The sequence below is a fragment of the Canis lupus genome, chromosome 6 (assembly GCF_048164855.1).
Source record: "Canis lupus baileyi chromosome 6, mCanLup2.hap1, whole genome shotgun sequence".
In the NCBI taxonomy this organism is placed as follows: domain Eukaryota; kingdom Metazoa; phylum Chordata; class Mammalia; order Carnivora; family Canidae; genus Canis; species Canis lupus.
Window position 1 is genome coordinate 34,684,274 of NC_132843.1, and position 144,179 is coordinate 34,828,452.

Genomic DNA, 144,179 nt, shown 5'->3' on the forward strand with positions numbered 1-144,179 from the left:
AGACATCACCTAGTGGGACTCTTTGGATTTGTGAGGCAACTTTTGTAAGTGATTTGAAAAACTGTAAGTTCTGAATATGCCCAGAATAAAAGAAAGCTCTACAAGTCCAGGCCCCTGCCCCAGAATGGTTCTGTCACTTAAGCCATGACTTAGCAGATCCAACGGTACTTGAAGTGCCAGTAGCAGATAGGCATTCTGTTTGGAGCCTTTGCAGAGCCATAAAGATAAATTATATCTCAGACCCTTAGAATTTTGAAGCAAAATTCTGTTATCTTGGGTGGATTACTATTTTCCTTTTAAGAAGGAGCTTTTGGCTTACTATTAGAGTTTACTACAGACTGAATACTTAACCATGGACCACCAAGTTACCATATGAACTGAACTGCTCATCATGAATTATATGTGGTCTGGCCCACTAAGCCATAAAGATGGGCATGCACAGCAGCAGTCCATCATCAAATAGAAATGGTATATATAAATTGAGCTTGAGCAAGCACTGAAGGCACAAGTAAACTGTATGAGGAAATGACCCAAATGGCATGACCCCTACTTCTGCTGCATTACTGTCTCTCTCCAAACCCATACTTATGACCATATGAGGAATTTCTTTTGAATAACTGATAGTGAAATAGAAAACTGGATGCTGGTTTATAGATGGTTCTGCACACTATTCACACACTATCTAAAAATGAACAACTACATTACTGCATCTACTTTCTGTATCCCTAAAAGATACTACTGAATGAAGATCATCCCAGTTGACAGATCTTTCAACAACACACCTGGAGTTTATTTTTCCTGGAAGAATAAAAGACCGCAAGTATGACCCTATCAACATATATATGCTGTGACCAGTGATTTGACTGAATGCTTAGAGACTTGAACAAACACAATAAATAAATTTTTGACAAGTTGGTCTTAGGAATAGTTGTGGGAATAGGTCTCTTTGAATGGGAAATAATATGAAGAAATCCCTGTCCCATGTGACTGCTCATGAAAGGGCAGTCTCAACAGTGGATGGTTTTAATAATGAAGTGGATAGACTAACCTATTCTGAGATTCCCAGTCAGCCTCTTTCCCTAGCTGCTTGTATCATTGTCCCATTGGCTCATGAACAAAATGACTGTGGTGGAGGGATGGAGGCTATGCATGGTCTCTGCATAGATCTATCTATCTACCTATCCATCCATCCATCCATCCATCCATCCATCCATCTATCCTTTGGAAGTAGGCACTGTGTTCTGTTCTTTTTTGTATAAATTGATATAAATAAATACATAAATAAAATTTTGCCTCTTACATCGTAGGTAATAAAGTACTGTATTCTGCCTTGGACTTCATGAAAGAATGGAGAACTCAATATTTTCATCTTTAAGATATAGGCTGCCAAAATTACTTATATGCTTTATTACATAGTAGTTGTTTCCATCTTACTTTTTTCCCCTTTTCTCTCCCCCTTGCAACTCCATTTTGTAATAAACTTGAATTGCCTCTGTATTTTCTGTTGGAAATATGCTTAATCAATCATAATAACAGACTGAGCAATGAAATAATCTAGGGGTTCCTGGGTAGCTCTGTCAGTTAATCCAACTCTTGGTTTCAGCTCAGATTATAATCTCAGGGTCCTGAGATCAAGCCCCATGTTGAGCTCTACACTTAGCATGGTCTCTGCTTGCGATTATACACCTTTCTCTCTCTGGCCCTCTCCCAACACCTCTCTCTCTCTCTCTCTCTCTCTCTCTCATAAATAAATAAATAAATAAATAAATAAATAAATAAATAAAATCTTAAAAAAGAAAAGAAATAATCTAATAATATCATCTAACATTTTTGGATATTTTTTATGGTTTTTTTTTGTGAATTCATTTAATCTTTTTCCAAATGACTTAGGGTTTAGTTTCCTCAAAGTTTTGTAGCTGACTTGTTGCCCTCATTAATTAGTCCATTTATCTCACAGCCTTTGAATACTGATTTTGTGGCAGATGCTGTCCTCAATTTGGAGAGTGCAGCACCTAACACAGTGCTCAGTGCAAGGTCCCTGTCCCATTGCACATTGCCATATTCATTTCTTGTACTGTCCCCCCATGAAGCCTCTGATCTAGGTACTATTTTGCTTTGTTTTTGCATCTGGGTAGACAGAGTTCAAGACTGCTTAGATTATTCTTTAACAGAAGTCTTCATCATGGCTACATTCTGAAGAATATTTCTTAATTAGGTAATAAGCATGTTACTTTATTGTTAAAAGAAAGAGCTCTGCATGTATACAATGATGTTTTTAATTATAATCAGAATCATCTGCTAAGCATTAATCAATACAGTCGTTGGATATATAAAAAGCTAGAGGAAAAAGCAGATAATCTTCAAGAAAGTGAGTGAAAAAAATAATCATTAGATATTATTAGATCCATGACCATGGGAAGCTCATTCTTTGTGTAATAGCTGATGTTTCAAACACATATTGATTCACCTTTATAACAATTATGTTAGATGCAGGGGCAGAGCCAAGTCCAGGAATAGAGAAACAACAAATCTCAGGCATCTCTTCATGCCTCAAAAGACATATAAGTGCCAAATGTTCACACTTGGATGGGCAATCTGTTCTCCAAGTGGCTGGAGGAAGAGCTGTGCTTTGATATACCCTGCCTTATGTGTTTTGTTTAATCATTCATGGCAAAATATCTGATGTTAATGTTTCTGTTGCTTACCTTCAGCTCTGCAAATTAATATTAGCTGTATCACAGATCCTTTCTCTTTGGATGCCCAGCCTCTTTAGACAAGCTTGCTGCAGAAGCCATGCTTCCTACATTATTTATTAAAGCATGATAAGGTGAAGTAATTACATTATCAGATATCTCTGTCGTATTTGAGCAATAAGGCACCATAATAATAGTATAAGACATCTTGGAAGGAGGGTATAATTACCACAAGGCAATCACACTCCTGGGGATTATAGAAGCTTGGATACATGTCTTCCCTTATAATGCCCTAAGGATGTGATTATCTCAAGAAGAGAGAGAGAGAGAAAGAGAAACCCAATGAATAATGTTGTATTCTGCTCTACAAAATTTATAGGAAAGGTCAAAAGTGTATTTCATATGAGGATGTGATGTGGCAGTTTAGAATATTTGAACAGCAGTTTGAAATGAGCTGAACTATTCGTAGAAGTTAACCTGTCTCTTCAGAAAGCAAGCAAGTAGGCCACTCTAAGCCATTTTGTAAAGCCAGATTGGGCTCACAAATGCATTAGAATTTTAGCATGCTTTAAATGTTAAGAATGTGGTTTGATGGAGCTACTAATTTCTAGTTGGCTCAATGCATCAAGCTTTCTATTCTCTTGCTAGCTGGTAAAGTGTGGACTCATCAGTCAGGCTGCTATTGACATTACTTGTCTGCTGGCACCAAAATGGAAAACAAAGAGGTGTTTTTAAGTTATCCCACCAAATCTGAGGAAACCATGTTTTAGTTGTGGTTAAATTGAATTTCCAGGCTGAAAGAAAAGTAAAGAATGAGTAAAGCAAATGTCAAGCAGCCGGGGGTCACATCTACATCTCGAATGCTCTGGGAGAACTCAACCAAGTCTTTTATAACTAAACCAATTTAAGAATTTTCTAATCTACAAGAATTGAAAATAAATATTTCTAAAAATTTGCACTAAGATTATTTTCTGGAGAATATTTTTCAGAGACTAAAGATAGAATAATAAAACCTAAGATAAATTATTGGAATTAACTTTTAAATCTTATCACAAAAGTATTTTAATCAGCAACAGCTAGAATCTTCTGTAACGAAAAAATATTCAGATAAAAAATGGAAATTCTGTTAATAACACAGGTTTTAAATCAAATAATCCAAACTCTCTGGACAGACAAAAATATCCAACTCTTGACTGACGACTTCATTCTGGAGCCATGTTCTGTGACACCAACACACCTAACAAGGTAAATGTTTTAGTACACTATTTTGGTTTGGAATAGTTTATAAAATTTCAATGTCTAAAATCACATAAAAATTTAGTAGCTTTATTGAATTGATCTATTTAAATATCATCTAGATTCAGATATCATGTGGATCTGACATCATTCAATATCATTCAGAATCATACTTATCTATTATGTATAAAGCATGGGTTCATTGTGCAGAGAAAAAAAGAAAGAAATTGGAGCACGGGGAATCATGAACAAGGAAGACTCATTAACTCTCTGTGATTGAAGAATTTCAGGTGTGATGAGATCTCATTTCTGGTATAGTAGGTTCTTGAACTAGGTTCTGAGAACACAGCAGGAGATTAGACATTGCCCTTGCCCTCAAGATCAACATCCTATTTATTTCTCTTTTATTTTCAGTTCTCACTACATGTCATATTCTTTACATGAATAAATTCATCTAATTTTCACAACAACTCCATGCCATAAGTATTATTATCTTCATTTCAAAGGTGAAGAAACTGAGGTGGAGAGAGTTGAAGTAACTAACATTTTTAAGGTTGCACAACCTGCAAGTCAGGGATGGGAGTTTGAACTGACCCATGTGGATCTGAAACTCATATTTTAAGCACATATCCCTATACTGCTTCTAGTTGAAGAACATATGTGCAAATTAAGAAGGGAACAAAATTGTTTCAGGTGTGTGATAAACATATGTGAAAGACACAATAGGGGAACCTACACAATTTTATAGTGAGGGAATGGAGAACCAGGAGAATCCTTTATAAAGGATATAATTATATTTCCTCTTAAGATAATTTACAAAATTGGTAAAGGATAGGAAAATATATAGTTTTGACTTCAGTATGACATTTCATATATAACAGTTTAATAGTATCATCACACAAGTAAATAGAGATGTGTGTCATGGTCCTAAGCCTCCACGTCTTGATGAGTGGATGATATAAAACAGTAAGTATACTGTGCACTACCAGAATCCTTTCCATTGAGGATTATTATAAAAATAGAATCACAAACCAGCTAAAAAATTCTGAGAATTTACAACCAAGACAACTCAGGAATGTGTCATAGGTTGCATTACAAGCACTATATATATTTTTAAAGATTTTATTTATTTATTCATGAGAGACACACAGAGAGAGATAGAGGCAGAGACACAGGCAGAGGGAGAAGCAGGCTCCATGCAGGAAGCCCGACATGGGACTCGATCCCAGGTCTCCAGGATCACACCCTGGGCTGAAGGGCAGCGCTAAACCACTGAGCCACCAGGACTGCCCACAAGCACTATATTTTTTAGTGATGGATTTCTGCACAATAGAATCAGATACAAAGGTCAATAAATGGTGTGAAATTAACTGTGAACCCTCATGTTAATGGCAAGAAAAGGTACTTTTTAATTTATACATTGATTAAGAATATGTACTGCTATGTATATCATGCTAAATACTATAAATGAAACTGGGATAAAGATCCTCAAGGGCCTTATGATTAGTGACTCCCCATTTTAGAGGGCAAAGAAGAAATGAGGACTGAGTTGGAATGGAGGATATTTAGAAAGGTGTGATTAAAACCAGGATTGCTTTACTGCAGGCAGTGAGAGGAGGGCTTAAAAAGGGGGTAGAATGTCAACATTGTCCCTTGCTGAAGAAAGGGAAATAAAAGTCCAAAATATGCTGTAGTGATTGAGTAGTGACTGACAATCTAGACAATTGAGTAGTGACTGACAATCTAGACAAAAACAGAATCCGGATCATAATACTTAATCAATGCAGTGGGACTGACTCTCAGGAAAGGATATAGCTATCCCTGGGCAATGGGTCTGTGAAAAAATGTTGAAGAAAGAAATCCAGCTGGATTTAACCTCCTTGGATTACTGAATACATGAATGGGTAACTTACATCTGTATCACCGGGTTTTTTTGCAAGCTTAATTTATAAAAGGAGAATTCTGAGGGATAAATTATTTTCTTCCCTTCAGATTCCAGTAAGAGATCTTTTATCATGATTATATGACTGTACACACCTCCAGGTACATTAGGATACATAGTAGGCTGTATTTAGAGGGGGAAAAAAACAACTACCTTCTGTAAGCTCTAATAAAAGAAGTGATCATCCAAAAAATATATTAAGTAATCATAATATGTAAAGCAAAGTGCTAAGTTTTATGAGAAATATGAAGATGCTTATTTACTTCTGAGGTTTATTTCCTATTCACTATCACAATGAAGGTGTGGCCACTGTTGCTCTCAGCTTAATAGGATGGGTCTTCTGTTAAATCCCTACCCATTATACTTAGTCTTTACCTGTAGTGTTCCACAGAGCAAAGACCAAAGCCCACTTATACCATTGTTCATGTTAAGCAAGTGCCTCCTCTTTCAGATTTGCAATACTCATTTTTTGTGGATTCCTTAAATTTTCTTACTTTTTAGACAGCTCGTGGATAAGCAATTTATCCAAGAATTTTAAGAGTTAAGAGTGAAGGTGATTCAGTTAACTAGTTACCCATGCTGTTAAACAGAAACCCATACTAACATTCTTAAATTTCCTTTAAATGTTTGTTGGGAGTTTTCAGGAATAAATGCATATCTTTTTTTATTTGGAAATCTGCCTATCTATTATCTATCTATCAATCCTATGTATCCATCTACGTAGCCATCATTCCAATTTTTTGTTAACCAGGATAATGGGAATGAAAGGGAAAAGCAAGTCCTAGATCATCTCAAATTAAGGCTAAAACAAAACTAACTAAATTTTTTAACATTCCTGGCACACCTGGGTGGCTCAGCGGTTGAGCATCTGCCTTCTACTCAGGTCATGATCCCGGGGTTCTAGGATCAAGTCCCGCATAGGGCTCCCACTAGGGGTCTGCTTCTCCCTCTGCCTATGCCTCTGCCTCTCTCTCTGTGTCTCTCATGAATGAATTTAAAAAAAAATCTAAATAAATAAATAATTTTTGAACATTCCTTATGTAAATGGAATGCATTAAAAACATGCAATATTTTGGAATACAGTAAAATCTCTAAAGACTTACTATAATTAAGGATACAAGTACACAAATAATAGGACAAAAATCAAGGAACACAAATACCACATAAATTGCTTGATTAAAAAATGGCTAAAAACATATTATCTCTTAGAATAAGCTAAATTTCTCCCTCTTTGTAAATAATAGCTTGACAAATTAGTGAGAGTTAAATACAGCACTAAACCAAATATTAAGGTCTATATCAGCCCTTATTTTTTTCCTCTGCAACCTTCAGCAGCTCAGTCTTTTTCCCCACAAGGAGGAGCACTAAAAGTTAGGCAGTTCCACACTTTTCAGAAGCCAGAGTGCTCTGAAAGTTCAATCCAAAATCTACTCCTCTCTAAGATAATAGTCCTAAAGACTCAAGAGCCAGAAAAGAATTTTCTGAATTTCTACTAAGAGTGTAGGAAGTACATCCAGTCATCCTTCTTCTTTACCTCCTGAAAGATGACAGGAGAGAGGAAAAAGTGCAGAAATCTCATTGTGATATAAACATCAAGGAAGATTTCTGGAGTCCATTCGTGTGATTTTTAAATATTTTAATATTTTTATTACATTTATTAGCATTTGGCTTAGTTTACTAATTAATTCATTTTAATTAGGGGATTTAATCTTTTGCTTTTTAAAATATATATGCAAAATAAGATATTGGTAATGGAGTGTAAAGTTTTCATTGTAATCGTACTAACTAAAGATTAGACAATGTCTGCAGGGCTGGATGTTTAAACCCATACCAGACACAATCCCTCCTATGACTTTGTACCCAATGTCTTAGTGAACTGTTTATATAGAATATGTACATTGTTACTGAAGAGTGAGAGATTTTGAACATTGATGATTTTTAGAAAACTCAGAGATACTGATAAAATCAAATACATATATTGTTAAAATACATGTTGGCATTTCCCTACCAGGAGAAAAAAACCTCATGGAATTACAAATGCCTTACTGAGGAGCCAGCATGACTTCCTGTATGCATGGGTTCCTTCCAAACAGCATGGGTTGCAATGAAGTTTGGGTGTGAAGGAATTCTACAGCCAGTGTAGTCACTCTATGTATGACCAGGACTCTATCAAAGATTTCCAGGGCCTTAAAGCATTTATTCCATCCTACTTACACATGACTAAAATTCTCATGAAATTTGGATATGGGTTCAATTTCCTTTAAGAGTAATCTTACTGTAGATTTTTATAAGCCTCTTTTCCTTTAAAATGAATCAAGCGTCAGACCCACAACTATAGGTCAACTGATCTTTGACAAAGCAGGAAAAAAGACAGTCTCTCTTCAACAAATGGCAGTGGGAAAACTGGAGAGCAATGTGCGAAAGAATGAAACTGGACCACTTTCTTACACAATACACAAAAATAAATTCATAATGGATGAAAGACCTAAATATGAGACAGGAAACCATCAAAATCCTGGAGGAGAACACTGGTAACAACATCTCTGACCTCGGCCAGAGCAACTTCTTACTAGACATGTCTCCAGAGGCAAGGGAAACAAAAGCAAAAATGAACCTTTGGGACATCATCAAAGTAAAAAGCTTCTGAATAGTGAAGGAAACAATAAACAAAACTAAAAGACAGCCTACAGAATGGAAGAAGATATTTGCAAGTGACGTATCTGATAAAGGGTTAGTATCCAAAATATAGAAAGAACTTACACAACTAAACACCCCAAAACCAAATAATCCAGTTAAGAAATGGTCAGAAGACATGACTAGACATTTTTCCAAAGACATCCAGATGGCTAACAGACACATGAAAATATGCTCAACATCACTCATCATCAAGGAAATGCAAATCAAAACCACAATGAGATACCACCTCACACCTCTCAGATGGCTAAAATTAACAACACAGGATATAACAGATGTTGGTGAGAATGTGGAGAAAGGGGAACCCTCGTGCACTGTTGGTGGGAATGCAAACTGGTGCAGCCACTCTGGAAAACAGTTTGGAGGTTCTTCAGAAAGTTGAAAACAACTACCCTATGACACACCAATTGCACTACTAGATATTTACGCAAAGGATTCAAAAATAGGGATTTGAAGGGGCACACACACCCCAACATTTATAGCGTCATTATCAACAATAGCTAAACTATGGTAAGAGCCCAAATGTCCATCGATTGATAACAAATAAAGAAGACATGATGTATACATGTTGGAATATTACTCGACCACCAAAAAAGAATGAAATCTTGCCGTTTGCAACAGTGTGGATGGAACTAGATTACGCTAAGCAAGATAAGTCAGTCAGAGAAAGAAAAATGCATATGATTTCACTCATGTGGGATTTAAGAAACAAAACAGATGAATATAAGGGAAGGAAAAAAAGAGAGGGAAGCAAACCGTAAGAGACTTAAATATAAAGAACAAACTAAGGGTTGATGGAGGAAGGTGGGTGGGGGATGGGCTAATGGGTGATGGGCATTAAGGAGGGCACTTGTGATGAGCACTTGGTGTTATACGTAAATGTTGAATCACTAAATTCTACTCCTGAAACCAATATTACACTGTATGTTGACTAGATTTTAAATAAAAATTTAACAAACAAAAATGAGTCAAGTGTCTATAAGCAATGTAAAACATATAAGGAATGAAGAACTGGCCAGAGGGCCCAGGTTTTGAGGAGAAGCAAAGATGGGCAAGAGGAAAATAAGGTAGAAACCTAAGTCAAACCTTCCACATTTAGCCTGGTGGTTCTTCTCCCTGATCCAGCCTTGTAAATACCTGGGGATTTGAAAACAAAATACTGATGCCTGGGCGCTTTCCCCTGAGTGGAGCATTTTCAATATGTCACACAGGTGTTTCTGATACATAGCTGGAATGAGAATAACAGATTTACATACTGAATCCTGCACTTCTCCTGATACAAGCCGAATGACTTGGCATTTATTTCCAGTCTACATAGTGAACCTCATCTATAGTCCTCCAACCATTTTAATAAATATTTCATGTAAAATAAATTTGATGCACTTCTTTTGAGAGAAAATGATTTTTCCCCCAAACAATGCTACTCAGTAAGCAGCAAGGTTGGTAAAAACATGAAGTATGGGAACATCACCAGATGCATACATGCATGCATTCAGTCACTGTCACTGAAATGGAAGGAACCAGCAATAGGATTCCACAACAGGAACTCCAGCATGGGATGTTTTTCCCCAGATGCCCAAATCTCAGGGAGAAGTGGCTGATAATGCAAGTCCTTGTATCCTCCAATTCATGTCTATGTCTAGCCTAGAGGTTTTGAATCCTTTGTCTCTGAGGATGAGAAAGAGAAAGAAGGGGGAAAAAAAAACACCAAGGAATCTGAAAACACAGGTATAAAGACAGCAGATGTTCAATACAACATCTACTGCACAAGTATTCATCAAATCAAAGTTAATGTTTTAACAGGTAAAATGTTCTCATTAAACTCTAATAAAAGTCTCCTCCCTGAAAGAAGTAAAACCATTTTTATCTTCCCAAGTCTTCAGGGGAAGCTCTGTTATCAGCATCAAATTCTAATTCAGCTACTCCATGGAGAAATCTAAAATTCCAAAGCAGTATTTTTTTTTCCTGTGAATGCCTTTTTTTCTCCTTAGAACTTATTTTTACGTGTTGAAGACAATAGTATGGTGCAAATGCAGTTGGAAGCATTTAAGAATGGTCTGTTATTATTAAGCATTGTCTATAATTAATATCAATTAGAATCTATTAAATTTAATAGACTTTGAGTTATTGAGTTTAATTCAATTTCGATAAATTTCAATTAAGTACAATTTGTTTCCATTACTTTTATTAATTTCAGTCACTATCAATTACCTTCAATTAATTTAATTTACTGGCAATATATGTTCAGGTAATTCCCTATTACTTTCAATTAGTTTCTATTCATTTCAATGGGCTTCCTTGGCTGTTAACTGATTTCATAAAAATAAATGTGAAGCTATAATATAGTTTCTATATTCTACTGTCATACAAACTAATTAGCTCCACATTCAAACTTACCATAACACAATTAAACCACTACTCAATTTACATACAATCTGTACTCACCTCTACCCATTTTCTCCCCAGTTTCGTATGTCTAAGAAGTCTGGCATGCTGTGGAGAGTCTGACATTTGCAAAGATGTCAGATCATTCAACTGATTCATTGCTCAGTTATATCTGCTTTGTATCGAGAACCTTGCTAGGTGATAGAGGTAATAGAGGTGAAAGAGTGCATTTAGGAGATTACGACAGGATTTCCCAGAATCAATCACAGTGATGTTTGAAGGAAGGGGCGAGATGTGCCTTGTTCACTATGGTGCTGGTGCCATAAGCACAATGCTTCACGGGGTAGGTATTCAACAAATGTGAATCTTTTCTGGGGGTGTCAGTAAAGTCAGTGTTGAGGTGGAGAAATCAGGATAATCAAGGCAAATTCTGAATCACACAATTATGAACATGCCTCTCTATGGAAGAAAAACCACTCACAGTTGTCAAATATTAGTGCTAAAGGAGAAAAACAAAACCTGGGGATCTTGTAAACTAACGATACTCTGCAGGTAAAGATTTTAGGGTCAAATAAGTGATGCAATATGTGTATTACATTACCAACTCTATAGCATTTACATTGAAAAAGCTATCAACATATAGATTTTCATAGTTTGCAGAGAACTTTAGCCTCTGGTAACACATTTCATGCTCCTAACAGCCCTCTGAAGGAGAGGGTGCAAATTTTATCTACATTGAGAAACTGTCATATTAAGGTGAAATGGTTCATTCAATTTTGGTTAACTAGAAAATGGTAGGGTTCACAGGGAAAGTGGTCATAATAACAGAAACATCCAGACCTAGGGTAGCTTTTGAGGACCCCAATTTAGAAACAGAAGCAGTTCATATTTTTAGGTAATAAATCCTGCCCACTCACCCCTAAGCTGAAGAATATGTTTTTTTTGGTCCAAGCTATGCAAAGTAGGCACCTATGTGCCTGGGAGAGACGCGTAGAACAAATGACTCACTTACTAGGCTTCCTGTTCTCTACTCAAGACTCTCTTAGAAAAATGTACCTGTCTGAATGGAAGTGTCTGGATATGTGACAGCTGGATAAAACAGGGAGCATGAATGGAACATAACACCCTTCCAGGGGAGGGCCAGTTGCCTGCAGGAGAAGATGACTTTGAGCAGGTTTCTTTGGCAGCAGGGCAGTGCTCCAGCCCAAGAGGACTTGGCTCACTCCCAGCACATCTCTGGCAGTAAGCTCACTGTGAGAAAAGAGGGGAGGAATTCAAGGCTGAATCCAAATCAAGTTGCCAGAGCCCTTCAGCTAAGATGTGGGAAGTCCTGGGAAGGAAACCAGTGACTTTAAAATCAAAAGGAAAATTGGCTGGAAGGAATGACAGAGTCATTGGAAATAAGACTGAAGGAATCTCAGCTTGCTACCAACCCCTGGCAGGGATGACCCTTCCCCATTGTGGCTTGCCAAAAATAAAATGGAGACAGGAAAAGGTGTGGAGCATCAAAAAGCCCAACACTGAACAAACTGGGTCAGGGACAATAGACAACGACTAATCTCTAGTCACTTTGAATTCTATATTCTTCTCTAAACTCATCCTAAGTTAAGATAGTAATTATTTCTATAAATGTTTAATGAGTGTCTTTGTTACTTCCTAGGACAAACTGTGTTCCCCATCTAACTATTCATGCTGTGTTCTTTCCCACACCGTCCCACCCCCAACTCCCATATATCTAAATGCTACTCATCTCCCAAGGCCTACTACAATCAAGTGTTACAAGACTTTCAAGAAACCTTTCTCACCACTATCAGTGAACTTCAATGCAAAGAATAATTACTGAACATGTACTGAGCTTCTGGTATGTGCCAAGCAAATGAGAATAAAACTGTTCCTTTCCTTCTGGTAATATAATGGTAAGGTCTAGGGAATTCTCTCACCCATTGACCTACAAAGAGTGGATTTCTTTTCCAGACCTGCCATGGTACTTATAGTCTGCAGAACCCCATTTAAGATTCATAATTCTAGCATTTGTGTAGCATTTTACAATTATAAAGTGCATTCATATGCCATGTCTTATTTAGTCATATACTAACCTGTGTGTGTTGTCTAAGTATTCCCTGTGAATAGAATCCTCAGACACTACAAATAGAAGCGATGGCCCTTCTTTTTCTCTATACTTCAATATGCACAATACCTAAAAGATGCTTAATATAGGCTTATTATCTATACCCACTTCCAGCTGAGTGGAGTAATCTGGAAGAATAGATCAATAGATATCTTTCCATTTCATTTCAAAGCACTGTGCTAAATTCTTCAATCGTGTGGAAAACCTGAGGTCTCTTGAGTTGATATGATATAATGCCCAGGATGAATGAAGTGTAGGGATTCTTCTTTCCTTAAAAGTATATTTTTCTAAAAAAAAAAAAAAAAAGGTAGCTTTCAAAAACATTTAATATTCACTCTTTCTGAAAATTACTCTTTCTTCAGACTCCTGCCATGTAATCCATTAAGCCATATTCTGTTCTGTATTTGCTTTAATTATTCCATGAATATTTCTTTCCTTATCTAGGTTGCAAATTCTTTAAAGATTCAACATTTTTTGCTTTCTAGTTCCCCTTCCTTACCAATCCTAATATTGGGCCCAACACATGCTAGTTTATTTATTTTGACATACTCCTAGAAGGGACATCCAAATTGTAATTCATGATGCTTACTTTCACATTTTTGCTCTAAAACTGCCCACATCCACAACCACATTAAGAAACTTACAATGTTATATAGGCAGGATCAGTTGATCTGTGATTACATCAAATCTGTTAGACTCTAGATTTCTCAATATAATAACTAGAGTCCATGATATAAAAACCTTTGAGTTACTCTCTACATATTCATTTTATTTCCATATATGTTATGTTTGCTAAGGTTTTGAAAGTATGTATTCATTACGTCTTCCATGAGCGTGGTTTCTTTCTTGTACAGGATGAGAGGAGATTTCCATGAATAGTTAGAGCCAATAAATGGGTGGAGCATTTCTTATATCAGTGAACACAGTTTTGGTAAGTGATGATGAAAAAGTGTAACACTGATCTTCAGATAAGATACTAAGTGAAGTGTATCAGTGACCTACAAGTGTTGAACTTAGAGAGGTCTTTGGTTTGTTAGAGAAATGTAAGATAGCACTCACAATATGAAGAAAAATGGTCAGAGAAAGGCTGACAAGCTAGGGCTTAGAGATGTCAAGACATTATACCAACCCCTGAACCAAGGTTTCAGTTACCTTCGTATTAGAAACCGCACTTTGCAAACTTGACTGCCTGTGGGTAATTGTCTTCTTTCTGTTATTCTTTGGTATTGAGTAAAGTTTATATTTATATTTTCCCCACCTTTCTAATACTGGAGCTCATTTAATTGTAATTGTAGAAATACAGAAAGGGACACATATCCCTGCTCAAACTATTTTTTTAAATATTTATTTATTTAGAAAGAGAGAGCATGAGTGGCGGGGGGTGGGGGCAGAGGGAGAGAATCTTCAAGCAGACTCCCTGCTGAGCACAGATTCTCAACCATGGGCTCCATCCCAGGACCCTGAGATCATTATTTAAATCAAAATCAAGAGTTTGTGCCCAGTTGACTGAGCCACCCAGGTGCCCCTCAACCTAGAGTTTTAAAGCAGAAACAGGAGCAATGTTTTCTGAGGAGTGTTCTAGAAGCAGCAGAAATCATAAGGGAACCCCAAGGAGAAGAAGAAACCAAAAGAGGAGGCTAAGGGATATTTATGAAGACTCTCCTGTTTATCTAGATTGCTCTTTGACCAAGCACTGAAGAAGAGTGAGTGTGTATGTTTAGTATGGTAAGCTTACTATTAATGGAGCCTTCTGTGGCCTTTTAAGCAAAATGAGATCATGTGTGATATAAAATGGAAGGCAGATGCTCTTAAATGTTTGTGGTTCCTTTTGTGTATGTAAACCTGGAGGGGGTGGTTTACTGTAACAGGCTCTCAGCTGGCCTCCCTCCCTTCTGGTGCTTTCTCCAAGAGTCATTTCAGCAAACAATTGGTGGATTAATCTCCATTAACAGGCATTTTTTCATGTCATGGCCAAAAATCATAAATTTTCATTTGTCTTTATTTCCTGCCCTTTTACTTCTAAAAATTCTTACTAGGCTTATTGTTTCTTTCCCTCCTGGTCATCTATCTATTGATTCTCACCTCTGAAGTCACCCTATCTGCTCTTTCTCACTCCCACATCTTTCCTCACCCTCTTAATGTCCTCTCTTCCACTCTGGTTTCTCAAGCTTTTTGCAGCTTCTAAAACAGCGCAACAATTTACACTGTCTTGAAGCTGCTGATGACTTTACAGTCTTCCATTCTTGGGATCATTCTTAAAAGCACAGATGCTAAAGCACTGGTATCATAATGTCATTATGCCATGTTGAACTGAAGACTGCCCCAAGGGGTCATTCAGGTCATACTGTCTGAATACTGTTCACACCATAATAGCAATGAACAGACAGCAAAAGGCCCTTAGTGTCCTGTGAAATATCTGCTTTTCCTCACTTCAAGGAGGGCAAGGCAATGAGCTATTTAGGTGATTGGACCTGAACTCTGATGTGGATCAAAAGCATCTGAATTTGATGAAATGGGATCAGTTAGCTTGAATCCTCACATCCACTAGATCCAACATTCTATTTTATTTTTTTCTGCCAGGACATCTGAATATATTACAGACAAATGAAGCCTATGATTTGATAAACTTTCGGAAACCTTAATGCTTTGGGCATCAGTATAAAGCAAAACTTTCTAAATCATCCCAAATCATTGAGGGTTAGGTTAATCTGAGTTTCTAGCACAACATACCTTGTATCTCTGTGTCTTGGTTTAATCCTTAGTAAGCAGAGTGGTTGAGTCTCTAATGAACATGTCTGAAAAACCCTGCCTGGACTGCTCTTCTCCCTTCACAGTCTTAGGGAAACATTTAGATTCCATTGTGAGAACTCCTGGCATAATTCAATAAAACACCATCCCATTGATTCCAAATACCTCAGAAACCTCAAAGTCTCTGGTAGTCTCAGAAGAATAATTGACCAAGAGACAAATTAAGGTAGGTTTTAACTACTTGTGGTAATAAATCAGGTTGAGCTAAGACAGCCTCAGGTATAGATGTAATTCATCATGGAGCATGAATTCCAACCAAGGCCTTAGGCAATACCTCTCTGACCCTCTGGGTCTCCATCTATAAAAAAAGAAATTGGGCCCAACTTTACTTATTGCTCTTTTAATTCTACTATTATGTATCTCTGTGAGATGGTTATTTCATCCTCTTTCATTCACTGCACCAGATGCATATTTATTTTTTTATAAATTTATTTTTTAATTGGTGTTCAATTTTCCAACATATAGAATAACACCCAGTGCTCATCCCATCAAGTGCCCCCCTCAGTGCCCGTCACCCAGTCACCCCCATCCCCCGCCGACCTCCCCTTCCACCACCTCTAGTTTGTTTCCCAGAGTTAGGAGTCTCTCATGTTCTGTTTAAATCCTTCTTTGCTTTTTGAGACCCAAGAGAGAAGGTTACTGACTCCATCACCTTGGCTCCCTTGCCCTTTAGTTTTTTTGCTGGGTTTGGCCAATGAAAGTCCTCAGCAGGATCTCAGAGGGAGGAAAAAAAGATAGATTGTAATATATCTTCTCTTCCCTCTGCCTCTCCTGGACCATATTTTCTGATAGCAGCGATGTCTCTTCACAATATACAACTCCTGTCAGGCAGGAGGTTTTTCTCATCTCTACCTCTCATTGGGTGATGGTATCACCAGCTTCCCCTCTTGCCCAAGCTTGATACTAACTTCTCACTTTTTGCTAATATCTGGGTGCCATGATATTCCTTGTAAATTCTCTTAACTCTACTCATATTTCTGTAAGTAGTTCCTTTGGTATAGTCACATGGACCATCTGGAATTGTTTCCAGTTGTGACCTCAATTAATATATATATATATAAATATATATATATAATTAAATAATATTGAGTATATTTTTAAGGGAAAATGACAAAAATATTATGACATAAAGTATTTGAATAGGGTAGATAAGAGAAAGTTTCATGTTCTTTCCCTAAAAGAGACTACATCATTGAACTATGCAAGCATCAGGAGAAAGAGCCCCTTCCCCTTATTTCTCTGGTATCCAAATGGACTTGTGATAGGAAGGAATTTGTTGGCATGAGATGAGGGTGGAGCAGTGACTATGACACAAGATATTTTAATAAAATAAAGGACATTTATAATATGATTTTCTGATGCTTCTCTCTAAGGTGGTATAATAGTTTCCCATCCCTGCTGTAATAAATTACCAAAAAGTTAGTAGCTTAAGACAACATACATTAATTCTCTTATAGCTCTGGAAAACAGAAGTCCAAAATCAGTTTCACTGGGCTGAAGTCAAGGTATTGACAGGGCTAGGCTCCTTCCATTGGCTCTGAGGGGAGAATCACATTTCCCTTTCTTTTCCAGCCTCTAGAGCTACATTCACTATATTTCACTGTATTTCTTGGTTCATGGTCCCTTCCTCTATCTTGAAGCTAGCACTCAATATCTTCCTTCAGTGGTCATGTTGCCTTCTCTAGCAAAATCTACCTCTGTCTCCTTCTAATAAGAACATCAGTGATTATATTTAGGACCCATCCAGATAATCCAGGATAATTTTTCCATCCTCAAACCCTTAAATTAATCTTATCTTCATGGTTTCCTTTGTTATATAAACTAATATTCACAAGCTCCAAGAATAGATTGTAAATATCTTTGGATGCATCAATTCAGCCTACCACAATGTGATGATTAGTTTTGTGTCAACTTGACTCGGTCGCAGATTGCCTAAACATTTGGTCAAATAGTATTTTGAATGTGTCTGTGAGTATCTCTGGATGATATCAACATTTGAATGGGTAGACAGAGTAAAGCAGATTGTCCTCCATAATGCAGGTGGGCCCCATCCAATCAGTTGAAGGCCCACCCATGAATAAGGAAAAATTTTCTCCTCCCTGACTGCTTTGAGTGAGGACTTCAGTCTTTTCCTACTTTCAAACTCAAACTCTTGGGATTCCCTGGGTGGCTCAATGGTTTAGTGCCTGCCTTTGGCCCAGGGCGTGATCCTGGAGTCCGGGGATCAGATCCCGCATCAGGCTCCCTACATGGAGCCTGCTTCTCCCTCTGACTTTGCCTCTTTCTCTCTCTCTCTCTCTCTCTTTCTGTCATGAATAAATAAATAAAATATTAAAAAAAAAAACAAACTCAAACTCTTCCCTTGCCTCCAGCCTGTTAGTACTTGGATTGGAACTGCACCATTAGCTCTCCTGTGTCTCAGACCTATAGACTGAAATAAGAAGTTACACCTACCCAGCTTGCAAATTGCAGATCTTGGGACTTGTCAGTCTCCATAATAATAGCCTCATTCCCTATAATAAACCTTTCTATATGTACACCCTATTGGTTCTGTTTCTCTGGGGAATCCTGACTAGTATACATATGTGGCCTTTTAATCTGTTATCTAAGTTCTCCTCATCTCTTTGTTAGTGTAGAACTGGTTTAAAGATGTTAACAAAGAAGGATAGAAATTGGAATATTGTAGAAATATAAAAATAAACAGAACAAGAATATAAGGAAGTATAAGTCAACAGTTAAAATACAAACTCCAATCAAACACATCAAAGAAGCTTCAGGATAAAGATTGTGTGCAGTGATTTTTCAGCAAGTATAATGACTAGAATTATAGTTAAGGTTAGTTGGATGAAATTAGGGGTCAGAGATATAGAAACTTATATCCAGCTGACTGAAACCCCAGGACAATCATACTGGAAAGAAAAGAAAGACAAAAAGGTCACATTTCTTTAATTCTCTTAGATTTATTTTTCCTTTATTTTACTTTTAATATGTAAACAGGGGTGTAAATGCATTTTTGGTCAATTTAAACTGACTTAGTGAAATCAATTTAACATTTTCCGCTGTGTATGGCTGTTACCTATGACTACAGACTTTCACCAGAAATTTCTACACGTCCCTAGTTAACTATGGCTCTCACCAATTATGTGGTAAGTTGGTTCCCAGACCTGGATCATCATAAAAATTACCTGAATGAATTCTATAAATGTATGCAGCTGGCTCTAAAATAGAACGTATCCCAAATTATCCAGGTGGGCTCAATATAATCATCACTTTTAAAGAGGGGGGAAAAGGAGGGCTATAAAGATGCAATAGAAGAGGAAAAGCAGCAGAAAGGAAAGTCGGAGAGATTGGAAGCAAGAGAAAGATTTGATGGGCCATTCCTGGCTTAGAAGATGGAGGGCCCATGAGCTAAAGAATCAAGGAAAGTGGGCAACTTCTAGAAACTGACCATAACCTCCCACCAGGGAATGGAAACAGGGGCCTCTGTCTTTTTTTTTTAAATTTTTATTTATGATAGTCACAGAGAGAGAGAGAGAGAGGCAGAGACATAAGCAGTCTCCATGCACCGGGATCCCAACGTGGGATTCGATCCTGGGTCTCCAGGATCACGCCCTGGGCCAAAGGCAGGCGCTAAACCACTGCGCCACCCAGGGATCCCCAGGGGCCTCTGTCTTACAACCACTATGAACTGAATTCTTCCAACAGCCTAAATGAGTTTGGAATTGGATTCTTCTCATTCTCCCCAGCCAGGTACAACTTTGATTTCAGCCTCATGAAGCTCAGAGCAGCACAGAGCTCAACTGAACCAACCCAGACTCTTGACCTATGGAACTGTGAGGTAACAAACAGTTGTTTTAATTCTCTAAATCTATGATAACTTGTAAAAGCACCAATATTAAACTAAGATCTTGTGTTTCACTAGGAATTTATATTTTGAATAAATATGGAAGTGCCTGACAAAATTTTTAAAAATTAAATGAACACTTAAGTGTTAGACTTCCTACTCTGTGTTTAGAACATAGATGGATATGTACTGTATATCGACAGTTAAGATACAGAATTTTTCTCTTTAAGGAATTTTTTTAGAGTGGCAGGAGGATTTAAGCATGTTAAACAATGATGGAAGATTATTTGGCAGTACAGAAAAACTGGGGGAGAAACCATATGGAAGAATTGAGATAGATTGACTCTTAAAGAAGGTTATAATTCAGAGAGATGATTTAAAAAAATGGAGGTCATCTTGTTTGATAGGGGAAAGCATAAACATTACAAAGCAGAGCTGAAGGAAGCCTTCAGTACATCATCCCACCTCCAGTGGAGGTAAAAGTACATCTTATTCATATTTTTGAGGAAATTATCCTCAAAATGAAGGTTTCCTCTGGAAAGTCTTTGTCATATTGAGGACAAAACTGGAAATAAATTATTTATAATAACTTATTCAGGTGTGGCTATTCAGGAAAGTGTGTGTGTGTATGTGTCTTCATGTGAGGTTATATGTTCAAATACATTAGGCTATTTTTCTGGGGAGTTGGGTTGGAATGGTAAGAAAGAAAATCCAAAGGGACGCCTGGGTGGCTCAGCGGTTAAAGCATCCACCTTCGGCTCAGGGTGCGATCCTGGAGTCCCGGGATGGAGTCCCTCATTGGGCTCCCTGCGTGGAGCCTGCTTCTCCTTCTGCCAATGTTTCTGTCTCTCTCTCTCTCTCTCTCTCTGTGTGTGTGTGTGTGTGTGTGTGTGTGTGTGTGTGTGTGTCTCATGAATAAATAAATAAAATCTTAAAGAAAGAAACCCCAAGGAAAGGGACATAGTGTTTCAGAAGCTGACCATTCTTGGTAATGGAGCCTGGTGTGGAAGGCCTTTCCTTGGCTTTTAAACTAGACTAAGAGGAAACTAAATCCATACACAAGGAGGAATTAAGTTTTTTAAGCTTAGTCTTATATAAACACATCGTTTTAAGGGCTGGGAGGATGGTGGGAAGGTTAAACATTTCTTAATGTAATCTCATTTTACTACTGACAGGAAATAAGTTTTAGAGCTTAGGAGTTATATTTTTAAGCACTCTCAAGGATAGAAAAAATATAATTTAAAAAAAGACACTTGCCTTTTTGAATATTGAATTGTCTTGGTGTTATCACTGCTAATTTAAAAATCTTATGTGGGTTGTATAATGCTAAGAGATTAGTCACTTCCATGGAGATTCTTAGATCTTCTTGTTTAGGATACTGGAGGATGAGAAAGGAGACAGACCAATGCAGGTGATTGTGATTTTATATAACAGCAGTAGGATTAGATGAACTCTAGAGAACTTAAAACTGTAGATCATGGGTAGAGAAAGGGCTTGAAGAAAAATCACTTTAGGATTCCAATATTTCAAAAAAATCATGTCAGTTTTCCATTTAAAGTAGATTTTTAGTTCATCCAGTTCTGACTTCTAAGCCACTATCATCACTTCATCACTTGTTCAGACTGACATAATATGGTCCCTGAATCCATTCTTGTCCTCCTCCAAACCATTTCCTAATATCAGCTAGGAACAATATTTCAGAGTCAGAATCTGCTCCAGTCTCCTTCTCATCCTGTCAATTGTTCCATCTTGCTCATGAAGACAGAATGCTGTGTCAACCTTCCTTGTTCCTTGCCTTTTACACTCCTGCGGCACGTGGCTTCTCTTAGCTGCTTCTTCCTATATGCTCTTCCTTTTGATTAACCCCTTAACAGAAACTGTTGATCAACCAGCTCCTACTCATTCTCTAGATTTTGCTCACAGATCCCTTCCTCAGGGAAGTCTTGGCTGACTTCACTTCCCATTTAGACTAACTCCTCTTAGTATATTCTTACATAATCTATTGTACCTTTCATTCACCTCCCTTATCAGTTTTAAATCATATATTTAAATAATTATGTAATATTGGCCCAACTCCCACATACTAAATCCTGAAATGCAGTTACTTTTTCTGTTAGTTACTGATGTTCCTTCACCTACTCCATCACCTGGCACGTTGGAGGCACTTAATATCCATAAATGGGGGTGGGGAAGGAGGGAAGGAATATAGGAAGGGAAATAGGGTGTTATCAATCAAAATATAGTCAAATCCAATGCCATAAAAGTAGATATTGTCCCACTGCAGGGCTCAACTGAGAATTAGAAATAAAGAAAAGTTATTAGGGAATTTGGATAGTGAAACATTAAATGAGAGGACTTGGAGTCAGGTTAGGCTGTTAGTATTGATCAATTTGCCTACCCCTTATCTGTCAATCACCAAATTAACTTCTGGAGAAATATGTAAGCCAATGAAAAAATATACTTAAACTGGGCTCCTATTCCTTAGAAAACTCTTCTATATGGGGTTAGAAGCCAGCATGATAAAGATCCGTTCCCTGAGCTCTCATCTAGAGAGAACTTAGATGTCTTGTCTACTTAATTGTTGCAGAGTGATTCTGAGCTTTGACATTCGTTAAGAGGAATTTAAGAGGGATTCTGATCTGAAGACTCTGCTGAGACTCCTCTCCAGCCCAATTAATTACTCTATACTTCCCTTATGGGACTAAAATTGGAGGAAACTCTATAAGGGGAAGTGTCTTAGAACTCTGTCTTGAAGAATATGTATAATTTATATAAATAGATCTTGATTAAAGACTTTGGGTTGGGACACTAGGCTTAAAAGGAGTTTAAAGAAAATAAAACACCGATTTTTCAGGAATCAAACAAACTGATGTGGTCATCAAGCAAAACGTATAAAAAGAACAATTGTAAAAGCTGCCATCCTGCATCTGTAATTCTACAATGATCTCAAAGATCTACAGAAAAATACTGCTTTTTGATATTGTTGGAAAAACTTAAGATGAAGTTGACACCTTATATTTTACAACCCTTTGCAGGTCACAGAATCATTTCCTATATAATCTCACTTTATCCTACAGCAACCTGATAAAGTAAGAGTTCGGTTTCATTTTATAGATGCAAAAACAAGGGCTTAGTAACTTAGGCAAATTGCCCAACTTGTGAGTTAGAGAACTATCAAGCCCAAGTCTTTCTATTTCAGAGCCTTCTTTGCACATCTCTAATTATACAAAGAGATTAAAATAATTCTGAGATGGTACATTTCCACCAGTCCTCATCCACCTATTCTACACATAATCAAATCAGGAATTTCACAACCCTTACCTTCAGAACATCCACACTTACTTTAATACTCTGTTGCAAAGATTTCTATTTAGTTGTCCATCATGTGGATATGCAGGATAATGAGCATTCTCATAATTGGGAAGATTTTCTAGACACACTCTAGAGTTTTCTTGGACTTTATTGATTCTCATTATTTGTTATCCACAAAGATTGTCTAATCTAAATTTTTACTTAAATATTTTTGTTTTTTTTCTCCCATTATAAAAACTAGGAAAACAGAGAAATATTAAGTGAAAATTCATACAAAAACAGTGAATAGCTGTGTTCCACCTTTTTAAGTCAACTGTGTTGGGTTGTACAGATAGCCTCAATTCTTCATTTTTTACACCCTTTTGCGATGTAACAGAAGTGTAGTCTACTTCTCCTTTTTTTTTTTTTTGGTCTATTTCTCTATGCCTTATCACAAGTCTTACCTTGTGACTTATGCGGCCAAAGTAGCCAGTTCTGAGAATGTGCCTCAAGAAATATTATAGCTTCTGCTGTCTTGCTGGGAACTGTCAAGCTTCCATGTAAATGGTCCTGGGCCAGTCTATTTGCTAACAGGCATGTGGCCTACTTGTTTCCTTGGCACTGACTGACAGCCAGTACCCAGAAGCAGAGCCACTAGATGACCAGTAGCTGATTATACCACAAGTGAGCCAAGCCATGACTGGAAAACAGCCTAACTGAGTCCAATCTAAATTGCTGACCCACAAAATCTTAAGCTGTTGTTGAAAGACACTAAGCAACAGATATCTGATATATCAATCTTGCTGCTCTTCCAGAAACTTTCTTTTAAAAAATACCACATTTTGTTCTGCTATATAAAAGCACAATGCAGTCAGAATAGCCTTAAATTAGCATCAAGTGATCTAATTCCTGTCATTGACTAGAGGTATTACTATAAAAACCATCAAATGTATTGAGTTTCAATTTCTGTACCTGCAGACAGATATCATGTTTCATACCCTTTATACTTTGATAGTTTGTAATAAGCAAATGAGAAAATAAATATGAAATTGCTTTGGCTTTGTATATATTTTTCCTTCCTTGGACTTTGGTTTTCTCATTTAGATTTAAAGATCAATCTAGCTCAAAAGGCCTGGAATATTATTATTGGTTGATGATACTAGAGAATCAAACTCAAGTTTCATACCCTGATCCACAGTATTATATTTATATAATGTGCAGACCTGATTTCATCATCCACATTGGAATGGTGGTAATTCAAAAGTAGAGTGGAATTCAGACACAAATTGTGAGCAGTCCTTTCTCTGGTACAATTTTAAAAAAGGAAATTCTTAGACCTAAATCTTTCTCCATTCTCTTTTATTTGTAAAGCACCCCTTGAATAAAGTAGAAATTCTCAAAATATTGGTCAAAGACAAAATTAAAATAACCTGGAAGAGCTTGTTAAAATATGTATGTATATTTCATTTATATATGTAAAAGGACAAATCCTCCAGCTAAATTTCAGTGTACTGAATCAAAATATCTGGTGCTCCTTATAACTTGGGAAAATCTTGAGAATTTTTTCATTTTGATTAGAGATGTAAGAAAGAAATCCAAACCCTGCTATTCTAGACCAAGAAAACAGTGGAATCTTGGAAGGGACAGAAGCAGAGAGGGAGAAACAAAAGGGTTGTAGGAAAACAAATATCCCATGTTAGGTCTAAATGATGTTATAAGTCTCTGGGAATCATGCTGCTTAGATTAGTATGGTTTAAAGATAATTGTTCTCCAGACTTATCCCCATTTTGAGGCCCCACCAGGCTAGAGAGACTAGCAAGTATAAAATATAAAGCAAACAGGAGATCCCATAACTTCTCAGCATTGTAGCTGTCCAAAGCCACAGATATCATTTGCTCTTTTTTCTGCCAGAGTTGCTAGTAAGACTTTTCTTGGGTCAGTGGCTGAGAATATTTTCCTTTATTTCTTTTTTGTCTTTAATTGACATTTTCCTTCATGAAGAGTTGGCTTTACTTCTTGGCAGATGAAACCACTATCTCTGTGAGCATTATACCTTTTATTCTAATGATTACATGTTCAATTCGGTAAGTAACTACCACACTGCTTTCTAAAGAAGGAACAGAAGAAAGCAGAAAAAAAAAAAGGAAAAGGGGTGAGATAGAAGGAAACTGATATTCATTGAATATCTATAATCTATCCTGCACATTCACAAGCATATGATCACATTCTCACAATAACCATTGAGGTAGGCATGGTTTTTTCCTTCTTTGGGAATAAAGAAATTGAAACTCAGAAATTTTATGAATCATTTCTCAAATAGATGGGTTTGAAACCTGGTTAAATCTGGCCCTAAAGACCATAATCCTTCAACTCTTTTAGAATACAAATTTGAAAACAAATATTCCTGGGAATACAAGAGAAGTCTTATCAGTCAGCATGCTGATGTGAATATATAAACATCCCATCTTTCAGGAATCTTGAGAGGTGCATCAAAGAAAGAACTCTTGCCTAAGCCAATGTTCTTTAACCTGTGGATGTCTTCTCATTAGTGAATGGCATCATATGGGCATCAACCAACAATATTTTTTCATCTGTTTTTATTGAATAACCAACAATATTTAATGAAAGATTATACAATGATACAGAAGCAAATAAATTCATGGGGTACCACATATGATAAGAATTTTTCTAGGTATCTTTTTTTCTATTGCATAGAGGTGTGCATATAAACATGTATATTGTTGCAATGTAAAATGTATTTTTAACTCTTAATTTTTTGTGTGTGAAAAACAAGAGTTTGAAAGCTACTTAGATTAGCCATTGGGAATGTTGCCCAAGGCAACTGTTACTGAGAAGTTATCTCAGAGAGAGGCCTGGAAAGGAGAAGAAGAGCAACACTACAGAAAAATTTGTCAAGTTTTCAAGTTTCATAGACTGTGTTGAATAGCTCTCCTCATTTTTCAACTTATGAAACCATTGAAATGTAGAACAGAGAAGATCCTGTTGCAGAGTTAAGTTGAAATCTGCAGACAGTGATCAGCAGTCCTCTGTGATGAATAGGATCTCCAATTAACTTCCTATTAGATTTTTCCAATGTTATTCTGTACATGCAGGATCAACATCGATTTCCTTTTTATCGTGCATTGTCCGAAATGGATGAGGCATCTCTCATTATCTCTCCCTTGAAGAATGTACTCATCATTTATTCAGAACTTGCTGAGATATATGCTCTTTATTTTCTTACTTGCTCAGGGAAAAAAATCCTGCTACATTTTCCTTCCCCATTTGGATCACATAAAGGGTGACTGATAATAGATAACAAGCATCAGTTCTTCTTTCTTGGCTGTGAGACTCTTGTCTGTTGATGAGGCCAAAGAGAAGTGTAATGAGGCTTAATATATGGAATAAATACCAATGCAATTGGCTGGCCATTCAGAATATTGTTCTAATCTGAGACTGTCACAGAAAAAGGAAAAAAGCATTCAGTGGAATTTGGTATGACTGCTTCTACGTTACGATTTTATTTGGCCATTGGCCATTGACAACCATTCATTGAAACTGAGGATGTTGAGAATTATCAGTAACAATAAGGTCTGTTATCTCTGTAATTATTAAAAGACCACATCAAAGTAAGTTTGCACATTTATCTCGTCTTCATTTTTATAACAGCTTTGCGTGATGGGTGAAATATTATCTCCGTTTTTACAAATGAGAAAAATGAGGCCCAGATGAGTGAAGTGATTTATCCAAGAACACACAAGTTAGTTGCAAAATTGGAACAAAATCTGTAACCACTAACTCCCAGCCCTGCATTCCTCCCAACAGATATTAGTGCCCTCATTAATTTTGTTCCTCCCAGCAGATATTAGTGCCCTCATTAATTTTACTTCATGATACATTCTCTTCTGCTTCCCTAGCTGACCTGTTTCATAAAAGTATTTTTAAAAGTTTATATTTTAAAAAAGAGGAAAAAAACACGGAAATGAAAGGAGGGGTGATTATTCTGTCACATGTGCTGAATGCAGTTAATTTATTGGTTTCATGAATATGAAGTGGTCTAGAAGAATATGTATCTATTTATGTAACAATCACATATGCTGGGAAAATGTATGTGGTTGAAACACAGATACATTGGTTTCAATTCTAGTATTGGTTTAAGTAAATTATATGTTAGGCCCCAGCCAACAAATATATCCGTTACAGTTAACTTCTCTAATTTGGTTAAAGGACCTTAGATTTATTCAGCAGTGCATGTATATCAGGTTATGTAAAATTAATAGCTGAAGTTCATTCATATGGCTTTAATTAGGATGCATGGGTTGGGATGAAAAAAAATCAAGCAAAAGCTCTGGCTTTAATTATAACTGTATCTGCTCCAGTATCAGTTTCTGCAAAGGCAAAACGTGTTGGCTTAGCTTAATACATGCTCATTCAAAGAAACCATGCATTGGTTTAATTTTACTTTGAAGGCTTTCATTAAAATATATTGTTTGTCTAAATACCAGTTTAGTTCACTTCATTTAATTACCCAAGAGTATTTACAAGGTCTGGAATATTATTGTGTACCTTGAAAAAAATAGTTGATTGTGTTATGTTTCAAAGAAAATAGATTCATTTCTGTGAAAACTTCTTGGAACTTCTGAAAACTGTCCTGCTTCCAAGTCTATGTACTTGTCTCCAACCTTGGCTTTGGGAATCTGATTGACTTGTTTTCTTTTCCAGGAAAGAACTTTTGGGAGAAAAGCATTCTTTTCTAGGCAATGATGTTTCTTCTCAGGTGGTTGCTAGACTTTCCCTCTGAAATCTGGGAGGAAATGAGTTTGATAGTTGATGACTTTTTCCATTTGCCTAAAAATTCATCTTCAAATCCAAAATAATTTACTGCCTCTTCTGTGATATCCTCTGTGATCATTTGGGTTTTCATTGAGACTTCTAGTTTTCTTGCCATCTTGACTTAAAGGCAAGGGACAATGCTCTGAATACTGGTACATCTTTAATTTCTGGCTCTGTGTTGTACACAGACCATGACTTATTGTCAATAAAGGTAGTATAGAAGCTGCTAGGTTGATGTGATCTACCCTTTGCTTAGTGTAAAGCATATTTAATAGCAGGATCATCTAAATCCAAGATGATCACCAGTTGAGAGTGACTGAGATCCCAAACAATTAGTGGCAAAAGGAAGCTTGTATAGACAGGTAGGACACCAAGAATTTCAAATGCCAGGCATCAATAATAGGGAGAGATCTGAAATGGCAGATGATTTGAAACAGAGAGCTATGTGCCAGGCTCTGAGCATAGGCTCTGGAATTATATTGATCTGAGCATGTTACAGTGAAGCCCCTCCTAGCTCTATGGCCTGAGGAAGGCTTTTCAATGTATCTGCACTCAACTTCTCTCCTCTTCAAAGGAGCTGCTGTTAATAAAATGGCTGGCACCATACCTGTTATACTGTTAGGGGTAATAATGCTAATTGCTATCATTGTTCTTGATTTTCCTCCATAACCTTATAACACCAAGACTATTGCCCATATTACAGCAATCAAAAAATTGAAGCTGAAAAGAATAAAGTTCTCTCAACTAGTAAGTGGTTCAGCTGGGATTCATATATACCTGGTTCCCAAAGATAAGACATGCATGTATGCATGTAACAAACTGAGAGTCCAGAGCCCAAGGTCAAACAATATGCCATTTGTGATGTGCAAAACACAGAGCTTCAGGCCAGCCCAGGATTCCAGGGTTGGTTAAAAATAGGATTCGTTTGAGATGTTTGTGCAGCGCCCAGCATAGCAATGGGGATAGGGTGGTTTAGCTGTGGATATTAGAGAACCTCTGGGGAAGGAGCCAAACCACTCAATCTAAATCTTTTCAGACCCCACCTTTCCTTTCCATTCTTTTTTTTTTTTTTTTTAATTCCCTTTTCTTCAAATTCTTCAAATGTTATTCCTTTGGTTAAGATCTGGGCTTCAAACCATATGGCCAAGAACATAATAAGAAAAAGAGCTGTGTATCCTGGCCATCAGTCCAGAGATATCCTTCTCACAAATTCTCCTGGTGCCAGAAACCCACCATAAAATATTCATTGCTTTAGATCCTAAAGTATTTTTAGTGAGCAAAGCCTCTTCTATTAAAATGAAAATGTCCCTTGAGGGAGAGAGAACCTTTTAAGCTATTATCAGTTAAACTCATAGTGGGTAGTTGGTTTATAAAAACTGAGATTAAAAATCTTTCAGAATTGAAGGATACATAAAATGTTCAAGGCGAAAAGGAAAAATCTACAAGGGAGAGAAGAGCATAGATGGTATCATTGGAAGATATCAAAATTTCCCACTTCCCTCCTGAAGCTTAGAACTGTCTTGTTACATGCCCTTCTGTTCCTCTCCCTTCCTCTCCCCTATGCCCCTAGTACTGTCCTTAATGCAACCCATTCTCTCTCTAGAACTTAAGACCATAGGGTGCTGAACATGACTGAGGGCACAAGATGGGGGAAATCAGTATTGGAGATATAAAGAACATTAATGCATTTTGAATTTAAGAATTTCTCAATTTCTGACCTTTATAGTAGAGTTGGTTAAGAACTTATGTTTTGAGGACACAGTTCAGATCCAAGCTTTGTTCCTTATCTGTGTTACTTTGGGCACATTATCCTCATGTACGCTCTATGATACAGATCTTTTAGAACAAAACTTAGGATAGTTGTAAGGATAATTAAAACACTTAACACAATCACTGGTGCATAGTAAGGGCTCAACATAGGGCTGCTGATAATAATAAAGTGGTAGTATAATAACAAAAACAACAATACTACATTCAACTCCACGCTGGACTCTATGTTGTATGTTGGGTTCACTCATACCAACCACTTTTGGACTCAGGCTGTTTTCTTTAGGGTAAAGAGCCAATGCCAGGGTTAATGAAAGATAATAAAATGAGAGCATTCTTACAATGTGAGAACAATGACAAGGCATATCTCGGTAAAGTTAATTGTGTCCCCTCCAAAAACCAATCACCCCTGTCAACTCCTCAGAGAATGAGACTAGGGGGAGATTCTATAACTAGATTTCATTAAGGAGGGATGGGAGGAGTGGCGCTGTCCACAAATGGATGAAAAAACATATATGAAAATGATTATAACCTCACTGAATTGGAAACCTGACTCAAAGCTATTTTGTTCACACCTAAATACTAAGAAATAATTATTGAAATTTAAAAGCTATAATCAGCTCAATAAAAGTTTGGGTCCCATAAAATGCAACATGTATATTCAACTCAAAATGCCACCGACTGTTAACTTAGATTTTCTTACTATACACATTCAAAAGAACCAGTCTATGTCCTATGACTGCTAGAGGCTAATAATCTTTAGCAAGAGGGGCTGATCCCTTCCCTATTGAGAAAGGAGTACTTAAACCCCACAAAGTTGTTATCAGAGTATTTCTTTAGGAGGAGATCACCAAGAAATGGTTTCTGTTTTGTCTATAGAGTTGGGTCAAGCCAGGAGGAAAAAATGATGATAATGATGATGATTACTAATAACTACCATTATCCTTTAAAATTCCTGATGTGAATAGTAATATCCACGACCATCCAACAAGAAGCTATTATCATTGTCAAGTTAGAAATAAGAAAATTGAGGCTTAATGGGAATTACTTTGTACAACGTGACATGGGTAGAATGTATGAGAACTAGGATTTAAATGATAGCTCAAACCTTAAGGACTTTCTTCTTTAGACTGTATCATGCTTATAAACAGAAATGGCAGAAATCTGTAAGAGGTTGTCCAAAAAGTATTCAGATAGCCTTCCCAGAAGACCAGGTGGCAGAGAAAGGTAAGGTATGATCCATGGACCTAATCAGCTCAAGTGCCATTGAAACTTGACCCCAACTGTGCACTCTTCAATCAACTCTTCCCACAAGCACTCTTCTAACTCAGATCTGCTTGCCCAACTATGTTTGACTCTTCTGTCCTAAACTAGCATTAGGCTCAGGCTCTGAAATTAACAGTCTATGATAGAAGTATAAAGGCAGATGTCCTTTTCCACTTTGATAGGTTAAGATGAAAGGAATAACTTTGCCTCCTTCAAAGTTATTCTCAGGTCTTGACCTTGTGAATGAATTCTACTTACGGATAAAGTACAGCCCTCAATGGGCAGGATTTTCTTTTATTTTGTCTTAGAATCTATGCTCTATGAACTTGGAGACACAATTCTGTATCTAGGTAATATTTTCTAAGGACAGCTTTGGAGCCTTAACACAGTGTTTAAGTTGTCAGTCACAGTCCTTATCAGGGATTTTGAACATACCATGTATTTTGAACATGGCCATGTATAGCATGGCCATACCCACAAAGCACGCTGTTAGAGATATGTCCCTGGAACTGAAAGAAGGGGTAATCACATGCCTCCAGTATGGATAGTATGGATGCCACAGAAATAGGAACTAAGATTATGATACCAGGGAGGCTGATGATCAGAAACTAATTTTCATAAATCCATTCCTGTTACAGATCAAATATGCAAGTTCCCATGTGGGTTTATTTAGCAGTAGGCAGAAAATAAGAGAACTCAAAAAAGTATGTTTATGTATTGAGGACATGGCTTTTAAGGTGCAGAGTAAAAAAATGTAGAAGTCTCTAAAAGTATTTTCATTCTCAAATTAATTATTTCTCCTGAAAAAGTATAATAAGGCTATAAGGCTTTGAAATGATAACAAGTAGCCATGAGGTAGAAGGAAATAGCCAGCCAGTTGTCTATGACACAAAATAAGTTTGCTCAAACTTCTAAATTAAAAAAAGTTTTAACTAAAGCTGGGGGTGGGGGGAGTATGAATAGTGGCATTGTCACTTTTTTGTGTCACAGAACTTCCTAGAATCCTATCATTTGGCAAAATAAAGGAAAATAAAGGTGGCTCTGCCCCAAGACCAATTACTAATAAAATGGAGGCTGCTGGTGGAGCTGATGGCTCTAGGAGAGGGTAGAGAGTTCCCATCCTTGGGTTAAGAGCCGGGCAGACCAGGAGTCTAGCTCCTTCTCCAGTCCCACAGGGTCATTACATCTTGGCAACTCTACAGTCTCATTCTGTTTTTCTCTGGACTCGTCCTTCTCATTGCTCTGTACTTCCTGTATCTCCCATCATTTTCCTGTTCATCTGGTGTCTGTCTCTTCCTGCCTGTTTCTCATCCTTTCAGCACTGCTTTTAGAGGTAGGAGTTATAAGTATTGTGAAGTTTCCCTTAAGAGCACTTAGGCTGCTCCTCTGTACTGCTGAAAAGACACCTCAACCCTTCCACTCACAGTGTGTTACTGTGGAGTTGATACTCAACTCTGTTATTGTCCTCTCTGGCCTTAGGTGGACATTTCCACCTGTGATTTATTCTTCACCCATAGATAAAGTACTGCTTGCTTTGCCTTGCCTAACTTAATTTACCTCCTGGGAGTCTCAGAGAATCCAAACATATATATGAATGTACATGTGTGTTTTTATTCATCCATTCAAATGTTTATGGAGAACTTACCATGTGAGAATGATTGGAAAGTAGAAAAAATACTCCAAATATTGTGATTCAATTTAGTATCAGTCTGTGAGGGGCAGGGGAAATCTATCACACCAGGCTTTTTGTCTTGTTTTGCTTTGTTTTGTCCCAACATGAAACAAGCTTCTAATAAACAGACTGAATTTTTCATTTGTCACACTTGTGGATACCACCTTCAGAACAGAATAAGCAAGAATAACTGTTCTTTGTGTTTCTCAAATCTATGGAGAATGAAAGGGTGTGAAGGAAAAATAGGTGCATAGCAGCTAGGTTTTCAGTGGAGGAAATGATCACTTTGTTCCTGATGGAAAATAAAGCCCTGTAATCACCACATTCCATACCATGCCATGCTAAGTCTTCTAATCCACACTGCTAAAAATCCCAAGGCTGGAAATGCCTCCAGTGAATCCGTGCTTCTGAGAGTTCCATAGGGCTACTCCATCTTGAAATTAAAGGTTTGAAAAATTATATTCCACTGAATACTAAGAATGATGAACATTCTTGAGTCCTCACGGTGAAGAAAGTACTTCTCCCTGCCTGCTTATATCACCATTGCAGAAGGTTGTATGCATGCATAGAGGAAACCCCAGAGCTTCCTTACTTCATATGCATTAGTCACACTGGACACAGCTCTGTCATTAGTGACTCATTCTCATTCAGAGGCCACATTCTCCCATCAGCTATTTGCCGGTGCTGCCAATCAATTTCCATACCCCTCTTTCAAAATCAATGGGCAGGAGGAGCATAAATATTCAACAGAAGAAATGAGCAAGCGCAGAAGTAGTCAAGACTACCTGTGCCTCCAGAGGGGCATAGAAATTCCTCACAGATGGACATTTTTAACAAATTCTGCATGGAGAGAATGACCCTGCTACATTGTTGTCTGATCCACTAGAGCTGGATACTGGGTTTGAATTACCTACTCTCAAAGAGTGCCAGTAAAGGCCTTGTTAAGCCAGAATTAAGGATATACCACCAAATGCATAGAATTTCTTCCTTACATCCATTAAAATCAAGGCAATTGAGAGTGACAAACTGTGCAGGGTAATTTAATGCAGACACTTGCTGAACTAATTTATGCTGTAGAGTCTGTGCAGTCAAAAGGGAGTTGTCTGGCAGAGAGGTTTGAAACATCCTGTAGTTTGGTCAGAAATTCCAAATGCTAAATCTTGACTTTGGAGGTCTGCTTCCTGAGATATTCTCATTTTTCTGAGCTTCATAATCTATGAGCACATGTAGATACAAACATTCAAGCAAACCCTCACTAAAATCAGAATACATGTGGAATTAAGGTGCTGCTGACAGAGCTGTTTTACTCTTTCAACAAAAATCCTTCTATTGCTCCTCTCCCTAAATTATCAAAGCATCAGTGTCCCATCATGGTTCTGTGAGCTGCCAGATTTGGTTTCAAATCCCTGCTCAGTCTTTTGAGAGTTTCTGACCCAGGGCATACCACTTAACGTCTTGGTCAAATAACATGGTAGCAGCATTTATCTCCTTCAATTTTTATGATGATTTAATTAGATACTATTTGTAAGGCAGTTGGTAAAGTGCCTGGCACGGAAGCACTTAATAATACCTGTTGTCCTTATCTCTAGTATTATTATTCATGATGTTGCATTTTCAGCCAGTAGTGAACTTAGAGTTATACAAACCTACAACCTCCCATTTCCAAGGCTCTTTCTCCTCTTCTACTTTGCTACCTAAGGGTACATACCTATAAAGCATTTTAGCTACACAATAAAATATACTAAAGTGAGATATACTTTTTCTGGAGTAGGAACAACAGATACATTTCCAAACAAGTATATGCAAACCAATTCTAACATTTAGGATGCATATAAATAATATAGAATGCCTCTTGACATCAGTTTTTATATCCCAAATCATCCTAAATTGTAAGTTGTGCTTGTATGGAAGAGAGAAAATCTTGTCTACTTCTTTCTTGAGAGATTCTATTCCGGAGTTCTTTATTTCAGAGGTATAAAAGTATCCAGAGTAACCAAGCTTATTTAAAACTGAAACAAGTTAATTGTTCATATCTGCAGGGAAGAGCAAGAACAGGAGGGTTTTCTGTGTAAAAATGACAAATTTGACCTCTGGTGCCACAAAGATAGAGTGCTGGTGAGGTAAAGAGTCGTGTAATTCTCTAAAGACCAATTCTACATGCAGGTTCAGAAAGTTCTTAGGCCCATTTATACACACCAGTGAATTACCCTTCATTCATCTCAACCTATAATGCATTTCAACACTACTGTTTTTTGCCAAAAAAAATTCTCCTGAGATTTGTTCTATGATTTTATATTCAATTAAAGTAAATAAAGCTGGAATAACCTAGGAGAGAAAGAGAAAGTCTGGTTAATTGAATTTTCTGCTTTAGCAGAGGGTTAAGTAGAAAACATTTTTGTTTTTAATCTTTTGTTTAAAATGTATGAGCATGCTTTCCTCCCTTGGGAATTGTAATATTGCCCAAGAACTTGCTTTAATTTTTTGTAAAGTGATAGAGGACAATATTATCTCTAAAGTCCTTTCAATTTTTAATATACTGTGAATTGGACATCAATGGATAACCTAAGAGAGGTGAAAGAGACCCCAACATGTGCTCTACAGAGCCATACTTATCATAAACAATGCTTTCTAGAGAGTTTATTTAAAATAATATCTTAACTAGTTCTCTGCAGCTAGGATGATGGCTTAATAGTGGGCAAAAGTTCAGGCACAGGTCAGCTGATCTGCAGAAGGTCACAACAATCTTGGAATGCTTGGTTTGCCAGGATATCAGAAAAGATCATTTTCTGGAGGTCAGCCTACATTAGAGAGTTCCTCTCACACTCCTGGATCTGAGGATCAGCAGAAACACTTGAATGACTTTCTGTGACTTCAAAAAGATGGAGTGGATCCTTTAATCTGCAATTACCTAATTAGCAGGAATCTGAAACCAAGGAGTATCAACCATTTGTATTTTTTTAAAGATTATTTATTTATTTATTCATAGAGACACAGAGAGAGACACACACACACAGGCAGAGGGAGAAACAGGCACCATGCAGGGAGCCTGACATGGGACTTGATCCAGGGTCTCCAGGATCACGCCCTGGGCTGCAGGCGGCGCTAAACCACTGCACCACCGAGGCTGCCCAACCATTTGGATTTTATTTGCAGCCTAACTACCCTCTTATTCTACTGTTAACTCCATCTCAACAAAATCAGCCAACAGGTGCCTACCTGGTAGATGAATTTCATGGCTGTTTTGACTCTGGAAGGAGATGGAGGAAGTGGAAAATGTCTGGAAATGATCCCTGCTGACTCTATGCTGACATGCTGGATATTTACTTTGAAATCCACCATTCTTTGGATACTTGTCATGATTCATAAAAGAGATTGACATCTCCATTATCTCTGAGGTGCCTGTGTGTAATTCCTATTAGTGTGAGCAGGACTTGCACAGAAATTTGAGACTTTAGTCTCTTGTCTTGCTCTAAAGAGTGATGTTGAAGACAGGCTTTCAGGTAAACTGAAAAAAGGTCAGCGTGTCCATCTAAAGATTTGGCAATTTTTTTTACCATAGATTCAGAATGTTTATGCTAGAAAGTGAGTTGGACGCAACTAAGAATAATTCTCTCAACTTACAGATGACAGGAGTGAATTGTAAAGAGGGTATCACGTTTTCTCAAAGCTGTGGAGCTACGTATTTGTGGGAAGTTGTGACTATAGCTCAGGACTCTTTATTTCTCTTCCAGTGCCCTTTATCCTTGGTGTATTATTTGACCCTTCTAGAAATTTAAGAATCTAATCACATAACTCCAAACAAAAAAAGTACTATGACCTACTGTTTCTGGAAATGTTGAAGTAACAAAAATGGCCTTGACCTCCTACCATAAACAAATTGAAAACTAGACAAAATATATAAAACAATTGTTTTGAGAGATTGGACAGCTAGTGATGCAGGACCATAAGCCCCAAGAGAAGAGAAACAATATAAGCCCCACTGAAAGGGCTGGGAATCAGAACAGAGCTCTATTAGCTCATGAAGTTAAAGAGATGGAGACCAATGATGAAGGAAGCTAGGGCAGCTGGACGTTGAAGAGCAGAGTTTTGAGGAGGGAAATATGTAGGAAAGAAAGAAGTCCAGAAAGCTACATGGGGGTGCCTTGTGTGGTACTATGCTGCATATATACAGAGTGAAATTTCAAACACCTAGGTGAAGAAGAAACAAAACTGTTATCTGAGAAATTCACAGAGTTTACATGGAGTAGAGAGATTTTGAGCACTGACATTCCAGTTCTGTCCCATTTTTTAAATTTGTCTTTCAATTTGTGTAATTTGTATTGAAATATGCTCAAGTTACCTAATTCTTTCTTCAGCTTGGCTGGGTCTACTGATAAACTCATCGAATGATTTTTCATTTCTACTACAATATTTTCTAGTTGAAGAATCTCTCTTTGTCTCTTTATTATAATTTTTATCTTTTGACCTAAATTTCTCATCTATTTATGTATTTTACCCACCTTTTTGGCTCGGTCTTTTTTTTAAGTATTTTATTTATTCCTCTAAAAGAGAGAGGGAGCATGGGTGGGTGGTGGGGAGGCAGACACAGAGGAGAGGCAGACACCCCACTGAGCAGGGAACCTGATGCAGGGCTTGATCCCAGGACCCTGAGATCACGACCTGAGCCAAAGGCAGATGCTTAACCATCTGAGCCACCCAGGTGCCCCTCAATTAGATCTTTTAACATGTTAGTCATAGCATTTTTAAGGTCCCTGTTTTATAATTCCAACATGAGTCATCTCTGATTCTGGTTTTATTGAATGCCCTGTCTCTTGATAATGACTTGTTTTCACTTAATTTGTGTGGCTTCTATTTTTAAATTGTAAGACATCTTGTGTAGAACAGGAGAGATTGAGGTAAATATTATTTATACCCCTACACTGACATGCTTCAAGTTCCACCACAGATGCTTTGGATTTGGGATGTGGGCTGGATTCAATGACACTTTTTCTTACTTCTACTTTCCCCAGTAGTAATGGGTCTTCACCTATGCCTAGGAGCAATGAGTTTTTTTGCCTTGACTACGGTAGCTTAAGTCTTTTGAAAGAAACATCAGATGATGGACCTTCATCTCTTTCCCACAGTGGCAACCAATTTTCTCCTTCACACCTGCATGACTTAGGGAGTCTTTCTCTAGTCTCTTGCTGTGCCTTGAGTCTTTCTTACAAATACCAGGTGGAGGTTCTTTTGAAAAGAGTCAGTAAGTGGATATAAAACTCCACATTCATCTTAAGCAATTCATTAATACTTTAACCATTTTTTTTCTTACCCTCTTATATGGGGACTGTATCTTCTGCCTGTACTCTGACATAGTTGGCAGAGTCATCAGGTATCCTATCTATCTTACTAGAGGCAGTGAAATGATCTATCATTATCTTCAGGCTGTTTATTCATTGTTAGTGTAGCAGAAATGAAATCTCCTAGACAGAACAATAGGGCAAGAAAAAGAAACATAACATATTTAGAAAAAATAAAACTAGTACTATATTCATCTAAAATACTATTGATATGTAGATAATTTTAAATAGTCTACAATTATTGGTTCATGGATGTCAATTTAGCAAATCCACTCAATACATGGTCATTGTATAAAATCAGTCATCTTTCATACCAGCAACAAATTATAATAAAATTAATACAACTTATAATACCATAAAACTTGAGGAGTACCTGGGTGGCTCAGTGATTGAGTGTCTGCCTTTGTCTCAGATCATGATCCCAGGGTCCTGGGATCGAGTCCTGCATCAGGCTCCCCATCAGGGCGTATGCTTCTCCCTCTGCCTATGTCTCTGCCTCTCTCTGAGTTTCTCATGAAAAATAAATATTTTTTTTAAATTGAATATGTAGGATTGAATTTAATAGAAGATGTCTATGGTGTTTTTAGGGAAAATTATATTAATAACATTTATTCTTATGATTTAAGAGGCTTGATATTGTCAATGATCTCAAATGATCTATAGACTCAATACAATCTCAAAATTGTGCCAAATGCGTTTTTTTTTTTTTTTTGGTGAAAATTTAATAGCTGATTCTAACATACATGGGAAAATACAGAGGACCAAAGATAGCCAACACCATATTAAAGAAGAATGATATTGAAAGATATATGTCAGACATAGGTCTTTTTAAAAACTAATTAATACCCTGGTATTAGAATAAGACTGATAGACTAATAATACAGAACAGAGATTCTGGAAACAAAGCCATAAATACATGGTCATTTGACTGATGTTAAAGATGACACTTTAATACAAGATAAAAAGAATTATCTTTATTTTGAGATTTTTATTTCACATCAGTTATAAGATATACAGAGAAATCTTGTACTTTCTACCAAGTTTCTTCTGATGCTAAGAAACTAAAAGCTGTATTACAATATCATATTCAGGATATTGACATTAATATGTTCAAGACACAGAAAATTTCCATGACCACAGTGAACTCTCCTATTGCCTTTTTGTAGCCTCACATACTTCCCTCCTGCCTCTATTTCTGAATTTCTGGCAATCACTAATGTGTTCTACATTTCCATAATTTTGTTATTTAAAGAAGGTTATATAAATGGAATTATATAGTGTATGACCATTGGGGATTGGCTTTTTTCATTCAGTATAATTTTGTAGAGATTCATCCAAGCCGTTGCATGTATCAATAGTTTGTTCCTTTTTATTGCTGAGTAACATTCCATGTCATGGATGAACTACGTTTGTTTAGTAAATCATCTACTGAAAGACATCTAGATTGTTTCCAATTTTGATCTATTATGGACAAGGTAATAGTACTTTAGTGTAAATGGAGAGAAGTGAACTTTATGTTTTAGAATTCTACCCAAAAGGACTTGCTAATGCAATAGCAATGGGAACTGAGGAAAGAGGTAACAATTGTTAGTTTCTTGAGCAGTTGGGAGAGGAGCTGCCTTTGATATATAAAATTGATGGGGCCTCTGAGTTGTGAAGACAAAGGTAAAATCAGTTTGGTAGAAAGCTCACTACCCTACTATAATTTTCTAGATACCATTATTGCTAGCAAATATTATTTTACGTGTTTGTTTAATATTTGTAACAATATAAGCAGAAGGACAACAAGACCTCAGAGTGTTTGACACCTGGTAGGAGCTCAATGTAAATATGCAGTAAATGAGTGCTGCTGGAAACAGTAAAGCCAGGGAACATTTAAACCCATAGACCAGTAGGGTATTATCAGAGGTAGTAATACCTACATTACACATTTATGAGGGTTAGTAGGAATACATGCAGATTTCTTGGCAGTATTTGGCACATATTAGGCACTTTGTGAATGGAAGCCAAAATGATCATTTCTACTAACATGTGCTACCTGAATAGTTTTGCCTTCTTCTCAGCAGTATTTATAAATGAGACAACACAGCACCACACCAGCCACTTAAAGGGAGCATTTGGTCAGGAAGGGATGGTGTTGTTTTCTACTGATAACAAAATTATAATATCTTATTACTTCATATTTATTTAACTAAACTCTTCTCCTGAATTTAGTCAGACTAACAAAAACATAGGCTCATCATAATAGATATAAAAAATATTAAGTAAGAAAAAAAATCCATCTTAAGACTAATGAAAGCTGGTGTTGAGATATACAACAAAGTCACAAGAGCAGAGCAGCCTCCTTTCATATTGTGTGCTCGGGGCCCACCATGAGGCCTGGGTTGTCCATATCTGAACTGTCTCTTCCTTATTCCATTGATTTTTTGGGGGGGTATTAGATGCTGGTAGCCACATTCTTTTCAGTTGCTCCACATCCATTACAAAGCAGCCCTATCCTGGATGGATGTGTTATTTATAGGCCATTCAAAGGAAATGAAATGGGCAATTTTGAATGCTGAAGATCATCAAAAGCAGGCCTATGTATGGCTGAAGGTTTATTAGGAGTCTGGTCTCCTGCTTCATAATAATCACGATTTGTTTCCAAGCTTTCTGAATGATTCCATGCAGATCTTGGGGCAGGCACTTTATTTTTGTCATCCAAGCAGAAGTCATAATTCCGAGGGCATATGTTTTTTTTCTATCTTTGTCCTCCTTTTTCATCACCCTATATCTGGCCTCTTCAGCTTGTTAAAGGTTTTCTTTTGAAATGGAGGTCAGGGGCATGGTGAAAGCATTTGGAGAAAATCATGTTCTCTCTGCCCTAGAAAAATATCGCTCCCTAGGAGGAGGGAGCATCTCTCTGGAGACTGCGTCTTTGAATTCTGGAGGGTGGCATGTTTGAAATGTTAATGCAATTTTATGGATGAAAATTTTACCTGCAAAACATTTCTAAAATATGTGCCTGTCAAATATTCTTTCCCCCCCAGGGATAGTCCTCCCAACACATCAAAGGCAGCTCCTCTCCCAGAGACAGCTCTCTGCAGTGGGAGAAGGGACACCTTCCATTACAAAGATGCAATGCTCACAGTGTTCAATTATTGTACAGTTGCAATGATCCACTTGGAGAGAGGAGACACTAAAAGAACAGTCCAAAAAGCATCACTTCCTATAAAGCATTTTTAATAAAATATTTGTACTACATCTTTGTGATCTTGGAAATGCCAATCTCTCTGGTTTAGATAGACCAAAATATATTAATCTCCCTTCTATTCTTATATAGACCCAATCATCATAAAAAGATAACCTCTATCAAAATGGAGAGAAGCAAATTTACAGAAAATAGCCAAATCATATTAAATAATGGTGGTAAACCAGAGTAGTGATTTTCAAACCTTAGTGGGCAGGGCATCAGTATCGTTTGTACAGAAAGTTCCCAGGAGATGGATGCTAATGCTGCTGATGTAGCAACTATACACTAAAAACCATTGTGCTGGAGTGAGGACACATAGCCTGTTTCTGTTATAATTTCTGCTGTTCCTGTAGCTCTGGTGTGGTGGTTCCTGCTCTTTGTTAGTCCAGGTATTTAGCTTTTCCTAGGACTCTCACATGGCTTTTCACTAGAATAAACTTCAGTAAGTCTCTGTTGCTTTTCCCTCCAAACTGAATAAAAGCCAAGAAATATCAAGTTCCTTTTCTTTTTTCATCACTTAGGAAATACCTACCGTGTATTGTGTGTGTGTGTCGTGTGTGTGTGTGTGTGTGTGTGTGTGTGTGTGTGTGCACTCACACATACGATTATGCAGCTTATTACTCAAGCCTGTTTAGGTTTTTAATCTTGGAAGAAATTTTGCTTGCTCCTTGAGAGACTGTTTTCTCCAATCTCTGTGGGATTAAATTCAAGTCAGAAGTAATTCAGTAGTAACAAATACATTTATGTCAAGACAGTAAGAAGGCAGAGGGGTCAAGTAAATTTGTCTGGAGGTTTTGAGAAAAATCATTCTTAATCTCTGTCTTCATTCAGCCCTAAGGCTATAAAGTAGGAATTTCTCCGAATACCTCCTACCCTCTGAGGTAAGGTCTAGGGAAAAGATGCTGCTGTTACTCATTCCTTTACATGAGAAGAGTAAAATTTTGAACTGCAGGAATGACAACTTGAGGCTCATCATCAATGTTTTGTGTTTCTCCATTGGGCTGCATCAATTTTCAGAGGTTGTGGATTTTGCATTCTGCTTGTGTTTGGGGGCAGGAGCAGCAAGAAGCTGCCTGACTCTGCAAAGTCAGCTTTCCCCCCTGTGATTCCTAATACCTCAAGCATGGAGTGGGAAAAAGTAGGACACCCACATGTTATGGACTCAGCTCAAACCAAGCTCTGCAATCTGGTTTTATAAGCAAAGACTCTAAATCACTGTGACCTTTTTTTCTGGTGCATATGTCTCAATTTCTTCTAGGTACAGATGGAAAGAATAATCTTACTAAAAACCCCATTTGAGAGATGTGGGCAGACTATTGCACTGGTGGAATTTGGGCTGGCAAATATTGAGAGTTAAGCCAGAAGGAAGCCATGCTGAGAGGTAGCTTGAGTCCAAGCATATAGGTTCAAATAAGGAAAAATGAACAAGCACAAGTTAGATAATATGAGTAGCACCAGGCTCAGGATTGGAAATCCAGGCTGGGTATTCAGAGTGTGGGCGCTCAGTCCTGGCAGCAAGAGCATAGCTGTCTGAGAAACATGAATTTTGAAAGGGGGTAAAAGAATTGTGGCTAAGGCTAAAGCTAAAGCCAGCAGAAATGTTAAGTGACAGCCTAGAGGTGTGGGGAACAAGGGAAGGGGGTGGAAAAGAGGCAAGATTTAAGACTGACGTTGACATAACCATTTATTTTCTCACTGTTGCATAGTGGCTTAAATTTGGCTTCATATTTTCAATGATTTCTCTTTATTAGCACCATTTTTGGGGTCCTCTTTTCATTTTCTCTTTTCTTTTGGTATATATTTTTTTGGAGTTCGATTTGCCAACATGTAGCATAACACCTAGTGCTCATCCTGTCAAGTGTCCACCTCAGTGTCCATCACCCAGTCACCCCATCCCCTCACCCACCTCATTTTATTTATTTTTATTGAGTATTTGTTTTAAGATAGAGCAAGAGTTGACTGCCAGGTTCTAACACATTGGAGAAAGTTGTTTGTTTGTTTGTTTGTTTGTTTTCCAAAATCATAGAGCTAGACCAAAAGTAGAGGGTTTTTTTGTTTGTTTTTGTTTTTTGGTTTGTTTTTTTTTTCTTTTTTATTGGAGTTCAATTTGCCAAAATATAGCATGACACCCAGTGCTCATCCCATCAAGTGCCCCCTTCAGTGCCCATCACCCAGTCACCCCCACTCCCCACCCACCTCCCTTTCCACCACCCCTAGTTTGTTTCCCAGAGTTAGGAGTCTCTCATGTTCTGTCTCCCTTTCTGATATTTCCCACTCATTTTCTCTCCTTTCCCCTTTATTCACTTTCACTATTTTTTATATTTCCCAAATGAATGAGACCATATAATGTTTGTCCTTCTCCGATGGACTTATTTCACTCAGCATAATACCCTCCAGTTCCATCCACGTTGAAGCAAATGGTAGGTATTTGTCATTTCTAATGGCTGACTAATATTCCATTGTATACATAGACCACATCTTCTTTATCCATTCATCTTTCGATGGACACTGAGGCTCCTTCCACAGTTTGGCTATTGTGGACATTGCTGCTATAAACATCGGGGTGCAGGTGTCCCGGCATTTCACTGCATCTGTGTCTTTGGGGTAAATCCCCAGCAGTGCAATTGCTGGGTCATAGGGCAGATCTATTTTTAACTCTTTGAGGAAACTCCATGCGGTTTTCCAGAGTGGCTGCGCCAGTTCACATTCCCACCAACAGTGCAAGACGGTTCCCCTTTCTCAAAAGTGGAGTTTTTAAATGTAATTTGTGTGTTCACTTGTTTTGTGCGTATGAGTGAGAGTGAAAGTAGAAAAGCAATATTTTCCTAAAACAACCTAAGGGAAGAAATCACTGTATACAAATTATTGATTGCATGCCCCCCTAGTGGGCTTGTTATCCAATTGACAGTTTGTCCAAGATCACAAATTAATGCTGTATCTTCTAGGAGAAATATGATATTCATTCAATGTTGAGTAAATCCATATATTAAAGCCAAACATTGATAAATAATGTAGGCCAATAACCCCCAAAAAGGAATATTTCCATATTTCCTGGAAGGGTGACAGCATGCTACTATTTTTAATGGCTCTCACTATTGCCATCTCATATGTGTGAATGATGTTTCCGTGGTTAAGGTTCTGATTTATTAATTAGAATGCAGTTTTCAGTGTGCTAATGTTACCCTGAGTTGAATGATAAGCACATATTTTAAATATGAGGTTTGGCAATTGCACAATATTTTAAGTTGAATTGGAATATGTAAAGGATGAAAATCTCTCAAAGGTATAGAGGATTCGGATCACTTGCCTGTGTACTGGCAGTTTAAAAACAAAATTAGCATTTGTTTTATCAAGAATGAAACAGAACAGGGTATTACTGTAAATGTAACTTCTTTTTCTTTGCTTTGAGACCTCTCCCTCTTTTGTCCCCTTCCACCCAACTAAAACTCAGGTATTTTGAAATGTGTTATTTTGCTGTGTTCTGTCTCTACAAGAGCAGCATGCAAGGGTGTTGACTACATAAACAAATAACTCTCTTATCTGTCTTTTCTAAGGAAAACCTGCTTTCTAATGCTTTCTTAATTGATAATCTTCTTATTTCTAGAAAAGTCCTCTATGCCGGCTACAAAGTCAGACACTTTAATTGTACATGTGGGTGTGCACGTGCGCATAAATCCATAGTTATTTCAAGTCCAAAGTTTCTAGCCACCTTCCATTTGTTTTTCATGGTTCCCCAAATCCTAACACAAGTCCTCAATTTGGTAACATAATACATTCAAAAATGGGAAAATCCTGTAACATAGGGATTGGCCCTATTCCCAGGCACTAACTTCTAATGGAGTGCTTAAGTATGTGAATGAAATAACTGCTCATTGGCTGTCATTGAACTGTTTGTACAATAGAAAACATGATACCATCTGATGTCAATATGGCATAAAAGATGAGGATAGATTACTTTGTAATGTTTATGCTTTATTTTTTTCCTTTTCTTGCCTCTTTAAGTTTTGACCAAAAGACAGTAAGAAACTCGAGGTTGGTCAAAAATAGGAACTCCCTAACCCTGCAGATTTTTTGAAATCTAGATTTCAAATTGGAATTGTGAAAATAAAGGTAACAATTCCTCCTGTGCCCATACTGCAGGACGGCTGAGGAGCTCTTCTGTCCCTAAGCATGGGTGGCCTTGATGCTTCCTTAGGAGTTCCTTTTGTACTTTCCCTGTCGTGTAATTAAACTATGCCTCAGTCTCCACTCATGTGGAGGTTCGAATGCAAAACACAAACTACCTGACATTAGACATGGTCTACAAGAGGAGCCCCAAAGGTGAATGATGTTTCAGTGATGTTTCACTAAGCCAGTTTCAAAGCCACTCCTGCATCACTCCACCAGCTAACAGTCACTCTGGGATGGAAGAAAGGCAGATGATTTTAAGTAGCCGCTCGTTGCTACTGTGTCTTTGGTCTGGGTCATTTAGTAAAGAGGTGTTCAGACACCTGTGCCTCAGCATCACCCAAGGTCAGCTCAGTGTCCTTCTCATTGCAGTCACAAAGGTTTCTGAGGATAATCCTAGGTTACCAATGGAAACTTAAATGTTCTTAATATTGTCTATGTAAGGTGTCAGAGGTATATATTACTGTTTTCAATAATGTTAAATTTTTAAACAAGTTCCTATGCTTTAGTGAACAATCCTTATCTATTTTGTACCAAATATACCTTAGGATGAGTATGTTTTATTTAAAGGCAGGGTATTCAGTGTGTGTGTGTGTGTGTGTGTGTGTGTGTGTGTGTGTGTGAGACAGAGAAAGAGAGAGAGGAAAAAAAAAGAGAATTCAAGTGTGTTTCTTGCCCTTAATCCCAAGGTTATCCACTTTGGTGCTTTGAAGAATCTGGGAGTGAGTGCTTATGCCTGGCTCTTTACTTTTGTAATAATCAGATATGCTCCAGTCTTAGAAATCTAGATGTGCACTATTCTCAGTTTTCTGTAGCCTCCAAGCTGCCTTTCTTCTGGCTGCTCTAGCTACACCTTACATGTTCACAAAATTTAGGAAGCAGCACTGCTCAGGATTGCTATCTTTGCATTGACAGGGTTATGAAGGGCTGGGGTCAGAAATATTCTTTTTAGCAGAAGAGTTAGAAAACACCTTTTTATCTTTAGATTTCAGGGCAAGAAAAACAAAAACGGGAAAAAGGCAGCAGTTCCTGTGTAGGACCAGGTCATCCATGTCCACTTACTGCCTCCGTTTGTGAAATGGTAGTTCCTTGGGAGTGACAGGCACTTTATTTGTGTCCCTACCACCAGATTTAGAGGTTATAGTGATGGAGAGAACATAATCTTTGAAGATTATAAGTAAATTGTTACTTATATTGCTTTTTTTGTATTATCTATACCTTATGCTAAAGAGTTCTTTCATATATCCTTGTTGTCAAGGTTTTTCCCCCCTCATTTTACCTAGTGCCCTAACCTTTTATAACTGCTTAGCTAAATCTTCCCCCATTTCTCATGATTGATGGCAATTTCAGTTTCTTCTACTGAGACTCTACTGGTTGCTACAGACTTCTTTAGAATTCGGGGCATTATATAATACTCTTTTACTTAAATCTTGTATCAAGCTTGCTAACAGTGTCACATTACATTACTCATTGTGCATTTGTCCCAGCTCTGGAGTGAGATTACAAGTAAGGTTAACATAACATACTATTTTACTTCCTTCATTATCATAAATCTGTACCACAGTTCTAAGAGTGTGTCTGCATTGAACCAAAACAAACCTATATGTGCATGGGAATATAGGATTTGTGAATAGGGAGGAGAAACAGAATCAAAGACTTCCATGAATACATTAAATTTGAGATTATACAAATAAGACTGTTATGGTCACTCATCACAGACACAGTACACACTGAATATATTTATCAACAAGTGGCACAGGCATTCAGCCCTTTAGGTTCTACAAAAATTGAGGCTGCTAAAGAAGCCATTCAACTGAAGAAGGAAGCTTAAACCTAAGGACTGGAAGCTTTTTTCTTTGAGTTGATATGTATATGGGCAACACCTTGCAGGGCAGGTATTTGCCTTAGAGATTCTCAAAATCCCTTGTTCCTAACCATCCCATGTAAGGCACTATTTTGTGTTGTGTTGGAAGTCTTAAGAAGGCAGCCAGAGGATAGTATTGGATACAAGTTGTTGGCAGAAAATGGTTTCCATGTTCTTTTCTGCTCTGGGATTTCATTTGCTTCACAGAAAGGGAAGGAATCCTAACAGCTATGCACTTGGGTATTTGAGATAATCTAACTCCTGTTTAATCATATCCACAAATTGCTCTATGTGATTAAAAAATCTGGTGAAAGAGATAAATAAAGCACAGCATCTATCCTCTAAGGATTTCCAGCTTTTAATGGAGGCCCAAAGGCAAATAGTAAATTAAAAGTGATGCACATGCACACTCACACAGAGATATAGGTTGATATGGATATAGCAAGAAAGGATTGAAAGACACAAGGAAAGACTAGTTAACTGTTGGAAAACATTACACATAGGAGTTATGCGTAGACTATGCTATGTGGAATAAATAGGTAACAAGGTAAACATTATGGAAAAGAGCAAGCATTTGTTTGACAAAATTTTATGGAGCACATACTATATGTCAGAAACTTGTCATTTTTGGGGGATGTAACAGTGTGAACAAAACAAGGTCATCAACTACATGAAATATACATTCTGGTTAAAGAAAGAAAAAAATAAACCCAAATATATTTATGCCAGGGATAACAGTGGTGTCAGCAAAGATTTATGATAAAACATCTTTAGAATGGGCAGTGGGAGCCAGCTGGGGTATATAGAAGAATAACCTACTAGGCAGAGGCCCAAAGGTAACCTATCAATCATTCATATTTTTTAACCAGAAAAATAATATAAGTACGTTGTACCTAAATAATAAAAATTTAATCTTAATAATTATGACTTACAAAATGAGAAGACTTAAAAAAAAAACAAAATGAGAAGACATGATTTACCTTGAGATACTTACGCATATTCATTAATATTCAAATAAACACATTACAGTGTATCTGTGCATAGAAAAATAATCAAAACTGAATCCATTAATAATAGTAAGATCACTGGGTGACGGGCACTGAGGGGGCACTTGATGGGATGAGCACTGTGTGTTATTCTATATGTTGGCAAATTGAATACCAATAAAAAATAAATAAAAGAAAAAAATAATAGTAAGATCAATGATGTGTTTATGTGCAATACTAGAAATGATGCACACACACAACAATGCAGTAATGTCTTTTTTATTGAAGTATAGTTGACACAATATTATATTTGCTTCAGGTGTACAACATACTGATTCAACTTTTATATACATTATGAAGTGATCACCACCATAAATGTAGCTACCATCTGTCACCACACAAAGTTGTTACAATATTATTAACTATATTCCTTATGCTGTACCTTGCATCCCCATGTCACATTTTATAACTGGAAGTTTGTATCTTTTAATCCCCTCACCGCCTTGCCTCTAGTAACCACGGGATTATATTCTGTATTTATGAGTCTGTTTCTGGTTTGTTTTGTTTGTTCATTTGTTATGTTTTTTAGATTCCATATAAGTGAAATCATATGGTGTTTATCTTTTGCTGTCAGACTTAGCATAATAACACCTAGGTCCATTCATGTTGTCGCAATTGGCAAGATTTTGTTCTTTTTTATGGTTAACTAATGTTTTATCATTTATTATTTAAACTCATACACACACATACTTGATACACACACACCACATCTTCTTTATACATCTATCGATGGACACTTAAGATGCCTCCATATTGCATTTACTCTAAATAATGCTGCAATAAATATCGGAGTTTATATATCTTTTTGAATTAGCGTTTTTTATTTTCCTTGAGTAAACATCCAGAAATGGAATGCTGGATTGTATGGTAGTTTTATTTTTATTTTTTTATTTTTTTATTTTTTTTAGTTCTATTTTTAATTTTTTGAGAGATATCCACACTGTTTTTCACAGTGGCTCCACCAATTTGCATTCCCTGCAACAGTGCATGAAGGTTCCTTTTTCATCATTTCTCTGTCAGCATTTGTTATTTCTTGTCCTTTTAATACTAGCCATTCTGACTGGTGTGAAATAATATCTCTTTGTAGTTTTGATTTGCCTTTCTCTGATGATTAGTGATGTTGAGCATCTTTTCATGGGTCCATTGGCCATTTGTATGTTTTCTATGGAGAAATATTTATTCATATTTTCTTCCCTTTTTTTAAATTAGATTTTTTGACACTTGATGTGAATTATGTGAGTTCTTTATATTTTGAATGTAACTCCTTATTGGTTGTATAATTTGTAAATATTTTCTTTCATTCAATAAGTTACCTTTTCATTTTTATAATGGCTTCCTTCTCTATGAAAAAGGCCTTTTTAGTTCCATGCAATCCTATTTGTTTACCTTTGCTTGTGTTGCCCTTGCCTGAGGAAACAGAGCCAAAAAGTATTGCTAAGACTGATGACGTTCAGCTTATTGCCTATCTTCTACAAGTTTTATGGTTTCTGATCTTACACTTAAGTCTAATCCATTTGGAGTTTATTTTTGTAGATGATGTAAGAAAGTAATCCAGTTTCATTCTTTTGTGTATGGTTGTCTAGTTTTTCCAACACCATTTATTAAAGAGACTATCTTTTCCTCATTGTATAGTTTTGCTTCCTTTGTTTAAGATTAATTGATCAAATAAGTGTGAGTTTTTTCTGAACTCAGTTCCATTGATCTATATGTGTATTTTTGTGTCTGAAACATACTGTTTTTATTATTATAGCTTCATAGTATAGTTTGAAAGCAAGTAGCATGATATTTCTAGCTTTATTCTTTAAGATTGCTTTGGCTATTCAGGGTCTTTGTGGTTCTATACAAATTATAGGATTATTTTTTTAGTTTTGTGAAAAATGCTATTTTGACAGGGATTGCATTAAATACGTATATTGTTTTGGGCACTATGGACGATTTAACAATATTAATATTTCCAATGCATGAGCATGTTATACCTTTCCAATTATTTGTATTATCTTCAATTTCTTTCATTAGTGTTTTATAGATTTCAGAGTACAAGTCTTTTACTTCCTTGGTTAAATTTATTCCTAAGTATTTTATTCTCTTTGATGCAGTTGTAGATGGGATTGTCTTAATTTCTTTGATAGTTCATTATTTGTGTATGAAAATGCAACATATTTATATATGTTAATTTTATATCCTGCAAATTTACTGAATTACTTTATTCTAATATTTTTGGTGGCTTATTTAGGTTTTTCTATATATAATATCATGTCATCTGCAAATAGAGTTTTTCTTATTTTCCAATTTGCATTTTTTTCTCTTATTGCTGCAGCTATGACATCTAATACTATCTTGAATAAGATTGGTGAGAGTAGGCAACCCTGTTTCTAATGAGAGGAGTAGCTGTCAGATTTTCACCATTGAGTGTGATGTTAGCTAGGGTTTTTCACACATGGTCTTAATTATGTTGAGCTTTCTTTCCTCTATAATCACCTCATTAAGAGATTTTATGATAACTGGAGGTTGAATTTTATATGATTATTCTGCATCTATTGAGATGATCATATGATTTTTATTCTTCTTTCACATCATTGTATTGATTTACAGGTATTGAATTATCCTTGCATCCCAATGAATCCCATTCAATTATGATGTATGATCTTTTTAAAGCATTGTTGAATTTAGTTTGCAAACATTTTGTTGATAATTTTTTCATCTATGTTTATGAGGAATATTGGCCTGTAGTTTTTATGTATGCATAGTGTCTTTTTCTGGTTTTGGCATCAGGATAACTTGGGCCTCATAAAATAAGTTTGGAAGCACTCCTTCCTCTTCTGTTTTTTCTTGGAATATTTGAGAATGATAGGTATTAACTTTTTTGTTTGTGTTATGTCAATCAGTTATGTCTCCTGGTCTTGAAGGAGTTCCTTATGCAGAAGGTATTCTCTGGGGCCAGTAGTGTAAACTTCCCTAGTCACCTGAGCCAGGTGCCTTATGGGTCTCCCCTGTAGGACAGGTGCAACCTTCCATTATGTCTGGGCCATCATGAATGCAGACTCACTGGTGTGCAGAGCTTCTCCAATGTGGCTATCAGGACTGGCCATGACTACCATGGGTGCACGGTGAGTGGGGCTGGTTGCCATCCTATCTGGCTGAGAAGCCTGTGTATCACAGCTATAAACATGCTGGTGGGTGGAGCAGGGGCAGGCCTCTAGTGTGGCTGGCTGTGAGGTCTCCTATGACTGTTGTAGGTACTTTATTTAGTGTTTGAGACTGCCCCCTATAGTGGGGGGCTTCTTTGTGGGATACTGGTGCCACCTGAGGCTGCCCAATGGGTGTGGCAGGGCAGGGTGCCACCTGGGAAGGATACCTCAATGGGGCAGGTGGGTTGGGTGGGGTGATTCCACAGGGGAACACTTGGCAATGTGAGTGGTGCTAGAAAAGTAGATGATGACTATCAGAAATGGCTCGTACCAGCAGCAGCCAGCTAGATAGAAAGAATAAGAAAAATTGCACAGCCTGCATCTCTGTTCCCTAAGAAAATTTCTACAGATCTCTGTCCCTCTGGACATGCCCTAAAATTAGTCAATAAATCTCCTTCATGTATGGCCCAAGCACTTTTCAAACTTCTATCACTGTTATCTTTGTTAGGTCTCAGAGCAGGTGGGTTTGTGTGTAATATCTTTAAGAGTAGATTCTTAGTTTCCTATAGCCCTCTGGATCTTCTGTAGTTAAGCCCCACTGATTTTTAAACCAAGTGTTATGGGGCCTTATCTTCTCAGTGTAGGTCCCCAGGGTAGGTGTGACCAAGGTGAGACTTGAACTCTGCCCCTCAGAGACCTCCCTGTTTGTAAATGTCTTCTAACTGTGGGTTGCCACAGTGGATGTGGGTCCTGACTAGACTGTTTGCCTCTCCTAATAATTGTCTTGATGTGGCTTTTTAAAAAATATATATATCCTCAGTTGTTTAAGATTGGTTCTGCTAAATTTTCAGTTCATTCTCAGAGGCTATTTTTTTCTTCAAATTTTTACTTAAATTCTAGCTAGTTAACATACAGTGTAGTGATGGTTTCAGGAGTAGAATTTAGTGATTCATCACTTACATACCAATACCCAATGCTCATCACAACAAGTGCCTTCCTAAATGCCCATCACCCATTTACCCCATTCCCCACCAACTTCCATCAACCCTCAGTTTATTCTCTATAGTTAAGAGTCTCTTATGATTTACTTCCCTCTCACTCTTTTTTTTCCCTTTCCCCTATGTTCATCTGTTTTGTTTTGTTTCTCAAATTCTACATGAGTAAAATCATATGATATTTGTCTTTATCTGACTAACTTATTTTGCTGAGCATAATACACTCTAGCTCCATCCACATCATTGTGAATAACAAGATTTCATTCCTTTTTCTGATGGATATATAATACATATATATATATAATGGGATACATTTTCTTTATCCATTCATCAGTCAATGGATCAGAGGCAGTTGTTCCATGTGTAGTTGTAGATTTTGTTGTGTCTATGGGAGGAGCTAAACTCAGGATCTTCCAACTCTGCCATTTTAATCCACCTCCCTATAGTCATTTTCAAGGAACAGAAACTGAGCAGGAGAGAGTGGTTAGAGGTAAGGTAAGGATGGTAACTAGGAGCAAGTTCTTACAGCACAGTTTAAACCTTGGTAAGAGGTCTTGCTCTATGGTGAGATAAATGGGAAAATGTAAGATTTAGGAAGATGAAGGACATGCCATAACTTATATTTAAACTGATCTCTCTTATTGTTAATTTAAGTTGAGTCTGTGACAGAGGTAAAAGTATGAGTTCAGTTAGTCAAGGAAATACAACAGAGCATTGTGTGTCTGAAAAAACACAAGTAGGTCAATATTTCTAGAACCTAAAAATTCTTGTGACAAAGGCAAAGAGGGAAGAATAACCATTGAAAGTCTTGATCTTGATGAATCTTGGGTATTCTGATGCAGAATTTGGACTTCCTTAAGCAGTGGCAATCACATTCAGATTTTTAAGTTAGGATATGATATGCTTTTATGGACACTTTGAAACATGATGGTGACATCTTTATGTTGGATGTATCAATATCAGAGATGAAGAGATGAGTTAGAAAGTGAATGCTGTAATCTAGAAAAATGACAAGGGACTAAATGAGTTAAAGGAGCAGCAATGTGAAAGAAGAATCAGAGCCATTGAATGAAAGAGTTGAAGAGGGGGGGAAATGGAATTCCATGTAGGAGTTACCTTAGAGGTGTCTCTTCTGACATCTCTTTACTCTTGAGCTTCAAGATTTATGTGCTTTTAAGAGACTAATGATTTTTGCATTATTTTAGAGTAAATTCATGTCCCTCGGGTTCATCAGAGCTAAGATAGAGTGAAGACTGTTGTACCTATCAGAAGCAGTTATACAGAAGAAAAAATAATGCTTGCTTACATGTATAGGAAGGTTTCTGCCTTTACCTTAACTTTCCAAGTCTTAATACTGGCCTATTCTGATTATTTTCTGTCACATTTTAAAGCCAGCCTGGCATTACCCCTCCAGTTAGTTTCCTGTTCTATGTAGATGTTTCTCCTATAATCCTTTGGTTTGATGTATGAAGACACAGTTATTACTGCAGCGGGCTTTACTCACACCCCTTCCATCATAGTTATAGCTGCAACCTAACAGGAACTTCACTGGAAATGAATGTTAGAAATCATAATGGCATTTTGTTTCATGCAGTTTTATTTAGGGAAATGCTATTCGGGACATAAAACAAGGGGCTGCCCTAGAAAGAAATAAACAACTGAGCCCAGTAATGTCATGATTTGGTGTCAAGAATATTGTTTCCTGGGAAGATTCTGATGATGCTTTTATTTTATATTTCATCCCATCTTCTTTAATTTTGTTTAAAAATTAATTTACAGCCTTCATTACCAAGTTAAAGATTACTGGGGTGATTAAAGTCTTCTATTTTATGTGTAAACAGAAGGAATCCTTATTATAGTATAAGAAATGATGCCAAAAGGATAGCATCCTTTTTTTCCCCTCAATTGAAGTCATTTCAATTCAATGCATATTTACAGAGCATCTTCTATTTGTAAGACATGAATGGTCACTTTATAGATGCAATGAGTGATGAGCCACAGTTCCTCTCAATATTTTACAACTGAGATGAAACTTGTACAAAATATAAATGGGAAAAGAGATGCATCAAGTATATGAGATGCAAAATGTTGTGAATAGGAAGGAGCAAAAAGATCACTTCTAGTTGCATAAATGAGAAAGTGGATATCAGTGTCACATAGGAATCAGTGATTGACTAATGGTATGTATTATTAGAGAGTGGCTAGAGATGAAAATCAAAGGACTGATTAGTTGAAATTATGGAATCTGAGTCCTGAAACATTAAGCAAATGGATTAAAGGAATTCCAATTAGTAAGAACCAGAGGTATAAAATACAAAAATATTACCACTGCATATTTGAGGATTGAAGGATGGTGAAGAATGCAATGGATTCAAAGTATGGAAAAGGGTCAGGTATTGCATGGTTCTGGAGAGGCCAGGACCACACTCAGCAAGGTACTTTATATCCTCCCAAAGAGTGTGTATTTTATCAGTGATGGGAGCCATTGAATGTTTTAGAGTAGAGCATAGACTGGGGACCTGGGGGGAGGGTTTCAGGGCACAAGGTGGTAAAGAGATCAGGCTAGTGATAAATGACTGGTAAAAGATGGTAGGCCCCTTATCTGCAGTAGTGGCAGTAACAGGAGATCAAAGGTAATACTTTAGAGCTATTTCAGGAGTAGAATTAATAAGGTTCAGTAATTGCCTGGATACAGAAACCAAGGGTGAAAATGGACTTGAAGAGGTTGGAGTCTATGTTTAGAAATTAACAGTTGTTACTACTTAGGAGAGAAAATCCACTCTCAGTGAACTAAAGCCCATTCATTTGATTGGTTGATTCATGAAATAGCTGCTCTCATGCATTTTAATACATTTGCAAGTGGGTATTTTAAGGAAACAATTCAAAGATATCTTAAGGCATTTTTTCTCTTTACTCTGCCTCAAAATGTGGCATCAATGATGACAGGCTTTTAACCTTCCTTCTTCCTTTTGTGGCTTAATAAGATGTGCTGATGGGATGAAATTTATTTGCCTATCAACCTTATATCTCCAAAGCATTTCCTCCAGAAAGATAGACCAGAAACTCTTCTAAATGATAAAAATTATTGGCCCCATGGATATTGAGATTCCAGGTCTTTGAGTGCTAAATTGCAAAATCATCACTATAATCATCTGTTAGTGACACTCTACAGTCAGTGTATTCATTAGATTGTTCTTGAGCAGCTCTGATTAATCCAAAAAGACGTTGATTCCAATTCATCTCTGCTCATATGATTTAGATTTAGCTGTATATTTTAATTAGTTGGTACTAATGCAAGGTTTTAAAGTTTCTCTAGCTGATAAAAGAATTCAAATTTCTAATACCACATGCAGTAGAAATAAAAATCAACCTCTGTATTATATAGAATCCTCACTTTTTTTTTGTAAGAGAAGTAAAGTAATTTTCCCTAGTAGATTAGATTTTTCAGATGAATAAGTTCCTCTCAATATGTATCAGGAGCAACCTCCAGTGCCATGAGATTCCTATTTATTTCACTTATTAACTAATTGTGATTCCCTTACTCTAAAGGTCTCTGCCCTTCTTTTAAAAGATTGGCTTATTCTCAGGAACCTGATTACTCACAATGAACCCCTCCCACTCAATGTTCAAGGTAGCTCACTTGTTAGACCAAAATGACATCTTAACAGTTCTTGGTACTTTAGAATTTACAAAGCACTTTGATATATCTTGTCTCAATATTATTCTCTTAATATTCTCCAACCCTATGATACAAAGCAAGTATCTATTACAGGAAAAGCATCTTTCTCAATAGGCTACTGAGGCAAAGAGCAATTTGAAAATTGAGGCCCTTGTATGAACAATATTGATTCAGAATAGAAAATGCCTTCGGTATATGACTGTGAGGGAGAAATAAAAGTCTATTTGGAAAGTAGATCACATGGAGAATTAGGGAATGGATCCTGAGTATCACCATTTGGGTTCAAATTCTGATTTAGCCACTAACCAGTTGTACATCTTCTGAAGGCCTCCATTTCCTCAATAGTACAATCATAGAATAACTGGAGAGATACATAAAGCACTTTGAACAATATTTCACACTCAATTTTACAGTCCTCCCAACTGCAGGGGGCCATTTGTAGTTGTAAAATGGGTGAGTATTCACAAAGGAAGTTTTGTTATATCGTCACGGTTCCTTCAAAACTAGTTCCTCAGTAGCTCTGTCCTCACCAACTAATCCTTCTCTAAGATTTTTCATGAAAGCATGCTTACTGGAAAGCTATCTCTTCAGATGTTGCCAGTCTTAGCCTTGGGTTTTCTTTCTGTCCTGAGAAATCAGCATTAACTTCCCAAACTTCTCTTCATTCCTCATCTGTTCATGCTACTAGAGGCCACTTCATCTCCTGGAATTTAATGTTTGACATAGGAATTTCTTTTTAACTGAAAATATTGAACTAGTTACATGCCTATAATAATATAAGTAATGGACTAACTAATTAAGTGTCCCTATTCTTATATATTCTTGCAAAAAAGCTTTAGCCAAACCAAAATAGATATAATAGTCTAGATGGTTCAGGAACTTATGGCATCTTCTGGGGACTTATTTACAGTTTAAGCAAATGGAGACTTTTCCTCTGCTGGCTGGAGATGAAAGGGGCTGAGTGCATGGACTCCTTTGGAAGAGAGAGAGAACGATAAAGAGAATGGCAGGGAGCACATGGCATCTGTTCCTCTTCTCAGTCTGAGTGACTTTGTGTTCTTATGGCAAGAAGGATCATAGCAGAAGCTATGTTCATAAAAGATCATAAGACTCTGCCACAAGCAGTGCCCCTGTAGGGACCCAGTAAGTTTGAACACAGACTTTAAGAGAGGACATTCTAACACATATCTCTGCCACTCAAACATATGCACTGTGTCACAGACCCGAGTGTAGAGCTGGCACCCTGGAGATTCAAGGGCACACCAAAAGAGAAACAAGCACGTATTGCCAAAAACTCTCCCAAGGAAAAAGATATTGGAGTGTATTTTTTTTTTCTTGTTGAAGTCATTTGCAATTGTTATCTCTTTTAATTTTCCCTTTGTCAGACTTAGACTGACAAAAGAATTACAGAGATAGAATTGCAGAGATAGTACAGTGTCCCTATACTCTTTATTCAGCTTCCTGGATGTATGTATCTGTGTGTGTTTGCAGGTGTGTGTATATCTAGGTAACTGTGGTCATGCATTTATGCTGATATTTCTGATTCCATTCCACCACTTCAGGCTTCATTCTGCTTTTTTTTACCCCTTGCTTATTTGTAACTTCTTTCTCTGACAGAACCCTGACTCTCATTACTTGTAATTATTCAACACTAGTATATATGTAGTTTTAGAAATTTTAATCTGTACCCTAGTGAGAACACATTTACCAATAGGATATAATGTTCATATGTACAATTGTTTTGGTCTCTAGCCAGTTTCCAGTAAAACATTAGCTCCTTTTATTTTCTGTTTGTTCATATAGTTCTTTTTTTAACTTTTAATTTAAATTCAATTTTGTTAACATAGTGTATTATTAGTTTCAGGAGTGGAATTCATCAGATGCCTATAACACCCAGTGTTCATTGCATCAAGTATTCTCTTAATGCCCATCACCTGACTACCCTATCCCCCCTCCAACCTCCCCTCCAGTAACCCTCAGTTTGTTTACTATAGTTAAGAGTCTCTTCTGGCTTGCCTCCCTCTGTTTTATTTTATTTTTCCTTTCCTTCCCATATGTTCATATGTTTTGCTTCTTAAGTTCCACATGGGTGAAATAATATGGTATCTTTCTCTGACTTACTTCACTTAGCATAATATCCTATAGTTCCATCCGCATCATTGCAAAAGGCAAGATTTAATTCCTTTTGATGGCTGAGTAATATTCCATCATATATATAAATATAGATATTAAAAGATAAATAAGAAATGGTGTGTATATATATATATACACAATATATATACATATATACATCAGTGGAAGGACATTTGGGCTCTCTACAGTTTGGTTATTGTTGATGATGCTGCTTACAAACATTGAGGGGCATATGCCCCTTCAAATCTGTATTTTTGCATCCTTTGGGTAAATACCTAGTAGTGCAATTTCTGGACCATTGGATAGTCCTAGTTTTACCTTTTTTAGGAACTTCCAAACTGTTCTCCAGAGTGGCTGCTCCAGTTTGCATTCCCACCAGCAGTGTAAAAGGGTTTCCATTTCCCCTGCATCCTTGCCAACATCTGTTGTTTCTTGAATTGTTAATTTTAGCCATTCTGACTGATGTGAGGTGGTATCTCATTGTGGTTTTGATTTGTATTTCCCTGATGCTGAGTGCTACTGAACAATTTTTCATGTGTCGGTTAGCTCCCTTTTTATTTACACTTTCAGTTAGACTATGTCATCCATTGATAACAGATGGTTTTTATCACAGTGTGCATATCCATTCTGGAATTTCTATAGCATTCTAGGGATTACTGTTGCCTAACAGTAAAGTTTGGTCTATGTGGTGTAGAAGATATGTGGGTTTCATAAACATAAAGAATCAAGTGTTCAAATCATATTAACATATGGCCTATTTTTATTGCTAAAACCATTTCCTGTGTGGCCTCTTTGTAGTCACCTTTTCTCAACATTTTGCCACTCATTTGTTTTCTATCTCAATAATTTCCCCCTTTTTTAGATTATCATATGGGTGGAATCATATAAAATGTATGCTTTTGAGTCTTTTTTAGTTAGTAAAGTGTGTTTAAAATCCATAATTGCTTGTTGTTAAATAGTATTCTATACTATGGATATGTCACAGTTTATCCGCTCACGTTTGAAGAACATCTTGGCAGGTTCTAGTTTGGGGAATTTATAAATTAAGGTGCTTTTGACATTTACATACAAGTTTTTATGTGAACACAATTATTTGATTTCCTTGGGTAAACACCTATGGATAGTACTGCTGAGTCCTATGTAAGTGTATGTTTAACTTTGTAAGAAACTGCCAAAAGGTTTTCCAAAATGTTCCACCATTTCATATTGGCACTAGCAATGAAAAAAAGAGTTCCTGTTGCTCTGTATCTTTATCATTTGGTATTGTCAGTTTTTGTTAGTTTTTACTTTAACAGATACATAGTGGTTTCTCATTGTCTAGGAGGGCTGACAACGCGGACTCCATCTTTAGCCCTCCATCTTGTTTATGCCAATGAGATGACTTCCCTGAGGGTTATGTGTTCCGGGCCCCATGGGGGTTAACGTGTGTCCTGATCAGAATGAGGGAAGGCTTGTTTTGATCTTCCTAAGGTGGCACACAAAAGGCTTCACTTTTGGTAACTGGTGGAGCTGACTGGTGCACAGACCACTATACCCCCTGCTCCATAAAAGCTGGGGATTAAGGTCTGGATGGGGCAGAGAATGGCTGGGTACCACCTGGATTGTCTGTCTGCCCAATGCTCCCTGTCAGGAAGTTGCCCTGAATAAAACTCTGTGAATGGTCTGGAGTAAAAAAAAAAAAAAAAAAAAAAAAAAATTGTAGCATTGTAGTATTAATTTGAATTTGCCTAATGACTAAATACTGAGCATCTTTTTATGTTTCTTTCTCAACCATATATATTTCTTGAAGTATCTGCTCAGATCTTCCTCCTTTTTAAAATTTTGTTATAGAAATTTGGTTATTCCTTGTGTATTCTAGAGAGAAATTCTTAATATTTTGCCCAGCATGCAGTTTGTTTGTTATTCTCTTAACAGTGTGTTTTGCAGATCAAAACCTTTTAATTTTGAAAAAGTTTAATCTATAATTATTATTTTTACTTTAACAGTTGTGTTTTGATGTCCTATTTAAAAATTCATTACCAAGCTCAAAGTCATACAGATCTCTTATATTTTCTTCTAGAAGTCTTATGGTTTTTAAATTAAGTAACCCTTGTACACTGCTGGTAGAAATGCAAACTGGTGCAGCTACTGTGGAACACAGTATGGGAATTCCTCAAAAAATTAAAAATAGAACTACCCTATAATTCAGGAATCACACTACTATTTACAAAGAATACAAAAACACCAATTCCAAGGGGTAAATGCACCCCTATGTTTATAGCAGCATTAACAACAGCCAAATTATGGAAGCAGATCAAGTGTCCATTGACAGATGAATAAATAAAGAAAATCTGTGTATATGAATATTATTCACCCATCAAAAAGAATGAAATCTTGCCATTTGCACAACATGGATGGAGCTAGAGAGTATAATACTAAATCAGAAAAGAAATATGTCCTATGATTTCACTCATATGTGGAATTTAAGAAACAAAACAAATGAATATAAAGGGAAAGGAGAGAGACAAACCATGAAACAGACTCTTAACTATAGAGAACAAACTGATAGTTACCTGAGGGGAGATGGGGGTGGGTGGGTGAAATAGGTGATAGGATTAAAGAATGCACTTATCATGATGAACTTTGAGTAATGTATAGAATTGAATCACTTTGTTGTACACCTGACACTAATATAACACTGTTAACTATACTGGAATTAAAAACAAAAAAAATCTTACTTCAGATCTTCTTAGTTATTTTTATGAAGATGTTTTGTTTTTACATACAGATATGCAATTGTTTTAGCACCATTTATTGAAAAGAGATTATTTCTATATTGCATTGCCTCTTCTTTATCAAAAATTAAATATATTTGTATGGGTCTACTTCTGCAATTCTCTATTCTATGTTTCTAAGCTTTCAGCAATCTCATACCATCTTGATTATTATAAATTTATAGTAATCTTGAAATTTGCGACTGTGACTTCTCCAACATTTTGCTTCTTTAGAATTGTTTTGGCTATTTTATAGTTCTATTTCCCCATGTAAATTTTAGAACTAGTTTATTGACATCTATAAAAAATGCTGAGATTTTGATTAGAATTGTATTGAATCTATAGAAAAACTGGGACAATTAATAATACTGAGTCTTCCAATATACAAACAGGGTGTATCTTTCCATTTATTTTTACCTTCTTTGTTTTCTCATTGTTCTATAGTTTTCAATATAGAGAACTTGAACACATTTTATTATATTTTTACCCAAGCATTTCAAGTATTGTTATGTTTTTATAAGTGCTGCTGATTATTTAATTTCAATTTCCAATCATTCAAACTAATATATGAAAACAACGTTGATTTTTGTGTATTTACCTTGTATTCCACAACCTTCAAAGTTTCTGTCAACTTTCAAAAGAAGATAGCTAATTAGCTTACCAGCAAAATGACTTTACTTGGGAATAGCAAAGGAATTGCAATTTGGGATATGCAAACTATGGTGTAAGAGAGGGAAGGGGAAAATTTGGAGTGACCGTTGGAAATGGAAGTCCTTTGGAGGGGAGCAAGAGTTCAGAGCTGTGGTAACTTCTCATTGTCTGAGTTTCAGTGGTTCTTATTGTGTTGTCACTGGGCAAGGGAAAAAAAAAAAAACCTTCCTGCTGGGGTGAAAAAACCATATCTCTCAAATTAAACTTCTTTCTGTTGAGAAATGCATGATATGCTGCTGCATATGGCAGTGAGTGGTTGTGTGTAAGAGCTCTTCAGAGCTTTCAGAGCCCTTCAGAGCTTTCTGATTCCACTTTATTTTTATTTTTAAACAGCTTTATTGATATATAACATATGTTTCACACAGTTCACCCATTTAAAGTATACAATTTAAAAAGGTATACAATTAAACTTTATCATCTTCACAGGGTGGTGCAACCAATACTATAATCTTATTTATTTATTTATTCGTTTAAGAAGCAGAGTTTAGTGATTCATTCATCTGTTGCATGTAACACTCAGGGCTTATTACAGCAAGGGCCCTCCTTAATGCCTGAATCCATCTTAAATGAGGTTTCTTTTATTCATTTTCACATTTCCCCTTTTTGATCAAGGTCTTACTCAAAAGTACCACTGATCAAAAGCCAAGTTTTCTACATTTAGTGGTTTCATCCCTTGATGCTAGGAAGGACTTTTCCTGGTTGTTGTGTCCCAGGTCAAAGGGAAAATGTGCAGATTGGAGGCCATTTGAGTAACAAGGAAATATAGGAGGGAGACTTCTCAGGTGCTTCCCACCTATAGTCCATATCTATCAGAGTTGTAAACATTGGAGATTTTGAAGCAATGAGTTAGCATCACCCTATTAGGCATATCATTTATGCAGAGATTTGACAGGCAATAGCTACAACACTTAAAAATCATTATGCAAAACAGAATCAAAAGCAATATGAAAATACTGCTTGTACAATGGTTCTCAACTAGAGCCTACACCTGAAAGTAACCAGCTAAAGACATCAAAGGACCATGGATTGTTAAATTTGTTGTAGCCAATGTGCTTGTTCCCTAATCTTATGTAATTGGGTTTCTACTTCACTAGAGGAATTTATCTATGTGCAAAAGGTGGCATTGTCTATTGCACAAATTCCTCCTTATTCAGCAAGTAGGTAATCAAGGGCCATGCAATTGTTCAAAACTACTGTAATTAGTGAGTCAAGTGATTGTTGTTGGATTGACTGTGAAATCATCTAGCTTTCCTAATGTTGAGATAAATTTCTGACCATACATTTATTGGCATTCACACCAACCCAAGAGAGAAAGTTTCTATGGAGGCAAACCTGAAGTCATGGACACCTCTGTAAGTTCCTATTTAAGGTGGATGTGGAAGTTTAACGGTATGAACCAATGGGAGGCTTCTGATTTGTTATGGATGTTAACAGTGACAGTTAAATTTCCCAATAAACATTAACCTCCAATTCATCAGCTATTTTAACATTTATATGCCCATGGGAAATGTTGTCTGCTGCAGATGAAAATGAAACTAGATGGACAGCAGAGGATGCCAGCTAAGGTCTGGTTATTGATAGATTGGTTAACTGGAATTTCCCAATTGACCCTTTCAAGCCAGAGATCAGAGGAGTTGGGGTGACATTCTGTGAGAGACCCTCTTATTCTAAAGGAATTTTTTGCAAAAGTCTTACAGAGAGGTGTTATCCTTTTTGTATTGTCCTTGAGTGCAGGGAGACAGATTACACTTAGAGAAGGGGGGAAACCACAGGAGCAAAAATTGTATGATTAGCAAAGTTGGAAATATTTAGCTGATTTGATATGGTTATGATTGAGGAAAGGTTATAACATGGTAGAGGGACATCTGGCCATCATATCCTAATGCAATAGGTTACATCCATCAACTTACAGGTATAATCAACAGTGACATTTAGGATTAAGGAGAAATTGGTTACAGGTAAAACCAAGAGGTCTCCAACATTGTAAATAGATCAGAGTTTCTGATGGTAGCCCCAGCAGTTAGAAACGCTTCCTTTGCTTGCAATAAATTGTAAAATGTGGATAAGAACATTGTCTTTCCAAGAAAAAGAAGGAGAAAATAAGGTAAAAATCAGCAGCAAGAAAAAGTCATATATATCTTGTCCAGTCATCCTGGGAAATCTGTCTTCTCCAGCTGTTGTCTGCTTCAACTCGTGGAGCAGTGAATTTCCCAGTCACCATTAAGTTTAAGGGATAATTTTTTCTACTGGATTTTTTCTACAGAAGAAGCAGTACCTTCCTACTAAGGAAAGCTTCAATCCACTGAGGGGAAACCTGAAAACCATCCCCAAAACATATTTATATCCATGAGCTGAAAGTAGATGTATGGAATCCATTTCTCAAACTCAAGTGGTCCATCAGGCAATTCAACGTGACTTGGAGCAGAGCAGACAAGTTTTCCTGTATTTTGTTTTGGGTAGATGCAGCAAGAAAGTAGACACTTTTTGTGGTCATATTGATATTTCTCTACCAATATTCATTCACAAAGATTATTTTATGAGTAGACCAGTGATTCAATGCATTTATAGTAATCATTAATGGAAATTTCAAAATATCTGGCAGGGCTAGATTGTTATTTGGCCCAAACCAGAGTACTTTCTTTATATCAAACTGACAACTATTAGATTTTTAATGTTGTTTTTCCTTTTCTGGGGCCAATTGTTGGGCATCTCTAGTCAGGTTTTCTAGATTATCATTTGGGGGAACATCCCTTTGGACCATGACAGAGATTTGGTCTTGGTTCCTTTCAAAGCATCATTCTTGGCAAAAATATCACTAAGTTTGGATACCTTGAGTCTTTATGGAGTCAAGCTTGGAATATCCAGGGACCTTAGTAACAGCTAAAGTGGCTGATAGGATATATGGCATCTAACAGATTTTGGACATAAAAGCCATTTTTCGTTTTGTTTTCATTTCTTTTTCACTGGAAATAAGGAAGTCTTGCTATTTACAGAGCAATCCAAAATCATAAGTTACTTCAAAGTCTTACTCTCAGTATAAACATTTATGGTTTTGTTCTTAGCTGGAGTACAAGCCTGAGTGAGAGCATATACAAGCCTGTTGGGATGAGGTAACAAAAGGCAAAGGTGCAACCTCAACAATGTCATAAGAAGTTACAAAGCATACCCAGCATAATATCTGCAAATTTCACTCCTTAAATAAGAACCATTAATAAGCCATGATAAGGTGGTGTTATCCAAATAAGTTTCCTGTATGTCATCATGAGGAGTCAGTCAAAAGGTGATCTGTCCAAGCCAACAGGTATAAGGAGTATCATCCACAAAGTAGGGAAGAAGGTGACAGGGTTAATGTTATCACAGTGAAAAAGAGTTATATGAGGGGCAGTTAGCTGGAGGAGCTCATATAGAAGGTAAGGTGGCTGGCTAAAAGGTGTTGAGTATGAAAGAATTCAGTAAAACTTCTGCACAGGAGACAAAGATGGTTAAAGAAGACTCCATGACTCATTTATTGGTGACCTTAACCAATTGACAGTGGAAAGAAGGGCTCTAAAGCAAGGGGGAAAAGGTATCCTTTTGCCACAGGGTCTGGGTATTGGCTATAATACCCTATGGATTAATGATAGTCCTGATGTTTTTGGATGAGTACTTCAGGGGCATTTCCTTCTTTTTCACATACAAAAAGGAAAATGGGAAGTTGATCATTGGGATTTCCAAGGGCAGAGGGTTTTCTTAATATTCATTTAAGGCCACAAACGGTGGGCAGCCGGGTGGCTCAGTGGTTTAGCTCTGCCTTTAGCCCAGGGCGTGATCCCAGAGACCCGGGATCGAGTCCCACGTTGGGCTCCCTGCATGGAGCCTGCTTCTCCCTCTGCCTGTGTCTCTGCCTCTCTCTCTCTCTCTCTCTCTCTCTCTCTCTCCCTCTGTGTGTGTGTGTGTCTCTCATGAATAAATAAATAAAATATTTTTTTTAAAAAAGGCCACAAAGGCTAAAATTATCCTGGTCTTCCCAAATATAAAGTCAGGTTTCTTGTGTTTTAAGTAAATATATAGGGGTTGGGCCATAAGAGACATTTGGAATCCAATTTCAGCAGTAGCTGCTAGCCTGAGAAAAGCTTGTAATTGACACTTAGTTTGGGTTTGGGGAAGTGGAGAATGCCATGGAGCCTATCTGGGTCTAAACGTAGCTCTAGAGATTTTTCAGGATTATCCCAACTGGCAGTCTGCATTCAGTGCTGCCTTTGATGATCTTCACTGATAAGTATGTGAACTAGCTGTAGCTGATCTGTCAGAGAAAGGTTAATGACTATATTAAATTTCTCAGCAAATCTGTAGGAATCTTTGATTATTTGGGGGAAATAGTTATCTATGGCTCCTTGTTCAGCTTTAGTCCAGGATATATAAGAAATTAGGGGATTAATATTTGGATCCTCAAAGGGGCAGACTTTAAAGTGGCAGATTTTAAGAGGTACACAGGAGGAGAAAGTAGGGAGAAATTCAGGGAAAGGGGGAGTTTAGTGAAAGTTAAAATGAAGAAGCAGAGGGTATAGAGGAATTGGATCAACACAGAAGACAAAGAGGAAGATGGTGCCTGGGTGAAGCATTGGCACTAGATGGTTGCCACACATCTGGAGAAGTGAAGACAAAGCAGACAGAAAAAATTAGCAAGATAGCATCTGAGAAAAAGAGCATAGAGGAGAGAAGAAAGGGGGCTTAGCAGCTTTATAATTTTCTTTCAATTGTTTACTTCGGTTAATTTAGAAATGGCATTTTTGTAAAGAGGTAGTTTTAGAATTAAACAAATTTTAGAGCAGCAGCTTTCTAATATAGTTCTGAGAAGGGCAAGTGAGGTTAAAATTCCCCATAATGACAATTGGAATTCTAAATTATTTTTTATTGAGTTGGTCTACTTAGTTAAAAATATGCATGAGGAGGGAACACAGTTTTTAAAAACAAAACTAACCAGAATTCTGGAAGGAGGGCACTCCTGAGAGAATTTAGAGGATTAGGATTCTATAAACTCAGTTACAGCTCAGAAAAACAAACGACTTCTTGCCAAAGGATGATGCCTTCACAAAAGATAAAAACAGATCCCAATAATTCATTTTTGCTTTTGTTCCCCTTGTCTTCATAGATGCATCTTGCAAGAAGTTGCTGTGGCCAAGTTCAAAAAGGGTGTTGCCTGTGTTCTCCTCTGGGATTTTGATGGAATCTTGTCTCACATTTAGATCTTTCACCCATTTTGAGTGTATCTTTGTGTATGGTGTAAAAGAATGGTCTAGTTTCATTCTTCTGCATGTGGCTATCCAATTTTCCCAGCACCATTTACTAAAGAGACTGTCCTTTTTCCAGTGAGGAGTCTTTCCTGCTTTGTCAAATATTAGTTGACCATAGACTTGAGGGCCCATTTCTGGGTTCTCAATTCTGTTCCATTGATCTTTGTGTCTGTTTTTGTGCCAATACCACACTGTCTTGATGATTACAGCTTTGTAGTAGAACCTGAAATCTGGCATTGTGATGCCCCCAGCTATGGTTTTCTTTTTTAATATTCCTCTGGCTATTCGGGGTCTTTTCTCATTCCACACAAATCTTAAGATGATTTGTTCCAACTCTCTGAAGAAAGTCCATGGTATTTTGATAGGGATTGCATTAAATGTGTTAAGTTGCCCTGAGTAGCATTGACATTTTCACAATAATTCTTCTAATCCATGGGCATGGAGTATTTTTCCATCTGTTTGTGTTTTCCTCAATTTCTTTCAGAAGTGTTCTGTTGTTTTTAGGGTATGGATCCTTTACCTCTTTGGTTAAGTTTATTCCTAGGTATCTTATGATTTTGGGTGCAATTGCAAATGGGATTGATTCCTTAATTTCTCTTTCTTCAGTCTCATTGTTAGTATATAGAAATGCCACTGATTTCTGGGCATTGATTTTGTATCCTGCCACACTACCGAATTGCTGCATGAGTTCTAGCAATCTTGGGGTGGAGTCTTTTGGGTTTTCTATGTACAGTATCATGTCATCTGTGAAGAGGGAGAGTTTGACTTCTTTGCCAATTTGAATGGCTTTTTCTTGTTGTCTGATTGCTGAGGCTAGGACTTCCAGTACTGTGTTGAAGAGCAGTGGTGAGAGTAGACATCCCTGTCTTGTTCCTGATCTTAGGGGAAAGACTCCAGTGTTTCCCCATTGAGAATGATATTTGCTGTGGGCTTTTCGTAGATGGCTTTTAAGATGCTGAGGAATGTTCCCTCTATCCCTACACTCTGAAGAGTTTTGATCAGGAATGGATGCTGCATTTTGTCAAATGCTTTCTCGAAATGCATCTATTGAGAGGATCATGTGGTTCTTGTTTTTTTCTCTTGTTGATATTGATCTATCTTAAGATAAAAACTTCTGCATATCAAAAACAGTCAACTAAACTAAAAGACAACCTACAGAATGGGAGAAGATATTTGCAAATGACCTATCAGATGAAGGGCTAGTATCCAAGATCCATAAAGAACTTATTAAACTCAACATCCAAGAAACAAATAATCCAATCATGAAATGGGCAAAAGACGTGAACAGAAATTTCAGAGGAAGACACAGACATGGCCAACAAGCAGTTGAGCAAATGCTCCGCATCACTTGCCATCAGGGAAATACAAATCAAAACCACAATGAGATACCACCTCACACCAGTGAGAATGGTGAAATTAACAAGACAGGAAACAACAAATGTTGGAGAGGAAGTGGAGAAAGGGGAACCCTCTTGCACTGCTGGTTGGAATGTGAACTGGTGCAGCCACTCTGGAAAACTGTGTGGAGGTTCCTCAAAGAGTTAAAAATAGACCTGCCCTATGACCCAGCAATTGCACTGCTGGGGATTTACCCCAAAGGTACAGATGCAGTGAAATGCCGGAACACCTGTACCCCAATGTTTATAGGAGCAATGTCCACAATAGCCAAACTGTGGAAGGAGCCTCGGTGTCCATCGAAAGATGAGTGGATAAAGAAGATGTGGTCTATGTATACAATGGAATATTACTCAGCCATCGGAAACAACAAATACCATTTGCTTCGCTGTGGATGGAACTGGAGGGTATTATGCTGAGAGAAATAAATCAGTTGGAGAAGAACAAACATTATATATGGTCTCATTCATTTAGAGAATATAAAAAATAGTGAAAGGGATTAAAGGGGAAAGGAGAGAAAAATGAGTGGGGAAATATCAGTGATGGAGACAGAACATGAGAGACTCCTAACTCTGGGAAATGAACAAGGGGTAGTGGAAAGGGAGGTGGGTGGGGGGGTTGGGGTGACTGGGTGATGGGCACTGAGGGGGGCACTTGACGGGGTGAGCACTGGGTGATATGTTATATGTTGGCAAATTGAATTCCAACAAAAAAATTAATAAATAAAGTTAGAGTTCAACCAAAGGAAGGGAGCTTGAATCTGAGAGGAGATTTACCGAACTGAAAGATGATGCACAGAAGTGGAGAACACAGAGGGTTGAGGATTCCAGGGGTGGCTGGTTCTCAGGGGTTTGTGGACTTTGGATTTCATTTACAACACCATGTAATATCAAGCTTAACAATACCCAGTTAGCTTACTAACAAAAGGATTTTATTTAGGAACCATAGAAGTTTTGAAATTCAGGACATGAAAACTATGGTGAATCACAGACAAGCCTGGAACACAAGAGGAGGGGGCTTGCTTCTGTAGAGGAAAGGAGCAAGTTTTTGAATGAGGCTTTTTTGGAAGGAAAGTTCACTGAAAGAGGTGATGAAAGTTGAAAAGGTGAAAGTTGAAAGTTCATTGAAAGAGGTGATGAATGAAAGTTCATTGAAAGAGGCTCTAGGTAATGACAGGCAGCTTCTCATTGGGTGAACTGTGGCAGTTCTCATTGCTTGGGTTGTTGCTGGGTAAGGACATAATCTTCCTTCTTTCTATTGGAGTTCAGAAAAGAAAGCTTCTTCCTGTTAGAGAGGCAAGGTATACTTCTTCCTACTAGGGTTGCAAGTGGAGGTGTATGGTAATGGGTGAGAGCGTCCCCCTTCAAGGCTTTCTGACTCCATTTTAAATGAGTTTTTCTTTACTCATTTTTACACTTATTAGTTAATCTGTACATATAATTTTATTTTTTCTCTTTAAATATGTACGCCTTTTATTGTTTGCTTTATTCCATTGGCTAAGGTTTCTTGTGCAATTCTCAATAGTTGTGGTGAGGGTAAAATGCCTTGCCTTTTACCAGACTTAGATGGAACTCAGGCCCCCCTCATCAAGTTTGAAGTTAGCTGTAAGTTTTTGATGGATGACTTCTATTCACTTCAGAATTTTTCAATTCCTAGTATTCTGAGAGTTTTAATGATGAATAGATGTTGAATTTTGTCAAAAGTTTTATTCTGCATCTATTGAAATAATCATGTCTTCTTTAGTTTACTGATACATTGAATTATTTTAAAAATATTGGTTCAACCTTACATTCCTAGATAAAATCGCAGAGTCCTATATTTTTACTTTTATGTATTAAATAATTTATGTAATATCAAGTTGAAGTTGTGAGAATCTGTGTTCTTGAGGAATATTGAATTCTAGTTTAAATTTTTCTTTTTTTTAAAGATTTTATTTATTATTTATTTGAGAGAGCAAGCGAGAGAACAAGAGCACATGCAGAGGGAGTAGCAGGCTCCCACCGAGCAGGGAGCTTGATACAGGACTCGATCCCAGGACCCTGGGATTATGACCTGAGCCAAAGGCAGATACTCAACCAACTCTGCCACCCAGGTGCCCCTAAATTTCTTATATATTTTTATAGTTTTGATAACAATGGAATACTTTCCTCCTAAGATGAGTTGGCATGTATTCCCTCCTCTTCTAATTTGTGAAAGTTTATGTGGAATTAACATTGTTCCATCTTTAAATATCTAGTCCAATTTACCAAGAAAGCCATCTGGACCTTGAATGTTCTTTTTTTATTTCTTTGCCTTCTTCCTATCCTTCTTCCTCTTCCTGCTGATCCTTTCTTTCTCTTTAAATTGAAGTATAGCTGACATACAATGTTACATTAGTTCAGGTGTACAATACAGTGACTCAAGTTTATGTGTTATCCCTATGCTCACCATGAATGCAGCGACCATCTGTCATCTTATGATGCTATTATATTCCCTATGCTGTGCCTTTACCCTATGACTTATTCATTTCATATCTAGAAGCCAGTATCTCCCGCTCCCCTGAACCCATTCATTCCCCCATCCCCTCACCCTCTTCCCCTCTGATAGCCACCAGTTTGTCCTCTGACTTTATGACTCTGTTTTTGCATTTTGTTTGTCTTTACCTTTTTAGATTCCACGTAAGTGAAATCATGTTATTTGTCTTTCTCTGATTTATTTTACTTAGCATAATATCTTCTAGGTCCATCCATGTTGTCATTAAGTGGCAAGATCTCATTCTTTTTTAGCTGAGAAAAAAAAAATATACACCCACAGGAATATTAATTTATAAATATAGATAAATATATATGCCTTCCATCTTTACTCATTTATCTGTCAATGGACACTTGGATTGTTTCCATATCTTGGCTGTTGTAAATAATGCTACAATAAGCATAGAGGAACATACATATTCTCAAATTAGTGTTTTCATTTTCTATGGGTAAATACCCAATAGTGGAATTACTAGATCGTGTGCTATTTCAATTTTTAATTTTTTAAGGTTTTTATTTAAATTATAGTTGGCTAACATACAGTGTAATATTAATTTCAGGTGTACCTCCATACTATTTTCCACAATGGCTGTACAAATTTATGCCTCTACCTACGCTGCATGAGGGTTCCTTTTTCTCCACGTCCACACCAATAATTGTTACTCCTTGTCTTTTTTATTCTAGTTATTTGAGCGGTGTCAGGTAAAATATCACTGTGGTCTTGATTTGCATTTCTCTAATGAATATGTTTCACATGTATATTGGTCATCTGTATGCTATCTTTAGAAAAACAATGCTCTTATAGGTCCTCTGCCCATTTTTTCTTTGGATTAGTTGTGGTTTAGGGATGCTGAGTTGTACGCGTTCTTCATATATTTTGGGAAATAACCAAACTTTGGATATATTGTTTGAAACTATCTTCTTCTATTCAGGTTACCTTTTCAGTTTTTTTGATGGTTTTCTTTGCTGTGCAAATTTTACTATTTACTATTTTACTATAGTCACAACAAATTATTTTTGCTTTTGTTTCCCTTGTCTGAGGAGATATATCTAGAAAAAATGTTACTAATGTTGAAGTAAAAAAAATACTGCCTATGTTTTCTTCTATGAGTTTTATTATTTCAGATCTCACATTTAGGTCTTAAATCCATTTTGAGTTTATTTAGTGTATGGTGTAAGAAAGTGGTCCAGTTTCATTCTTTTGCATGTAGCTGCCAATTTTCCCAGAACAATTTACTGAAAATACAGTGGTTTCCCTATTGTACATTCTTGCCTTCTTTATTATAGATTAATTGACTATATATTCATGGGTTTATTGCTGGGCTCTTTATCCTGTTCTATTTATCTGTCTATTTTTGATCAGTACTATACTGTTTGGCTACTACAGCTTTGTAGTATAACTTGAAATCTGGAATTGTGATAGTGCCGGTTTTGTTCTTCTTTAAGATTGCTTTGACTATTCAGGGTCTTCTGTGGTTCGATACAAATTTTATGATTTTATGATTTGTTCTAGTTCTGTGAAAAATGATGCTGGCATGTTAATAAGGATTACATGGAACATATAGACTGTTTTGGGTCATATAGAGATTTAGAATATATATATAAAGGATTGGATGAATTTATATATATATATGTATATATATATGTAATATACATAATATACATATATATATATGTAAATTCATCCAATCCATAAGCATAGAATATCTTTCCATTTGTATCATCTTCAATTTCTTTCATCAGTGTTTCATAGTTTTTACCATTTAGGTCTTTAGTCTCCTTGGTTAAGTTTATTCCTAGATATTTTATTCTTTTTGGTGCAATTATAAATGGTATTGCTTTTCTCTTCTTTTTCTTTTTATTTAAATTCAAGTTAGTTGGTATATAGTATGATATTGGTTTCATGAGTAGAATTTAGTGGTTCATCACTTAAATTTATCACCCAGTGTTCATCCCAACAAATGCTCTCCTTAATGCTCATCACCTATTATTTTAGTCTATGTCCCATCCAGCAAGCCTGTTTTTCTCTATAGTTAAGAGTCTCTTATGATATACCTCCCTCTGTTTTTAACTTATTTTTCCTTCCCTTCCCCTATATTCATGTATTTTGTTTCTTAAATTCCACATATGAGTGAAATCATATGACATTTGGCTTTAGCTGACTGATTTATTTCACTTAGCATAAAACACTCTACTTCCTTTTTGGTGCAATTGTAAATAGGATTGTTTTTCTTAATTTCTCTTTCTGCTACTTATTACTGTATGGAAACACAATCAAACTCTGTGTTAATTCTGTATCTTCCAACTGTACTGAATTATTTCTAGTATTTTTGTGGCATCTTTGGGTTTTTATTTTTTTATTTTTTTTTTATTTTTTTTATCTTTGGGTTTTTATATGTATAGTATATATCTATGAATATCAACAGTTTTGTTTTTTCCTTACCAATATGGATGACTTTTATTTCTTTTTCTTTTCTAATTGCTGTAGCTAGAACTTCTAGTACTGTGTTGAATACAAGTGGTGAGATTAGACATCCTTGTTTTGTTCCTGATTATAGAAAAAAAGCTTTCAGCTTTTCACCACTGAATATGATGTTAGTTGTGGGTTTTTCATGTATGTCCTTTATTATATTGAAGTATATTCCTGCTAAACCCACTATGTTGGGAGTTCTTATCATGAACAAATTTTTAATTTTGTCAGATGCTTTTTCTGCATCTACTGAGATGATCATATAATTTTTATCCTTCCCTCTTTTAATGTGGTGTATCACATGGATTGATTTTCAAATATTAAATCATCCTTCCATCTCTGGGTAAGTCCCACTGGCTCATGGAATAATCGTTTTAATGTATTGTTGGATTTGGTATCCTAATAATTTGTTGAGGATTTTTATACCGATCAGAGAAATTGATCTGTAGTTTCTTTTTCTGTGGTGCCATTATCTGGTTTTGATATCAGAGTAATACTAGCCTCTTAGAATATATTGGGAAGCTTTGCTGCTGCTGCTTCTTTTATAGTTTGAGAAGAATAGGTATTGAGTCTTCTTAAAATGTTTGGTAGAATTCATTTATGAAACCATCTGGTTCTGGACTTTTGTTTATTGGAAGTTCTTTCACTACTAATTCAATTTTGTTAGTAATTAGTCTGTTCAGATGTTCTATTTCTGATTCCATTTTAGAGGATGATATGTTTCTAGGGTATCATCCATTACTTCTAGTTTTTCCAATTTGTTGGCATTTAATTTTTCATAATAGTGTTTTATAATCCTATATATTTCTGTTTTATAAGTTAAATTTTTCTCTTTTATTTCTGGTTTTGATTCCTCCTTTTTTCCTGATGAGTCAAGCTAAAATTTTATTAATTTTGTTTACTTTTTCAAAGAACTAGCTCTTGGTTTCACTGATCTTTTCTGTTGTTTTTATTATCTCTATTTCATTTAATAGTATCATTACTTATTATTTATTTCCTTCCTCCTACTTACCTTGGACTTTGTTCTTTTGTCTAGTTCCTTTAGGTATAAAGTTAGAATATTTATTTGAGATATTTCTTTTTTCTAATTTATATATTGATATAAATTTTCCTATTAGAACTTCTTTTGCTATGTCCCCCAAAGTTTGGACCATTATGTTCTCATTTGCATTCATCTCCATATTTTATTTTTAAATTCCTTCTTTGATTTCTTTGTTGACTCATTGTTCAGTAGAGTTTGAGTGTTTTTTTAAAAATTATTTTAAATTTTAAACTATGAATCCAATTTTCTTATTTGATATCAGATTGTTGAAGTTATATATTTCATCTAGTATAAGCAGTGATTGTGCAAACATTTTCATAGTAGGGCAGTTTGTAATAATCCAAAAACTAAAGAAAACTCAAATATCCATCAGAAGTAATATGGATACATAAGTTGTGCCATAATCATATGAAGGGATACTATATGATAGAACAAATATGCTATTGCCATAGAAGCAACATGTCTGAATATCCCAAACATAACACTGACTAAAAGACAAACACAGAAGAGTATATCTGCATTATTCTATTTATATTAGGTTTAAAACTGACAACACTAATTTATGCTGTTAAATATCAGGATATTTTTCTGGGGAAGGAATTGACTGTGAGAGGGCATAAAGAATGCTTCTGGGATCTAGTAGTATATTTCTTCATCTGTTTTCTGGTTACAGAAATGTCCTCAATTTTTGAAAATCATTTAATTTACACTTTGAGAAATCACCTCTATATAATTTAGTTTTTAATAATTGTAAAATATATATATTTTAAAAATTTTATTTATTTATTCATGAGAGACACACAGAGAGGTAGAGACATAAGCAGAGGAAAAAGCAGACTTCTTCCAGGGAACCTGATGTGGGACTCGATGCCAGGACTCCAGGATCACAACCTGAGCTGAAGGCAGATGTTCAACCACTGAGCCACCCAGGTGCCCCTGTAAAATATATTTTTAAAAAAGCTTATTTCCATGTGTGTATGAGATACCTTTCAGGCATTCCAAAAAGTTGCTGAATAAAAGTTGAGAGTATGATTGAGGAAGAACTCCCAGTGTTCATAATTACAGAACATGAACTCATTGTATACATTGACTGAGATGGCCTAGGAAAATAATTTATACAGAATTTTAAACAAATTAATTTTTAATCATTTAATCAATTTGCTGTATTATTTATCATCTCTCTCTCCCCCTCCCTCCCTCCCTCTTTCTCCTGTGCATGTGTGTGATATTTTTTTTCTTCCACCCCTATTAAATGTCCAGAAACTTAAATTCATACTGTTATAGCATTACCTGATCTACCAATCAAAAAATTCTATCCAACTGTTTTAACTAGTAACGAAACAAGTTTGGGATAGAAAAACTCATACTAATCACTACTCCTTTCCTAACTAACCTTCCTAACATGAATCTGTTAAGAAATTTAGCCCTAAGTTAGGCCAGGACTTTTATTTATCTGTTCCTTGTTGTTCTACAGTTTGTATTTACAGAATCCAGTAATTTGTCCTGCGTACATTTTTGGTATATGGATATTTTGGCCCCTATATCATTTTCTGATACCAATTTTAATTTCTATCATTAATTAGGGATCTTTAATCATGTTTTTATAACTGCAATTTTGAATTATTTTTGTACATTATAATTTAACTCATTTGTTCTGGAAAACTGAAATTATCTGATGTTACTAAGTAACTTACTCTTCTTGATTTTTAAGTCAGTAGTTAACATCTTTATTTTACTTTATCTAATTAAAAGAGCTTCTTCCTTGAGTGAGACTACAGAAACAGATAAAGTTGAAAGATGATAATTATTCTGGTATTTATTAACATGACACCATCTCTTGCTAAGCAGTAGACTTTCTCTTTTATGTGGTCTTTATTCTATTTAGAAATTTGAGTGCTTTTAAAAAAATTACCCTTGGTATTTTTAGAAACCCAAATTCATTTCAGTTTTTTATCTTTATGACAATTTACTACCATTTTATGTCATTCTTTTGTGTCTTTTGTATATGTTGCTTTTATTTTTAAGATACCTCTAGGTGATCATAAAATTGTACGTAAGAGGCAATAGTGTTTATAAAAAAAAAGCTTTTTCAAGAGCAAGAGGTATAGTTAGGAGACTTGGCTTTGCAACTCAATGACCTTGATTTAATCCCTTAATTTCCTTGAGACTCAATTACTTAATTGATTAGTAGTGAATTTTAAATATATATGTCAAATGTCAGCATCATTTAATGAACAAATCTATATGTAATGTAAACCATCATACACTATATATGCTAATACAACATATAGTGTGTATAATATATAAATTGTGCATACTTTATAAGAATAATTTATATTTAATAACATACTAATTATTAAATTGAAATCATGTTGTCAGTTTCCCCCTTTTATACCCTCTTTCAGAGACCATGCTTTCTGAAATACTTGGAAATCTCTTTGACTAGTGTCTATGATTTAGGTTTTCTATAATCAGACTTCCTAGATTATTATAAACTTTTTTTTAAAATTTTTATTTATTTATGATAGTCACACAGAGAGAGAGAGAGAGAGAGAGAGAGAGAGAGGCGGAGACATAGGCAGAGGGAGAAGCAGGCTCCATGCACCAGGAGCCCGATATGGGATTCGATCCCGGGTCTCCAGGATCGCGCCCTGGGCGAAAGGCAGGCGCTAAACCGCTGCGCCACCCAGGGATCCCGATTATTATAAACTTTGAGATGACATGGGCACTTTCTCCCTGGGTGCCTGTCACTTCTGTTTCATTAACCATTTCTTCCTCACTAGTGAAAATTAATTTCAGAGTAGCGATTGTTCTCATTGACTCTTTAGCCTCCTGATTGCTGAAATTGTCAGGAAGGAAAGTCTAGAATGTATCAGATTTTTCTTTTAGCAGAGAATACCAACAGTCCTTGGGATAAGTAAGTCCCCTACTGCCACTCACTACTGTTATCTGTCCTGTACCACACATCTTTTCAGAATGATAACCTACTGCCTTCGTGGCATGGAGTCTACTTCTAGAGTGTAGTTATTTGTATTCTCTTCTTTCACACTATCTTGATCCTCTCCTCTAAGAAAAAAATTAATTTTCTATTTACACATTCCCCTTAATTATCCCACTCTATTTTTGTTAAGCTTGTTTCTTTTCCGTATTTTAGGCCCACCCACAAATATTACCTAATTTTAAAAAGTTCATGAGATTGACTTTTCTTCCTTTTGCTAACAGGTTTATGAATGGAAGTTATTAACGATTTCCACACTAGTTTATTATCCACACTCTGTCCACATTTATGGAAAGAATGGAGTCTACCTAATCTGTGTTTTTAATACTATTGATCATCTACAATATTATGCTTGTTATTCTTGGTAATTCCTGCTCCTCTAGATAGTATCCATATAGTATGTACAGAGATATACTATACTCTGTATTTTTCTTCCTGCAACTTCATCCTCAGTTGCTGATTAAAAAAAAAAAAATGGCTTTCTGCCAAACTCACCTTCTTAATCTTCATAAATTGCCTTCTACTCTTTTTTCATATGTCCATTTTTCTCATTTCATAAATAATCCAGAATTACTTCTTTGTAGCAATTTACCCTAAGTTCCTTCTCTTTATAAACAATGACCTGTAAGTGGAAAAAAATGTTATATGCATTTCTGTTTCTTTTTTTTTTAATTGAACACCAATAAAAAAGAAATTTGTTTCTTATTTATAACTCCAAAGTTGTTAGACTAGCATTTCAGAGTATAATCAGTGGATTACAAATATCATGAAAAGCAGTACTCAGAAATTAGGTCTTATGCAATCTTTTTTTGACATTTAAAAGAAATTTTAATCCCAGTATAGTTAACACACTATTCTATTAGTTTCAGTTGTACAACATAGTCATTCAGAAATTCTATACATTACTCAGTGTTCATCCTGATAAGTATACCCTTAATCCCCTTCACCTATTTTGCCCATCCTCCGACCCATGTCCCCTCTGGTAACCATTTGTTTGTACTCTATAGTTGAGTCTGTTTCTTTGGTTTGTCTCTTTTTTTTTTTCTTTATTCATTTCTATTGTTTCTTAAATTCTACTATGAATGAACTTATACAGTATTTGTCTTTCTCCGGTTTATTTTGCTTAGAATTATGCTCTCTAAATCCATCCATGTCAATGCAAATAACAAGATTCCATTATTTTTTATGGCTGGATAATATTCCATTATGTGGAAGACAGATTAGAGGTTATCAGGATGAACATTGAATAATGTATAGCTATTTATAGTAGCCAAATTATGGAACCAGCCCAATTATCCATTGATTGATGAATAAAGAAGAGCTACTGTAAATAATGCTGCAATAAATATGGGGTACATATATCTCTTGAAATTAATGTTTTCATAATCTTTGTAAATAACCAGTAGTGTATTTCTTGGACTATAGTTATTTTTAAATTTTTTGAAGAACCTCTGATCTGTCTTCCACAGTGTTTACACCAATTTACATTCCCAACAACAGTGTGCATTAGGGTTCATTTTCTCCCCGTCCTTGCAAATACCTATTTCTTGTTTTTGACTTTAGCCATTCTAACAGGTATGAGGTGATAACTCATTGTAGTTTTCATTTGCATTTCCCTGATGTTGAGTGATGTTGAGTATCTTTCCTTGTGTCAGTTGTCCATCTGGATGTCTTCTTTGTAGAAATGTCTGTTCATGTCTTCTGCCCATTTTTTAATTGGATTATTTGGGGGGTTTTGGGGTGTTGAGTTGTAGAAGTTATTTATATATTTTGGATATGAATTCTTTATCAGATATGTCATTTGCAAATATCCTCCCCCATTTTGTAAGTTGTCTTAGTTTTGTTGATTGCTTTCTTCACCATGCAGAAACTTTTTTTGGATGTAGTCCCAATAGTTCATTTTTGCTTGTGTTTTCCCTATCTCAGGAGACCTATCTCAAAAAATGCTACTATGACCAATGTCAGAGAAATTACTGCTTGTGCTCTCTTAAAGGATTTTAATGGAATCAGGCTTACATTTAGGTCTTTAATCCATTTTGCATTTATTTTTTAATATGGTGAAAGAAAGTGGTCCAGTTTCATCTTTTGCATCTAGTGGTCCATTTTCCCAATATTATTGTTGAAGAAATTGTATTTTTCCCATTGTATATTCATTCCTTGATCCGTGTGTCTACTTTTATGCAACTGCCATGCTATTGTAATTACTACTGCTTTGTAATAAACCTGAAGTGATACCTCCAGTTTTGTTTTTCTTTTTCAAGATTGTTTTGGCTATTCAGGGATTTTGTGATTCCATACAATGTTAGGATCATTTATTCTATTTCTGTGAAAAATGCTGTTGCTATTTTAACAGGGATGCCATTAAATCTGTAGATAGCTTCCGGTAGTACAGACATTCTAACAATATTTGTTGTTCCAATCCATGAGCATGGAATGTCTTTCCATTTCTTTGTGTCATCTTCAATTTCTTTCATTAGTGTGTTATAGTTTTCAGAATACAGACCTTTCATCTATGTGGTTAGATTTATTCCTAGGTACCTTATTATTTTTTGTATAATTATAAATGTGATTATTTTCTTAAATTCTCTTTCTGCTTCTTCATTATTAGTGTATAGAAATGCAGTAGACTTTTGTATGTTGATTTTATATCTTACAACCTTACTGAATTCATGATCAGTTCTAGTACATTTCTTTGGTATAGTCTTCAGTTTTCTGAATATAGTATCATGTCATCTGCAAATAGTGAAAGTTTTTTTCTTCATTACCAATTTGGATGGCTTTTATTTCTTTTTGTTGTCTGATTGTTGTGGCTAGGACTTGCAGTAGTATGTTGAATAAAAGTGGTGAGAGTAGGCATCCTTTTCTTATTCCTGACCTCAGAGGTAAAGCCCTTAATTGTCCCCCTTTGAGTATGATGTTAGATGTTGGTTTTTCAATAAGGCCTTTATTATGTTAAGATATGTTCTCTCTAAGCCTACTTTGTTAAGGTTTGTTTGTTTTTGTTTGCTTGTGTGTGTGTGTGTGTGTGTGTGTGTGTGTGTGTGTGTTTGCCATGAACAGATGTTGTATGCTTTTATTTGTTGAATGCCTTTTCTGCATCTATTGAAATGACCATATGGTTTTTATCCTCTTATGATGTGATGTATCGTATTGATTGATTTGCAAATATTGAACTATCATTGCATCCTAGGAATAAATCCCTCTTGACCATGGTGAATAATTTTTAAATGTATTTTTGATTCAGCTTACTAATATTTTGTTGAGGATTTTTTTTAAAGATTTTATTTATTTATTCATGAGACACAGAGAGAGAGAGAGACAGACAGAGACAGAGAGAGAGGCAGAGACACAGGCAGAGGAAGAAGCAGACTCCATGCAGGGAGCCTGATGTGGGACTTGATCCCAGAACTCCAGGATCATGCCCTGGGCCGAAGCCAGACACTAAACCACTGAGCCTGCCCAGGGCTCCCCTTGTTGAGGATTTTTGCATCTATATTTATTAGAGATATTTGCCTGTAGTTCGTGTGTGTGTGTGTGTGTGTGTGTGTGTGTGTGTGTGTGATGCCTATCTGGTTTTGTTATCAGGGTAATACTGGCCTTGTAGAATGAATTTGAAAGTTTTTCTTCCTCTTCTATTTTTTGCAATAGTTTAAGAATAGGCATTAATTCTTTAAATGTGTGGTAGATTTCACCTGTGAAGCCATTTGGTCCTGGAATTTTGTTTGTTGGGAATTTTTTGATCACTAATTCAATTTCATTGCTGGTAATCAGTCTGTTCATTTTTTAAAAATTTCTTTTTTCCGTTTGGGTAGGTTATTTTATTTCTAGGAATTTATCCATTTCTTCTAAGCTTTCCAATTTGTTGGCATATAACTGTTTATAATATTCTCTTATATAATCCTTTTTATTTCTATGATGTCCATTGTTACTTCTCTTTCATTTGTGATTTTCTTTGTATCCCACTCCCTCTCATTTGATGAGTCTGGCCTATCAATTTTGTTGATCGTTTTTAAAGAACCAGCTCCTGGTTCACTGATCCATTCTTTTGTGTGCATGTGTGTGTTTAGTTTACCATTTATTTCTGCTCTAATCTTTATTATTTCCTTCCTTCTACTGGTTTTGTGTTTTGTTCTTATTTTTCTAGCTCCCATAGGTATAAGGTTATTTGTGTATTTGTGATTTTTCTTGTTTTTAGAGGTAGGCCCTCTATTGCTATAAAGTTCCCTCTTAAAAGAGCTATTGCTGCATCCCAAAGATTTGGGATCATTGTGTTTTCGTTTTTGTTCTCTCCATGTAATTTTTAATTTCCTCTTTGATTTCTTATTTGACCCATTCATAGTAGCATGTAATTTAAAGTTCATGTATTTGTGCTCTTTCCATATTTTTTTCTTGTGGTTGATTTCTAGTTTCATAATGTGGCCAGAAAAGATGCATGGTATGACTTTAATATTTTTAAATATGTTGAGACTTGTTTTGTGGCCTACTGTGTGATCCATCCTTAGAGAATATTCCATGTGCACTTGAAAAGAATGTGTATTCTGTTTTAGAATGGAATTTTCTGAATATATATGATAAATACATTTGGTGCAGTGTGTCATTCAATGCCATCGTTTCCTTGTTGATTTTCTGTTTGGGTGATCTATTCATTGATTTAAATAGGGGCATTAAAGTCCCCAGCTATTATTATATTACTATCAATTAGTTCCTTTAGTTTGTTATTAAATATTTTATGTATTTGGGTGTTCCCATATTGGGTGTATAAATATTTATAATTATTGTATCTGGTTGTATTGTCCCCTTTTTTATTATATAGTGTCCTTTGTCTCTCATTACAGTTTTTGCTTAAATCCTGTTTTGTCTGATACTAATATTGCTATCCTGGAGACCCGGGATCAAGTCCCACATTGGGGTCCTTGCATGGAGCCTGCTTCTCCCTCTGCCTGTGTATCTGCCTCTCTTTCTCTTTCTCTGTGTGAGTCTCTCATGAATAAATAAATAAAATCTTTAAAAAAAACCAAAGTGATTGATATTAATAGCCATTTCATTACTTGTTTTGTGGTTATTTTTGTGGATCTTCTCTGATCTTTCCTTGCTCTCTTCTTTAATAGTTTGCTGGCTTTCATTAGTAATATACTTGGATTCCTTTCTCTTTATTTTTTGTGTATCTGTTATTGGTTTTTGATTTGTGGCTAACATTAGGTTTTCATAGAGTGTTTCTGCATACAGCAGTCTCTATTAAGTTTATGGCCACATAAGTTTGAACCCATTCTCTACTCCTCATCACCCACCCCACATTTTAGATATATAGTATCATACTTTACATCATTTTATGAGCCCCTTCACTCATTTTTACAGATAGACTTGTTTTTACTATTCTTGTGATTCCTACTTTTCATACTTTTACATGGTCTTTACTTTCCACTCAAAGAGTCCCTTTTAACATTTCTTGTAGGGATGTTTTAGTGGTCATGTACTCCTTTAGCTTTTGTTTAAAAAAAAACTATTTATATCTGCTTCTATTCTGAATGATACCTTGCTGGAAAGAGTATTCATGACTACAGATATCTTTTCCTTTTAGCACTTTGAATATATCATGTCACTCTCTTCTGGCCTACAAAGTCTCTGCTGAAAAATTTTCTGTAAGCTTCATGGGGTTCCCTTGTGTGTAATTATCTTCTTTTGCTGCTTTTAAATTTCTCTATCACTAATTTTTATATTTTAATTACTATGTATATTGGTGTGGACCTCCCTGGGTTGATTTTGTTGGGAGATTTCTGTTCCTCCTAAATCTGGATATCCATTTCCTTCCCCAGATTAGACAAGTTTTCAAATATTATTTCTTCAATAAATGTTCTGCTTCTTTCTTTCTTTCTTTCTTTCTTTCTTTCTTTCTTTCTTTCTTTCTTTCTTCTTTCTTTTCTTTCTTTCTTCTCTTACTTTTTCTTTCTTTTACTTTATCTCTTTCTTTCATTCTTTCTTTTTATTCTTTCTTCTTTCTTCTTCTTCTGGAATCCCTATAATGCAAATGTTATTTCACTTAATGGAGTCACTGAGTTCCCTAAGTCTATTCTCATTTCAAATTTTTTCTCTCTCACCTGCTCAGCATGATTACTTTCCTTTACTCTATCCCCTGGGTTATTAATTAATTTATCTGCTTCCTGTAATTTACTCCTCTAGCCTGTAATTTATTTTTGTTATTGTATATTTAATTTCACTTATTGTGTTCTTCATCTCTGGTTCTTTATCTCTTTTTAAGAGTCTCACTGATGTCTTCCATTCTTTTCTCAAATCCAGTGAATATCTTTATAATCATCACTTTAGATTCTCTATCAGGCATATAACTTATATCACTCCATGGAGTGAGGTGAGCTTAAAGTCCAACTACTCTGCCATCTTTCCAGCCAATTCAACAAATATTTATTGAAAATTTAGTATCTGTCAGCACCCTTCTTGTCAGAGAATATAGTGGTGGAAGCAAAAAAGTAAAATTACCTGCCATCATTTTTTGTAGAGAAGAGATAGTAAGTTAAATACATAGTATTACTATTAGTATTATAAGTAACAAGGAGGAAAAGTTAAGCAAGAGCAGGATTTATATCATTTAATAATGGGGGGGTGCAAGCTTTACATTTTAGATAGACAGGGAAACCTCACCTAGAAAGTAATTACTGAGTAACTACTAAAAGTAATGAGGGAGTTACCCTTACAGATAGTTGGGAAAGAAAATTCTTGGCACGGGGACTTCTGTATTAAAGACCAAGAGGCGGGGACGCCTGGGTGGCTCAGAGGTTGAGCATCTACCTTTGGCTCAGGGCGTGATCCCGGAGTCCCAGTATCAAGTCCCACATCAGATTTCCTGCATGGAGCCTGCTTCTGCCCCCCTCTCTCTCTCTCTCTCTCTCATAAATAAATAAATAAATAAATAAATTCTTTAAAAAAAGAAGACTAAGAGGCAAGAATGTGTCTAGTTTATTCAATGGACAGCAGAGAAGGCCAGAGTGGCTGGAGAAGAAAAGCTAGAGGAGAGAATACCAGGAAACAAAGGTGGAGTGGTAACAAGAACTTACCCTTTATTGAATTAAATATGGCAAACAACTGGAGGGGGCTGAATATAGTAACATGCTTTGACACGTTTTAAAGAATCATTTTGGCTGCTGTGTTAAGGTCAAATAATGTGTGCGCAAGAGCGTAAGCAAGGAAATATGGAGATTTGCAGAAAAGCTGGGGAGAGAGTATTATAATGGTTTGGACCAGAACCATACCATAGGTTAAATTCTATTTATATTTTGAAGGTAGACCTATAATTCCATTCTTGCTTCGCTCTGGTGGTTGTTGCTCCTGCTAATTTTGTGGGCTTTCTCCTGACTAACTAGGGAGGAGTTGCTATTAAGAGTGATAAGCAAGACTATAGGAGAAGCTGGTTTCCTGAGGCAGAGATAGAGGATATCAAGAGCAATTTTTTTATTTTTTATTTTTTAATATGTTTTTATTGAAGTTTGATTTGCCAACATAGAGTATAACACCCAGTGTTCATCCCATCAAGTGCTCCCCTGAGTGCCCATCATCCAGTCACCCTATCCCCCTACCCGTCTCCCCTTCCACTACCCCTTGTTTGTTTTCCAGAGTTAGGAGTCTCTCATGTTTTATCACTCTCTAAATTTTCCCACTCATTTTCCCTCCTTTTCCCTAAAATCTCTTTCACTATTTTTATTTCCCATGTGAGTGAAACCATATAATGATTTTCCTTCTCTGATTGACTTACTTACTCAGCATAATATCCTCCTGTTCTGTCCACATCAAAAAAAAAAAATGGTGGCTATTCATCATTTCTAATGGCGGAGTAATATTCCATTGTATATATAGACCACATCTTCTTTATCCATTCATCTTTCTTTCTTTTTTTCCATTCATCTTTCCATGGACACCGAGGCTCCTTCAATTTGGCTGAATAGTTTGGCTATTGTGGATATTGCTGCTGAAACATTGGAGGTGCAGGTGTCTTGCCGTTTCACTTTATCTTTGGGGTAAAGCCTCAGTAGTGCAATTGCTGGGTCATAGGGCAGGTCTATTTTTAACTCTTTGAGGAACCTCCACACAGTTTTCCAGAGTGGCTGCACCAGTCCACATTCCAACCAGCAGTGCAAGAGGGTTCCCCTTTCTCCACATCCTCTCTAACATTTGTTGTTTCCTGTCTTGTTAATTTTCACCATTCTGACTGGTGTGAGGTGGTATCTCATTGTGGTTTTGATTTGTATTTCCCTGATGGCAAGTGATGTAGAGCATTTGCTCATCTGCTTGTTGGCCATGTCTCTGTCTTTCTCTGTGAAATTCCTGTTCACGTCTTCTGCCCATTTCATGATTGGATTGTTTGTTTATTTGCTGTTGAGTTTAATAAGTTCTTTATAGATCTTGGATACTAGCCCTTTATCTGATAGGTCATTTGCAAATATCTTCTCCCATTCTGTAGGTTGTCTTTTAGGTTTTTATGACTGTTAATTTTGCTGTGCAGAAACTTTTTATCTTGATTAAGTCCCAATAGTTCATTTTTGCTTTTGTTTCCCTTGTCTTCATAGATGTATCTTGCAAGAAGTTGCTGTGGCCAAGTTCAAAAAGGGTGTTGCCTGTGTTGTCCTCTGGGATTTTGATAGATTCTTGTCTCACATTTAGATCTTTCATCCATTTTGAGTGTATCTTTGTGTATGGTGTAAGAGAATGGTCTAGTTCCATTCTTCATGTGGCTGTCCAATTTTCCCAGCACCATTTACTGAAGAGACTGTCCTTTTTCCAGTGGATAATCTTTCCTGCTTTGTCAAATATTAGTTGACCATAGACTTGAGGGCCCATTTCTGGGTTCTCTATTATGTTCCATTGATTTATGTGTCTGTTTTTGTGCCAATACCACAGTGTCTTGATCACAGCTTTGTAGTACAACCTGAAATCTGGCATTGTGATGCCTCCAGCTATGATTTTCTTTTTTAATATTCCCCTGGCTATTCGGGGTCTTTTCTGTTTCTACATAAATCTTAAGATGATTTGTTCCAACTCTCTGAAGAAAGTCCATGGTATTTTGATAGGAATTGCATTAAATGTGTAAGTTGCCCTGGGTAGCATTGACATTTCATAATAATATATATATATATATATATATTATTATGTTCACAATAATAATTCTTCCAATCCATGGGCATGGAATATTTTTCCATCTGTTTCTGTCTTCCTTAATTTCTTTCAGAAGTGTTCTGTTGTTTTTAGGGTATAAATCCTTTACTCTTTGGTAAAGTTTATTCCTAGTTATCTTATGTTGGTGTAAGTGGGATTGACTTCTTAATTTCTCTTTCTTCAGTCTCATTGTTAGTGTATAGAAACACCACTGATTTTGGGCATTGATTTTGTATCCTGCCACACTGCCAAATTGCTGTATGAGTTCTAGCAATTTGGGGGTGGGGTCTTTCAGGTTTTCTACATACAGTATCATGTCATCTTCAAAGAGGGAGAATTTGACTTCTTCTTTGCCAATTTGAATGGCTTTTTCTTGTTGTCTGATTGCTGAGGCTAGGTCTTCTAATACTATGTTGAATAGCAGTGGTGAGAGTGGACATCCCTGTCTTGTTCCTGATCTTAGGGGAAAGGCTCTCAGTGTTTCCCCATTGAGAATGATATTTGCTGTGGGATTTTGTAAGTGGTTTTTAAGATACTGAGGAATTACCCTCTATCCCTACACTCTGAAGAGGTTTTTTTTTTTTTTAAGATTTTATTTGTTCATGAGAAAGACACAGAGAGAGTTAGAGAGAGGCAGACACAGCCAGAGGGGGAAGCAGGCTCCATGTGGGAGCCTGATGTGGGACTCCATCCCAGATATCCAGGATCAGGCCCTGGGCTGAAGGCAGTGCTAAACTGCTGAAACTCCTGGGCTGCCCTGAAGAGTTTTGATAAGGAATAGATGATGTATTTTGTCAAATGCTTTCTCCTCATCTATTGATGGGATCATATGATTATTTTTTTTCTTGTTGATATGATCTATCACACTGACTGTTTTATGGGTGTTGAACCACCTTGCATCCCAGGGATAAATCCCACTTGCTCATGGTGAATAATCTTCTAAATGTCCTGTTGGATCTTATTGGTTAGTATCTTGTTGAGAATTTCTGCATCTGTGCTCATCGGGGATATTGGTCTCTAATTCTACATTTTGGTAAGGTCTTTGGTTTTGGAATTAAGGTGATGCTGGCCTCATAAAATGAGTTTGGAAGTATTCCCTCCCTTTCTCACCTTTGGAACAGCTTTAGTAGAGTAGGTATTATTTCTTCTTTAAATGTTTTGTAGAATTCCCCTGGGAAGCCATCTGGCCCTGGACTTTTGTGTGTTGGGAGGTTTTTGATGACTGTTTCAGTTTCCTCACTGGTTATCAACCATTCAGGTTTTCTATTTCTTCCTGTTCCAGTTTTGGTAATTTATGGTTTTCCAGAAATGCATCCATTTCTTCTGGTTTGCCTAATTTATTGGTATATAGCAGCTCATAATATGTTTTTAAAACTGTTTGTATTTCCTTGGTATTGGTTGTGATCTCTCCTCTTTCAGTCATGATTTTATTAATTTGAGTCTTCTTTCTTTTTAATAAAGTTGGCTAATGGTTTATCTTTCTTATTAATTCTCTCAAAGAACCAGCTCCTGGTATTGTTGATCTATTCTACAGTTCTTCAGGTCTCTATTTCATTGAGTTCTGCTCAAATCTTTATTATATCTCCTCTTCTGCTTGATGTAGATTTTACTTGCTCCTCTTTCTCTAGTTTCTTTAGGTGGAAAGTTAGCTTGTGTATTTGAGTTTTTTCCAATTTTTTGAGGGATGCTTGTATTGTGATGTATTTCCCTCTTAGGACTGCTTTTGCTGTATCCCAAAGATTTTGAACATTTGTATCTTCATTTTCATTAGTTTCCATGAAACCTTTTAATTATTCTCTAATTTCCTAATTGACCCATTCATCTTTTAGTAGGATGCTCTTTAAGCTCCATGTGTTTTAGTTTCTTCCAAATTTCTTCTTGATTAAGTTCTAGTTCAAATCATTGTGATCTGAAATTATGCAGAGAACAGTACCAATCTTTTACCAATCTATTGTTTGGTACCTGTTTTGTGACCCAGTATGTGGTCTATTCCAGAGAAAGGTCCATGTGCACTTGAGAAGAATGTGTATTCAGTTGCATTCAGATGGAAAGTTCTGCATAGATCTCTGAAATTCATCTGGTCCAGTGTATCATTTAAGACCCTTGATTCTTCGGTGATGTTGTGCTTAGAAAATCTGTCACTTGCAGAAAGTGCCATGTTGAAGTCTCATACTAGTAGTGTATTAATATCTAAGTATGTCTTTAGTTTGGTTATTAATTGATTGATATACTTGGCAGCTCCCATATTAGGGGCATAATTATTCATTATTTTTAGGTCCTCTTGTTGGATAGACTCTTTAAGTATGATATAGTGTCCCTTTTCATCTCTTACTACAGTCTTTGGGATAAACTTTAATTTATCTTATAAGAGGATTGCACCCATGCTTTCTTTTGAGGACCATTTGAATGGTAAATAGTTCTCCACCCTTTCATTTTTAGGCTGGAGGTGTCCTTAGGTCTAAAACGAGTCTCTTGTACACAGCAAATAGATGGGTCTTGGTTTTTTATCCAGTCCAAAACCCTGCGTCTTTTGTTTTTGTTTTTTGTTTTTTTTTTCCCTGCGTCTTTTGATGGGATCATTAAGCCCATCACGTTCAGAGTTCATTCATATTCAAAGATATGAATTTAGTGTCATCATAATACCTATTCAGTCCCTGTTTTTGTGAATTATTTCTTTGGGCTTACTTTTTCTTTTACAGGGTCCCTGTAATATATCTTGACAGAGCTGGTTTGGTGGTCACATATTCTTTTAGTTTCTGCCTATCTTGGAAGCTCTTTATGTCTCCTTCTATCCTGAATGAGAGCCTTGCTGGATAGAGTATTCTTGGCTGCATTTTCTTCTCATTTAGTACCCTGAATATATCCTGCCAGCCCTTTCTGAACTGCCAGGTCTCTGTGGAGAGATCTGATGTCAATCTAATATAATATTTCTCCCTGTATTAGTTAGGAATCTCTTGTCTCTCACTGCTTTAAGGATTTTCTCTTTATCTTTGGAGTTTGCAAGTTTCACTATTAAATGTCAAGGTGTTGAACGGTTTTTATTGATTTTTTGGGGGAGACCTCTCTATCTCCTGGGTCTGAATGCCTGTTTCCCTCCCCAAATTAGGGAACCTCTCAGCTATGATTTGTTCAAGTACACTTTCTGGCCCTCTGGCCCTCTCGGTGCCCTCTGGAACCCCAATTATACATAAATTCTTCCTTCTGAGGCTATCATTTATTTCCCTTAGCCTTTCCTCATGGTATCTGAATTGTTTTTCTTTTTTCCTCAGCTTCCTTCCTTGCCATCAACTTGTCTTCTATGTTGCTCACTCTTTCTTCCACCTCATTAACCCTCATCATTAGGACCTCCAGTTTGGATTGCATCTTATTTAGTTGATTTTTAATTTCAGCCTGATTAGATCTAAATTCTGCAGTCATGAAGTCTCTTGAATCCTTTATGCCTTTCTCCAGAACCACCAGGAGCTTTATAATTTTGCTTCTGAATTTACTTTCTGACATTGACCTGTAGTCCAAATTCTGTAACTCTATGGCAGAATACTGTTTCTGATTCTTTCTTTTGTGGTGAGTTCTTTTTTCTAGTCATTTTGCTCAGTGCAGAGTTGCTGTATGAGTGGGCTGAGTCAAGAATATCAACCACGGCCTAAGTAAATTTCACCCTACATGATTCTGACAAGGTCAGAGACCAGAAAATTAAAACAAAGATCAGAATGAAATAAAACAAAAGGACCACTAAAGTGAAAGTCAAATTTTAAAACAAAGTAGTAAAAAATAAAAGGCCAGAAATCCTAAAGAAGAAGAAAAGAAAGGAAAAAAGAAGTGAAAAAAAAATAGAGGAAAAAGAGAAAAAAGAAAAAAGTGAAAAAAATAGAGGAAAAAGAGAAAAAAGAAAAAAAAGTGATAAAAGGGGAGATGGGACTGGGAGACGGTGGTAGTGAAACAGTTGTAGTGGAAGGAGAATGTAGTCTACCTGTGGGGTCCTAGAGGGTAATCCTCTTTGTTCTGAGTGTATTAAGTTTTGTATGTTAGATGATACTCAATCTCAAATTTATATAAACCAAGAATACTTGTAGAGGGCCCCACCATTGAGCACCAAAACATAAACGAGATAAAGCGGGGGGCAGAATGGGAATGAAGAGAGAATATAATCCCACAGAATGAGCCAGCATGGTATTCCACTTGGTTCTGGGTGCAAGTTGGTCATGTTTTAAAAGGTATTAACTTCCACCATTGTAGAACAACATGAGGCAGAGAAAACAAAAAACACAAAACAACTCATATCTCATATATCTCCCAAAATTAAATTGAGTATGTTGAAGGGAATCCAGAAGTGAGAAATATATCTAATTGTAGAAATATGGAAGTCAAAAAGAAGAAACTTAAAAGTGAAGAGGTGGTAAAATATTGTAGTTAAGGTGGGAAAAGAGAAACTATTGGAAATTTATAGTCTGATATAAAAAACAAGTTGTACTGGAAAAAGAAAAAAAAGGGGGGGGGGATGAGTACCCTCTAGCTCTATACACTGTAAATCCCTCGACTTTCCCTGGAGCTTTCCAGCACTGCTGGGTCCAGAACTTGCTCTTCCCCTGTCCTTCCAGCTGGTCTTCTGGGGGAGCGGCCTGCTGTGCTGATTCTCAGTGTGTGCACCTGGGGGAGCCCCCCCCCCCCCCGCCAGGTGCCGGGCTCAGTGGGAGCTGCTGACCCCGTGAGGCCCCTGTTCCCTGGGTCCCTGCCCCATCCCAGGCACAAGGTGACACCAGGAGGAACGACCACACTGGCGGCGGCAGCTCCCCAGCCCTGGAGTCAGCTCCCGCAGTAACTCCCGCAGCTCCTAGTCCTAGTCCTCACCGGCCTGGATGCTCCCGGGGCGGGGGCGCCGATCTGCACAGCTCGGGGCCCCTGGCAGGAGCGTCCTCGCTGTCCTGGGCCCTCCCCGCCTCCCTGTCCCGGGGGGAGCGCAGGGCCCTGGGCTGTGTCCCCCGCGCCCTGGTCTGGGGCCTGCGCCGCTGGACTCGCGCTCCCGGCCTCGGCTCCCGAAGGCAGCAGGTGCAGCCCCCTCCCCCGGAGCCCCCCGACCCAGCGGCTTCTCCCGAGGCCCCGCCGGGGCGCTGCAGCCCTTCCCCGAGCTCGGCCGCGGGGTGTGGGGCGCTGTCCCCCGGGCGCACCTCCTGTTAGTGACCCCGGGAGACTGGGGGCTCCGCGGCCCCTCCTGGGATCCCGCCCGAGCTCCCTGCGAGCGCCTTTCGTCCGGGACAAATCCGGGCGGATCTTTAAAGCTCCCGCGTCTCGGGGCTGGGCTCTCCGGAGCTGGAGGCTCTGGCCGCGGCCTCAGCCCGGCTCCTCGCGGGCACCCCCCCCCCCACCTGATCCTTCTTTATTTTTTTTCCTCCCGCCATCCCACCTTGTTAGAAGCCAAAACCCTTCTCTCTCTAGCGTTCGGGCTGTTCTCGCTTTAAATCTCAGGTCGAATCCGTAGGTGTCCAGGGTGTTTTGAAGGTTATCTAGGTAAGCTGGCGGGGCCGGGTGACTCGGGGAGCCTACTCCTCTGCCGTCTTGCCCCGCCTCCCATTCATGATTTTTTTCATTGAAGTCTCATTGACATGAGATATCATACTATTCTAAAGTGTGCGTCATAGTGATATGTTATTTTTATATGTTACAAAATATTCCTAAGGTATGTCTGCTTACCATTTGTCACCATACAAATTTATTACAATATTATTTACTCTTTCTTATATATTGCATCCCCATGACTTAATTATTTTATAACTGGAAGTTTGTACCTCATAATCTCCTTTACCTATTTCAACCACTCTCCAATCCCTTCCCCTCTGGTAAACCGACAGTTTGTTTCCAATATCTATGAGTCCCTTTCTGTTTTGTTTTGTTTTGTTTTCTTTAGATTCTACATATAAGTTAAATCATACAGTATTTATTTCACTGGGCTTAATATTTGGGTTCATCCATATTATCACAAATAGTAAAATTTAACTCTTTTTATGGCTGAGCAATATTCTATTTTGTGTAAATAAAACATCTTTATTCAATAATCTATCAGTAGACACTAAGCTACTGTAAATAAGGCTACAATGAACAAAAGGGTGCATATATCTCTGATAACTTTTTTTTTAAGATTTTGTTTATTAGTGGACTCTCATGGTATCTCAGTTGGACTTATTTCAGTTAGCATAATATTCCTAGTTCCAACTATGTTGTCTCAAATGGCATGGTGCCATCCATTTTTATGGCTGTGTAATATTCCATTGTGTGTATGTTTATAAAATTTCCCTATTCATCCTCCTATTGATGGACATTTAAATTGCTTTCATTTCTTAACTATTATAAATGATGCTGCAATAAACATAGGGATGCATTTATATTTTGAGTTAGTGTTTTGTTTTTCTTGGGTCTATACCCAGTAGTGGAATTATTGCATCATATGCTAATTTATGATTTTTTGAGGAACCTCCATACTCTTTTCCACAGGAGGTGTACCAACTTACACTCCCACCAACAATGAATGAGGGGTCCATCCATATATCTTCTTTGAAAAAAATGTTCAGGCTTTCTGCCCATTTTCTAATCAGATTTTTTGGTGTTGGGTTGTATTAGTTCTTTATATATTTTGGGGGCAATACCCCTTATCAGATATATCTTTTGCATATATTTTGATGTAGTCCCAATAGGTTTATTTTTGCTTTTACTCCCCTTGTCTGAGGACATGTTGCTATGACTGATGTCAGTGACATTACTGTCTGTGTTTTCTTGGATTTTTAAGGTTTAATAGTATAAGTATAACCATTAACTTAAATTCCTTATTAGGTAAGTTATTTATCTCTGTTTCATTAGGCTTTTTAAAAATCTTATCTTTAATTTTGAACATATTCCATTCTATCCTCATTTTCTTTGAATTTCTATGTTTCCATGAATTAGGAAGAACATACACTTCTCCTAACCTTTAAGAAATGAACTTAGGTGAATCCTCTGTGCAGACTGTGTGAGTCTGAAAGATTTGACTGGCTAGCTGAACCTGGAATAGATATGGGCCAGGGCTAGTCCAATGAAGTACTATGATGGCCCCAGCAGGTTGGCTGGAGGTGTGGTCTACGGGCCTCGTGTTCATGGGGATGGCCCTAGCATTCCAGCTACAGCACTTAGATCCTGCTTCCTACCCATATTGTCAAAGTGGAGGAGGAAAATAAATTTAATAAAAAAGCCCTTCTCTATGCCCTTAGAAAGAGTTGAGATGGTTTTCCACTTGGTGGATGATTAGTGGATGGATATCCTTCACTTATAGTTTTCACCCTTTAAACTACTACATTTTTTCTGAGTGTTCCCCAGGATGAGCAAAGTGTCACATCTCTAGGGGTGTTGCCATCATCTCTGTGTCTTTTTCTCTCCTACCCTTCTTTATGTGGTCTCTTTATTGTTTGTTGTGCTAAAGCTAGCTATTCAGCTCTCAGCTATTCATAAGAAATTGCTGTATACAAAGGTTTAGATTCAGTGTGTCCATGGAAAAGGTGATTTAAGGTTTTTCCTATGCTGACATCTTGGGCAACTTCCCAGGAGCACAGTTTATAAACAAGTTAATAAGTGGCTGCACATATGATCCTACATTATCTCATTTATTCTGCTTAACAACTTGATAAGATAGATATTAATATTATTCCCCTTTTGCATTTGAAAAAACTAAGACATAAATAGGTCACAAAATTGATACATGGTCACTCAATTGGCTAAACAAGTATTGAACTGGGATTTGCACTCATGAACACTTCTCAAGCCCAGGTAAAGAGCTCACAAAATTACCTGTCCATAATAATGACTACTACTTATTACTGTCAACTAGGAGATATTTCAGGTTCCTTGCAATCAAAACAGATTAAGTATATAGCCTTGGTGGGTTTGATAGTGCACTTACCTCTCAGTTACCCATGTCAGAAGCATTTCTGAATCTGAGGAGGAAATGACCACACTCATTGCACATCTCTTCCTTCTGGGTCAGTAATAATGACTCTGGTATTCTTTGATGTATTTAAATTCTATTATTCTTTGGAACATAGAACACTTCATTCTCTTCAGCCATAGGTCTGTGTTATATCTCCTCTGACTATGAATTTGTACTACTCATTCTCCCATGGTGGGTTTTCATCCTTTTTGATGTTGGCTTTGATCTCCCTCTCTCAAAATACTCTTTTTATCACTCTTGACATTCTTTTATACATTAGAATCCTTCCTTCTTCTTAATAAGCCAGAATATTTAAAAATAGCTCTCAAATTTCTTCATTTGAGGGGAGCTATCAGTTGACAGTTACAAAACATGTTTTATCCCTAGATCTCTTAGATTTCAAGCATTACTATAGACTTTTTTTCTGCCTTTGCACTTTTTTTCTTGTGCCTAGAAAACAGCCTGGAGCAGAGGTGGAACACTGGAGAGAAATGGAAGTTAAATGTAGACAAGGCCATTACCCATCACTAAAAGTTTGGATTCTAAGCTGATGAGTTTGATCTTGATCTAATGGACCAGATTAGGAACACAACAAGCCCATGAATCACTAGGTAATTGATGGTTATTCTTCCCCCTTTGCCCCCATGCTATTCTGTCTCATTGCTCAGACGAGGTATGGAAGAGAATGCCTTCAAGGTTGCAAAGCAGTGCATTTAGCTCCAGGGCCTGAGACAGCCTTGAGTCAGCTTGCTGCAGATTCCACCAGTGAGCTTTGACTTCTCAGCAATCTCTCTCGAGAGGCTTCCCAGAAATCTATCCGTTCAGCTCACCCCTGAATGCACTTTGAGCAACTGGCTGCTTCTCCCATAAGCACGTTATTAATGGTCTCTTTTCAAAAGCAGAGATAGTGCCGTGGAAAATGCGATATTGATTTTTTCCCCTCCTTTCTCACTGTTTCAATCACTGCTCGTTTGAATGGCTTTCATTTTTAGCAACAACAAGAGAATCTTCGAAGAAAAGTGGTTTATAGGATCAGCCTGAAATAAAATCACTGCTCAATTTAAGCTCTGAAAAATACTATTGATATTTTAATAGAAGTTTGGAGAGCCTATTGCAAGCTCAATAATAGCTACAAGGAGTTTATACACAGAAATCATACTTAGGGATCGTTTTATTTCTTAGGCAGTATGTGTTAACAGCAAATAACAGTTTAAACCTTCACTCACTTCCATACTGTATACATCAAGAGTCTCAAGAGTGTGGAAACGTTCAGAGTACTTCAGAAGGGGTGAAAGGCTTTCTACAACTCAAATGATTTGTCTCTAATTGGCCCTTGTAGAAGAAACCTGGGTTGGTTATCTCTTATGCTATTTGCCTGTTTGGCATCAGGAGATCCCAACAATCTTATAGCTGAAAGACCAAAGGATCGCATAGTAAAAATAATTTGTTGCACAGGGGAGAAAAGCAAAGCCCAGGTGATGGCATGATTTAATGAAATGGCACAGTCTCAAATTCTGTCCAGGACTCTTTCTGGACACCTGGGATTCTACCTACCTGGATCTTGCTAGAGTGCTGACTTCTTTCCTTCATTTGCTGCCCATATTCTCAAAAATACCTGTAGATCTTCTCAGTTTGGAATCTTCCTATGCTGCACAGTCTAATTTATGAGGTATAATAGTGATTTTTCTGGCATATTACATAGAATGTTACCTTCAAGGGTCATTTCAAGAACCACCTTTTCTAGGCGTCTTATATGTGACTTCAGTCCCTAACAATGTCACTTTTTTCTATCAACCCCCTGAAAATCACTGAAAATATGCCTTGATTTGTCCTTTATTGTTCTATGTGTGCACCGAGATTCCGACTGTGGTCTTTAAAATTGATGTTGATTAAATGAATAGATTTACTATATGCCATTTACTATGTGGCTAATAAATGTGTAAGGCACCATGCTGTTAAGAGGAATGAATACAAATAAGAATAAAAAATATTGTCCTGTATTTAGCTTTAGAGGAAAAACAAAAGCAGGAGAATTCAGGGCTTGTTAATGTAGTGGAATTAGGATATTTGGGAAAATGTAATAAGACTTTGTTTCAAAAATGTGATTAAAGGAGAGGAAATAGAATGAGAAACAAAGTATTTCTGAGCTTGAGAGATTAAAGCTATCCTTTTAGTATATTATACAGACAGGGGAAAATGATTGTGATTAGGATGGGGAGAGGGATATCCATTCATTCAGTCATATAATAAATATTGATTAGGAATATACTACATGCAAAGCACTATTCTGAGCTCTAGGGATACTTTGAAATGATGAGGTGAGGAAGCCATTACACTGAATGCCAAACTAACATGATTGTTATGTAAATAAAAAGCGAGAGTTAGATTAATAAATGTTGAAGAAATTGTGCTTGATTGAACATGAAAGCAAAAGACCAAGTATTACCCAAAACACTGATTTAGGATGTCATTAATAGGAGGAGGGGCAGTAAGAGGAATTTACTGGAAGTTTTTTTTTTATTTCTTCATTTTTTATAAATTTATTTTTTATTGGTGTTCAATTTGCCAACATACAGAATAGCACCCAGTGCTAATCCCATCAAGTGCCCACCTCAGTGCCCGTCACCCAGTCACCTCCACCCCCCGCCCACCTCCCCTTCCACCACCCCTTCCACCACCCCTAGTTCGCTTCCCACAGTTAGGAGTCTTTCATGTTCTGTCTCCCTTTCTGATATTTCCCACTCATTTTTTCTCCTTTCCCCTTTATTCTCTTTCACTATTTTTTATATTCCCCAAATGAATGAGACCATATAATGTTTGTCCTTCTCCGATTGACTTATTTCACTCAACATAATACCCTCCAGTTCCATCCACGTCGAAGCAAATGGTGGGAAGTTTGTATAGGAAGAGGACAATACTGCCGAATTAGGTTTAGGCCAAGGTACTAGGGATAGAATGTTTGATGGAAATTTTCTCTTTTAGGATTTCCCTTTCTTTTTTTTTGTTCTTCCATAGAGGTGTTTGATTAGGTAGGTCTGCAACCATAGAGGCTGCCTGACCTGCTTTGTTCTGGCATTAATGCTTAATTTCTTGTAAGATGTAGACAGCCATTGCTATCAGAAACCAGGCCAACTCCCATGGGAAAGGAAGTGCCTTAGTCTCATTAGAAAAATTCTTGCAAGTTCCACATGGCCAAACACTTCTCACCAGGAGCCTACATTGATTGGGGGCAAAGACTTATAGCAACAAATGGTATAGGATTTGCCTGGCCTTTTCTTCTTTGTGCACATCTTTCTTGGGAACCATGAAGGAAAATAGTTCTGGCAGCTAGCCAGTCTCATTTTTTCCCCAGCAAAGGGGAGCCTAATATAATCCAGGTCTTAGATGCAAGATTTCTATTTCCTGTTTCTATGTGGTTAGCCTGACCTGATACAGGACCTAATCAACTCACTATCAATAGACTCTACAAAGTTTTTTATACCCACTAACTAGGTCAGTACCTAAAATGTGGACAAGCAATGAGAGGATAAATTTCTTACCTTTATCAAAACCACACCCTTTGTTTAACTTTATATACTGGTTGGGAGGAAATTTAATGGCTAGGAAGACCTTTGAATGACACTAAAACTATACCATGTGGAATGCTACCTCCTCTTAAAGCAAAAATTTCAAATGGCCATTTCATTAATGACCTGAAAATAAACTGGAGGAAGTACACTTCTCATCCAAACTATGAAACCAATAGAAAATAAATTCAAATCACATTTTATCCCTATTTGAGATTAACTGGGTTTGACATTTGTGATTATAGATTTTATGACATTGACTCATGAAATTTTTGTTATTTTAAGTCTCAGGAGAGGAACTCAGTATTGAATTTTTGAGTTTATTTTTGTTGTTTTCCAAGATAAATATGAATAATCTCTTTAATTTAAAAAAAACTGACTATTCTTCAGGGTATCAAATAATCTTTAAAAAAAAAAAGAAGGTTCCCATTGCCTACAGAATTTATTACAAACATCTTACTTTACCTGCATCAAAGGTCTTGTAATATTTAAGCACAATCTGCATTTCATTTGTGAACATAAGAAATACTTACTGAGGATCTAATTTATGCCAGACACTTCTCTCAGTACAGTGGATGTCATTAATATATTTTCTTCATAGACTTCTACAGAATCATCTGATCTTCAAACATTTTGAAAAACGTTAACTAGTAGACTGGCTGTGGAGTATATGAAAATTCTACAATATTCTTGCAACTTTTCTGCAAATCTATTCTAAGACAAAGTTTATTAATACAAACTAAAAATATAAAATATAAAGTTTATTAAATATTAAAACTCCATGATTAAACTTGAATCTCACAATCTGTTACAAAAGGAAAAACATCTCCCAAGCAAACTTAACAAGTGTGAAAGGAAATGATTTACTGTGTAATAGTCAAGATAGCCTAGGTTAGCAAAACAACACAAAGCTTTAATGGTTATTAGAAGAGGACTTTAATATGTTCAAACTATAGAAAATGGGTTAAAAGAAATGGATTTTAAATAATAGATATTTTATAAGTGAAGAATATGAGATTAAAAACTCTCCAGATGTGTCTTGTGCCATATTAGACATAGAGGGCATTTGAAAGGTAGGTCAGTTAAAAACACCTAAACTGAAGGACAGAAAAACAGAGAAGGAGAAAAAAATGGAAGTATTAAACACATTAAAAAGGTAAATAAATATATAAAGTTAGAATAATATAAGTTAGGGAAAAATATGCAGAAGTAGTAATCAAGACAGAAAACGACAAAATTTTCCAATGCTGATAAGTTTTACAATTTTTGAGTCTTGTTGAAATCCCATCCCCCAAACAGAATATAAAGAAAAGCAGCATCGGTGTACACACATATGCACTCCTTGGTAAAACTGATGGAGCCTAAAGAAAAAAAAAATCACAAAAGCATCTAGAGGAAAAAAAAAAAAGTACTAACTTTCATGGAACTGCAATAAAGCTGTTAAGCTGCAATAAGAGAATTACCTTACTAAAAGAAATCATTGAAAGTAGAAGAAAGTGGTTTAGCATCTCTAATAAGGCTAAGGGGGAATAAAACCTGCTAACTTATACTTCTATATTTACCAAAAATGTACTTTAAAATAATAAAGATAAACAAATGAAAATTTTTAATAGACCAGAAATAAAGATAATACTAAAATGAGTTTATCAAACAGAAGGCAAGGGAACCTAGGCAGAAACCTGGATGTACAAAATGGAAAACATAAAAGTAAACACATCGGTTAAAAATATTAATTACATAAAACCAAATTCAAATAAATTTGAGTATATGAGATTAAAACTTTCATAAATTTTAGTATTTAAAAAGCAGTAAAAATAATTATTAGGCATAAAAAGTTAAAAGAACATGTTTTCATTTTGAGGTTAATCAACAAGAGTAAAATGTATAACTGATAGGTTACAAAGAAAAAACAAAAAACCTCTGAATAATTCCAACAAACAAAAAGCCCTAAAAGAAGTTACATTTAAAACACTTGTTAAAAAAAAAAACACTTGTTAAATGGTAAATGTAAACAAGTCTATCAGTAACTATATAAATCAACTGAATATTCCAATTAAATACTGATTAAAGACTGTATAAAAATTTAAATACATTGACAGAAAATTTAGGCAAATGTTGAGAAAATGGGACATTAAATATTTACAATATAAGACAAAGTGAACTTTTTAATGCAAGAGGTGTTGTTAGAAATAGATGGATATCTCTTAATTCTAGAGATTAATGTAGGAATATTTCAGATCTATAGGAACACATTAAAAGAGACTCAAAGTTGCATATGCCAGAAATCACAATCATTAGGGAGACTTGAAAATACAAGGTTTGAAAAACACAATAAATTTGATCTCACTGGCATGTTAAAATACTACACATAACAAAAAGAGTCTACATTCTTTTTCACACATACAAAGTCAACTTACATGCTGTACCATGAAGAAAGCCTCAGAAATTTCAAAAGATTTCAATCGTGTTTTCTGACTGCCATAAAATTAAGTTGAAAATTCTCAACAACTGAAACTGTGTGTCTAAATAATACATGGAATGAAGAAAAAAATCAAACTAGAAATTATATAACATTAATTGCAAAATTTTTTTTTTATTTTTTATTTATTTTTTTTTATTGGTGTTCAATTTACTAACATACAGAATAACACCCAGTGCCCGTCACCCATTCACTCCCACCCCCCGCCCTCCTCCCCTTCTACCACCCCTAGTTCGTTTCCCAGAGTTAGCAGTCTTTACGTTCTGTCTCCCTTTCTGATATTTCCCACACATTTCTTCTCCCTTCCCTTATTTTCCCTTTCACTATTATTTATATTCCCCAAATGAATGAGAACATATAATGTTTGTCCTTCTCCGACTGACTTACTTCACTCAGCATAATACCCTCCAGTTCCATCCACGCAGCAATGGCCACTATAGCCAAACTGTGGAAGGAGACTCGGTGTCCAACGAAAGATGAATGGATAAAGAAGATGTGGTTTATGTATATAATTGCAAAATTTTTGAAGATATATCAAAACTTGTGTTTAAAGGGAAATGTATTGCCTTAATTCAGTGATTCTCAAGCAGAAGTGATTTTTAGTTGTCACACTGGAGGGGTAATACTAGCATGTACAGATTGAGAATAGGGCTGCTGTTAAACATCCTACAATGCAATGCACAGGACAACTCCCTCCAACAAAATTATTTGTGCCAAAATAGTAATAGTGCCAGGGCTGAGAAACCCTGTTTTAAATGAAAATACTGCAAAATAAGAGAAAGAAGCCTGAATATCAACATGAAATAGCAGAAAATTAAAAAGAAATTGGAAGAAATTAAATTGATAGTGAAATAGAATTCAGATGTGTAAACAGAATCAAGAGTCAAATATTGGTTTTTCGAAATGATTAACAAAATTAAAAACTATTTGCAGGTTACCTAAAAAATATAACTGATTCTACACACCTTAAAAATAAGGGGTTATGATGAGCATCTTTATGCCAATAAATTTGATACTTCAGATGAAATCAGCAAATGTATCAATTAAATAGCCACTTAATTATCATAGAAAAAAATTAAAAATTTGATAGTCCAATATTCATCAAAGAAACTAAAACCATTATTTAAAACTCAGTGTTGTTGAAGAAGAGAAGGAGTACCTGAAATTTCATGCACTGCTAATGGGAGGGTAAATCAGTACAACCACTTAAGAAAACTCATTCATAGCATCTAAATACACACATTTTCTGTGACGCTACAATTTAACTTCTGGGTATATGTTTAACATAAAAATGAACATTTGTTCAACAAAAGATCTGCACAATAGTCTATAACAACAAAAACTTCCTTTGTGAATAGTTTTACTGCATCTGGAAATTACCAAATGGCCTTTAGCAGCAAAATGGATATGTTTATTTTGGCATATTTATACAATGTAATAATATCCTAGAATAAATACATATGTACAATTGCAAAGAACTACATAAATGAATCTCACAAACATAATGTTTAACAAAGGACTCTCATCGCAAATAGTAGGTATGGTATGATTCATTTTACATGAAATACAACAAATAAAAAAAGCTAATTTGTGGTATAAAATGTCAGGATAATGGTTACACTAAGAGATAGTAACTTGAAACAAGCTCGAGGGGGATTTAGGGCACTGGTAATACTTTCTTTGTTGATCTGGGAGCTATTTATGAGTTTGTTCATCTTGAAGAATTATAATTTTTTGTATCCATATTACACTTGAATAAATATGTTACAGGAAAAAAATTAATATGTCACAGGTATAATAAAGTATACAGGAAGCAAAATAATATGGACAAATTCCAAACAAGAAATTAGATCAATTAAGGAGTGCTGGCTAACTCAGTCAGTAGAGCATACAACTCAATCTTGGGGTTGTGAATTTGTGCCCCATGTTGGGTATAGAGATTACTTTTAAAAATTGGCAAATTATGTACTACACAAATAAAGACATAAGTGGAGTGTCTATATTTCTAACAGAAAATATGAGCAAGTGTGTGGACAAAGGTGAAAAGTATTTCTTAATGTTAGAATCAATCAGCCAATGGATCTAGAGGGTGTAATGCTAAGTGAAGCAAGTCAATCAGATAAAGATACATTATTTCATTCAAATATAGAGAATATACTGATGGTTACCAGAGAGAAGGTAGGTGAAATAGGTGAAGGGATTTAATAACACACTTATTGTGAGGAGCACTGAGTAAGATATAGAATTGTTGAATCACTGTATTGTATACTTGAAACTAATGTATGTTAATTATGTGGGAATTAAAATTTAAAAAATTAAAAATAAATAAAAATCAACTAGCTAAAAATGCATAATGATTATAAATAGGCATAGGTCTAATAACAGGGACTCAAAAATATAAAGTAAAACAGACAAATATAAAAGAATAGACCAATCCATAATCATAGCTGACGACTTTAATGTGGCTTTCAGATCTATTTATATAAAACCTAGACCAAAAAGAAAAATCAGATTAAGACAATCTGAATAACATAAGCAAAACCTCTGACAAAATTGATATAGAACAGCAAAACCTACAGGTATGGATTATACAGGCTTTTTTAGAGCACATGTAACAGCAACTGAGAGATGATATGCTGGATTATATAGAACTACTCAATTTTAAGAGACTGTAATATTACAGGGTTGGTTCTCTGAAAACAATGGATTTAACTTATGAAGCACTTATTCATTTATTTCTTTTTAAAAACTTCCCTGGTGTTTTTAAACACCCTCTCCACCCTCACAGAAGAGCCTAGGCAACCAGTAAGCAGACTTACCCCATTGCACCAACCCACAATAGCCAATGGGCCTGCTTAGCCCATAGAGGGAGGGACACCTTAAGTATTAGGCTTAAGTTTCCAGGGATACTGTGTTTCAGAACACCACAGGTTTGAAACCATCAAAAAGACAGTACTGGAGACAACTCATTACTAAGGCAGAGTTAAACTAAGGTTTATGTCCTAAACAAAATTATTCTCAAAAAGGGATAGATAATTGTTATGGAAAATACATAGAAACAAACACAGAATCAAGCAAAATCAGGAGACAGAGGAACATATTTTAAATAAAGGAACAAGGTAGAATCTTGAAAGGGGGGGGTGGGACTTAAACGAGAGAAAGATAAGCAATTTACCTGATAGCATCTTTATGACTTGGAACCCTAACTGAACTTGGGAGAAAATTGATAAATACAGTGAGAACTTCAACAAAGAGAAAGTATAAAGAAAGTACAACCATAAGCCACAGAGCTGAAGAATACAATAACTAAAAAAATACACTAGAAGGGTATCAACATCAGACTATTATTATACAAAAGAATAGATCACTGACTTGTCAGTAGTGGAAAACAGCCAAACAGAACAGCAAAAAGAAAACTTTTAAAAATTAAGGATATTTTAAGGAAACTCTAAGACATCAACTCACATTCACATAATAAAGGCCCAGAAAGAGAAGAGTGAAAGGAGAAAACTTTTTTGAAGAAATAATGGCTGGAAATTTACCTAACTTGGAGAAGGAAACAAGCATCCAGGTCCAGGAATCACAAAGAGTCCCAAACAAAATGAGCCCAACGAGATCTACACCAAGACATAATTAAAATGTCAAATTTTAAACATAAAGGCAACAAAAGAAAAACAAATATTCACGTATATGGAAAATCCCATAAGACTATCAGCTGATTTTATAGCAGAAATTTTGTAGTCTAGAAGAAAATGGCAGGATATATTTAAAGTGCTGAAAGAGGGAGGTGGGGGTGAGAGTAGGGGACATAAGAATACTCTATCCGAGAGAAGGTTATCAGTCAAAATTGAAGGAGAGAGAACTTCCCTGATAAGCAAAGGCTAAGGTAGTTCATCACCACTAAACTGTTACAAGAACTATTAAAGGGACTTCTTTAAGCTAAAAGGAAAAGGCTACAACTAGATATAAGAAAATATATAAAAGGAAAAAAAATGGTAAAGGCAAATACATAATAAAGGTAGCGGATCAGATGCTTATAATGCTAATATGAAGGTTAGAAGACAAAAAATAGCAAAATCAACTATCACAGTAATTAGGTAAGGGGTGCACAAAATAAAAAGATGTAAAATGACATCAAAAACATAAGTGACTATGAACTTAAAATAGAGATTATTACAATGATATTATAATGATAATGAACATCATGGTAACCACAAACCAAAAAAAAAAACCTAAATAGATACACTTAAGAGAGAGAGCGAGAGAGGAATACAACACTAAAGAAAATCATCAAACCACCGAGAAAAGAAGGGAACAGAGAAGAAAGAAATAACCATAAAACAATTGGCAATAAGTACCCATCAATAATTAATTTAAATGTAAATGGACTAAATTCTCCAATCAAAAGACAGAGTGTGGCTGAAGAGGTTAAAAAAAAAAGACCCCTCCATATACTGTCTACAAGAAACATCAGATTTAAAGACATACAGACTGAAAGTGAAGGGATGGAAAAAGATATTCCATGTTAAAGTATGTTTTGTCTGATATAAATATTAACATGAAGATTGTAAGAAGGCCATTACATAATGATAAAAGGACCAATTCAAGAAAAGAATAATATGTAAAACAAATGTTAACAGATAAACAGAGAAAATGACAAGCAATACAATAATAGTAGAGGACTTTAATACCCCACAATGGATAAATCATCTGGACAGAAAATCAACAGGAAACAGCACCAAAAAGAAAAGTCTACCTAGAAATAAACTTAACCAATGTTGGCAAAAGACCTACACTCAGAACTGTAAGACACTGATGAAAGAAATTGAAGGTGACATAAAGGGAAATGTATTTCATACTCCTGGATTGGATAAATTGATAGTTAAAATGTCCATGCTACCCAAAGTAATTACAGATTTGATGCAATCTCCATCAAAATACCAATATTTTTTTTTTCACAGAACTAAATCAAATAATCCTAAAATTTGTATGGAACCACAAAAGACTCCATATAGCAAAAGCATTTTTGAGAAAGAATGAAGCTAGAGGCATCACAATCCCAGATTTCAAGATATACTATAAAGCTATAGTAATCAAAACAGTATGATACAGACACAAAAATAGATCACTAGAATAGGACAGAGGGCCCAGAAATAAGCTTGCATTTATATGGTCATTTAATCTATGACAAAAGAGACAAGAATATGCAATGAGAAAAAGACATTCTTTTCAATAAATGGTGCAAAGAAAACTGGATAGCTACATACAGAAGAACAAAACAGGACTACTTTCTTATAACATACACAAAAATAAACTAAAAATGGATTAAAGACATAAATGTGAGACCTGAAATCCTAAAACTCCTAAAAGAAGACATAGGCAATAATTTCTTGGACATTGACCAACACATTTATGGATAGGTCTCCTTGGGCAGGAATAACAAAAGCCGAAGTAAACTATGGAGACTACATGAGAATAAAGTGTTTTTAGCCAGCAAAGGAAGCAACCAAAAAAGCAACCCATTGAATGGAAGAAAATATTTTTATTGATATATCCACTAAGATATATCTAAAATATATAAAGAACTCATACCACTCAACACCAAAAAATCCAATTAACAAATGAACGGAGGACCTGAATAGACATTTTTTTCCAAAAAAGTACATACAAATGGCCAAAAGACACATGAACAGATGTTCAAAATCACTAATCATCAGGAAAATGCAAATCAAAATGATTAAGTATCATATCATACTAGTTAGAATGGCTAGTGTCAAAAACAGAACAATTTTTTTTTTAACAATTTTTGAAAAGAATGAAGAAAGGGAACATTCATGCTCTGTTGGTGGGAATATAAATGGTGCAGCCACTATTAAAAACATTACAGAGATTCCTCAAGAAATTAAAAATAGAAATACCATCTGACCCAGTAATTCCACTACTAAGGATTTACTCAAAGAAAATGAAAACAAAACAAAACAAAAAGAAAATAAAAACAATAATTTGAAAAGATGAATGCACCATATGTTTACTGAAGTATGTTTTTTACAATAGCCAAGATATGGAAGCAAACTGTGTACATCAATAGATGAGTTGACAAATAGTGTTTGGTGTGTGGTGTGTGTACATATACACACCACATATAAGTATGTATGTATATAAGTATATATACATATAATATATAAATTATAATAATAGAATATTACTCAGCAATAAAACAGAATAAGATCTTGCCATTCATGACAACCTGGATGAGCCTAAACAATATTATGCTAAGTGAAATAGGTCAGAGAAAGACACATAACATATAATTTATGTTGAATCTGGAAAACAAAACAAAAACAGTAACAGATCCAAAAACACAGAGAATTGGTGGTTGCCAGAGGGGAGGAGTATAGATATATGGGCAAAATAGGTGAAGGGGATGATGAGGTATAAATGTCCAGTCATAAATAAGTCACCGGGGTGCCCTGATGGCTCAGTTAGTTAAGCATCTGCCTTTGACTTGGGTCACAATCTCAGGGTCCTGGGATGGAGCCAAGTGCTGGCTCCCTGCTCAGCAGGGAGTCTGCTTCTCTCTCTCCTCACTCATGCTCTCTCCCTTTCTCTCTCTAAAATAAGTTAAGAAAAAAGAGATAAAAAGTATGGCATAGGGTATATAGTCAATAATTTTGTAATTATGTTGCATGGTAACAGATAACCATACTTATTGTAGTGAATAGTGAGTAATGTATAGAATTGATCACCATGCTGTACACCTAAAATTAATATAATATTGTATACCAAGTATATGTCAATGATTTTTTTAAATCAATGTATTTTATTACATTTACAGAATAGGGAAAATTTATGTAATGATCTCAGTAGATATAGAAAAACCACTTGATAAAATTCAGTAAGTCTCAGAGTAATAAGTCAAGAAAGTAAAAGTCTTAAAGACTGAGAAGTAAAATTGTCCCTATTTGCATGACTGACAATGTAGGACTCCCAAATAGCATACAAAAGACCCACGAGAATAAGTCATTAGCTGCATCAGAAAAGGTCAATATACCTTTGTATATCAACTGTATATACAATATCAATTGTAGTTTTATATACTAACAGCATATAATTAGAAAATAAAATAAAGATCATTCTATTTCCAAAAGCACCAAATAATTTATCAGGATTAAATTAAGAAACAAAGCACCTGCTCTATACAGGAAATGGCAAAATATTAAAAGGAAAACATTAGAATAAAAAACAAAAAGGCAACCTAAAATTTAGAAACTACTTTGGAAAATAAAGAGAAAAAGAAATTATTTTCTAGCCAAATTAAAACAATTCCATAGCACATCGGGGTTGCCCAGATTTGATATGATACAACACACACACACACACACACACACACACACACACACAGCCCTTAAGTTAGAAATATTCTATTTAAGCTAATATTTTCCTATGAAAATTATAACAAATTCCTGTTTAACTTACACTATATGGAAACATGACAAAAGACTGGTATTTGGAGCTAAAATTTTATTTTATTTTATTTTATTTATTTTTTTTTTTTAACTTTTATTTATTTATGATAGGCACACAGTGAGAGAGAGAGAGGCAGAGACACAGGCAGAGGGAGAAGCAGGCTCCACGCACCGGGAGCCTGACGTGGGATTCGATCCCGGGTCTCCAGGATCGCGCCCTGGGCCAAAGGCAGGCGCCAAACCGCTGCGCCACCCAGGGATCCCGAGCTAAAATTTTAAAAGTCATATTGTCTGTCAAGAGGGTATGAGCCCCAGTTTGGCAGTGATGAATAAACAGATGACAAGATGAGATGAAGAGGAAATGAGACATGCTGGCAGCAGTTAAGTCCGTAGCTCCTGAACTGATTGATGCTTACCTGCAGCCTTTCCCATAGTTTAGGTCTCTTTTTAAAAAGTGCCAAGTGAAGTTCCTACCACTTAAAATAATAGAAAAATTCTTATTATTCAGTTGGGAACTGATCTTTTGTAATTAATGGAAGCTTAGAGTTACTTAAGTTAATGAAATGAGGATTGCCACATCTACTTTAAAAGATGCCTCAGGGGATTAGAAACCGTATGTAACCATTATTGTTATTTAGCCATTGTTATATAACATTTTTATACTCAGCCAAAAATCAAACGTAACTGTAACTCTCTATTTCCTCAAACAGGAGGAAATGAAGTGGAGAATGAGCCCTGGGAATGATCTAAAATTGTTTTTGTTGACTTCAGTCTCTGGGTGTTTTATGACCTTGCCCTTGTGTGAGGTTCAGGATAAAATCTGCTGGCACTTTAGAGGACTCCACAAGTTGCTTAAACACCACCATGGGCTCTCCTATGAAAAGCTTCAAAGTTTTTGACTCTTACACATGGAATACAATATTTCAGGGTGTAAAATTCTCCCTGGGGGGAGAATCATTCTCTTGGAAATGCACAAGATGAATAAGGGAATTTTTGTGCTTCACTGTTGTAGAAAAGAAAGGTGAGAAATGGATGTATGGACATATAGAGATCTGGATTCCCCTTCAGCCATGTATAATTCCATGCTAAGATTCTTAAATTTGATTTCACTTCACATTAAACAAATTGCCCAATTCCCACTCCCCTCTATATCAGTTATTTGAGTGTATATAATGAGAACTCTTAAGCCTTTAAAATAAATGAAAAGGCACAATTTGAGGTGCTATTTCTGTATAGGAAATATCCACATCTAATGGTTCCTGAAGTGATAGTATTTTTAGGAGCATCAATGGTAGAGATCTTAAACATTTTAGAAGGCAGAGCTCCAGGCCATCATGTTCAACCACTCTAATGTGTCAATTGAACTGAAAATCTGTTAAAAGGGAACTTCTGCAAGAAATACCAGGCTTGAACTATAATTGCATGGTTCCATAGCACATCAGGGTTGCCCAGATTTGACCCTGAAGACTATGACATCAAGAATGTGGATCATCTCCCTCAATGTTATCCTGTCTCATCACAGAATATAAGTTGGATAAAGTCTTGGATGTTATTCATGCCACCCATGCAGTGATCTTTCCTCCAACATTCCTGAGAAGTGGTCTTCAGATTTCAGCTTAAATGCCTTTCAGGACAGGCTGCTCATTTATTTGACAAGGTAGATTGCTCCTTGGTTAGACAGCTTTAATTATTGGAAAGTTCCTCCTCAAATTGCAGCAAAATCAACTTCCCTATAATTTTCACCCAATGATCCTTGTCCTACTTTCCAAAGCAATACAGAAGGAATTGACTCCCATCAACCCTTCCAATGACAGCCCTTTGCCTACACTTACTTCTTTAGTTCATTACCCAGTGAAGGGGTGATGGACACTACAGTTAAGTCTGAAAATATGGGTTCAATTTCTCTGGTCTCAGTTGTCAAACTACTTGTCTCTCTGAGCCTCAGGCTCCAAATCTGTGTAATGGAGGTAATGGTATATGCGCTACATATTTACCAAGGCCTTGCATAGATTATATTGAGAAAAATCTATGGACTGTTTCATAGATTATTCCATAGTTGAAAATTATTTCAACTCCAATATACACAACATGTATATGACATATTGTTGAGTCTCCATTCACACTGAGTAGTCCACTTCTGAAATTTTTCTTTGCAGGACTCAACTCTCATTGTTCTCATATTTATTAGATTTTCTTTGATGTGATATTCCAGGGCTAAAGTCAGATTCCTCCTAACTGTCATTGTTCTGTTTAATATGGCTGGCTTTCTTTTCCTGTAGAGAGTATGGAAAGCTAAGCTGTTTCATCAAGCGAAGTGGTATACTGAAATCTTTCCTCACGTTAGTTATTTTGCTTACTCGTCTAAACCTGAGCCTGTACATACTACAGAAGGCATTAAACTTTTCTTATTCCATCTTAATATTAACAATTATTTTCCATGTAAATGAGTTCATAGTATTAAAGTGTGAAATTTAGGCCAAAGAGACAATTGCCAAGAATTCAAAGAGCATCTGATTACTGATTATTTTCTTTAAGTGTCTCTGAATTGATTTCTACCTGATGATCCATGCTTACATTTTAAACACAGTAATATCTGCTTAAGAAAAGGACTAAGCTGCCATTTAGAAGTCTAATGGCAATAATTGCTTTACAGTAAATTACTCAGGACAGTAACTTAATCAACAAGACTTATGATTTACTTAAAATACATGCGAGTGTTCATTATTTCTGGGGAAACATGATTATTAAGTCTAATAACGTTTGCAAATGTAAACTACTATAATTAGATGGAAATTTTCTAATTTAAAGGGCATTCACCAGAAACATCAAGGAAGGTGAAACCATCAGTTGATAGATGTAAATGAAAATGTTCAGCATTTTATTTTGAATGTATAACAAGTGGTACAACACAGGACACAGTGACAGGAAAAATTTAATAGCAAGAGAGGGGAAAAAGAGGAGATGAAAGAAGTGATAAATTTTAAAAAGGAAAATATAAATATGGGAGAGGCAACACTAAACTCAAAAAATTGAGAATTCAAATGCAAGAAGTTGCATATAAGAGATATCAATGGAGTGTCTCAAATAAACCAGGACCCAAGGGCCAAAGTTACATGTTTATAACATATTTTGCAGGCAGAAAAAGGCATGAATCAAAACCAGGTACATAAGTAAAAATGTTGAAATTATTAATCCTGGAAGTCAGGATAAATTGGATGAGAAAAAGATGGCCAACAGAAAAAGAAAAAAAAAAAAAACAATAATATCCCAACACTAAAACCCAAAATAATTACCTCAGAAAATAGGGACATAGAATTTGATCAACAGGGATGCCTGGATGGCTTAGTCAGTTAAGCTTCTGCCTTGGGTTCAGGTCATGATCTCCTGGTCCTGGGATCAAGTCCCTCATGGGACTTCCTGCTCAGCAGGAAGTCTGCTTGTTACCTCTCTCTCCTTGTCTCTCTCTCCCCACTGCTCATTGTCTCTCTCTCAAATAAATAAGATTCTTAAAAAAAAAAAAAGAAAGAAATTTATCAACAAAATGAATAAAGCCAGAAACAGATTGGCAACTAGGGTGGATGCAGGAATTAGAATAAGCTAAATTCATTAGAATTAGATTAAACTTCATAGAATAAAATAATCCAATATTTTAAAGTATCTTAAATATAATAAAAAATGTATCATTCACCAAATATAGGGCAATTCAGGACTACTATGGAAATCGACAGTTATCAGCTTATTTCATCTCAACCTCCCTAGAAGACCTTTGTGTTAACAGACAGAAATGAGTGCTGGGGCTTCATCCATCATACAAGCTTTTTAGGAAGCATGATGGAGGAGGAGTAAAGTACAGTGTTCCTTCTCTCTTTAAGGATTGTCCAAGAATCTACACAGAACATATCCATTTTCTTTTCATTAAGGAAATGCATTTATGTGGCCACACATTTGCAAGGTAAGCTGGAAAATGTGCTTAGGTAAATTCAGGAGAAAATAGATGTTAAGAGGAAATTAATTTCTGTCATACATCATTACATAGGAATAACAAAGATTAACATTTATGGAGTATTCATTATGTGGCCAAACCCCATGCAAAATATTTTGCATATATTATTTCACAATAATTATAAAAATTAAAAACTAATATTCTCCCTACCTTATAAATCAGAGGCTAAAGAAAAAGTTTAAAATCTAGTTCAGGGCAGCCCGGGTGGCTCAGTGATTTAGCACCGACTTCAGCCCAGGGTGTGATCCTGGAGACCCAGGATCGAGTCCCACGTCAGGCTCCCTGTGTGGAGCTTGCTTCTCCCTCTGTGTCTCTGTCTCTGTCTCTCATGGATAAATAAATAAAATATTTAAAAGAATAAAATCTAGTTCAAAGCCATAAGCTTAGCAAAGGGCAAAAAAGAGTTTAACATGTGAGTCTGCCACATTCCAGGGACATAATTCCTATAGCTCTATTTTTTTATTCTTCCGAGCAGGAAGAAGAATAAAAGACTGATATTCCCAACAGAATATCTTTGCTCCCTGAGGCAATGTTCCTCCTTAGCCAGGTAGTTTATAAACAAACATGTCCCGTGAAGCAAAGGGTTAATCTAGAATATGAGCATCCCACGAACAGAGGAGAGAATCTATATGAAAGAAAATGTTGGAAAGATGAATAAATATCCAACTGTGGAGAGAAGGAAAAAAAAAACAGTGAGGACAAACAGAGGCAAAGTAGTGGAGAAGAAGGAACTGACAAAAATTCAAAAAATTTTAAAGGGTGAATGAATATGGAGGAGGGAAAAGGAAGCAAGGTAGAAAAAATACATGTGCACCACTTTGCCTGTGAATGATTGCTGTCCTCAGCCCATTGTCTATAATGATCCAAGTGGTGAGAAATAGTATTCCTCTATAGGCAATGCATGCGTTTACATAGACATAAGAGTTTAAAATGGAAATGACAATGGAAATTTTGTGATCCATTTAGAAGAGAAATTCCAAGCATTTCATTTCTTATGAAAAGGAGCACTCCAGCTCCCATGTCTTATGACCAGTGTCTTTGTATGCTGGATCTGACCTGGCAGGCAAAGAGGAAGTTCTAAAATATGCAGTGTCTGGTTGGAGATGGTGGTGAGGAGAATGAAAGAATGAAAGAAATGGAGCAATTACATTTTTATCTCATGTAAAATCTGTAATAATCACTGTAATCTAAAAGCTTTTAGGTCCAACTTTTGTCTGATGGTTAGATTTGCACTGACACTTGTAAAGAAATGAGAATACATCCTTCCTCCTGGTAATGGTGGGATGCAGAATACAATTCTCAGATAATTTTCATACTTCTGGTGCTCAGGCCTTGGGCAAATTAATCGCAACATCTTAGACTATTAGAATGATTACAGATAACTATAATATAGTAATAGCATCCCTAAGGCTGTAAAATTTCTTGATAATGTTTATTTTTGTACCATTCTATAGAACCTAGAAATACTTAAGGGAGTTAGAAAGGACAACTAGGTTATCTGTCTCTACTTCAATAAATCAGGGAGGGTGGATTCTAACAAATGTTAGTGAAGTGATCTTACAATTTACTCTTGTGGAGCTATCTAGAAAAAGTCATAGACAACCTTCTGAGGTTGGCATTTTCCTTAGAAAAATCTGAGAAGTTTAAATACAACTTGTATTCGTATCTTAACTGAACCAAGCTTTCTGGATGTGGAGGAAATAAACACTATAACCCATTGCCTCCTAATTGAGCATCATACACTCAATAGAAGTACCTAAGTTCTTTCAGCATGCTATAGCAAAATACCATAGATTGGATAACTTTTGAACAATAGAAATATTTTTCTCACAGTTCTGGAAGGTGGAAGTTTGAGATCAGGGTGCCAGCATGGGCAAATGAAGGCACTCTTCTTATATGAAGGAAGGAGCTAGAGAGCTCAGTGAGGTCTCTTTTATAAGAGCACTAATTCCATGCATAAAGAATTCATCCTTATGATCTAATCATCTTTCAAATGTCCCACCTTCTGACAGCATCATATAGGGTGTTAGGATTCAAACAAGTGAATTTTAGGGGAACACGAACATTTAGACCACGGCAGAAGATTTAATGCTCAGTGATAAGTCAGGTAATACAGTGGTCAACAAACTGGACCTGACCCCCATGGCAAAGTACTTGCAGTGTTGCAAGACACATGGATTATCCAGGGTATAGGACTCCAAATATAAGTATTGATATATGGATTGAGATATATGGATTCTGTAGTTGGCATTTTCCTTAGAAAATGCATATTGAGAATATGAAGTTCTGTCCTCAAGCATTTAAGGGGCATTTGTGGGAAACTGGAGGTCACTGTCATTCAAAATTTAAAGGGATCAAAGACCCAATTTTCTCCAGTGTCCAAAATCTGTGAGGCAAAATGAGGCACTTTTACAGTTACTCCATCTACTCTGCTAGAAGGTAGAACCTCTGTTTGATTTTAGAGACGATTTCCACAATAATACTCCTACAACACATTTTTCTATAATATGTAAGAAGATTTAACTGATTTGAAGGACTATCTTAATTTCAAAAGTTTCTTATTTTATTAGAAGGCTTTTGAAGAACAAAATGACATAATAGAGCATGAACCAGTCTTGATGGCAAGGCCTGGTCTAGATTTGAGAATGAAATCTTGACTTAAGTGAAATTATTTACAGTTGGTTTCACTATGTTTTGACCACCAACAAGTTGTGAAAATGCTATCCTAGAAATCCAGGATACATGACTTTGTAAAGAGAAGATAAACCCATGTGCAGGAGCTCAGAAGAACAATTCTCAATGCTGCCTCACTACCTAATTTCTTCTTCTTTTTTTTTATTTTTTTTTTAAATTTATTTATGATAGTCACAGAGAGAGAGAGAGGCGCAGAGACACAGGCAGAGGGAGAAGCAGGCTCCATGCACCGGGAGCCCGATGTGGGACTCGATCCCAGGTCTCCAGGATCGCGCCCTGGGCCAAAGGCAGGCGCCAAACCGCTGCGCCACCCAGGGATCCCTACCTAATTTCTTTTAAGTAAAATGATACTAATTCCTGTCTGCCTATCTTATACAAATGTGGTTAAATATAATAAGTAGAAAAAAAGTTTTGGAGGGGCAAGTAGGTGGCCCAGTGGTTGAGCATCTCCCTTTGTCTCTGGCCATGATCCTGGGGTTCTGGGATCGAGTCCCACATTAGGTTCCCTGCGGGGAGCCTGCTTCTCCCTCTGCCTCTGCCTCTCTCTGTGTGTCTCTCATGAATAAGTAAATAAAATATTTTAAAAAGAGAAAAAAGGTTTGGAAACCTTTGCATGATGTAAATATAAGTTTCTATAAACATAAGCTATTACTATTGGAAAACACACCCAGCATGATGTAAATATAAGTTTCTATAAACATAAGCTATTACTATTGGAAAACACACCCAAGAATCTTTAAATAATTAAAAAGATTTTTTCCATGTTTAATATAAAATCTCAGAGCATTTGCAGCAGACATGTCCTAAAAAACAAGGGGTGAAGAGTCCATTGCCTTTCACATGTATTCATTTTGTTAAACAATTAATTGAAACTATATTCCTTAATGCACCAAACCAATTATCCTTTCAAAATAATCTGCTTAAAAAAATAAAAAATTGGGAACCCTGGGTGGCGCAGCGGTTTAGCGCCTGCCTTTGGCCCAGGGCGCAATCCTGGAGACCCGGGATCGAATCCCACGTCGGGCTCCTGGTGCATGGAGCCTGCTTCTCCCTCTGCCTATGTCTCTGCCTCTCTCTCTCTCTCTGTGACTATCATAAATAAATAAAAATTAAAAAAAAAATTCCTTAATCTTAAAATCAATTACTTCTAATAATCTGTCCTCATGATGTATTCATTTTGGAAATTTACAAACACAGCACACTACATTATTTCTTGAAAACCTATTCAAAATTTTTATCATTTTATGCATTTTATTTGTAAGGATGTCCTGTTACCATATATTATCAAAAAGTCTACTTAATAAAAAGATACACAAAGGGATACATTGCAGAGCATTTTATTTACTGCTCTAGCTGGAAAAGGACTTTGTAGAGGAGCCAAACCAAGTTGTTCCTTTTCCAGGAACCTAAGAAAAAGAAAATTATTTGGAATGTGTAGATGGTACAAAGATTTTATAATATGTCCCATCTGAGCACTCATGAGTCTGTTCAGAAACTTTTCCTGTACTTTGTCTAATATTTCTTCCCATTCTAGTCATACCCACAAAATGAAGCTTGTTAGGCTTACATCACTTTTTTGAGAAAAGTGACATTTCTAATCACCTAGATGTTTACATCTACACAAAATCTGAAGCACTGTAGGAAAGAAAAAACCTAAAAACTTAGGTTAGGAAACACAAAGGTAATATTATAATAAATAGGGAAGTTATTTGGTTATTAGTTATTTTATAATCATATTTTTTTCTAAATTTTCTTTCAATAATCTGTTTGAAAAACAAACACCTACAACAGACCCCAAATTGGTCTTTGACTCTAAATATTATTACAGCTGCCATCTCAGGAAAAACAACAAATATGATTACCAAAGGAATTGCAGTTTTGACTCTCTAAATGTCCCTAAGGGCAATAGGTTTTGCTTAAAGAAGTTTTTCTTAATATCAGTGTATTTAACTAAAGCCTTAAAATCACTTGGTATACTAAAAAGGAGTTATAGCAATAGCTACTGCCTCAAAACAAAATAATACAAAGCTAGGTGGATGTCTTATTAATACATAGTTTACAGATTGATTGAAATAAGTTGATCTATTCCCAAGCCAAACAAAATCAAGATCTAATAAAATATTGTAGAAAACAATACTTGTTGCAAAGAAGCACAACATAATTAAACTCATTGGCTACAGGAATAAAAGATCTGCATACAGAGCCAAGCTGTTAGTCTGACACTTACTATGAGCACAGTAATGGAGTCCACCCTGGTAGATTTTTAAAACTGATTTTCCTAATCATTGGAAGCTGTTTTATATCTGTTAGGGAAATGTTGACACAACCTAACTCTATGGAGAGCAAATATAGAAAAAGAAGAATGCCTACATTAGCTGTAGAAAGAAAAACAAAACAGATTCTCATTGATTCTAGTTATTGAAAGGCCCATTGAGTTGAAGACCCCACAGATATTTTCTGAGAGCTCCTACTTTAACACCAAGAAATGTAACTGTTCCTCCCAATATGTAGCATCAAATACAGAGAGGTAAAATGAGGAAACAGAGGAGCATGTTCCAAATGAAAGAATAAGACAATATTCGATACTTCTTGGAGTGCCTCAGGAAGAGGTTACCATCCCCTATCCCTTAGTATAGATGCAGATACACCTGCTGAGGGTTGCTAACTTGGACACTAACTCTTTGGTGAGCTTCACTCCAACCCCCCTCACTTTGTACTTTGGTATAACTGCCTTTCTGGGACAAACCTTCATCTGTCCTCCCAATACAGTTAGATCCTCTGTCAGAAGACCAGAGTGGATCTGCACCATGCCAGGCCCCTAAAGTTTGGAATTTTAAAATTCATCTGGCCTTCTTGGGATAGAAACAAGTCTACTGTCCTGCTGGGCTGGGGGAGGGTCCAGTCAGTCAGCATGAAGGCAGCAATCTGAGGGATGCCTGGGACACATGAGGGGAGATTGTTTGCTCTTCTTCAAGAGTTTCCCAGACAGGGGTGGTTACAACTCCTCTGTACCATTGGTACAGGAGGTAGGAGGGGGAGGGGGATGGCACCATTTCTCTCCCCTGACCCTCAGCATAAGCAGGTTTCAGTGAGCAGCACAGCCCCAACAGTGGCATCCTAAGCCACTTACATCAAACCCCACCCCCCTGTATTCTGCAGGTATGGATTTTCTAGGGCAAGCACGCCTGAGAACCAGAGCAGCAGGCCCCTCCCCCAGAAGACCAATGCAAACTCCCCACATGCACCATGTCTACTGACCATAGAGATCTGTAAAGCTTCAGTTTTAGTGGAAATAGCAGCAGGTCTCTTTTAACAAGCAGACCAGAGAACACTGAGTTAAAACACACCACACTCTGGACATGATCCAAACACTCCCCACTGCAGGCAAGGAGAAACTCTGAAGAGGACTGACCTGAGGGAAAGCACAGCCAAGTACTGACAGCATACAGCAGAAACACTTCTGAAGCACCAGGCCCTGGACAAAAATGATCTCTTCAGAAAGCCATTACTCTCAGGCAGAAAACATGACACACTTTCTTAATACAGAGAAGACAGAAACCTAGACAAAAAGCCAAAATGGAAGAATTTATCCCAAAAGAAAGAACAAAAAAAGGTCACATCTAGGGATCTAATCAAAACATGTATAAGTAATATGCTTGATCCAGAATTTAAAGCAGTCAATTATAAGGATTCTAGCTGGGATTGAGAAAAGCATAGGAAGTACCAGGGAATCCCTTACTGCAGAGTTAAAAACCTAAAAACTAGTTAGGCCGAAATAAAAAATGCTGTAACCGTGATGTGAAACTGACTGGATGTAATGATCACAAGGATGGAAGAAGCAGAGGAATGAATACATTATACAAAAGATAAAATTATGGAAAATAATGAAGCTGAAAAAAGAGGTAAAGAAAAATATTGGATCATGAATGTAGGCATAGGGAACTCAGTGACTCCATAAAGTGTAATAATATTCATATCATAAGAATCCCAGAAGATGGAGAGAGGGGGAAAGGAGCAAAAGGTTTATTGGAGGAAATTATAGCAAAAACTTCCCTAATCTGGGGAAGGAAACAGACATCCAGGTCTATAAAGTACTGAAAACTCCCATCAAAATCAATAAAAGCAAGCCAACATCAAGACATATTGCAGTTATATTTTCAAAATACAGAGATAAAGTCCTAAAAGTAGCAAGAAAAAAGAAGTCCCTAATTTATAAGGAAAGACAAATAAGATTAGTAGCAGATCTCTCTACAGAAATTTGATTAGCTAGAAGAAAGTGGCATGATATATTCCATGTGCTGAATGGGAAAAATATGCAACCAAGAATATTCTATCCAGCAAGGCTATCATTTAGAACTGGAGAGAAAGAGTTTCCCAGACAAACAAAAACTGTACTTAGTGACCACTAAGCCAGTCCTGCAAGAAATATTAAAGAGGACCTGCTAATCAGGCAGAAAAAAAGACCAAAAGCAAAAAGACTAGAAAGAAGCAGAAAACATCACCAGAAACATCAACTTTATAGACACAATGGCACTAAATTCATCTTTCAATAATCACTTTTAATGTAAATGGACTAAATGCTCCAATCTAAAGACACAGGGTATCACAGTGGATAAACAAAACAAAGCCCATCTATATGTTGCCTATAAGCGATTCATTTTAGACCTAAAGACACCTGAAGATGGAAAGTGAGGGAATGGAGAACGATTTCTCATGATAATAGACATCAAAAGAAAGCCAATATACTCATACTTAAAACAGACAAAGTAGATTTTAAACCAGAGACTCTAACAAGAGATGAAGAAGGGCACTATATCATAATAAAGGAGTCTATTCAACAAGAAGATCTAACAATTGTAAATATTTATCTCCCCACTCTGGAGCACCCAAATATATAAAACAATAACAAACAAACTCATTGATAATAATACAAATATAGTGTGGGAATTTAACATCCCACTTACATCAATGGACAAATAATCTAAGCAGAAAATCAACAAGGAGATGATGGCTTTAAATGACTCACTGGAAGAGATGAACTTAACAGATATATTCAGAACATTTCATCCTGAAGCAGCAGAATACACATTCACTGAGTGCACATGGGACATTCTCCAGAACAGATCACACATTGTGTCACAAATCAGGTCTCAACAAGTACAAAAAGATTGCAATCATACGATGCATATTTTGAAACCAGAATACTATGAAACTTGAAGTCAACCACAAGAAAAATTTGGAAAGACCACAAATACATGGAGGTTAAAGAATATCCTACTAAATAATTAATGGGTCAACCAGGAAACTAAAGAAATTTTAAAATACATGGAACAAGTAATAATGAAAACATGATGTTCGAAAACTTTTGGGATACAACAAAAGCGGTCATAAGAGAGAAGTATATAGCAATACAGGCCTGCCTCAAGAAGGAAGAAAAATCTCAAATATGCAACGCAACCATATACCTAAAGAAGCTAAAAAAAGAACAAATGAAGACTAAAGCCAGAAGAAGGGAAATAATAAAGATTAGAGCAGAAATAAGTGATATAGAAACAAACAAACAAGAAACCCAGTAAAACAGATCAATGAAACTAGGAGCTGATTCTTTGAAAGAATTAATAACATTGTTAAACTCCTAGCCACATTTATCAAAATGAAAAGGGACCCAAATCAATAAAATCATAAATGAAAGTAGAGATATCACAACCAACACCAAAGAAATACAATTATGAAACTATTATGAAAAATTATATGCCAACAAATTGGGCAATCTACAAGAAATGAATAAATTCTTATAAATGTATAAACTACTAAAACTGAGACAGGAAGAAATAGAAAACCTGAACAATGATAACCAGCAAAGAAATTAAATCAGTAATCAAAAATCTCCCAACAAACAAAAGTCCAGGGCCAGATAGCTTCCCAGGGGAATTCAAACATTTTTTTTTTCAACCAAACATTTAAAGAAGAGTTAATACCTATTCTTCTCTACCTGTTAAAAAAATAGAAGTGTAAGGAAAACTTCCAAATTCATTGTTTGAGGCCAGCATTACTTTGATCCCAAAGCCAGACAAAGACCACACAAAAAGAGAGAATTACAGGCCAATATCCCTGATGAACATGGATATAAAAATTTTCAACAAAATATTAGCAAATTGGGGGCAGCCTGGATGGCTCAGCGGTTTAGCACTGGCTTCAGTCCAGGGCCTGATCCTGGAGGTCCAGGATCGAGTCCCATGTCAGGCTCCCTGCATGGAGCCTGCTTCTTCCTCTGCCTGTGTCTCTGCCTCTCTCTCTCCCTCTCTGTCTCTCATGAATAAATAAATAAAATCTTTAAAAACAAACAAAAAATTAAAAAAAAATATTAGCAAATTGAATCCAACAGTATATTAAAAGAATCATTCACCACAATCAAGTGGGATTTATTCCTGGGCTGCAGGGGTGATTCAATATTCTCCAATCAATCAACATAATATACCACATTAATAAAGAAAGGATAAGAACCATATAATCCTCTCAATAGATGCAGAAAAATCATTTGACAAAATATAGCATCCATTCCTGATTTTTAAAATGTAAAGTTAGAGGGAACATATTTCAACACCCTAAAAGCCATATATGAAAACCCCACAGCTAATATCATCCTTATGGGGAAAAACTGAGCACTTTTACCCTATGGTCAGGAACAAGACAGGGATTGTTCCTTCACTCTCACCACTGTTATTTAACATAGTACTAGATGTCCTAGCTTCAGCAATCAGACAATGAAAGAAATAAAAGTCATCCAACATGGCAAAGAAAAGTCAAACTTTCATTACATGCAGATGACATGATCTATGTAGAAAACCCAAAAGATTTCACCAAAAAAATGCTAGAATTGGTACAAATATAGTAAAGTCACAGTATACAATATTAACATACAGAAATTTGTTGCATCTCTATATATAACTAATGAAGCAGCAGAAAGAGAAATCAAGAAATAGGTCCCATTTACAATTACACCAAAAACTACAAGATACCTAGGAATAACTTAACCAAAGAAGTAAAAGATCTGTACTCTGAAAAGTACACAACACTTATAAAGGAAACTGAAAGGACACAAAGAAATGGAAAAACATCCCATGCACATGGATTGGAAGAACAAATACTGTTAAAATATCTTCACTACTCAAAGTAATCTACACATTTAATGCAATCCCTGTCAAAATACCACCAGCAGTTTTGAAGAGCTATAACAAACAATCCTAAAATTTATCTGGAAACATAAAACACTCCAAATAGCCCAAGGAATCCTGAAAAAGAAAAAGCTGGAGGCATCACAATTTTGGTCGGCAAGTTATATTACAAAGCTGTAGTGATCAAGACAATATAGTACTGGCATAAAGCAGGCACAGATCAATAGACCTTCAACTTATATGGTCAACTAATCTTTGACAAAGCAGGAAAAAATGTCCAATGGAAAAAAAGACAGTCTCTTCAACAAATGGTGGAGGGAAAACTGGACAAAGAATGAAAAAGAATTAAAAAGAATGAAACTGGACCACTTTCTTGCACCTTACACATAAATTCAAAATGGATCAAAGACCTAAATGTGAGACAGGAAACCATCAAAATGGAGAGGAGAACACAGGCAGCAGCCTCTTTGACATCAGCCATAGAAACTTCTTACTAGATACATCTCCAGAGGCAAGGGAAACAAAAGCAAAAATGAACAATTGGGACTTCATCAAGATAAAATTGAGACTTCTGTACAGCAAAGGAAACAATCAACGAAACTAGAAGGCAACCTTTGGAATGGGAAAAGATATTTGCAAATGACATCTGATAAAGGGTTAGTGTCCACACTGTATAACTTATAAAACTCACACCCCCAAAACCAAATAATTCAGTTAAGAAATGGGCAGAAGACATGAAAAGACATTTTTCCAAAGAAGACATACAAATGGCTAAAATACACATGAAAAGATGCTCAACATCACTAATCATTAGGGAAATACAAGTAGAAACTACAGCAAAATATCACCTGTCAAAATGGCTGAAATTAACAATGCAGGAAAGAACAGGTGTTAGCAAGGATGAAAGGGGAGCCCTCTTACACTGTTGATGGGAATACAAGCTGGTGCAGCCACTCTGGAAAACAGGATGGGCATTCCTCAAAAAGTTAAAACTAGAACTACCCTATGATCTAGCAATTGCATTACTAAGGTATTTGTCCAAAGAATACAAAAATACTGATTCAAAAGGACACATGCAGCCTGATATTTATAGCAGCATTATCAACAATAGCTAAATTGTGGAAAGAGCCCAAATGTCCATCAAGTGATGAATGGATAAAGAAGAGGTTATATATATACATATATATATATGTATATATATAATGCACACACAATGGAATTTACAAGAATGAAATCTTGCCATTTACAGCAGTGTGGATGTAGCTAGAATGTATTATGCTAAGTGAACTAAGTGAAATAAGTCAGTCAGAGAAAAACAAGTACACCATATGATTTCACTCATATGTGGAATTTAAGAAAGGAAACAGATGAACATAGGGAAAAAAAGAAAGAGGCAAACCATAAAACAGACTCTTAACTATAGAGAACAAACTCAGGGTTGCTGGAGGGGAGGTGGGAAGGGGGATGGGTTAAACAGGTGATGTGTATTAAGGAGGGCACTTGTAATGAGCACTGGGTGTTATATATAAGTGATGAATCACTAAAGTCTATTCTTGGAAATAATATTACACTATATGTTAACTAACTGGACCTTATGTTTTTTTAAAGATTTTATTTATTTATTCATGAGAGACACACAGAGAGAGGCAGAGACATAGGTAGAGGGAGAAGCAGGCTCCCTCTGGGGAGCCTGATGTGGGACTTGATCCCAGGCTCCCAGGATCATGACCTGAGACAAAGGTAGATGCTCAACCACTGAGCCACCCAGGCATCCCCTAACTGGACTTTAAATAAAAAACTTGAAATAAAGAAAAAGTAGCAGCAAGAGACAACTAGTTATATACACAAGAGAACCCCCATAAAACTACAAGCTGGTTTTCCAGCAAAAACCTTACAGACCAGAAAGGAGTGGCACAATATATTCAAAGGGCTGAGAGCATTAAACAAACAGAAAAACAAAAAACTCTTTCAACTAAAAGTACTCTACCTGACAAAGTTACCACTCGGTATTGAGAGATGAATTTCCTAGAAAAGCAAAAGCTAAAGGAATTTATCATCACCAAACTGATCTTACAAGAATTGTTAAAGGGATTTTTTTAATGGAAAAGAAAAGGCCATAACTAGAAATAAGAAAATTATGAAAGAAAAATGTCTCACGAGTAAGGCAAATACATATTAAAGATAGTGGATTAATTACCTACATAGCTAGCATAAAGGTTAAAAGGCAAAAATAGTAAAATCATCTATACCTACAATAATTTTTCAAAGAATACACAAAGTCAGATGTAAAACATTATGTCAAAAATGTAAAGTGAGGGTTGGGTGAATAAAAATGTAGTGCTTTTTAGAATGGGCTTGATCTTAGACAGCCATCAACTTAAAATAGCTATAGGCATAGGATATTGTATATAAACATCATATGAAAGTCAACAAATCATAAAGGAAGAGAACAAGAGGATTAAAAAGGGACAGAGAAAAACAACAAAAACAACCAGAAAATAATCAACAAAATGGCATTGAGTCCATCTCTATCAATAATTACCTTAAATGTAAATTGACTAAATGTTCCAATCAAAGGACATAGGGTGGCTAAATGGGGAAAAAATCTTGTAAGACTGATGAGATGACTAAGTTCTACCTCTGAAACTAATAATACACTATATGTTACTTAATTGAACTTAAATTTAAAAAAAGAAAAAAGAAAAAATCTATATGCTACTTACAAGATACTCATTCCCTATCTAACAACAGACAGAATATAAGAGAAGGTATAGAAAAAGATATTTCATGCAAGTGGAAACAAAAAGCTTTGGTATCAATAATTACATCAAACAAAAATAGACTTTAAACAAAGACCACAACAGGTGACAAATGAGGACATAACTAATTATAAAGGGGTCAATCTCACAAGGGTATATAATATTTGTAAATATGTATGCATCTAAAGTAGGGGCATGTAAATGCATGACAAATACTTACAGATAGGAAGAGAGAAATTGACAGTAATACAACAATAGTAGAGGACTTTAATACCACATTTACATCGATGGATAGATCATCTAGGCTGAAAATCAATAAGGAAACACTGGCATTAAAAGACACGTTGGAAAAATGAATTTATAGATATATGCAGACCATTCCATCTAGAAAAGCAGAATACACATTCTTATCAAGTGCACATATAACATTACACAGAATAGATCACATGTTGGGCCACAAAACAAGTCTCAATAATTCAAAAAACTAAATTCATATCAATTCATATCATATCACAAATTTCTGACTACAATGCTATGAAACTAGAAATCAGTTACAAGAAAACTGGAAAAAAACCCCACAAACCCATGGAGGCCAAACAACATGCTACTAAACAACTAACGGGTCAACTAAGAAATCAGAGAAGAAATTAAAGAGTACCTTGAGAACATTGAAAATGCAAATACAATGTTCCCAAATCTATGGGATGCAGCAAAAGCTGTTCTAGGAGGAAAGTTCACAGCTATACACACCTACTTTAGGAAACAAACAAAAAAACTCAAACAATCTAACCTTACGTATAAAGGAACTAGAAAAAGAAGAACAAAGCCAAAGTTAGTAGAAGGAAGGAAATAATAAAGATAAGAATGAAAATCAATGAAATAGACTTAAAAATATAAAAAAAATAAATGAGACTAAGATCTAGTTCTTTGAAAAGTTAAACAAAATCAGCAAACATTTAGCCAGACTCATGAAGAAAAAAAAAGATCCAAATAAGTAAAATCATAGGTTGAGTAGAAGTTACAAAGGATGCCACAGAAATATAAAGGATCATAAAAGCAATAAGAAAAAATTATATACAAATAGATGGGACAACCTAGAAGAAATAGATAAATTCCTGGAAACACACAACCTTCTAAGACAGATCAGGAAGAAATACAAATTCTGAACAGACCAATTACAGTAATGAAATTAAATAAGTAATTTAAAAACTCTCCTTAGGATAAATCTACCAAATATTTAAAGAAGTGTTAGTATCTACCCTTCTCAAATTATTTTAAAAAATTCAACAGGAAGGAATGTTTCCAAACTCACTTTACAGTATTGGAAGTCCTAGCCATAGCAATCAGACAAGAAAAAAGGCATCCAAATTGGAAAATAAGTAAAATTATCACTATTTATAGATGACATGATACTAGAAATAGAAAATCCTGAATATTCCACAAAAAAACCTTATTAAACTAGTAAATGAATTCAGTAAAGCTGAACAATACAAAATTAATACATCTAAATCTGTTGCAATTCTATACACTAATAATGAACAATATGAAGGAAAAAAATTTAATACCATTTGCAAGTGCATTAAATAGACTAAAGTACCTAGAAATAAATTTAACCAAGTATTCGTTCATTTAACCAAGTAGGTGAAAAACCTGTACTCTGTAAACTATGGCTTTGATGAAAGAAATTGAAGATAGAAATAAAGAGAAGATACACTGTGTTCATAGATTAGAATAATTAATATCTTAAAATGTCCATACTATCCAAAGCAATCTACAAATTCAATGCAAAATCCCCATCAAAACACTAATGACAATTTTAATGGAACTAAAACAAATAATTGTAAAGACTGTATGGAACCATAATCCTCCCCCTGTAACAGACAAAGCACTCTTGAGAAAGAAGCTAGAGGCATCACATTCCCTGACCTCAAACTATACTACAAAGCTATAGTAATCAAAATAGTATGGTACTGGCACGAAAACACCCACATAGATCAATAGAACAGAATGGAGTCCATAATTAAATCCATATGTATGTGGTCAATTATACTTCAATAAAAAGTCAATAATATACAATGGGAAAAAGACAATCTTTTTATAAATAGTGCTAGGAATTTACATGCAAAATCTTGAAACATGCAGCTACATGCAGAAGAATGAAACTGGATACTTCCTTATCATATACAAAATGAGCTCAAAATAAAGACTTAAATGTGATATAGGGCATCATAAAATTCCTAGAAGAAAACACAGGTAGTAAATTCTTTGACATTAACCTTAATAATTTTGGGGGGTCTATCTGCTCAGGAAAGGGCAATAAAAGAAAAATAAATGAGACTAGAACAAACAAAAAAAGCTTTTTAAGAGTGAAGGAAACCATCAATTCATTGAAGGGGAATAGGTATTTGCAAATGAAATAACCAATAACATAAAGAGCTCACACAACACCATATCAAAAAAAATATCTAAATAAAAAACAGAAGACACGAATAGACATTTCTCCAAAGAAGATAGATGGCAAACAGACACATTATATAATGCTCAATATCACTAATCATCAGGGAAATACAAAAACAAACCACACTGAGATACCACCTCACATTTTTCAAAATGGGTATTAGCAAGAACACAAGAAATAACAGGTGTTAGCAAGGATGCAGAGAACAGGGAACACTTGTGCAGTTTTGGGAAATGAAAAATGGTACAGCCAGTATGGAAAACAGTATGGAGGTTCTTCAAAAAATCAAAAATAGAAATGCCATATAATCTAGCAATTCCATTTCCAGGTATTTACCCAAAGAAAACAAAAACCTTAATTTCAGATGATACATGCACCCCTATGTTTACTGCAGCATTATTTACAACAGCCAAGGTATGGAAGCAATCTAATTGTGACTGGATAAAGAAGATGTGTGATCTGGTGTGTGTGTGTGTGTGTGTGCATGTGTGTATGGTTGCCAGAGAGGAGGAGACTCAGGGATGATGGGCAAAACAGAAAAGGATGAAAAGATACAAATGTCTAGTTATAAGAGGATATAATACACAGCATAGGGAATATAGTTAATAATAATACTGTAACAACTTAAAAAATACTGTAACAAATTTGTATAGTGACAGATGGTAGTTAGATTGTCATAGTGATCACCTTGTAATGTATATAAATGTCAAATCACTATGTTGTACACTTGAAATTAATATTGTAGGTAAACTATACTTCAATAAAAGTTATAATTTAAAAAGCCTTATGTGTTAGAGATATAAACTTAAGTATTGAGGGAGAGGCAACTGAAATAAAATAAGCCCATTATTTCTTCCCTAACTCCAGGGTGGTCCACAGAGTAGTCCATTAGGATAGGATCTGGACGCTTGACATGCATGTTTTGTGACGTTAGGGTTCAGGGAATTTGTTCATCCCCTCATGATAATGATGCTGTTTTGTGTTTGGGGGTATTTTTGTTTTTTAAGAGGATCGAAGTATCTACACATTTGGGAATGCCTGGTCATTTGATTTCCCATACACTGTTAAATTTAAATTGCTAATATATTATTTAACATTTTTCCATTTGTGTTTACTTAGGAGAGTGTTATAAACAGTTCTGGGTTTTACTATCTATTTTGGTTAATATTTACCTGGTATATATACTTTAATTTCTTCATTTTTGTCTCATTGTATTATTTCCTTTGTTAACATATTTTTATAAGCAGTATAGAGCTATCTTAGTTTTTATTATTTTAAGACAAACTAGTAACCTGTGATATTTTATGTTAATGTAATGCCTTTGTATTTATTTCATTGCTTACATTGAATATATTTCTGCTCTTATATTTTTATTAATTTTATCCTTTTCCTCTGCTCCTTTTTGTTTTCCTTCCTTTGTTTTGAATTAAAGCTTTTATTTTTCCTCTACTGTTTTAGAGACTACAAATTACAGTCCTATCCTCTTAGTAGCTCCTTATTTATGAATTGTGTTTAAAAACATAGACATGAAAAAAAATAAAATATAAATAAAAAACATATACATGTGGACTCTTTGATTTTATATTAATAAGCCTTTAGCTACTTTTGTTTTTCTGATTTTAGTAAAAATTTTAGTAAAAATTCGTCAAAATATTCTGATGTCAAAAAGGTATGATACACTTTTCTCCATTTTCCAACATTTGATTTTTCTGAGTTTGTATGTTTAAAGATGGCTCAACAGCAGCAAAAGTTTTGAGTTTTATTTTCAACTGGAGCTTTTAATACATTTTAATTAACATAACTCAATATATTTGGAGCTCATCAATTTGTCTATTTGGGGTTTTCTATTTGTGTGTATTATGTTTATCCTATTATTTTCCCCCTCATTTATTACCTTCTCTTATATTTTTTTTCTCATAGTTCTATTATTCCCTTAAGTTTGAAAGTTATAATATAAACCCTTAACAAAAACTTAATCAATGTCTTTATCCTCCTCTCAAAATATGTATGAACTTTAGGTCACTTTAAGTTTTTTTACTACCTTTTTGCCTTACACTATTATCTCTGTTTTAGTCCTATCCTAGTTTTAGCCCAGAAAAAACAGTTATTTTACAGTTAATTCTTACTTATATAAACCTTCATATTTGCCCTTTGATATGTTCTTTATAGTGTCCTGCACATCAGACTTTATGTCTAGCTAACTCTGTTTTTCTCTGAAAATACATTCATTTGATGCTCATTCTGTTGAATGTAGAATTTTAGATTCTCTGTACATTCATTTGATGCTCATTCTGTTGAATATAGAATTTTAGATTCTCTGGTACTTTCAGTAAATCAGCTGTTTTCTAACCTCTACCAGTCATCTCTCAAGGTAAGCTATCAGTCTTGACATTACACCTGTAGTTTGTTCTGTCTTTTTTCTTTCTTTACCTACTTTTAAGATCTCTTTATCTCTGAGGTTCTTGAGGTTGAGTATAGGGATTTTCTTTTCTCTCTTCTTATCCTGACTGAGACTAACTGGGCTTTTCTAATATGTAGATCAGTGTGTTTTATCAATCATAGGAAAATTCTCAATCATTTTCTCTTCATAAATTACCTCTGCCATATTCTACCTTTTCTCTATTTTTGAAAATCTTATCATATATTAGTTCTTCTTACTCTTAAACTCATTTTCCTATTTTTCATTTTGACTTCTCTATACTATATTAAAAATAATTTCTTCTGACTTTTTTCCAGGTCAGTCTTTAACTATATCTAATCAGCTGTTAAATGCAGCTATTAGGTTTTCTATTTTGTTAAATTATAGTTTACATCCCATAATATGCCCCTACTTTAAATATACTGCATTAAGTTTTGGCACATGGATGTGCCCACATAACTTCCATTAAAACTAGATGAGACCATTTCTATCACTTCAAGTTCTCTGTGTATTGTTGTATTTAATCCTCCAAAATGCATCCATAAGCCACTAATTATCTGATTCCTATTTGAATAATTCATTTTGTTTTTTCAAGGACTTCATATAAATTAAATCATTATTTTCAGGTTTTGGCCTGGCTTCTTCTATTCAGCATACTTTTTTTGAGATTTGTTCACATTCTTTCATATATTAATAGTTTATTCATTTTTATTAAGTAGTAATCCATTATATGACTATAATATAAATTCTTTTTTCCATCAATAAGCATTAGGATTGTGTCCATTTTTTATAAGAAATACTATGAAAATTCTTTGTTGTTGCTGTTGCTGTTGTTATGACATTTATTCATTCAGTAAGTATTCATTGAATAATTTATAGTTATCATGTGATAAGGAAACATTATTAGGTATATTAAGATTACAAAGAAATTTGAAGGTATTTTAACCTCTAATAACAAACTTTCTATTTGAAAAAGGCTTGGATTTGTGGAAGTTCTTTGCAATTTTCAAAGCCCATTCACCCGCTACAAAGCTTCACCTGAAAGGTTTTCCAGATTTATTGAGATATAATTGACATATAACATACAGTAAATTTAGGGTATATAATGTGTTGACTTGATACACTTTATATTGTAAGATAGTTACTACAATGGAGTCAGCTAACACCTCCGTCATGGTACAAAATTATTGGGTTTTGTTTGTTTTTTGTAGTAAGAACATTTGAGATCTACTTTCATAGCAATGTTGTATATAGCACACCACTATTAACTATAATCACCATGTTGTTTTTTAGATCCCCAGAACTTATTCATCTTATAACTGGAAGTTTGTACTCTGACCATCTTCCCTAGCCCCTAATAAATTACCATTTTGTTCTCTGTTTCAATGAATTTTGGAGTATAAAAAGTGTCCAGTTTTGATGTATAAAAAAATGCTATTAAAACTCTTGTATATGTGAAATACTTGAGAGTGGAATTTCTCAGTTACTTAGTAAGTGTATTTTTAACTCCAAAAGGAACTGCATACATTTTTTCCAGAGTATCTCTTTAATTTCACATTTTCTATAAGCAATATATACTCTACAATGTTGTTCCATAACATGATCTACATTTTGTATTTTCAGTCTTCTGAATTTTAGCCATTCTAATGTGTGTAGCAAAATTTACCATGATTTTTTCATTTCCCTGGTTAATAATGTTATTGCATATCTCTCTATATATTTATTGGATATCCATTTACCTTGAAATTTGGTTCAAATCATTTGTTCATGTTAATTGGTGAGAATACTCAGTATTTTATATTATGATGACAGTTCCCCCTTACTATTCTATAGATTTTATATAATTACAATCAAAACCTCAGCATGCTTTTAAAAAAATCAATTGGCAATGTTTTCTAAAATGTATAGGGAAATACAAAGAATCTAGAATAATGAAACTATTTTGGAAAAGAAATGCAAGACGACAATTAGCCCACTTTTAAAATGATATATATCATTAATAATAAAGGAAATGCAAATAAAAACAATAATGAGCAATGACTACTCATAATACGATGGTTAAAATAAAGGCAAAGAACACTGATCATACTAAGTACTTAAGAGTATAGAAATTGTGGAGATGAGATCTTAAGAAGGAGTCACATAAAGAGCTACAGAAATCTGCATGATCCAGCATTCGACAACCTAAATATCACACCTGGAATCAAATAAAAATTAGTAAACATATGAAACAGCAGGAAACATCTCTATAATGAGAAAAAAATAGTCAACAGAAACAGACTCAGAAGTGACACAGAGGATGGAATTAACAGAAATGGATGTTAAAAGAGCTATGTTAACTATGATCAATGTAGCTTTTTGTCCTACTCTGGCCACTGTAGTGAGAGGAATTGCTGCCATGTCCACCCACCTGCAACAGATGGTGTGAGGTTCCAGGTTCCTGATTAATAGGAACAAGCAGACATACAACACCAAATCCAACAATGTAAAGACTCCCAAAGGCTCCCAATTCCTCATAATACAAAAGACCAGGACCAGACAGCTTCACAGGTGAATTTACTGAACTCTTAAAGAAGAGTGAATACCTATTCTTCTCAAACTATTCCAAAAAAAAGAAGAGAAACTTCCAATTCATTCTATGAAGCCAGCATTTTCCTGGTACTGAAGCCAGGTAAAGACACCACACACAAAAAAGGAGAACTACAGGCCAGTATCTCTGATGAACACAGATGTAAAAATTCTCAGCAAAATATTAGCAAACCAAATCTAACAACACATTTATAAAATGATTCACCACAATCAAGTGAAACTTATTCCCAAGATGTAAGGATGGTTCAATATTTGCCAGTAAGTCAGCGTAATACATCATATCAACGAAAGAAAGGATAAAAACCACATGATGATTTTAAGAGATACAGAAAAAGTATTCAATAAAGTACAATATACATTCATAATTTTAAAAATCCTCAGAAGAGTACATATAGAGGGAACATACCTCAACATAATAAAGGTTTTATATAAAAAGCCCACAATTATCACCATACTCAGTGGGAAAAAGTTTTCCCTCTAAGGTCAGGAACAACACAAGAATATCCAATCTCACCATTTTTATTCAACATACTACTAGAAATCCTAGCCACAGCAACCAGACAACAAAAATAAAAGCCATCCAAACTGGTAAGGAAGAAGTAAAATTTTCACTATTTGCAGATGACATGATTTAGAAACCTGTAAAGACGCCACCCCCTCAAAAAAAAAAAAAAAAAACCCTACTGGAACCAATCAATTAATCCAGTAAGGTCACTGTTATAAAAATTGATGAACAGAAATTCACTGCATTTCTATATACTAATAATGAAGAAAGAGAAAGAAATCAAGAAAATAATTCCATTTTCAATTGTACAATAATGAAATACTTAGGAATAAACTTAACCAAAGAGGTGAAAGACTCATACTCAGAAAACTATACAACACTGATGAAAGAAATTGAAGACAATACAAACAAATGAAAAGAAATTCCATGCTCATTAATTGGAAGAACAAATATTGTTAAAGTATCTATACTGCTCAAAGCAAACTACAGACTTAATGCAATCCCTATCAATATAGTAACAGAATTTTTCACAGAACTAGAACAATCTTAAAATTTGTATGTAACCACAAAAGACCCCAAAAGCCAAAGCAATCTTGAAAAATAAAAACAAAAATGGAGGTATCATAATTTCAGATGTCAAATTATCTTACGAAGTGGTAGTAATCAAAACAATATGACAATGGCATAAAAATAGGCATATTGATCAACAGAACAGAATAAAAAACCCAGAAATAAACATACAACTATATGGTCAGTTAAATTTTGACAAAGGAGGCAAGAATGTGCAATAGAAAAAAGACAGTTTCTTTAACAAATGATGTTGGGAAAACTGGCCAGCTACATGCAAAAGAATGAAACTGGACCATGTTCTTATATCAGACACAAATACAAAATGGGTCGAAAACATAAATGTGAGACCTGAAGCCATAAAAATACTTGATAAGAGCAAATGCAGTAATGTCTCTGACACTGGCCATAGCAACATTCTTCTACATATGTCTACTGAGGTAAGGGAAACAAAAGCAAAAATAAACCACTGGTACTACATCAAAATGAAAAGCTTCTGTACAGCAAAGGAAACAACAAAAGTAAAAGATAACCTACTAAATGAAGGAATATATTTGCAAGTGGCCCATCTGATAAAGAGTAACCAAAATATCTAAATAACGTATACAACTCAACACCCCTCAAAAAATAATCTAATTAAAAATGAGAAGACATGAACAAACATTTCTCTAAAGAAGACATCCAGATGGCCAACAGATACATGAAAAGATGCTCAACATCACTTATCACTGGGGGAAATGCAAATCAAAACCACAATGAGATATCACTTCACACCTGCCTGAATGGCTAAAATAGAAAACTCAAACAACTGTTGGCAAGGATGTGAAGAAAAAGACACCCTCATGCACTACTGGTGGGAAAGCAAACTAGTGCAGCCACTGTGGAAGACAGTATGGAGGTTCCTCAAAAAGTTAAAAGTAGAACTAGCCTATGATTCAGGAAATGTACAATAACACTAATTTGAAGGGATATATGCACCCTTATGTTTATTGCAGTAGTATTTACAGTAGCCAAACTATAGAAACAGCCCAAGTGTCCACTGATAGATGAATCAATGAAAAAGATTTGGTGTGTGTGTGTGTATGTGTGTGTGTGTGTATACTCAACCATAAATAGTGAAATCTTGTCATTTGCAATGACATCGATTGCTCTAAAGATTATTATGCTAAGCAAAATAAGCCAATCAGAGAAAGACAAATACCATATGATTTTACTCATATGAAGATTTTAAGAAACAAATAAACAAAGGAAAGAAAGAGAGAAAGACAATATGTAAACCAGACTCTTAACTAGAGGACAAACTGATCATTACCCGAGGGGAAGTCAGTGGAGCATGAGTGAAATAGGTGAAGGAGTTTAAGAGTACATTTGTCTTGATGAATACTGAGTAATATATGGAACTGTGAAGTCACTACATTATATACTCAACACTAACACTATATGTTAACTACAGTAAAATTAAAACCAAAAACTAAATTAAAAGATTAAATAAAAAGATAATTTAGCCTTCATATTAAGCAAATAAAATTCTACACCAACTGCTCTGTCTTATGTAGGACATTTCCATTTCATTTGTCACAAATGAAGGATTTTGGTTGCTTTTGCCTTCCTCTGTGAACCAGATCCTGTGAGGTTCACAGCTATAGCCTTTATAACCACTTCAAATTTATGTTTTATTTCTGAGGAAAGGACATGTTTACCTCATTTATAAATTTGTACTTTTATTTTTTCCATATTTTCTACATTTTATGTGTTTAAGGGGAAAAAAGTGTTATATCACCATCACATCTTGAGCAGGAGGAAGTGTCTTAAAAAATATTCAGTTGGGGCACCTGGGTGGCTCAGTTGGTTAAGCAGCTGACTCTTGGTTTCAGCTCAGGTCATAATTTCAGGATAGTGAGATCTAGCCCCATGTCTGAATCCACACTTAATGGAGAGTCAGCTTGAGATTTACTCCCTGTGCCTTTGGTCACACACTCTCTAAAATTAAATTTAAAATTAAAAAATATATTCAGTTATATGATTCCTCTGTACTAAGACTGTAGCCATTTTTACTAATGAAATCATCTCCAATGTCTTCACTTGTTAATATCTTGTTTTTAATATCAGGATCAAACTTCTTTCATAAAAACAACAACAAAAACTACAATCCTGAGATTTCTCATGCCACAAACTATCTTCACCTCCCCTATAATCTCCTATTTCTTTATATTACTTATATGGAAGTTATTACATTATCATTTATATCACTACTATTTACATAAGTTACAGTATATTTTTGGTAATATTTGTATCACCCAGAATCATTTTCTTCAAGTCATCTTGTGAGTCGTTGCTAAAGAATAGTGCCTGGAAGTGGATGATCAAGTTTCTTTGACAGTTTGGAGAAAATACTTTTTCCATCATGGAGGCTACTGCATAAGACTTCCACAGAGTAGGAAGAGTCATACACAGGGAAAAGAAAAAACACTCTTTCTAGTCTGCTCTTTTTGAAGAGAAAAAGGAAAGGAGTTCACGAGATATGAGGCCTACTCTTTCCACCAAAGGGATTCAAAGTCCAAGAAAAGGAAAGAGAACATTAGATAGATGATAAGGAGTCCAAGAGAAAAAGAGCTCTTGCTTTGCTTTCTACCTAGTACTTTGGGAGAAAACCTCCACAATAAGCATCCCTACACCCACATGGAGCAGCTCCAGCATGGTTCAAGAGGATGGGACAGTATGTCCAGGATTAGATGGAGGGAGAAGTTAGTGTTTAGAAGTTTTACTTATCCTCCCTTGTGGTACAAGTGTGGAACTGAGAGACAATGCGCATGCCATTAGGTCTAGTCTGAGAAGAACATAAGGTTATCCAGCAACTCACATGAAAGTTGTGTTAGTGATACAGGAGTATCTGCAGTACAGCAAGAGCTATGGGAGGACGATATAGCACAGAGTTAACTCAGTGACTGTACCTGCAAGCAGTACACCCAGTGAGGTAAGGGAAAAAAGATTCCTCCAAAGATATTAATTTGTATCCATCAAGGGACCAGAAAGTTTCTGTCCTCTCAAAATAGTGAAGTTATCGATGTCAAAACTTGGGGGAAATATTTATTAGAAAAATCAGATCTATTTTTAAAAACTGATGGCCCCTCTGTTCCACTTTCTCTGCATGTCTTAAATTTTATCAGTAAATATCTTATGCTTCTCCATACCTTAATCTACTAAACCATAAATTGCTTATAGATATGTAACCGATTTCAATATTACACATTCAGGAATACTTAATGATGTTCCGTATTTTCCAAATAAACATTAGAAATTGTTACCAACCTTTAAGCTTCAACCTGTGAATTATATACTAATATCACACTCCAATTAGTGATAGAATAAAAGGAAAATTAACTACTATGCCATATAGATAGAATAAAAGGAAAATTAACTACTATTCCATATAGGCTACCACTACCATGTCATTTTCACACATCATTTCCTTTTGTAATGAACAATCCAACAATGCACATATAATTTTTACTTAGATAAAACAACTGATTCCTTACTGCAAGTAGGTGGGATAACAACAGTTTAACAAATAATTGGTTGATTCATATTTCAAATATCATGGAGAGCAAATAACTAGTACAGATAGTGATGTACATGCCTATGTGTACTGAACCTATAGGCACATGTCTTCATATTAACATGTCCTCTTGTGATTTTTTATGATTATACAAAGTATTGATGCAAATTTTAAAAGATATCTGCACTGCTATGTTTACTGCACCATTATTAAAATAGCCAAATTTTGGAAGCAACCTAAGTGTACATTGATAAATGAATGGATAAAGATGTGATGTGGTATATGTGTGTTTGTATATTTACACACATACACACACACACACAGTAGAATATTACTCAACTATAAAAAAAAGAATGAGAACTTGACAGTTGTGTCAACGGGAGGATCTAGAGGTTAATGCTAAGTGAAACAAGTTAGAGGAAGACAAATACCATATGATTTCACTTATATGTGCAATCTACAAAACAAAACAAACAGAAACAGAATCATATATACATAGAACAAACTGGTGGTTGCCAAAGGGGAGAGAGTTTGGGGGAATGGGCAAAATAGGTGTAGGTTATAGACCAAAAATTTCCAGTTATAAAATAAATAAGTCACAGGGATGAATAGAATAGCATAGGAAATATAGTCAATAATATTAGAATAATGTTGTATGATGACAGATGATAACTATACCTATCATGGTGAGCATAGAATAATATATAGAATTGTCAGATCACTGTTATATGCCTGAAACTAATATAACATTTTATGTCGACATAAAATCATCTGTCATCATACAACATTATTCTATTTTGATTAAAAATGCTACAAACAAGAAAAAAATGTACATATACACACACTATATATACACACTACTATATATTAATGTGTATATATATGCGCAATATATTTTTACACTACATTTTCTTCTATACTACATTATATATATATATACACATTATATATGTATATATATGTGTGTGTGTGTATATATATATATATATATAGTAACATTTCCCAGTCATAAAAAGGAACCCCTGTCATTTACAGCAATGGATGGACCCAGAGGACACACTAAGTAAAATAAGTCAGAAGAGAAAGACAAACACTGTATGATCTCACCTGTATGTGGAATCGAAAAAAGCAGAACTCATGAAAGCAGAGAGTACATTGGTGGTTACCAGGGACTTAGCAGTGGGGAAAATGAGGAGATTTCAGTCTAAGAGTACAAACTCCCAGTTATAAAATGATCTAATATACAGCATGGTGACTATAGTTATCAATACTGTATTGTGTACTTGAAACTTGCTAAGAGAATAAATCTTGAATTTTCAACACACATAAAAAGATAATTATGTGAGGTGATAGATATATTAACTAACCTTATTGTGGCAGTCATTTCACACAGTATATACATATATCAAATCACCTTAAGCTTATACAATGTTATATGTATCAGTTATTTCTTAATAAATCTGGAAAAAATGTTTATATAGAGAATTTGCCACAGTGACTGGCACATTATAAACAACCAAAATTGCTATTCTTATACATTTTACATTTTCTTCATTTTCTACTTGTTTAGTTTCTACTATTCAAACAAGCCAGAGACATTCTAGGCTCCCATCCCTTCCTGTGTGCATTTCACCATTAGAATGTCTTGATCTTGGGTAGCATCAAAGGCTGGGCCTGGAAAATAGTCACAAAACTCTGACCTGGCATTTCCTGGCTCTGTGGAAGAACAGTATATCAGGCAAATTGGTGAGGAGGAAAGCCAAGGCTGAGTGAAATGATGAAAGACCTAGGGACGGAAAGCTAATTTGCAGCTAATTTCTAAAATATTGGCTAGAGATTTGTTCAGCTTCATAGGGACAATAGAGGGATTCAGGCATCACCAAGTCATTCTTCAGGGAAGATTAGAGATTCTTAGAAGCCTTTTTTTCCTATAATGCTGAAAGAATAAAACCTAACTGAATGAGCCAATAAGTATTTGTCTTGTTGACATTTGTTTCACAAATAGAAATGACATAGAATATACCAAAAAAAAAAAAGAAAGAAAGAAACCAATCAAAACGTGGGGGCGGGGGGGGAGACCATCCTCATCAGATACCAGTAGTAGGATGGGCAAGAGAACAAGCAAGTTTCCCACCTGCCTGTACACCACTGAACATTGCTATCTAGGGGGATCTGGAAACTCTTATCATCAAGGACAACCATGAAAGAAAAGGAAAGAAAAAAAGTATAATGATCCACTGAAGCATAAATGGAAGAGACAACACCTTTCATGGATCCTTGCTATGTGAGAATGTTCAATCCACTGAGAGCGTTTTTCACTCCATCCTTCCCTCTCCTACCATTTCTTCCCCTGCCTGCATACCCAACTATATTCCTCAAGGATCCTAGATGCACTAGGTCAGTGTTCAAGGTCAGAATTGCACGTAGAGTGGAAAATATACTTAGCATTGTCTTTCTTGAGTCCAGCTTCTCTCATACTCCAGAGCAAACCGATTTCTCTTTTTATGCCTAAATATCTCCTATCTGAATCTTTTACTCCATTTTAGACATTTCCCTATAACACTGCTATCAAAGCTAACACAATCTGTGCATCTTTACCAAGAAACTCTGCACAGAGCCCTGGGAGGAAGTTGAATGTGTTTCCAGGCTGGGGGTAAAGAGCCAGCAGAGCATTGGAGAGACAGCTTTGATGACATTGTTTTTCATTTCACAGAGGACGACTCATGTTTCTCTCCTTAAATATACACTGCAAGTCACGAGAGATGGCAGCTGTCTAATTACACCTGATAAAGCCTCCTTAAAAATGAGACTTGGGAAAACACATCATGTAGATCTTAGAGCTGCTCAATTTTACCTGAAATCCAGAGGGAGCTGTGCACTGTTTGGGAGGGACAGAGCGCAGGACCTTGGGGAGACACGGCAAAATTACTGCCACCATCAAGTTGTTGGTGTGAAATAACAGAACATGCACAATTCATATTTAATGCAAACTAGATAACTATACTTTATAAAACATGCAAAAGGATAACCTCATCTTACCATTTTTTTTAAAAGAGCCACTGATGAAGGCTTTGATAATATACCAAATCCCTTCCTAAATTAAAAAGATTTAATGGGAACATTTTATTTTCTCCAACAGGCTTCTGCTGGCATGAGAATCTGGGAAGCTGAAATAGGGATGTGATCATTATGTCTAAGGCCTTGGGACAGCTCAAATTGCCTCCTTTTTCTCCCTTCAATTCCACAGACAGGTAATGTTCACTTGAATTTTAAATAAAGGACCAAACAAATGTGTAGATGCACATGGTTCTTAATTCAAGTACCAAAGGAATAAAGAGAATTTGGCCTCATAAATGTGCTTTTTTTGTTTCTCAGAGTTACCCACTCTTTGTTTTCATTGTTTCTTCATACTCTTCACCACCTTGTGATAGCTTATGGCCCAATCTGCTATTACTCCAATGACATAGTAAGAAATAGGACATGAAATCTCTCAACTACAATTTACTAGAGAATCCCTACATAATAAGAAACTATTGTACACTGAAGTGGCTTATCCATTTCTAATGAAAGAAAAACAGAGCCTGGAGCCCTCAGCTTCTCCAACCTGAGAGAACTCTCACTGCTGTGGGATGCTGAGACTGTCGAGCTTCAGTTCAGGGCATATCTTCAAGAAACAGAGGAGGGCTATGAATAGTGTTTTATAATCTTAGTCATGTATTTCCTTTATACTACTTACTTGCTGGCTGAATAGTAACCCATATGAAAGTAAACTTAAGCCTAGCTGTAGTCATCCTTTATGACAATACTGGAGCCTGGATTAACTTCCTTGGTTTGGTCTAGCTCATCTAACTCTCCAACTAAATGTCCTAATATCCAGCTCAAACTTCGTGTTCTAGAGACCTTTATTATCCCTCTCATCTTGGTTGTTCTTTCTTCTAAATCCCAATAGTACCCGTCATCTTTATCAGTTGATGTTATCACTCAATTTTTTTCTTCTTGTTGCCTGTACAACTAGTTATTTCTTTAAGGCAAGTGTTGTTACTATGATTTCTTTTAATCGCTCCACAAATCTGATCTATAGATTTTTATCCTGCAATTGCTTCCCCACAAAAAAGCAGCTCAAGAAATTCTCTTCAAAGCTAAAATCCAAACTGAAGATGGATACTGTGCTAGTCCCTGTGATGTCTTGGAAAAAGTCTTTACGAAGAAGTTATCTGGAGCAAGGAGAAATATTGACCTCCAGTCATGGGTGTGGCCTTGTAGTATACAGCACCCAAAGAACCCAGCGTAGCCTTTCTCACACTGTGCTCCATAGAATTCTATTTTCATGGAATTGTAATTGGTAATACACACATAAAAGGTTTCTGAGATCAAATTAGTTTGGAAAAAGTGAGGTTAAACAAAGTTTAACAGTTATTTTACTGCAGAGCTTGGCAGAATGTTTAATAGGTAAAATGCATGATGAAATTCCAAGAGGGGAAAATTATAGGCAGAGTTCCCAAAAGTATTTCACTGTGGATTACTTTTTAAAGGAGCTTCATATTGAGGCTAGAAATACAATTTGGAATACTCAACTCTAGATTCACATTTATCTTTAGAAAGATGAAATGTCTAATGTTCAGAGTCCCTTAACATTTATGACATTCATTTACTAATTGCTATTCAAAGTTCCTTAAAAGTCATTGATAGCTTGACATTTTAGTTTTAAAATAATTTTTGGAACCAGTTTCAAATGGAATTAGTTATGGACATGTAATTTTCAACTAACTTAGAAGTCATATGGGCAAGCAAATCTGGTAGGGGGCTCACTGTACCATGGAAAGAACTTAGAGGCTATCTATATAAAACTCTTACCGCCTCCCCCCATTATGGAAATATGAAGTGTTTTTGGTTTTCAACCTAGGACAATGTTTAAACATTAATGTTTTAAGTTATGTATAATAAAATATATCTTAATATAAAAAGAACCCCTCGCATCTCCATAACTTGATTTTCCAAGGTTCAGTTCATGCTGAGAATGTGCTAGAGCATGCCTCTAATGACCTTTTTATTGCTGCTTCTAATCTGTCTGTACATGCCATAACTTTGGCAATCCTAGTAGGAACTCCCCACCCCTTTCCAGAGAAGGTGACTGAGAGAGAATGTACACCTATTTAAAGACAAGTCAATAGGCTCCAATTTTTTCAAGAGTCTGGAAACATAAGAATTCAATAAATCTTATTTATATACAAGGAAATTCACAGTTTCATAAGAAATATTAAACAGATGTAGGTAAGTATCCTTAGAAGTTACATATATGATTATAGAGCTATGAAGCACAAAGCAAGAGCATTTATGTAGAGGGTTGGGTAAGGAGTGGAAAAGGGGCTATTGAAGCCAGGGAAGGCTCCCTGGAGTAGGTAACACCGGAACTGAAAATGAATAGAAGTTACTGCAGCAAAGAATGGGAGAGAGAGGGAGACTTCCAGGTAGAGTGACAGTAGATGGCACTGTGCTAGCAGTTTTCATTATACCAAGTTACTACTTACGTAACAGTATTATTAGGTAAGGAACATCACTTTTGTAGTGTTGTTCATAGTATAAATGCATCTTTTAATATAGAGTTTGGTGACAGATTTTTTTTGCAGTTCTCTGAACAAAACTATAATGTTTTATTAGATGCAGACCATAGTTTTTCTTTCTTTTGAGTCTCTCAGAGTACAGACACAGGACTTGAGTATTTGAAGATGCCCCATAAAAGCTGAAATTGCTCAAAAAATTAGTGGGAAATATCAGGGAGGGAGACAGAACATGAGAGACTCCTAACTCTGAGAAACGAACTAGGGGTGGTGGAAGCGGAGGTAGGTGGGGAGTGGGGGTGACTGGGTGACAGGCACTGAGGGGGGCACTTGATGGGATGAGCACTGGGTGTTATGCTATATGTTGACAAATTGAACACCAATAAAAAATAAATTTATAAAAAAACAAAAACAAAATGGAGGTAACAGAGAACACAAAAATTTAAGAAAACGGCTTGAATCTGGAAGGAAAATAGCTGAATGCCTTTAAATAATCATGTGATTTATCTCATTATTTAATGGAATCAAGTAATTAGTTAAGTATGCATGTTCCAGAAGCCAGGTATAAAGGACCTGAGCACCAGAGCCCTCATCTCCTTGTAACACTGGAAAGTTCACTTTCCTTTGTCATGTGAACTTAACTAGCCTGAACCTGCTTTAGATCACCAGATACTATGGGAGCTGGCCTTCTAGTGTATGTGTTCCCCAGCAACCTGGGAAAAAGAGTCATACTAGCAGTCCTGGCACCTAGAGAAAAACAAAGTGAACACCCAAATGCAGGAAGTTAGAATAAATGCAACCTCTGACCTGCAAAGCACTGTTTCATATTATTTCTCCAATCCTAAGAGCACTCCAACCTTTCTATTACCAGGTTCCAATCTACTGGGTTGTAATTGCTTATTATTTGTCTACCTCTTATATTAGACTCTAAGCTCAGCAAAAGCAAGGGCTGATTTGCCTCCATCATGACCACCATCTACTTACCAGCATCAAGCATGACACCTGACTCTTAATATGTAAGAAATAACAAAAGTGTAAAAAATAAACCCCAAAGAATATGACAGGCCTTTGATCAACCAAGCCCATCTTAATGTACCTTCTTGCATGCATAGGAAAGAAATTATTCAAAGTCCGAGTAGTTACTAAAGAGCTAAAGGATCAGACCCTCTTGGAGCAAATTTAAATGCAAACGATGAGACCAAACAAAAAGACCTTTTAATCATCATATAGGCAGAAGTTCCAGAAGGAGAAGAATGAGTTCACCAAATGCAAAATGGGTAAATAGTTTTCATTGTCCAAAGAAATGATATTTTTTCCATTCTTAAATGAGGGTCAGCAAGCATTTAAACTTTTTTTTTTTTCCTTCTGGCTCATTTGTTAATTCTGAATGGCATTCATTGGCATGAACTTAAAAAGTTAATTACATCCTAATGCCTTGTCATAAACACTACAATCACAGGCCAAACATGATCTTTTGAGCTCTGCCAGGTGCAATGTGTTTATTTTTTATCATGGGATTTAATCTCATTATTTAAAATAGGGAAACTGAGATTGGGGCAGGGAGGGAACATCAATGATGTGTACACAAGAATCAGCAAGTGGTAGAGTAGGGGTGCTGGGTCTGGCAATGGTTTATTCTAATGGCTGAAAGAGCTGTTCAGTTCTCGTATGTCTCCTCAGGACTCGCACCTCCTCAGAGAGGACAATGACTGTATGTACCGATACACAGATGCTTTAAGATGTATATTCTGGGAAGCTGGTACTGAAAGTTACATGTAGGATATTTTTAGAAAACTCCTATAGTACCATCACTTGTGGAAGAACAGAGGAAAGAATTAGGATTCTTACCACTGATAGCGTTGGCTAGCCCCTGGAGAGTTGTGGAACTCTAATGGCACTATAATGGTCCCCTGTTTGGCCGAAATAACCAAGCCTTTTATGCTCCTTCATTGATCAGACATTGAATGTTGGATACCATCATATGGAATGA

At 35.9% G+C, this 144,179-nt stretch overlaps 1 long non-coding RNA gene across 2 annotated transcripts; it reads right to left on the reverse strand.

Annotated features, from left to right (window-relative positions):
* Positions 1 to 37,799: 37,799 nt before the first annotated feature.
* Positions 37,800 to 94,483, reverse strand: LOC140635202 (uncharacterized). 2 transcript variants are annotated; one of them, XR_012032570.1, is made up of 3 exons: positions 94,369 to 94,483; positions 77,787 to 77,913; positions 37,800 to 38,018 (listed from the first exon to the last, which is right to left on the reverse strand). It is a non-coding gene; the product is annotated as an uncharacterized lncRNA (long non-coding RNA). The 2 variants fall into 2 exon arrangements; XR_012032571.1 differs by lacking the exon at positions 37,800 to 38,018 and adding an exon at positions 75,091 to 75,229.
* Between the last annotated feature and the right edge of the window lie 49,696 nt (positions 94,484 to 144,179).